This window comes from Gavia stellata, chromosome 1 (assembly GCF_030936135.1).
Source record: "Gavia stellata isolate bGavSte3 chromosome 1, bGavSte3.hap2, whole genome shotgun sequence".
NCBI lineage: Eukaryota > Metazoa > Chordata > Aves > Gaviiformes > Gaviidae > Gavia > Gavia stellata.
Window position 1 is genome coordinate 87,410,797 of NC_082594.1, and position 136,103 is coordinate 87,546,899.

The 136,103-nt window shown below is 39.9% G+C and overlaps 2 protein-coding genes across 2 annotated transcripts; both read left to right on the plus strand.

The window, feature by feature from the left end:
* Positions 1–6,761: 6,761 nt before the first annotated feature.
* On the plus strand, positions 6,762–39,068 carry MBTPS2 (membrane bound transcription factor peptidase, site 2). Its single transcript, XM_059824484.1, has 11 exons — positions 6,762–6,836; positions 12,285–12,433; positions 14,873–15,011; positions 18,715–18,818; positions 21,779–21,906; positions 25,752–25,870; positions 26,836–27,016; positions 29,487–29,581; positions 31,540–31,735; positions 37,480–37,555; positions 38,846–39,068. Exons 1-11 carry the CDS (start codon positions 6,762–6,764, stop codon positions 39,066–39,068), a joined length of 1,485 nt encoding a protein of 494 aa, XP_059680467.1.
* A 27,189-nt stretch (positions 39,069–66,257) lies between these two features.
* SMS (spermine synthase) lies at positions 66,258–120,822 on the plus strand. Its single transcript, XM_059816264.1, has 11 exons — positions 66,258–66,376; positions 84,018–84,138; positions 94,693–94,786; positions 95,534–95,598; positions 98,417–98,592; positions 100,390–100,544; positions 101,489–101,578; positions 102,605–102,719; positions 103,240–103,319; positions 114,744–114,859; positions 117,945–120,822. Exons 1-11 carry the CDS (start codon positions 66,325–66,327, stop codon positions 117,985–117,987), a joined length of 1,107 nt encoding a protein of 368 aa, XP_059672247.1. The 5' UTR covers positions 66,258–66,324; the 3' UTR covers positions 117,988–120,822.
* The last annotated feature ends 15,281 nt before the right edge of the window (positions 120,823–136,103 follow it).

A 136,103-nucleotide genomic window follows, 5' to 3' on the forward strand; every position in this document is an offset into this window, starting at 1 on the left:
AAGACTGTTTTGTACTGTAACTGGAACATAAAAAAAATATCAAGAAAATTGTGTAACATTCTGCTCTTTTCTTTTCTAGGCACTGTAAGGATCAAAGGTTTTATTCTGTTCTTGTTTGGATTTCAGTTTAAAAGACCACACATATTACATGTCTCCATAATTCCCATTACCTGAATTTCTCCCATATACTGAGATTTTTACGTAATAATATTAGTAAGGTAAATGAAAACATATCTTTCCTTCAAACATTTATAACCAATGCTATATACATATCTGTAGTGTGCTAGTCTTTGGATTGTTCTTCTTGTGTCTCAGATTTCTTCTTTACTCTGATTTTTCATTCCCTCCAGAAGCAATTTCCTAACCTGCATAAGTGCTTAACGGACCATCATTTCATCTTTACCCACCTATTTCTTCTTTCGTGCATCCTTGCTAGGTCCTGCACTTGGGTCACAACAACCCCATGCAACGCTACAGGCTTGGGGATGAGTGGCTGGAAAGCTGCCTGGAGGAAAAGGACCTGGGGGTGTTGATTAACAGCCGGCTGAATATGAGCCAGCAGTGTGCCCAGGTGGCCAAGAAGGCCAATGGCATCCTGGCCTGTATCAGAAATAGTGTGGCCAGCAGGAGTAGGGAGGTGATCGTGCCCCTGTAGTAGGCACTGGTGAGGGATCTCGACTACTGTGTTCAGTGTTGGGCCCCTCACTACAAGAAGGACACTGAGGTGCTGGAGTGTGTCCAGAGAAGGGCGACAAAGCTGGTGAAGAGGTCTGGAGCACAAGTCTTATGAGGAGCGGCTGAGGGAACTGGGGTTGCCTAGCCTGGCGAAGAGGAGGCTGAGGGGAGACCTTATCGCTCTCTACAACTACCTGAAAGGGGGTTGCAGAGAGGTGGGTGTTGGTCTCTTCTCCCAAGTGACTAGTGACAGGACAAGAGGAAATGGCCTCAAGTTGCGCCAGGGGAGGTTTAGACTGGATATTAGGAAAAATTTCTTTACTGTGAGAGTGGTGAAGCACTGGAATAGGCTGCCCAGGGAAGTGGTGGAGTCACCATCACTGGAGGTATTCAAGGAACGTGTGGACGTGGCATTGTGGGACATGGTTTAGTGGGCATGGTGGTGTTGGGTTGGTGGTTGGACTTGATGATCACAGAATCACAGAATCACTAAGGTGATTAATGATTCTGTGATTCTGTGACGTGCTCCAACAGGTCCATGTCTTTCCTGTGCTGAGGACCCCAGAGCTGGACGCATACTCCCGGTGGGGTCTCACCAGAGCAGAGAAGAGGGGCAGAATCATCTCCCTCAAACTGCTGGCCACACTTCTTTTGATGCAGCCCACATATGGTTGTCCTTCTGGGTTGTGAGCGCACATTACTGGCTCATGTCCAGCTTTTCATCCACCACTACCCCCAAGTCCTTCTCCACAGGACTGCTCTCAAGCCCTTCATCCTCCAGCCTGTATTGATATGTGGGGCTGCCCCGACCCAAGTGCAGGACCTTGCATTTGGCCTTCTTGAACCTCATGAGGTTCACATGGCCCCACTTCTTGAGCTTGTCCAGGTCCTTCTGGATGGCATCCCATCCCTCAGGCATGTCAACCGCACCACTCAGCTTGGTGTTGTCTGCAAACTTGCTGAGGGTGCACTCAATCCCACTGTCTATGTCACTGATGAGGGTATTAAACAGTACTGGTCCCAATATGAACCCCTGAGGGACACTTCTCATCACTATTCTCCATCCGGATATTGAGCCGTAGACCACTATCTTCTGGATGCAATCATCCAACCAATTCCTCATTCACCGAACAGTCCGTCCATCAAATCCATATCTCTCCAATTTAGAGAGAAGGATGTTGTGGGGGGCTGTGTTAAAGGCCTTACAGAAGTCCAGAGATGACATCCATAGCTCTTCCCTTGTCCACTGATGTAGTCACTCCATGATATAAGGCCACTAGATTGGTCAGCACCTCAGTGTCTTTCTTGTAGTGAGAGGCTGGAGGAGGGCCACAAAAATGATCAAAGGAATGGAACACCTCTCCTATGAGGAAAGGCTGAGAGAGTTGGGGTTGTTCAGCCCGGAGAAGAGAAGGCTCCGGGGAGACCTTAGTGCAGCCTTTCAGTACTTAAAGGGGGGCCTATAAGAAAGATGGGGATAAACTTTTTAGGAGGGCCTGTTGTGATAGGACAAGGGGTAACGGTATTAAACTAAAAGAGGTCAGATTCAGACTAGACATACAAAAGAAACTGTTTACGCTGAGGGTGGTGAAACCCTGGCACAGGTTGCCCAGAGAGGTGGTAGATGCCCCATCCCTGGAAACATTCAAGGTCAGGTTGGACGGGGCTCTGAGCAACCTGATCGAGTTGAAGACGTCCCTGCTCATTGCACGGGGAGTTGGACTAGATGACCTTTAAAGGTCCCTTCCAACCCAAACCATTCTATGATTCCATGAACTGCGGTTGTTCAGTCTGGAGAAAAGAAGGCTCAGGGGAGAACCTACGGCTCTCTACAAGTACCTGAAGGGAGGCTGTAGCGAGGTGGGTGTCGGTCTCTTCTCCCAAGTAATGCAAGAGGACAAGAGGAAATGGCCTCAAGTTGTGCCAGGGGAGGTTTAGGCTGGGTATTAGGAAAAATTTCTTCACCAAAAGACTTGTCAAGCATTGGAAGAGGCTGCCCAGGGAAGTGGTTGAGGTATTTATGAGGTATCCCTGGAGGTATTTAAAAGATGTGTAGATGTGGCGCTTAGGGACTTGGTTTAGTGGTGGACTTAGCAGGGTTAGGTTTATCGTTGGCCTTGATGATCTTTAAGGTCTTTTTCAACCAAAATGATTGTATGATTCTTGTCTGTACTTGAAATTCTCAGATAGACTTAGGCACTCACTCTGCAAGCATTCACGTACTCCATGAAAGCACTCTTTCATTTCAAGTTATGCTGCAACATAAACATTTGCAGAATCATGTTTTATTCCAGCCTTCCTTTTCTCTGTTTAGTACATCTCAATGCCCAACAATCTAGTAATGAATACTGCTCTGAACATATCTAAAACCCCATTTGCTGTCCTCAAGGCTCACATACTTATCCAACCAGTTCTTGTTCTGATTCTATTGTCTTCAAACTGGCGAAATTTACCACCTCTCCATGCCAAAACCCACATCTTAGCTGATTTTAGGTCTGAGCCTGCAATGAACTGTGAGCAGGTACAATTTCCCTGAAGCCCTGCAAACCCCTCTAACATCAAAGCTTTTGAAAGTGTGGTTAAGACTGGTTTTACTTTTATTTTGCAACAAGTCATGTATGGTAGTATCTGAATAATCACATATCTGCTTCAATGACAAATCAAAGTTGAAGAGATTAATTATTAGACATGTTGCTAATTAATTTTAAGATAAATATATTTACTATGTCTAGAAAAAGATGCGTATGATATTAAGCTGCTAACTGAATTTGATAATATCTTAATTAATGCATTATTAACACATTCTGTTTGGTATTTACTTGCCAAATTACATTTAATTGGTATTATTATGATTATTATTCTCTTTCTGTCTAAAGTTTTTGCATGGACTTAGATACTCCAGCATGATGACTGACATATATCCCTTTCTAACATTCTTTGATACTCGCCCTTTTGAGGTCCACCCATGACCTCCCATTAACACACACCTCAGCTGTGACTTCTAAAACTCTTGATAGTTACACTGCTTTGTAACAACGTATGGATACCGTGCACTAACCTGATTACTATACAGCATTTTACTTTAGTCACTACTTTAGCTTAATATGTGGCTGTAAGGAAAAACAAGCAGTGGTAAAAAGTGTATCTATTATCTACACTATCTCCTCAACCATTTTAAAGCAGAAAACTTTAATTCTGAATACCTTCACTTTCAAAATGCAAAGTGCAATCTCTCCCTGTATCACTTCACAGTTTGTAACAGTTTAATTCCATGAGAACAAGGATTAACTTTGCCTTTCTGCCAAGGGCAAAATAACCACCAAAGTTACACAAGTAAAAACAGTAGGGCTCAGAATATCTATCTTCTGCATTCTAGAAAATTCTCAATTTTGTTTTCTTGTGATAAACTTTCTAGCAATAAAATACAGACTGTATTTTAGTTGCATTCCTTTTTATCTGTGCTGTCAATTTCTATGCCAACTCAATAAAATTCAGTTCTGTATTTTATAGAGTATACCAAATGAAAATAGAAGAAAAATACAATAGTGTTACAAAAGCTGTTTATTGACTGGATCCTTTAAACAGCAGGCCCCATGCCCATTTTAATATGCTTTATTTCAGGGAGACTATGCCAGTAGTAAAAGTACTCATGTTCTTAACTGTTTGAATATGATTCCCATCCATTGCTTCCAAAGACCACCACTAGAATAATTTTTGTATATTTATATTAAATGCATGTTGGTCTATGGAACAACTTGAGTTTTCAATCAATAAGGTGTAGAATTAACCATATTTGCATAATTTCTCAATGATTTGCAATTCCACTTGCTAGATTGGCAACCAAAAACAAAAAGCACAAAATGACAGATCTGACTATGGCACAAAAGCCATAGTCAGATCTGATTATTCAGGGACTCCGTTTATGATTTCTTTTAGATGCTGGGAACATCTCAAAGTTGCTTATGTCAATGCACAAACTCAAATTTGACTGCATGCAAGGCCTGACACATTTCCTGTAATTCTTCAGCTTTTATGTTGGAATGAAATTCTTTCAGAAGTTCTCGTAAAGCTTTAGTTAACACGAACAGCTTCCACTGAAGGGCAGGGGTTTAAGGACAATGGAAAATCTAAACTTGGGGGGGAAAACCATCCCTGACAAAGAAATTCACCAAACAGAACACGTGAATGCAGACATGCATTACCAGTTCTCACTTCCCCCTCTGCCTGCACAATGGCCAATGATGAGAGATTGGCCAGGGCTGTCTCCCCTTACTTGCTTGCTGATCTAACCATCTCCTGGGGTTCAGCCCCTTATTCCCGCTTCCCCTCAGCAATGCCATGTTATCAATGAAAAGAAAAGGAGTTGAAAAGAGCCAAGGAGTTCAGAGCTGAGTTGTTCTTCCTGCTGGTAGCATAAGGAAAGCTTGCAGCATCAAAAAACATGTAGACGGGGCACTGCGGGACATGGTTTAGTAGGCATGGTGGTGTTGGGTAGATGGTTGGACTTGATGCTCTTCCAGGTCTTTTCCAACCTTAATGATTCTGTGATCTGTTTTGGGAAGGACAGGATGAAGCAGCATATATGGAACAAAGAAAGAGCTGAAAAATCTGAAAATGTACTGAAAAACAGCATTAAAAACACTTAAATTGTAGCAAAGGGAGAGCTTGATACATTTTTGGATTCAAAGGACTCTGGTATATTTCTTTAAAAACACAACTTTGACAAAGCTTTCTGTGTGGAAAAGACAGGCTGTGGTTGATTTTATGAACTCCTAATGGCAGTCCCAGCTCTGCCACAGAATGGTCCATGAACCCACAGACGTAACACATCAGAGCTGAAGGACAGGTGGAATAACCCTTTTCAGGAGAGAGGTATCCTTCTGAGCAATTTCTCACAAACCAAGGCCAAGGAACGTTTATCTGGAGCACACAGGAAAAGGTGGACTGGAAGCCACAAACTGCAGAGGGCTCACCCCGACTGCTGCTGTCTTGATTCCTGAAGAATCTTCAGAAATAATGAGAAAACTAAGGACATGATAGTGCACCTTTTTCACAGGAGGAAGGAAGGGAGGGGAGGGGCAGTTCAATTTGCATAGTTTGTGTAGGCAAATAAATACTCAACCTTTGCCAAATCTTGTACTTGGTGGCTTTCAGTGTTAAAGCTCTGGGTGAAAGTTTTTAAACTAGGAAAGGCCCTGAGAAATTACCTCTTAAGATTAGCAACCTCATGGCACCTCCCACTTCTAGTAATGGTGAAAAACGTGCCCAACAAGAGTGGGAGAGATGAAGAGAGGCGTAAAATCAGAGAATTAGTATGGTAGTGGGCTGGGAAGGGAACACAGCAGCCTGGAAAGCACTTGCCTGAAAGCCCCCCTTACAACGAGCCTCATGAAACGATTTTGTTGTGTCATGAAGTCAATGTTAAATTTCTGGAAGAATGTTAGCAGTCATTCCTCATCACTGAAATTCTTCCACAATCTGCTTTAATCCCACCACCGCAAGTGAGTTTTATTCTCCAGCATGCTTTCCTGACCATCTGCGGTACAGCCTCTCCAGAGGGCTCCAGCTCTTCCACCCGCAGCGCCACGGGCACTGCCGGGGCCGAACAGGGAGCGGCTGGTGAGCTCCGCTAAGGGGCGGGTCGCCTGCGACTGCCTCTGTCATTCAACAAGTAACATAAAAAGGCCACGTGTGTACATCGTTACACCTCTTCACGACGTACGGAAACATAAATAGCTGAAGTAAATGTAGCAAAAGCAGGAGGAACTACGCCCGCCCCGGCCCAGCCGCCCCGGCCACCAAGCTGCCCCTCCCCAAGCAGCCCCAGCCCACCGCGCAGGCGCAGTCTCGCGGTGGCGGCAGGGGCGGCCGGCTCACTGCGCACGCGCACCGCGCGACGTTATAACGACCCCCGTTCGCCTGCGCACTAGGCTGTGACGTCACTCCGGCACCGGCCCTCGTTCGACGCGGTGCCCGGAAGCGTCCGACCGGGCAGTATAGCTGATGGAGAAGAGTTCCGGGGCAGATTTAGTTCCGGGGTCTCCTCCGCATGAACCGCGGCCGCCGCCACCGCCTCGGCTGCAACAATGATCCCGATCCCGGTGGTGGTGTGCGTGCTGGGGGGCTGGTGCGCCATCTACCTGGCGGATACGCTGCTCAAGGTGAGGGCTGTGGACGCAGAGCTGAACGGGGAGCCCTTGGCAACGCGCACGCTGGGGCAGGAGCGCCGCTTCACCCCTCGCAGCCGGCCGGAGCCGGGAGGAGGGCGCCGGCACCCTCATCCCCTCTGGGCGGGGTCTGGAGTCGCCACCGGGGAGAGGCCTCCCCGCCTGGCCCACCCTCCGAAACACCCGGGCTGGCCACGACCCCTCTTCTGCCCCCTCACACGCAGACGGAGGTGCCGCTGCCCTGCCTCAGCCTGCAGGCCCGAGCTGGCGGCGCCTGGCCTCTCTGCAATTCAGATTTAACGGCCGGCGCGAGGCTCGGGCCGTTGGGGGCGCGTGACGGTGCGGCCGGTCTTCACCCGCCGCCGCCCCCACCCCGTTGCGGTGCCGGGCTGCGGGCTCTGCCGGCCGCGTCGCGGGGCTGCCGGGGCCGGTCAGGCTCGGAGCGGGGCAGGCGGCCGCGGGCCTTTCCTGCCCGCTCCGCTGAGCCCGGGGCGGGCGCCGGCCTGTTTCCCGCTCCGCAGCTCCGGGTTTGGTGCGGTTGACAGGGGTTGTGCCTGCCCCCCACGCCTTGCTGTCCTCCTCGGGCAGCTGAGGCCATCCTTTCCCCGAGGGCAAGCCTCCTCGTCCTAAAACCGGGGCCCTTCAGCCCTGCAAGAAGCCTTAGCAGCGGCGTGCGGAGAGGTAGTGTTTTGCTTCCGCCCGTCGCTGCGGTTGAAAACGCCTCCCAGCCGCTGCAGCGATTTCGGGTCTGTATTAAAGGACCAAAGCTGTGAAACGTTAGGGAAGCCAGCTTTTAATCTGCTGTTTAAGTAGTTCTGTGGCACTTTAATGTGCTTTCTGGACTTTAAAGTATTACCATCTTTTAAAAACAACAGCCTTCATTTATAAGTTTGCTGTGTAGAATATGTGTTTTAGAATGATGATTTTTCTAAAATTACTGTATGTAAAAACATAACTAAAGCACTTTTTTTTTCCTTTTGAATGTCCTTAGTTTTACTGAAAAAAGTAACTTGAGACAGAGCTATATACAACTACTTTCTAAAAAAATAAACTTTAATCTTCAGATACTATTGTAAGACTCATCTTTTTCCTTCTGATGGAGAGGGGAAGGTTTGAAAGGAAAATAACACCAACAAGACATCATTCATTATATCTAGGGATGCATTTGTGCATTGTACAATTTTCACTAAGTGGATTTTTTTAAAGCTTGAGAGGTATGATTTCCGAGATGATTGAAATTGCAAAGTATGTATGCAAAATGGGATGTAGTTAAATATGAGGAAAAATGAAATGAAAGGTTTGATCTGTAATTCTCTTGCTTTTTGACATTAATGTTACAGTCCAGGAGCTGCATCTGTTTCTGCCAAGTGCAGATAGGGCCTAGTGATTTCAAAGTGGAAAACGTTCATTTTGTCACTCTTGTAAAATATAAGAAGAAATATAAGAAATTTTAGGTTATGAGAAAACTTGGAAAAATAAGTGGCTCCCCCTGCTGCTAATCGTTGGAGAGCAAATGTAGCTCAGTAAATGATGAGAGCTATTAATTGCCAAATATTAGTCTGTACATAATGACAATAAAAAGTACAGTAGTTTATATGAAGATTTTTCAAATTTTATTACATCAAGTCTATATTAGGTATTTGGAAACAAACCTGGCATTGTTTTGAAACACATTAGAAGATTGGCCGGATACCAGAAAAACGTGCTCCTGACTGTAGCGAGGCACACCAAAAACCACCAGAAAGGGCTGCCAGCAGGCTGCTTTTCTTTTGACAGTAACTTTGTGTCTGATGAAAAATCTTAGAGTGTGAAGCAAGAGCTGAATTCAGGTAGCAGACCTGTTGTGCCATGGTGCCGAGACCCATTTGTATCTGAGATTCTGAAGATCTCTTTCAGCATTAGAGCTAAAATCATTCACTTTTGTAAGAATAGCCACTGCTTTTCTTGTTACAACTGCTGGTACAGCTTAGCAGCTCCAAAGGAGGAAAAAAAAACCCCACATTGTTTGGAGCCAACTTAGCCTGATTTATTTTGAAAAAGAAGGGGGAATGCCTGGAATGCTGTAGCAAGCAAGAGAGTTCCAGGAATTAAATTTTAACTTGTCAACTTTTAGTTAAAAGATCAAAAGGTTTAATTGTCAGGAAGTATGTGGGAGCTGTTGGGTTTTAGTGAACTTACTGGTAGATCTCATGTGTGTGCATCTCAATGCTAAGTTTCACTGTGAGCACCATAGCCAAAATAGAATTTGGATTAAATAACCAGATTTATATAATCGGGAAACTCAGGGTTGCTTGTTTTATTGCTGGTACTGTAAATCTCTCACCACATTCATAACCCAAGGCTACTAGCAGCTGTAGCAAAAGGCAGTCCCTGCTTAGACCTCAAAGCAGTTACAATTTAATTACACTGAAAGGACATACAGAGCGTGAGTGAAAAATAATACAGGAGTACTTTTCCATGCGTGATCCTGTTGATATTTTTGGCAAGAGAAGGATGTGTGTTGTAACTTGCAGTTGATGTTTATTCTGTAAACTTGTTCAATGTGCCATGTCTCTTCCTTGGTTTGTTCCCTTACTGCTTTTGTGCAGATTTCAAACATTCTGTTGGGCAGCCTGACTCTCAGAAAGTCTGCAAATATAGAAGACATAACTGTGTCTATAAATGCATTTTGCACAAATACATTCACATAATACTGCTAGACTTACCTTACAAGATACATTTGTGTCAGCAAACTAAAAATATGCTGAATCAAGCTGGGACTTGGAATTTTAAGTCCCTCTTGTTGCTTTGCATTGAACCACTGGCATGAAAGTTTCCATTGAAGCTTGGATCCTGCAAAAGGGAATCACTCAGGCAGACCCCTGAATCTAAACCCCAGCATCCTAAATCATCCCATTTCATTCTGCCTGAAGGATCAGGAATGAGCAAAGGGTAGGTGGTTGTCCCTCCTTCTGCTATCAGAAATAAAGGATGCATTAGACGCGTTCAGTCAAGGTTAGCCTTCAGCTTTTAAGGTCAGGAAGTTGAAATGGTTCGGAGCTCTGGAACAGATTTTGTCAGCAAAGAAGAATGTTAAGGACTCCTGCTTGCTGGCTGGTATTTATGGAGCTCCTGGAGTATTTAGCAGATGTTCATTATTTTGAAGGCTTGCATAAATAAAAAAAGGTATTGCTTTTATAGTAAAATTAATATAACAAAGATCACAACTCAACTAAGAAGCAGAGCCAAGGCCTGTGTGAAGGAAGCTTGAAATGAAACGTAGGCTATCAACATACCTCATACCAGGGTGTGAGGGTGCATGTGGTAATGTGGTGATCCTCCTGTGCTCAGGACAGAAGGAGCAATGGTTGCATAGAGCTTTTTAATATATTTTGCAAAGGGTTGCAGTCATTTAGTGATCATGAACATGATCATACACAACTTGTGAGGAAAATGCAAAAAGACAATTATTTTTGGTACCTTTTTTTTCCCTTTTGGCGAATGTATGGTCAGTAATCTTGTATTTCTCATGGAAAACTTCATATTTATTTATGCCTTGCTAGTACAGTGGGGCTGTGATGTGGTTGGAATGAATTTGAAGGGATGAATTTATGGCATTTCTAGGGGAAAAGTGGATTTTGCATGTGATAAAAGAAATGTATTTTTAAAGGACCAAATCAATATATCCAATTAGCTTTATTATAATAATACGTGGTCGGTTGGGGCTTTTTTGGACTCTGTGTGAATGAACAGGATGCATTTACTTAATTCGCAAAAGACAGTTTCTCATGTCAGAGGTACTTAATGTCATATGCATTTTTGTTCTCAATTATCTGTTATATTATGTGAGGAGGTCTTTTTCTTTGTTTCTTTGGCTTATGTATTATTAATTGTACAAGTGTAATCACCTTTGTGAGCTCTGCTGTTAAAGTTAGCAAATGCTGGGTTAGCAAATGCTGAGCTGGTTGTGGACACTAAATTTAGTGGTGTCATAGGGAGTGACTAGTGTTGATTAGGGAATACATTAAGATGAAAATTTCTGTTGGTGCCCTCAGCTGACTGAACAAAAATGTGTCTGAAATCAGTAGGGTGAAGAAGAAGGAAAAGACACCGGAATATATAGGTAGAAAGGATAAATGGTGTAATAGGTGATAAATGAACAGTGACCTGAGTAAATGGGTCTCATGTCCTAGGAAAATTGTTACTTGAAATAAATTTTTACTGTTCCAATTTTAATTAATTCAACAAAATGAGAAAAGCTATGAATATAGACATGCAAGATGAGATCCTCACTCCCCACCACCACCGTGGCAGGACAGGAGGAATGCAAGGAACTTGGCAAGTTCTAAATTTGTTTAAAGAACCACGTATGACAGCCAGAAATTTGTGAAGTTCCTCTTGGGGGGGAAGAAGGGAGCCTGTTGTGAACTCCGCATTCACAATGTCTTCAGTAGGCACTGCTGCTCATAGGGAAACTTGCAAACAATGTTCCAGGTCAGACAGCTCCGAAGACTTGTCTGGATTATGTCAGAGACACTCCTGCCTTGGGAACTGCTCAAAGTCAGGCTTAAAGCTCTGGTGTGCTTTTCCTGAGCTACAAGATCCTTTTTAACCTCCATGGAAAGTGTTCCTTCAGTTGGGTTTCTGGTACTACCTTCCATGAAGCAGGCCGAGTAAAGCCTATTGAGAAGATGAGGACCATGTAATATAAAATACCAATTGCAAAACTGTGTCTATTGGTTTATAATATCAGATAATAACTGCAGATAAATATTAATCATACAGTTTATAGGTCACAGTTCTCATAAAGAGAAATCTTTGGAACTACTAGAAAGGCATTCTAGCAGTATCTTGAAATGCTGGGAAATTATCATGGTGAAGTCGCTGTTGCAATACATGTTGATAATTTTAAATTCCTTCTTGCTTTTTGTTAGTGTAATTGAATATTTCAGAGTCTCTTTAGTCATAGTCTCTGTGTTTGAAAAGTAGACCTCATTTTTACCCTTACTAAAGGGTATCCACAGTACTGATCCATATGTCACCAGTGTTAGAAACAGTCTTTTCAGCTGAAGCCAAAAGCAGCATTTTTCTTTAGTGTACTTTTAAAAATGTTTGCTGGAATATAATTGCACATTGAAAAAATACCTTAAACAGTTTAGTCTTTAGCCTTCTAACTGCACAGTTAAAAACTACTGTAAGTGATTTAACACTAGGAAAGATGATATAAGATCTTGCCAAATAATACTGGATACCTGATCTGTCTCGCAATCCTAGAACAGTGGCATAACTTTTTCATATTACATGTCACACGTACCTGTATGTCAAAATCTAAATAATGTGCAGGACATTTACCTGAAGTTACATGTCCATTTTTATATAAACAGATCACATTTACTGCTTGGTCACATAACGCAAAATCTTCCTAGAAGTTTTTGGTTAAACTAATTTTCTATTGTTTTGCAGTCATCCAACTCTCTGAAGGCATCTTATGAAGACTGGCTGCTGACGTATGGTTTGAGCATCTCTCCTTTTCACATGCGATGGCAAACAGCGCTCTTCAACCGCCAGTTCTACAATTGGGGAAGATGGAAACCCAGATTTCTGTATTTATGGTATAAATTCAGGATTTTTTTTCTTCTCTTAAATACAGAGTCAACAACTTAACCACATCTGTGCCTTTCAGCCTTAAAAGTGTAATGGAGAAACATGGTTATTTCACTAGGCTAATGATAAAATCAAACTAGCGTGGTTGCCATAATTGTACTTTGCCAGTATAAGTCTTTCTCCTCTGCTAAAAAATACATAACCGTAATATAGGTTGCATATTTAGATGCTATGAAACGAGAAATCTGTAAACTATGGTTTGAAATATACAGAGTTCTTAAGAATACAGCTATTACATGTAATACTGCATACAGAAGCAGGTCTGAAAGCAGCTTCTCATATCCTAGGTCGGTCCATCACTGTACACTGAGCTCTCCCCTGATCACTAGAGTTTAAAAAGTATTCAAAGACAGTTGTGTCCCTGTTGTCAATCATTGCCCAGACATTCAGCAACTGTACCTGCTCAGAAGCACATTGCTCACCTTCTGTCTTTTATCTGCTGGCACCTTTCCCTGCTAAGATTGCACAGACTGCTGGGAATGGGTAAATAAGAAGCGTGGTTAGTATGGGTGCTCAGTTGCCTTCCTAGCATTACTTTATATCTGCTCTGAAAATATAAAATGAGTAAGGTTTGAATTTATTTTCATTTCCTGTATTGCTACCCTCAGTGATATCGTAACGAAAGAGAGGTCTGCTTCATATTGGTTTCTCTCATATGTAATGATTTTACTATTTCAGTTTGAAATAGTTCTATATCAATCACGATTTCTTAATGTGTATAATTTATTACAGTATAATGTTTCCACCAGTCTCTTTAATTAACATTACAAGTACATGTTGCTTAAAATAAATCTACTAATTCCCAGTGAGCTTCATTAAGGATGGTAAGAGAAAAATTTATGCTACTGTGAGAGGAAGAAGGACTGGTAGTGAACTGAAGTGTTTTAGCTAGAAAATAAACTTTATCACATCCTTCAATTATTGGACAGTGTAAAATAATAATAATAATGCTGAAAAAAAATTCACCACTAGGTGGACTGACGTAAATTGAAATTATTTTCAACACTGATTTTAATGAAAAATAAATTGGTGAGAAGAACAATGTGTTTACATAATTGATTTTAATCTGGTCTTGCAGTTGTACCTTTTAGTTCTTCTTTAAAAGAGGTTGAGTCTCATTTCTTGTTCTTTAGCACTTTTTATTGTTTGTGAGGAACATGCAAAATTTATTGAAAAAGCTTATAAACCCCATGCAACGCTACAGGCTTGGGGAAGAGTGGCTGGAAAGCTCCCCCGCAGAAAAGGACCTGGGGGTGTTGATTGATAGCCGGCTGAATATGAGCCAGCAGTGTGCCCAGGTGGCCAAGAAGGCCAACGGCATCCTGGCCTGTATCAGAAACAGTGTGGCCAGCAGGAGCAGGGAGGTGATCGTGCCCCTGTACTCAGCACTGGTGAGGCCACACCTCCAATATTGTGTTCGGTTTTGGGCCCCTCACTACAAGAAGGACATTGAGGTGCTGGAGCGTGTCCAGAGAAGGGCGACGAAGCTGGTGAGGGGTCTGGAGCACAAGTCTTATGAGGAGCGGCTGAGGGAACTGGGGTTGTTCAGTCTGGAGAAGAGGAGGCTGAGGGGAGACCTCATCGCTCTCTACAATTACCTGAAAGGGGGTTGTAGAGAGGTGGGTGTTGGCCTCTTCTCCCAAGTGATGAGTGACAGGACAAGAGGAAATGGCCTCAAGTTGTGCCAGGGGAGGTTTAGGCTGGGTATTAGGAAAAATTTCTTCACTGAAAGGGTTGTCAGACATTGGAACAGGCTGCCCAGGGAGGTGGTTGAGTCACCATCCCTGGAGGTATTTAAAAGATGTGTGGATGAGGCACTTAGGGACATGGTTTAGAGGTGGATTTAACAGGATTAGGTTTATGATTGGCCTTGATGATCTTAAAGGTCTTTTCCAACCTAAATGCTTCTATGATTCTATGATTATATAAATAAACATGTATGCTACCCTGTCATTTGATCCAGGTCTCTAAATATGTGATGGTGTGGTGCAACATGGTTAATTATATATTGTTAGTTATGTTTTTATATTCATAGCTAACAGCAAGTTACATGTATTGGGTAACTGAATAAAATTTAGAATGTGTAAGAACAACATAAAAATATTTGAAAATTAATTAGGTTGTGTTTTAGATGTAAAACATTTATTAAACAATGAAAATATTGTATGTTCTTAGTCAATGTTATTAATGTATGTTATTATTGTTATTAGTTTCCTTTAGCTAATGTTTTTGTATTGGATTGTTGATACACCAATGGTAGTAGCATCAGGTAAGTTTTGCCCTATGAGTTTGATGTGCTAAATTGCGCTAAAGCAGTTACATATGCGGAGAATATACCCTGTCTTCTTGCAGCTATGCACTGCTAAACTATTTGCTTCTTTTTGTAGGTTCAGCATAGGAATGGTATTTGGTATAGTTGCCATGTTTGGCTCTGTTATTCTTCTTGGAAAGACACTGATGCAAACACTGACACAGATGCTCACCGAGGCACCGAAAGCCCAGAATGATCGTATGCTGCAAGTTGTGGTACGTGTTCTCTCCTCAGGTCTTTATTTGAGAGTTGTGAACTGATCTTAACCAGCTTCTTAATGGAGTATGTGATGCTTAAATCTTCCCATGCAAGAATAACCTAACTCCTGGTACTCACCTACATAAAAATTTGCTGGTTTGTTATCATCCTTAAAATGAGGACTGGAGGTAGTAAAAGAGGGGAAGACAAAGAAGGCAAACATGCGGAAGAGTTTATATTAAAAATTCTTAGGAGTGAGGATTGGCTAGTAATTTTAAAAAGCCCTAAATTATCATAGTACTAAGAATACAAAACAGAGCTAAGAATTTGCTTCCTCTGAGCTGTGCAATGTAGAAGCACTGGTGGCCTTAAAGTTTGCAGAGCACATCCATAATCCACAAGAAGAAGGGAGTTCTATTTCATTTATGACAATACAAACCATCAGTGGAAAAGGAAAGAAGTGTAATGAGCTTTGTGTGATAGTGGAAGCAAAGATTCATTAGTGAGGAGAGGGCATATTTTTTAATTGTTCAAGGACTTATGCCCTAATTTACAGTGTGAAATTGAAAGTGCTGTTTCTGGCAGTATCTAGTCAAAGGCCTAATAACAATGTATTTAATTGTTTTATGGATTTCTGATGCTGGACAATACATTGTATGGTTTTAGAAAGGAATGTATTTCACAGAATGGGAGAGATTGCAAATACTGTCTTTTTTATCTCTATGCAAGGCAGTAATGGAAAAACTGACATTGCCCTTGCAACAGGTTTAACCTGGAAGGATTTGTAACTACCCTTACTTCCCCAAGAGAGCTATCTGGCCAGAATGTACTACGGTCATTTTCTAGAAATGCAGAAAGTCCTATGAGATTACGCTGCCTTCTGCTGCATAGCTTAGAGCAGGGGTGCCCAACCATTTTTGCTAGTCTAGTGAACAGAAGTTGGGAATTGTGTGCTGCCATGATAGGCCTTCCTGTAAGTGCTCAACTGACTGCATGCATCTAGACTTAAAAAATTGCATGAGTGCAGGAAGCCTGATCATTAGCACGTGCTATAAACTCAGTGCCTTTGGGATGGTTTGGGTCTGTTTCACACATGCAGGGTGAATATAGCATATGCAGTGTGTGTTGGCAAAAGCAGGCAACAAGGCCTGGGAGAGAACTGCTGGTACTGCCACTGCCATCACCTGGTCCGCAGCTTGCTCCTGAATTATCTCCAGAAGCAGACAGGAGTGGGCAGTCTGTGCGTCCAGTAGAGCACAAGTTGAACATGAGACAGAAAATTTTGCAATTTACATGCCAGCAGGGTCTATCCTAAGCATGTGTGTCTTACATTCTGGAGTAAGAAAAGCCTCCCTTACATCTTCATTTTCTGAGATCATGATACAGATCTATCCGCTTTTGTGACACCAGAGTAAAGTGGTCATTTGCAATACATTGATCTTTTCAGAAAATAACATAGAGGCGACCAAAGTAAATATGAGCCTTTGGAATTAATCTGGTGTGAACTGAAACTATGAAAGCAGAAATCTAGGATAATGGTCACAATTTCAGCGTGGAATTGATTCCTCAATGACTGCCTACTGGCAATATCACTGTGTTCAAACAAAGGACAGACTGGCACTGCAAAAGGTGTAATGTATAGAGATAATATAATGTCGTGTATGGGGATAAGGTTACTTCTCCTAAGTTGACTTGTGGTTCTCTTTCTTTCCTACCTCATTCTTTCATTTCTCAAAGGTCACAGTTGTAGAATTCTGCCTTTAAAGCGTTTTAGTATTCTCTTTGAGGGGAATGTGCTAGCATAAGTCGACACAAAAAAGTGACCCATGTGTGGTTGCAAAGAGGTGAAGAACAAGTCAGGAGGACCTTCTCCTCATTTAAATTAGTTATTTGTATTTGACTGCCTGGAGGAGAGTGAGTTAGTTTTTTAAAAAAAACAACCTGTTTTTTTAACTCAACTTTAGCCTGTGGCATAAATCTGTGTAGCCTTTAGACTTTGGCTATGGAGAGGGGGAGATACAGTTCTGCTTATGTTTTATTGATTAAGATTTTTGTACCCTTCCTCTTTTGTTCAGTCATGTACTTTATTAAAAATACCTATCTGTAGATAACTGGGCTGTTTTTCTTTAGCTGCCCCCTCTTGTGTTGGTTGCCTGTTGACAAAAGTGGGAAAGAGGCAGATCAGTTACTAGCAAGGGATCTTCTTTTACGAAAGGCATTTGCAGAAGACCATAAAATATAAGATGACAATGCTTATTAACAAAATATTGCTATTGATTTCAGAACCCTTCATGAGCATTAGCTTCCCTCTCAGGTGAATCTTCAACTAGTTTCTTTGACGTGAAGTCTGAAAGTATCCAGTGCTGTGTTCTAACAGGCTACAGTTAAGATGGCAACTCTTGCTATTGCTGTCTGTCCTCCCATGTGCCCGGAGCAGAGTGCCACTGGCAATGCCAGTTAACTGGTGCATTAGTGCCACCAGCTGATGCTGCAATACAAGCAATGGATGCTTAACGAATGAAGAGCAGCTGTCTTCATACAGTGTAGGTACAATAGTCATGCCAGTTAAGATAAATATCTTGGTCATGATCACAGTCTGGACAGAATTTGTGAAATTATTTGGTTTAACATTAATGAAAACAGTCTTTCAAAGGATTTCTTTTAGCTAGATTGTCTCACCAACCTGTTGTAGAGTTCTGCTGCATGGGTAGGTGAACGCATGGAACTGAGGAATGTGCAGGACTCTTTTCTGCCACTGGATTGCAATTCAAGTTGTGTTCACGCCAGCTGTTAGTGACTGTACTGGAGTGTGCCGTGCCTCGAGCGGGGAGAGCTGTGGAGCAGACAGAACTGTCCCAGAGGAAGCAGCAGAAGTGGCCTTATCATCCCACCACAGCATGGCCAGAGTGGGGATGGGAACTGGAACTAAGCAGGAAGAGAGTCCATCAGAAGGAAAGAGGGAATGGTTCCTCATTCTCTGACTCGTGACTGCTTTGAAGCCTGTCTGGAAGGAGGTGGTGTGTCATGACTAGTCCAATGAAGGACTTGGGGAGTAGTGGGAATTCACAGCAACAGGAGGAATGTGAGGGACCTGCATATTATATCTTACATAAATTAAAATAGTATACTTATTTCAAGAGCTTTTTTTTAAAAGTTAAATTGCCGTATGTAGACTGCCAAAACTTGAACAATAGATAAAAGTTACCCTTTTTTTGACTGTGTAAATTTGGGATAGTCATGTGATTTTAGGTCTCATAGTGTTTTAAGTGTCATAGAATTCTTTTTTTTTTTTTAAGGGTGGATCTTCTCTATAGCTACATGACTGGTTGCAGGAAATTGTAAATTAATGCTCACAGTTGCCAAGCCTGTCTCATTTGAGTGGAAGTCTGTGTACATTTTTATAAACTTCTCGAGCTTAATATAGAGTAGGACACCCTTCAGTCAGGACTGTGGGGAATAAGTAGGGCAGGGAGAAGGATTTTGCATCTGGAGAGCTCTTTAGCCTTCAACAAAAGATTATATATGTAATATATTTTAAAATACATTGAATAAATTGGGAGAAGAGGTACAAACTGATAGTGCTGCGTGAGAATGGTCCCTGTTCTGCTGCAGGTCTGAAGAAGCTGAGTGAGAGCAGCAAGTTTAGGTGCAGAATGATTTGTCTTTGTACCTCTTGGTTTCCTCGTGTGTTTTATTTTGTTGTCATGCCCACATCAACAGGTGCCTGGTGTAAATTTACCTGTCAGCCAACTGACCTATTTCTTCTCTGCAATCCTCATCAGTGGTGTGATACATGAAGTCGGCCATGGGGTGGCAGCTATTCGGTAATACAAATTACTTTTCTCTTACTGTGCACCAAGAAAGCCTAATATTCCAGAGCATTTACTTACAGGTGAATGTTCTTAGCACTTCTTCGGTTTATCTAGAAAGTCTGTTTATTCTGTATTTCATAGCTTCCTTAGATTTTAAGTTAGTAAGGGTGTACAATTAAGGATAGAGGTTTAATATAGTGTCTATTCTACAGATCATGAGAAAGGACTTCTGCTTTGCAAATATACCGTGCTGCATCAGGTTTAAAATAATACTTCTTTTAAGTGCTCCAGTTTTTCCCACAGTGATTGCATTTCTGCAGCTGTGGCACTGGAAGAAGACCCATGCGCTATTCCACAATGGTACTTTAAAATAGATTTTAAATTTATTTGTATAAACATAGCTTGTGAAGTAGCATACGAACAGGCTAAAGCAGTAACTCAGTCAAATGTGATTTGTCCCTATTAATCTCAGTGATGTGTTAATTTCGATCAAAGAAGATATTTTTATTGTTACTTACCTATGATGATTACAAAAATGTTATTTGACATGGTTAGTCGTTAGTTGATGGTTGGACTTGATGATCTTACAGGTCTTTTCCAACCTTAGTGATTCTGTGATTCTGTGATTAGTGTTAAACGACACTCTAGCATAAGTGGGTTAAGTGGTGGTTACTGGGACTGATATTCATGTGTCCTCCGCATTTCTCCTGGACATCATCATTATCTGTCCCATAAGCATGAAGCCTTAAATTCTTTTTCTGATTTTCTTCAGTGTAGGGAGTCATGACTGTGTCTTAACCCATTACTACCTTTTTTATAACCCCAAAAGTTCTCAATTAAAGTGGTGGTTTGGGACGCTCTGTGTTTCATATGCTGTGTTTTCTTTCAGCTTTTTTCCCCTAATATTCACAGGGATTTTTCTGTGGAGGATGAAGCTCTTGCTCTTGCCTATCCCACCACAGGAAGAAGCAACAAAATTTCCTTTCTCTTACAGTACCTTCACATGTTGCTGGCTAACCGGACAGAAGCTAGGAGTAACTATAGAGCTCTTTTTAACCAGAATGAATAATTTTTATACCTTAGTGGTGTGATAATCTTCATTCAAGATCTGGAGGAAAGGCTCTGCATATTCAAGTTTGGGTTATGTTTTAGTCAAAAAATTGTTTCCCAGCTATTTCTAGGGGGAAAATTAGTTTGTCCAATGTACGTTGCTGTTGCTGCTGCTGTTTTCTGCTTGACTTTTTTTTTTCTCCTCCTAGCATAGGTTAGGTCTATAGTGCTGTTAGGGTCAATCCTCAGGGTTTAGGCTTTACTAAATAGCTGTGCTGTGGACAAATTTTATGATCTAATACACTTCTGCCAACTTCAGTTCGAGATAGTATTAGTTGTGAAGTACAAGAGCTTAAAATATTTGAGCCTTACCTTAGTCAAGGCTTGTGCCAAAAAAGCCTTTTTCTTCTTCCCTCTGTACCTCCTACCCAAGTCACGAATCATGTATAGGCATTAGACTGCCTATTACTAATTGGTAGCATGGGTAGGTCTGATGAGTTAACTCCAGGGAATTAATGTATTACAGAATCACAGAATCACTACGGTTGGAAAAGACCTGTAAGATCATCAAGTCCAACCTGGAGGAAAAAAAAAAAAAAAAAACACACCCCACACCAAAAACCCACCACACAACAACAACAAGCCACAACCCACCCAACACCACACAGCACCGTGTCCATCAAGCTACATCCCACAATGCCACATCCACACGCTCCTTGAATATCTCCAGGGAGGGTGACTCTACCACCTCCCTGGGCAGCCTATTCCAATGTTTCACTACTCTCTCAGTGAAGAACTTTTTCCTAATATCTAGCCTGAACCTCCCCTGGCGCAACTTGAGGCCATTTCCTCTTGTCCTATCACTTGTCACTTGGGAGAGGAGACCAACACCCACCTCTCTGCAACCCCCTTTCAGGTAGTTGTAGAGAGCGATAAGGTCTCCCCTCAGCCTCCTCTTCTCCAGGCTAAACAACCCCAGCTCCCTCAGCTGCTCCTCATAAGACTTCATTCTGATTAATTTTGTATAATTCTTTGTCTTCTTTTATTGTATATGCACAATAAATAAATACATGTGAATAAATAAAATGCTATGCCCACTGTACTGTCTCAGTAAAGATATGGGATTAGCTGATCCATGCCTGGTTTGTCTTGGAATAATAATTGGAATGTGATTGTCTTCGAACATGATTATCATGCCTCTATTAGTCCCTTATGAAATTTCTAGCTTCATAAAAACTTTATGTAGTTATTCCAGAAAGTGCCATTTAAAAGCAGTTGTAAAACCTCTGAAAAATATATCTATGTTATCTGTATGATAGTGTCAGCTACTAAAATATTTAAATAGCATTTGCCCTTTTAACCTCTTGACTTGTTTTCATTTTTTCAGATGACATTTCCCTCATTTTTGTTAGTTTACAATTTACTCTAAATTTCATTTAGGAGAAACAGAGAAATTATAAATTCCAGAAATCTGTAAGTGTTTATTTAAAGGAAAGCAATCGCTTCTTCCAGATAATTCTTCATAGATTAGTTTGAAACTGCATCCTACAGGCTGCCGTTTTTTTACTTAAAAGAAAAGATGGCCCAAATGTTAAAATATATGTTAATGTGAAAGTAGGTTGGGGGTTTTTTTTGAAGTATTTTATGTGTTATTGTTACCAGGAGACAGAAAAGAAGGTGAACTTATCCTTTATTTTTTACTAGGCTTACAAATGTGTGCTGCTTAAAAGTGGCAACTACTGCAGAAAACATCCTTTAGTTTAATTATCTTTCAATTATTCATATTATGAAAAATAAGTTAGTTTTACAATTATAATTTTAGTTATTCTCATTGTCAAAAATGTGTGCTATGTAGAATCTCTCAGTTTTTCATTTGTTTGTTTGCAGTAACACCACTTCATTTTTCTTTTCTTCTTTTTAAGAGAACAAGTGCGATTTAATGGATTTGGGATTTTTATCTTCATTGTCTATCCTGGAGCATTTGTTGACCTCTTCACAACCCACTTGCAACTGATATCTCCAGTCCAGCAATTAAGGATATTTTGTGCAGGTAATAGTTTGTGCTTTTTTATTAAATCTTTGCTTATTATCAGTTACTTATTTACAGGGATCAATTGTGAATCCTTGATATAATCAGTTACTTATTTACAGGGATCAATTGTGAATCCTTGATGGAGGATTGAAGGTTTAAAATGAAGAAGTACAAAAGCTTCTCTTTGCCTAAAGGTGATCCTTCTGTTCTGAACCTAAATTGTGATTTCAGAAAATCATTTGATCATTAGTGTCCATATTGTGCTGTTTTGTGGAGGGGAGATGTCAGTTTCTAGGAGCTTAAAGAGTACCAATTTCCTATCATGAAAAATGTTATTATATCCTAGATTTGATTCAGAATAGTTGTGCATAAGAAATTCCAGTTGTGTGGTTGGGGAAAAAATGTGGTTTCTGACCTTCCTCTCCCATTAGAAAAAGCTCTTACACCAGCTCAGGTACAGAAGTTCCTTTGTCTTTTTTTTTTTTTTTTTTTTTTTTTTTTTGTGCGTACTGTATGGCATAAGTAGCAAAACCTTGGAGCACACAAGCTGGAAAACACTCAGCCAGAAGACTGGTGGTATGAGAACATGACTTGCTCTCACAGGTGAACACCCTTGAGCAATTCACTACCATTTTCTGCAACAGGAGTAATCTATTACGTGATTTTTCAATGGTATTGTGAGTCATTTTCAGTGACATGCAAGTTATGTTATACAGGTCACTGTTTTGATGTTGCCATCAGGAGGAAATAAAGGCTAGAACACAAACATCCAAAGAGAATCATAGCTTATGGTTCCAGATAACCTCCAAATGTTTTTGATTTGATGTTTTTTGAAATCTCTGGCTACTGGGAAGTAGAGCCCTGTTGCTGTGGAAAGTTAGACTGGGACTGTTATGCTATCTGAACCACTTGTATTACTGATTTCTAGAGACAAAGGTAGTTCCCAAACTACTGAAATAAAGATAGAAAAGTTAGTATCTTGGTTTAGTTCTTGATACTGATGGTTTTCTATTGCAGGTGACATTAGGATAGCAGTCAGCTAGTTGTAATGTTTAGATACTAACATTTTTTCTTGAATATTGTCACTAAAACATTATATAGAGGGTTTTAGGCTGGGCGTACAGAAGCCTTTAGCAAAGCATATTTTCAAGCTTTCATAAATCAAGTAAATGATGGTAAATGTTAGGTAAGTAAATATATCTACATTCCAAATACCTTAATGAACCAAAATAATTCACTGAAATAGGCTAACTTTTATGAAGCCCAGTTTTTCAAATTAATCAATTTCCATTTCAAGCTACTGTGAACGGAACTGAAAGAGAAGACATACTGATTTTCAAAATGGGTTGCTTACATACATTCCTGAGAAATCTAGAAAAATAAGATTATAAACTGTAATAGAAAATAATTGCTTGCATGTTTTTGATGACAAGCAAACACGTAAAATAATTTTTCAGGTTTCTCAGGAAACCTGAAATAGGGGAATACAAGGTAGGAACAAGCATGTTGCAAGATTGGTTAGCATCAATGGCTTGTTATCAGTTAGCTATAACAAATATATGCATTTTTTTACAGGTAATGATAGGTATGTTTCAGAACTAGGATGTTTGATAGTGATAAAATGTGCTATTCAATAATCTTGACTCAGTTTTTCTTAATTGTCAGAGCAGTTGAATGAACCTATTCTCAGTCTTTTGCAGTTCTGAGTTTACAGAGACATGCTTTCAGATTTTTGTATGGCAACTAAATAAAAGAGCTAGACTATAGAACGACACCGGATACTCTTTTTGTAGTCCACCTTTACTCTGGAGATTAAAGAGTATATTTGTTGTACAGCAGATGGCACCATGAGTTCAAGAATAGTGAATGAGCATCCTTGTAATACTTGTGATATTTTTAGCATTAATTCCATGCCTAGTAGATGAAACGTGCTTCTGTGCAGCACTTTCTTATAATTAGTTCAAATATTTGTATTATTTTTTGAGATCCTTTTTAATAGGTTTTGTCTTGTCTTTAATGGAAAAGGAGTTAAAGATTTTAAAAACATTATTTTAAAGTGTTTTAAGGGTTATGTGAAGTGTCCCTTTTTAAATATAAGGAATTAGGTATCCAAGGATGAGGCTGTTTTAGCAAAATGACATTGATGGTATACTCAGCAGTGTGCCTCTGCAGGTGTTTTCATTTTGAGCCTGCTTATTTTTCTATGGATCACCTGGGATGAATTTGAAACCTTTCTATTTTGGACTTTTCTGCTGTATTCCACACAGCAAATTGTGTAGATTATGGTATTAAGGCCCATGTTTTCCTAGCTGTTTGAAAGTATTCCTGGTCACACTCTAGCAGTTCCATCACCTCTTTTTTTATTATATTTAGGGTTTTTTCCAGTTTACTCTCTCTAGTGGCCACACTGTTACAAAGGAATTTTGTTTCTGTCTTAGATTTTTATCATTTGTTAAGCTGAAAACAAAATATTTTAAGATAAAAAGGTTAAAACAATAAAGTTAAAATATTTACTTAATACTTTTGTTCTTGTTGCACATGTGTGTGTGTGCACGTGTATATGTGTAAGGTAATGAGAACTGAATACTAAAACATTTCATCTATCTGATTACCTTTCAATGAGTTATGTTTAAAAACTATAGAAAGAGAAATCCCTTTAAGAAGCATCTACTAGTGGAAACGGCAACAAACCCTTAGTTAAAATGCTCCAAAAATGTCTCTCATTTCTGCAGCATTAGAAACGTAAAAGAAGACCAGGTGACATGCAGAGAAAGCCAGGGGAAATAAGAGTCTGCCGTATGTTATGATTCCTGTGTTATATGCAATGCAAGAAAGATAGGTTTAAGAAACATATTTACTTCAGTTCCTGTCCGTAACTGCACTGTAAATATAGAATTGAATCAAACCCCTCTTAATGCGACAAAGCACTGTAAGAAGGAAATCAGGAGTCTTCAGCATTGAAAAGTTTTCCTGCATTGGTCATACAAAATGTTTGTCCAAGAACACAAATTAAATGAGAAAATTTTTATGGTACTGGATGTTGAAGGAAGCCAAGTGTATCTTATGACAGCGGTTAATTTCTTCCTATGGAGAACAGCATACTATAAAGATTGCAGTTGCAAATATGTTGCCCAAAATAATGTGTCAGGAAATGCTGATTGCACAACTTAGTTTCTTGATGTGGATTTAGGTCCACATTTTCTTGTAAAAGAAGCCTCTTTAAAAATAATTTTCTAAACTTGATTGGTACATATACCAAATGGAGATAACCATGAAAAATACTGAATTGCAGCTAAATTTCAGACATCTTGCTGACTGGGACAAACAGTATTTATTCACATATAAGCCCATTTATTAAGATTCTTAAATTCAACATTTTATTGTGGTAGAAGGTGACATGTAATACATTTCATTCCACTAGTTTTTTAGTATTTATGATTGATGACAACTCTGTACACAGAAACTGTAGTTTAATGATTGATTCAGAAGCCCGGTTTTTCTTCTGGGTACTCTACCCACTACATACTTAGAAAAGTAGTGTTATGTGATGAAATATGAATATGGTAGGATGACACCTTAAAAATGGACTTACCACTTCCCTGTCTTTTCTGGTAGTATAATTCTCAGGGTTTCAGAGGCTTCTCTAAAATTGCCCTACAAAGTGACATCATAGAAACTCAAGTTTGTAAAGTAATATCTGTATTCTTCTTTCACGCCTGTGTTCACAAATTAACTTTTCTTCCATTCTTATAGGAGTTATTCAGGAAAGTTAATTAGAAGGTAACTGTAGAATCTTGCATTTCAAAAACACCTTTTTGTTATTAGTGTTTAGTTAGAAACATGATTTTTTTCCTTCTTTTTAGGAGTGTGGCATAATTTTGTTCTTGGTGTTGCAAGTTTCATGGTTTTGTTTCTGCTGCCAGCCATTCTTTTCCCTTTCTATTACACGGGTGTTGGGGCACTTGTCACTGAGGTTGCAGAGGTAAGAAAAGATCTTTACTGTTTTCATATTATATGCTTTGTGACCTGAAATGTACCTATGTCCCTTATTATCACAATCAAATTTGGTCAGTGCAGCACTCTGCAGAATCTAATATATTGCACTTCTTGTCTGCTTAATGTTTCCTTCTCAGTCTCATGTTTTGTAGTATTAGTAAATGAAGGAACATGAAAAATTATAGGCTATTCAGCATACTATAAAGATGTTTAGACATTTGAGATGAGTTTGCAGGCTTATTTCTGGGGGGGTTTCTAACTTCTTTTCAATATTGGCACCAAGTAAATCTCCTAGAAACTGTATTATCACTCTAGTTATTGCTATCTGGTTTTAACGTTAAAGATTATTTTGAGCTGATTTCCATGTTTGTTTGGTCAGCTGGAAGCAAAGTAGAGATAGACTGCTGAGTTTCTGGGAAGGACTGATTTTTTTCTGACTTAATCAAATACAGGACAATAGAGCTGCAGTTGTAGAGCTGAAAGGAGCTGAAAGGATTCAGTCTTTCTTGGATCTAAAAGTGAACTGATGTAACTCAGGAGGAGTGTGACATTATGCTTTATATCTTTGAAAGTATAGGTATTCCCTGCTTTGTTGAAAGATTCAGGGTGTTAATTTAAGCTTCTTGAACTTAAAATGGTAGGAAAACCCACAACATACTAGCTTGTATGAACATAATTACTCAAACTTGAAGAGGTCCCCCGGAACACTTGGAGATGTGCCCTTTTCTTTTCTTTTTCTTTGCACTACGTAAGTTATTATTTGTAGAGGTTGTTGTTTTTGTAATGCTCTATCATAAGTTGAAATTATCAGTTCTAGTGGAGCCTGAGATTTTCTGTTTCTCTGGAAATAGTGTCTTAACCTAAAGATTTCATGGCTATTCAGCAGAACTGTAAAAAAATCCTCGTAGTTTTAACTATGATAACATGACTGACTTCCCTGTTTCTTCTCAGGATTCTCCTGCCAATGGACCAAGAGGTCTTTTTGTGGGAGACCTTGTCACTAACCTACAAGACTGCCCAGTTCGTAGTGTGGAAGACTGGAATTCCTGTCTGGGAGACATTTCAGAGAAGTCACAGGTTGGCTACTGTATAAGTGCAGCCACCTTACAGCAATTAAGCTTTCCAGCTAGAGGTATGACTTTAGATGCTCTCTTCATTATTTTATATTGTAATTTTATCATGTCTTAAAGATCAGTTTGGATTTGTTGGTGGAGACAGATTTCTCATAAGTTGAGTCTGCTGTCCTGTCTTAAACAGTGACCGATATACCATTCATTTTTGTGAAATCTGAAGGTGAGGAAGAGGTAGACAGAAGACAGAAGAATTTCTCTGGTCTTCCAGTCATCCTATACAAATATCCTGTATGATCTGAATAATGAAAATTGCCTCTTCAGGATATTGCATAGCTTGGTTATTACCAGTAATACAATTATCTCCTCTATTTTTAGTTCAGTTATATGGATCAACGCAGTGATCTTTTGCAGATGTAAATTCCACACATTACCTTACTGCTTTGATCAGCACGACATTACAAATTGTATGGCTTAACCCAATGATGTGCTTTACTATGGCCACTTCTTCTGATGTGTCTTACTATAGGGGTTTTATGTTTCATTTGCTTCTTCAACCTCACAGTATCATTGCCCATAAACTTAGTTTTGTCTGGATTGCACATATTGCTTCTAGAAGTCAGCCTATTTCCTTCTGTTTTCATTTATACATTAGAGTGCTTGTTGGTGTAACAGCTTACCCCTGAGAAACAAAAAAATGTGAACTGAACTAAACTAGAACAATAAACAAAAATTGTCAAACAAAAAAGAACAGTCAAGTTAAATTGGCTGAATGTCTTGTGACATGCCCTAAAGCTCCCTAGAGTTTGTTCCATGCAAGCATCCATGGAGACTGAATTCCAAAGGTAAGAGGTTGCCACTGAGCAAAACTTATATGATTGCTATTCAGAGCTTTAAAATTATCACTGCATTTTTCCATCATACTGGAAGTAAACAGGAGGTCAGGCAACTCAACTACCCACGGTTTTTTATGCATTATAGTTCTCTTGTGAGACTGAAATGGTAATTTATTTATTTTTAGTACGCAAGGAAAGTAATCTTATAGCTGGAACGAAGATAAATATTTAAACTGGAAATTGGCAGAGTATCAATAAGATCCTGCTTTTAGAGACCTAACAGTTTGGATTATGCCTCTGAAGAGGAGAGAAACTTTGGCATATGCTTTCAGCTGGGCAGGGATGGCAAGTAAGAACAATTCTTAGATGATGTAGGTATATATGCTGAGATTCTGCTGTTCTCTGAAATGCAATTTCAGAGTCATGGATAATAAAACTGCATATTCTGCAACTGAACCAGTCCTATTTAGATTGAAATACTAGACGCTTAATACTAGAGACTCAATATTGCTTCCAAGCTTGGTTGCTGTATTGTGTTAGCATCCCATTGTCCCACTGCTACATTCTAATCAGACCAGGCTGTCTGCATTTTCAGAGCCATAAGCCTCCAGCAGTGAGAAATATTCCTCTGAAATTAAATGAACTCTGTTCGGTCTCTAGCAGCTGTCATTTGTCAAGATCTTGACAGTTCACAACTTGACATAAATACAGAATATCAATAAAAGTGTATCTAGCAAATGGACCCTATCTACTTGACCATAAAACAAATGGAGAGTAAACTGTCTGAGTATGAAGCTAGACAGAAAACAATGCCCCAAGGACCTTCTTGAAATTTTAAAAAAAAAAGTGTTTTCAAAGTAGTTTATAAGGAAACTAATTTCATGGTCATTCACTATTCAAAAATCTATGTGGTTGCTTAGCCTCAGGGTACTTGAAAAAAGGATTGTATGGTACAGTGCTTGCACCTGTAAGCCCTAGGCATAAAGCTTCATGTTAGTGGACTGCAGGTTATGCAGTGATAAATCAGCAAACAGTATCGCAGGCTTGATCTACCTAAGGAAGGTACTGCAGTGTTGCTGTGACACAGATTCTTATAGTGACCATTCTTTTGTGGGTTTTTTTAAGCTGTTGTTGTAGAGTAAGTTAGGTTTAATTCATTTAAAGAACATTTGTACGAAGATTCTGTATGAGACTAGTTAAATCATGGTTTAAAACATCGTTTATTCAGTGCTGCAGCCTTCAAGGCTTGGGAAGCTTTCAAAACCTGAATACTTGTAAAGGCTTTAACATTTTAAAGAGGACATTTTGAGTCTTGGTCATTTCCATAGCCAGCCAGTGAAATCAGTACAGCAGCAGGTAACAAATTTCTATGCCAAACCTTAATGCCAGTTGGGGGCAAAGGATAAAAGTATTTTGTAACTTGTAATGCTCAGAACATTGCAGTGGTAGATCCCCAGTATCTCAAAGAGATTTATTAAGATGAACAAAACAGTATGAGACGTGACTGAAATCAGGTGACATTCACACACATAAGTGGTGAAGCTTATTTTTAGTTGTGACTGAACCACAGCTAGGCTCTGTGAATTACTATAATTCACAAAGGCTACAGAATGATTGTTTTACTTTATTCAGAGACTAATTTCTTTCATAAAGTTAGTATAATATTGATCATTTGCTCTATGCCTGTGTTCTTTAGTCTATAGAAGACTCGATGGCACAGTTGAATGTTGCAGTAACAACAGCCTCACAGACATTTGCTTTTCATATAGCAATAATTTGGACAGCCACCTGGTAAGTTACTTAAACTGCTAATTCTGTTTGGTAAATTTGAAATTATTTAAATTAAATTAGTATTATTTACAAACATTTATGCAGCATACTCAAGTGCTTAAGAATACCTTGAGTTTGTAATAAAGGTGTATGTGTATGTTATTCTCCCCATTTACAGCTTAAAAAACCCAAAATATTAGTTATGATTTTTCTCATGATCAATCAGGGAGTCCCTGGAAGAACCAGAAAAGATTTTATACCCGTGTCTCCTTTAGGCAGAAAGACACCTCCCCCATTTTCACCACTGGATGCAGAATATTGATGAGAAAAAACAGCTGTTGAGAACAAGGTGAAATTGCTTATTTTGGTGCTTCAGTCTTTAAAAGTACTGAGCACTACAGGCAAAGCGAAGCACTGGAGTATCTGTTCAGTTATTTTGTCTGAAGCCAGCAGTGCTGCTCACTAGGTTAAACTAAAAACATGCAAGAGAACGTCCTAGAGATTGCCCAATTTCTCAAAATCAGGGCCTCTATTTGATTCCTTTTTCACCATGTTGATTTTCTGGTAACAAGTGGAAACATATAAAGTTTCTCAGTAGGATTTTGACTTACTCTCTTCAAAGTACAGAAGTGTTTGTTAAAATACGTGTTCCATATTGACAGTAATGGAATATTTCTAACAGTTCTCTTTACAAGAAAAAGAGCACAAGTAACAACTGTGTAAACTTTTCTACATATACCAGTTTGTTACTGTTCTGACCTCTAGTGATAAATACCTAAAGAAATGGAAATAAGTCTGTTCCTACATCTGCTACGTTTACAGTTTCTACGATGGTAAACTTCCCACTCCAGGCTGGTTTTGTGGCATTTAACCACTAAGAATTGAGTGCAGACCGGCAGTTCGTTTAAAATACGACAGTGCTGGTAACATCCTTCAGCAAGATTTGATAAATTGTTACCACACTGAGCTTTGGCATTCTTTAGCTCACAGCTGCTACTTAGGAACAGAGAAGAAATAAAAGCATCCAGAAGCCTGTGACCTTCAAGTGTCCTTAGATTGGCTGTGAGGTTTTAAACAATTATTTTAAATAGTCTTTGCAGTGCTATGCAGCAGTATTTGAAAGTGTGCCTTCTCCCCCTCATTAGAATAGAAAGAGCTTGTATTGAGTTTAATGGAGAGTGTCTGACACTCATGCATCTATGGGGAGTGTAACTATCAGGCTAAGAAGTAAGAAAACCCCCTTCCCCCCCCCCCCCCCAAGGCAAACAGTAGATGAAGAACTTTCCTTGCTTGTGTTTAAGAACAAAAGGAAAATTATCACTGAGCTTTCATGAGAGACATGAGGGGGAAAAACAATTTCCTGTTCCTTTCTGTTGTACTCTCTGTGGCCTGTGGGGAGCAAGAAAGATCTGGTCTTTCAGACTGCTGAGTGAAAGAATGTTATAGGTAATACTTGGGACACAGCACTGCATCAAGACCTGTGTTCATCTTAGTTGAGAATGGTTCCTTAGCTATCACGCAGCTGGTAGGTTTTTTTGGTTTGTTTGCTGAACATAAGGTTTTGTTCAGCCAAAAGAAATTTTAGATCAAGGAAGACTAAAACTGCTTAAACAGACAAGTCACTAGTGTGTTGATGTAGGCTCTGTTCATTAGAAATCACTGACTTATGTTTAGATGCCTTGATTTTTGTTGTGCATGTGTGTGCCTTTTTAAAAATAGTTAGCTTTTATTTTGGTACATGTGCACACCCTCTCTTCCACATTCCACCAAAAATGGAATGGCAGATTGAATATATATCAGGTAGAGGTTCTGCAGGATTTGACAAAAAAAAACAGAAAATCAGATTTCAGCTCTTCATGGGCTGGTAGTATATCAGTGAGGCACTTCCTTTGCTTTAAAAAAGAATATATAGTACCTTTTTTTCTGATCTGTTGGAAAATACCTTTACATTTGATAATCATTTTAAATGACCTTTGCAGTATGCCTGTCTGCCAGCACGAAAAGTTATTGAGGCCAGCAAAGTTTGTCGAACCAACGTGGACTGCCAGAAGGACTTTGTTCCAAGCTTTTGTGTGATTCCTTCTTTAGAGAACCAAACAAGGCTAATCAGGGTAAAACATCCACCCCATATTGACATGCTGTATGTAGGACACCCCATGCATCTTCAGTACACAGGTTGGTATTATTTATTAAAACAGCTTAACAAAAAAGATTTCTCATATGGTTTACTTTGCCTGGCTGCTTGAACAAGGTCTTGGAGCACTTGTCAGTTAACTTGTTTAATGCAGAATCCATTTCTTGTTACAGCCAGTGGAGAGACATGGACTACTCAGGCCTAAAATGAAATGTGCACAGTGCAATGAGTTACGAAGGTAATAGAAACCATATGTGATATGAGATAGTTGTCTTTTTCAGAAAAGTATGAAAGGGCTATTTCTATAACAGATCTCACTCAGGCCAGTCATGGGAACCAGGCACCTGCATTTTCCTAACACATAAACTTCTCAAAATGCTTTTGTAAAATCTCTAGGGCATCTTGCTCTAACAGCTTGCCTGGAATATTAGCATGACTACTTAAATCACACCTAATATCCAAGTACCTGTGACAGATTCCCATGACTACTGAGCCACAAGTACAATCACAACATAGTTTTTTCGTGATTTTTTTTTTTTATTTATTTGAGTGCCCTAAATTAAATAACATATAACAGTTTAGTTCCTTACTTTGAAATGGACTATGGCTCTCCTTTAGGCAATCTTATATCCTTGAGCCAGGTATGCAAGTAAAAAGTAATTCTGCTCTTGGAGCAAGTATGGAAAGAATGAACACACTCATCTACATTGCTACTTAGTAGCTTGAGTGGGGTGGTGAAAATTAGCTTCAGATGGGCTTAAAAAAGTATGAAGTGTTAAACTACTGTCCCTTCGTGTGAGGAACTTGTTTGTTCCTCACAGACAGCTATACCTCGCAGGGGGAGATTCTACTTCAGACATCTTGAAGTACCTCCTTAGCAAGGCATTGCAGTTTTCTGAATAAGCACTGGAATTAGGTACAAAAGACCTTTAGAAACAGTGATGAAATCTGGTAGTGTAAATCCATTAGCATTCTTGCACAAACATATTTTTAGTTAATCTATAAGTCTTTATCTTTCTGGGTTGGTCATATTTTGATACTCTGTGACAAATTATTTATTTATACTTGTTTACACTATACCCTCATTTCAGCCCAAAACATGATCTCTTCACTTGTTATTTCTGCCCTCTTGCCATTTAGGAGGAAAAACATTGTTCACCTGTATGATATCAATACACAGTTCTATATTTGATGACATCTATTCCAAATGTAGCAACAAATTTTAAGAATATTAAGTTCCCTTTCTTGGTCTCTAACAATAAAAAATATAGGTACTCTAGAACAATAGATATTGTTTTCTTTTCAAATATGTTGGAGCAATGGAGTTTTAGTCAGTGTTTCCTACTGAACGGTAATTCTGCAGAACTATCAAACCTGTCAGTCTTTCAGAAGTCAGAAAAGAATGTTATTGCATCTAAAGAGGTAGTTCTACTTTAAGAAGTTACTGTGTGAAAATACAATTTACAGTGTATTTACAGGAATATAATTCTAAACTGATTTACTGTACCCTGGGAATTGCATATTGAATGTGCTATTTGAAAGCTAAAAGCTTGACTTTATTACAAACTTAGCTGCAAATGCAACCTATGCTCCCCTTGGAAAAGCACCAGAGCTAAAATTATAGGATCCTGGCTTGGCCAGCAGGTTGTCTACTGTACCATCATAGAGTTCCATGCATTCCAATGAAACAACTTCTAAATATTTCAGATTTAACTTTGCACTGTACAATACTGGCTTGGAGCCAACACGTTTGATTTTTTTCCCAAATGTGACGACCAGAATGTGGTAATCATATTTTTACAGTTAAGAAAGGAAAATAATTTCTTCCTCTACTGTGTCACTTTTGAAATAGGAATACGTTGTAGTGAAATGCCTTATTCTTTACTGTGATCTTTCTAACTACAGGAAACATTACTTTTTAGAGTAGTGCCACATTTAACACACAACCTATTATGCGAGTTGCACTAGTGTGTACTATGACTTTACTTTCTCTAGTAATGTCACTAAAGTAATGTTTGAAAAACATTCTAAGATTATACATGTATTATTTTCCACTTAGGCTTGTATTGTTGTCATGATAGTCCTGATTTATGGAGAAGCAGTAATTATTTCATACCTTCATTTGAAGCTAGATTCCAGATACAATATTTTTAAAAATTTATATCCATATTAGCTATTTACAAGAAATAGGCCATACAGCTTACTTCTCTAAAATGTTTCTGTTTCCTCAAAGTAAAATATCCTAGCAAAAATATTTTTTGTTGATATGGACACTATATTTCGCTCTTGTTTCCAGTATTTAAAAAAAGTGTAAAGAATCATACTCCAAAATGAACTTACAGTGCTGGAGATTTGGCCAAAACTAAAACAGAAGGAATGATTAGGCATGCGTGTTGTTTAGGATGGATGCATTGATTAATCCTTTTAATTAGCATTCTCTCTGTAAAAAGTATCTAATGTAATCCAATATGAATTCATCCTGTGGGTTTAATTCGTGTGGTATTACTCAAGACTTTTGGACTTTACTTATTGCAGGCTAGTTATGCTCTAGAGGCTCTCTCCCTATGTTGGACAGATGATATGTAAGGTTGAAATGGAGGGCCCTGTCATTATTGCCATGCAACTTTGCAGTGTTTCTTCTTTATTTTGTATGGGTTTTTTTATTCCTTCATGTCATTTCTGGTATTGCAAAATCTTGGCTTTCTTCTCTGGCCCTCATTGGTTGGGAAGAATCTTGTGACTAACATTCACATTTGGAATTCACATTGCTTCAGAGAAGATCATATCCCTGAATGTTACTGTATCTGCATTGCCCATCAGGGATCAAAAACTGCAAGATTTCCTTCATGAAAAGAAGATGGAACTTACGTAGAAGATAATTTCCCCAGACTTCTAAAAATAGCCATTTCGTAGCTTTGGGGAGTTTTTTGGGCAACAACAGCCATAATCCCTGATGAAGGTTGATCTGTTAGAGTCTGGTTTCTCAGTATTTCCATGCTTGTTTCCCCTTATTGCTGAGGATGATCCTTCTTTGCTTTCAACCCATATTTAAAGGGTTACATGTATTGTTCTTCTGGAGACCACACAGAAATATCTCATGCCATGCCGTATCTTTCCTCCATAGCATACATGCCTTTTCACCCATGAAGAGGTTTTGAAAAGCTCTTCAGTCAACCTAGTCTCCAAATCACTTCTAATTAAAATTGTGTCTGTTGTGCATTCTTCTCAATATTTGCTAACACAATCTAGCATTAGCCAACAAAAGAAATGTTAATTCCAGGTCAAAGAATTGTTTAATTAGAGTGAGAACACAATTACTGTTTTCTCTCACGCAGCCTCATTGCTGTTCAGCTCTTCCCAGCAGTGTCTTTTGAAGACAAGCCTGGAGAAAATAATTTCTGTAATTCTTTTCTTATTCCTCAAAGGACAGATTTACCTGCGGCTATTAGGTTTGATCCATTACAGCCACTAAATTAATTGCCTCATATTACAGTGTCTAGAGCTCAGTCCAGCAACTTCCTGAAGAGTTTCTTGGTGTTTTGGAGATTGCTTCAGCAGTAAGGTTTGGAGTTTAGATCCATGTCTAGTGGCTGTCAGGGACAGCAGACAGTTTGTTGTGACAAAGAGGGAGGGAGATTAGTGATCCATTCTGAATGTAGGCACAACTTCAGGTTCAGGATGGTGACTTGTTAGTGGCCATTAGGTGTTTGTCAAGAGACAGTCAAGCTTTGAAATTATACTATATTGAAGTGTATGTCTTTTGAAATCTTTGAATACACTGGCTGCCTCAGCCGTTTTGCTATTTTGGCTCATGAACAAGAGGTCTGATCAGATGTTCTGATACCAGCCTTCAGCTTGATGAGTTGTTTGCTTTGGATAGCATTTGACTTGGAAGCCTCTGACTTTCTGAGCTGGGTGATGTCCAGGATTTCTGTCTGTTACGTTCTTCACTCAGTAGTCCAACCGACTTATTTATTTTCTCTCAGTTCCCCTAAATCAAAGGTCTTTTCTTAAGCTAAGGTAAGAGAGCATATGATTTTCAAGCCGTCTTGGCACAGCTGCGGCAGTTTTGGTATTGGAAAGTTCTCTGATTGTTGCCACACCAAAACCATTCTTTCTTTGGGACTCCTTGCTGTCCAAATCTCTCCATCCCATGGTATGCTTGCTATTTTTACTAATTATCCCTTCTGACTCATCAGGAGGGCCTCTGTTAGCAGAAGAAAATATGTTTATGTGACTGAGTGGACCAGTTCTATGCCTCATGTGCCTTTGGAACTACTTTTCCCTCGTCTTTGTTCTGGTGTCCTTGAATTTTTTATTGAACCTGAAGAAATCTGATCTCGCTCTTAACTAAGGTAGACTTAGCCGTACACTTGGTATGTTATGTACTAGTGCTGAGGTTTCCAGTGTTCTCTTAGCCTTGGTTTTAAAATTTCTCAAAAGGTGGGTTAAATTGTTCCTTTCCCGAGGGATGTCTGTATTTAGTGGTATTTGAACTCTTGCTTCCACATATCTCTGTGGAGACAGTATTTCTTATGGCTGTAACTTTTTCCCAGGTTGGTAGGGAAAATTCAGGCCATTGTGGCTGGCCTCAACTCATGTCCAGAGTTGTTCTTTAGGGACAGAGTGACTATTGTTGATACTGTGCAAGCTCATTCTTAAGGTGATTTTCTAATTCTGCCTTAATTTACCTAAACCTCTTCCTTCTGGGGATAAGACTCTGCTATGCTATGAGTGGGGCCTTCTAGTAGGCAAGGTGTCTATCTTCCAGCTGTCACAGAACTACGGCTTTCAAATAGTCCTTGAGGCTGGCAGACTGAGACTGTTTGCTTTGAAAGACTATGTCAAGACTTTTTATGAGACAACCCAGATGGAGCATCGCTGTACTAACAGAGTGCACTCTGGGAGGTCTCAAGCTATGTCAGTTCTCTTTGAGGAGTCCCTCATAAACATTTGACATGCAGTCAGCTGAAGCTTTATGTACACCTTCAAAGAAGTTATAGTACTAAAGGAGTGTTTCAAGGTCAGGTGGTGCTTGACACTGCAAGTTTCCAGTCACTATTTATATGAAGGATGCTGAGTCCCACCTCCCAGGTTTTTAAGGTGCGCAAAGTTACATCCTGGAGTCACTTACGGTATCATCTGAAGACAGAAAAAGAAGCTACTTATGTACTGGCTAACTGGTGTTAAGATGTGTAATGCACCTGTGCATCATCTCTTAGCCTTTGCTTTCTCAGAGAGACTCTAGAACTCTGCTCCCTATCTGCCCCGCTCCTATACACCATGAGCTTGGCCTCAGGATGGGGGGATCTTCTGCAGGTACTGCAAAAGAAGAATTTTCTGGCCTTCAGGGAAAGTACATGTGTGCACCCACAGTGTGTATGTATACATGTGGACTGCATATGTTGAAAAAGTCTGGTAACTATAATCTCTTTTTATATGTTTTTCTTTGAAAAGCACTTAAATTACACAATGTGGTCTTTATGACTACAGGTGTACAGTTGCCTCTGAAAATATATATCTTAGATCTACTTTTATTGAAATCATGCTAATTGTATTTTGTGGAGTGACTTTACTATGACAGTGACCATGTTTAAGAAAGATTTAATGACTGCACTCTTTTAAAAATAAAGACCAAGCAAAACCATGTTTAGATTGGTTATTCATCCTTGAAGAGATGTCGTTTCAGATCTGATTTTTCTGCAAAATTATAATCTAAAGTTCATAATGTTATAATCCTGGAATGACTGTTCATGTTTTGTGTATCTTTATATTTTCATTTCAGTAAGTCTCAGCAGTTTTGTACCACGACAAAACTTTCTAAGCATCAATCTGCCTGTGGTGATAGAGACATTTTGCAAGTATCCTTTGAAGTATGTTTGTTCTTTTAAGGCAAGAAGGGAACTGTTTAGACGTTGGTGACCCAGCAAAATTTCAGTTGGGTATCATTTTAGACAGGATGCTCTGAAACATTTCTGTAGCGTTTTGACATCTTTATCCCATCTCTGCATTGATTATTGTCCATGTGCCAAGCTCAAAATGAAATCTCTCACTTTCTTGTGCTTATCAGGATATTTTTGGTCAGTGCTTTTTTTAACTTTCTTGAGGGTGAGTCTTAACAGCTCTGATGAGAAAGTCAAAGTAATCCTGAATTTATGGCAGGACAAATGAGATGTTATTGTTAGCTTTGGTATGTCAGAGTGTGGTTGTTCTTTTTTTTTTCTTCAACAGAAAGGAAAACTTAGCCTATTCAAAAAGCAGGATAATTCAGTTAAAACATGCTTATTAATGAATGAGATTATATATATATATGCATACATAAAGGTTAGTAGGCTTGAATATGGCTAATCTAAGAACCCTCAGCCTTAGAAACTGCAATGTTGATGCAGGGCTATAGAACAATTAAACAGTGTAGTTCAGTGTAGTCCATAAAACTAAAGATGCTACATAAGCTCCCCTTTTCTGGAAACACACGAAGGTTCACGCTGACCCAGCTGCTTTCTGAGTCATATGTCTTCTTGTCTGGCCATTATAGGATGGAGGTAGGTATTAATATTAGCAAGCCTTTACCAACAGTAAAAATTATCTACCCTTGCCTCATTCTCACATGCACATGCACGTACAGAAATCCACTCAACTTTTCTGGCTAACAGGTAAGTAGGAGAGGCCGGCCAGATTTCTAATCATATTCTAGCCATTTACTTACTCTAGCAAGGGAGTGCTTTGGAAAATATTCCTAATCATTATTTCATACTTAAGTCATAGGTCTAGAATACCTTCTTACTTCAGGCATGGTGTCAGAGCTATAACCTTGCTCCAAAACCACACAAAGCAAGGGAGGAAGATGGGCAGTATTAAGTGTCTCCTCCTGTCTCCTGCTTTCATCCAAGTTGTGAAGAGTGCAGGTTGTTTAAGTATCCAAACCTAGTGCTTAAAACCAAATGAATCTATAAAGGTAATTCTCTGAGCTGGTATGTTATGGTGTAAAACTCATTGTACTCACATAATTTCTGTGAAACAGAATGGCAGCTAAAAAAAATAACCCTCATATGTTTCTTTCTGCATACTAGAAATAAAAAATATGTTTTGTATTAATTTTTTTTTTACATTTGCTTGGGTATTATTCATGAACCTTAACTAATGTCAATCAGGTACCTAATTTCACTGTCAGGAGCACTGGCAGTTATCAATGCTGTACCCTGCTTCGCTTTGGATGGTCAGTGGATATTAAATTCATTCCTGGAAGCCACTCTGGGCTCCCTGATTGTAGAAAAACAAAGCAGAGAGCTTGTTGGCTTTTTAATTTTGCTTGCTGGTAGTGCACTTTTGGCTGCCAATGTTGCACTGGGACTTTGGATGGTGACAGCACGATAGAACATTGGATAGACTTCCATCAGTTTTCAAAGTACACAAAAATAATGAATCCATTGCCTTTTAAAACTTGTTCAGTACTGAAATTGAAATAATTCCCTTAAAATGACACTGAAAGAACAATCACTGGTGGCTGCTGTTTTAATTTACATCTGTACAATGTTGTACCTGTGGTCATGGGAAATCTAATAGAAAGAAGTAGGAACCTTTTTATATACTCTTTAAGCACTGTACTAATTTTGGAGAAATTGCATTGTAAAGTTTCACAGGAAGAAGCCTAAGACTTCATTAATTTAGATCTCAAAATAAGGGAATTATTTGGCCTCAAACATTTGTAAAGTGGGAGAAAAAACCACTTAGGTTTTATTTTATAATTTGATTAATTGTCAGAAAATCTGTGTGGGCTCTGATCATTTCTCAGTCAGCACAGTCCTGAGTGTCTTGCTTTGTTTTTTTAATCTGGTGTTCTACCAAACTGATCTCTAGGAGGCCCTAAAGTCTGATCTCAAAATGGGGAAAAGCTAAGTAAAAGATTACCATGTGTTAATGAGGAGAGAGACGCCATATGGGTTAGTATCTTTCCTTTTCAGCTGGCCAATGACTGGAAGCATGTTGTCCTCAGGATGTAGTTGAGAAGTGCCAATGTCTGATAGGAATGAGGCATGTGGGAGGATAGCAAAGCTCACATGTCTGTGTTTCTTACACATTCAGTTGTATTATCATACGCAGCTGAAAATTTTTAAAGGCAATATTTGTCAGCAATAGCTACAAGATAACTGAAATTTAGTTTCTAAGTGCTGAAATACGCTGTGCACAATTATTCCTAAGTGATAAGTAGTGTTTGTGTTGTTTTACTCAGAAAATAATACTGTATTATACCTGTTTACAGTTAAAAGTGAAACCTGTTGTTTTTATGGTGTCTATCTTCTGATGCTATGCATGTAATATGTACAGTAACTCACTGATGGTTTTCTGTCATTCAGAGGGTTGTTTTCCTTTGCTAGGATTCATTCTGTTCAAAGATAGCTAACAAAGATGTTTAGCTGAAGCTGGTCTTGGATCGGAATTGTTTAGAGGAAGAATATGATTGTGAGTTGAACTATTTAAACATTTGGCTTTGCTTTCTGAAATCAGTATGGACCATATCCTTGTTCTTAACTGAACAGTGGAAGAACAGTCAGTGTTTTGCTGACTGAAGTATGTCTGACATACTTTGAAACTCTTTAAGTCCGTAATATTTTGTACCCAATAGGATTATATATTGACTGTCATGTCCTCCTGTGATGTATTGCCTAGTTTATATAAATCGGGTTCAGTCAGAGCCTTGCCTCAATATAGGCTGCTACTTTAAAAAAAAAAAGGTCTCGTTTGAGAGCCTAAATATTCAAAATAGGAAAATTTTGAAAAATACCCTGCAATTTCTGTCTTGCACATTGCTCCCCATAGGAGCTGCTGCAGCTCAGAGTTCCTTTACAGAAAAGGCCTTTCCATCAGGAGCTGAAGTGGAAGCTAAGCTCACACATACTGGCTTGCAGGGAGTACTGAAGCATTCATGACCAGCAAACACAGATTCTCTTGGCACCAGAGGTAAAAGCATGGGTAATTTTAAGAGTGGGGTTGAGCCCAATTCCTGGTGCTACTGCATGGATTTGTAACTATGCTGTTTGCTTTTGCCCACTGAGGTGTTACTGTATTTTTGCACAGTAGCCTTCACTTACTTCTTAAGTAAGTACTTAAGATGTATTCTTTTCTTAAGATGATGCAAGCAGTAATGAGAGAGCATGTTTGTTTATTTGTTGTGTTAGTTTACTTACCTCTCCAGTGCTGTCACAGGGTGGGTGGGCCTCTTGAAGTTCACCTCTGTTGGGTGGCAGGCCCGTGCCTCTCATTTTCAATCATTTCAACCCAGGCATGTCAGCACAGATCCTGGTAAGAGAGAGTAAATCCTCCAGTCAATCCAGCATGAGTCGGTCCCTTTGGGGTCTGTTAAAAGTCACACGAAGTGCAAGAAAGGAAGAACAAACTATAGGAAACTACCAGCAGGCTTCTTTTTCTTCAGGAGACACCCTGAAAGTCTAACTCATCATCAGTCATGGAAATGTATAGAGGTTTCAGGGTAGCAGTTCTGATGGGCCACTCTGCCATCTCTCTGTGGACAGGAGGGATAGGAGCATCCTGGTTCTTAACAAAGCCTGGCTCTGAAGCTATGGTCCAGAAGCCTGCCACTCACCTAAGTGGCTGCTTACTAATCTGAGCTCTTCCTTTCAGTGGTTTGGTGCCGCTTTCCTCTGTCTCTGTGTCTTGTCCAATCTACAGTGCACAAAATTAATTTGCACTTAGGAATTTTACTGCAATTTAGTAAGTCAGGATATTTACTTTTCAAAACGGCTACTATTTATGTGTCAGAGTTGCAGTGCTGTCTTATTATCTAAAGCAGCAATGAATGCATCTATGGTGATTTCAAAAATATTATGTGAAAAACATTCCACAAGTTTGATACTGTATGTCTTCATGTTGACTACAACTGCTTGGGACAATCTTTTAGCATAGTACCCCTCCTGGAGATGTAGGCAAAAGATTTAAAAAACCAAAGTTTCTGAATTAACGTACACAAGTGACATCTGCTATAATGAGGCTGGCAAGTTGTTCCTGGTTATTTAATGTGCTACCAAAACATGATGTTTTATCAAAGGAAACTAAATCCAGTTTATTTTACTTTACACAGTCACTGAAAGCCACAGTTATACTAAGTAGAACTTCAGTCTGTGTTTGACCTCATCATCAAAAAGAGGGTAGAGAAGACATCGGTCATGGTTTATGTTTTTAGCAAAACAGACACACTAGTACACTGTAAAGACCCTAGTTAGCTTATGTGGGAGAGAACATACTAGAAGTGTTTAAAAATAATTCATGGGTCCATTTCTCCATGTGCTGGAATTCTACTGAATAAGGGTTGATTTAGTTATGTATGGGTGCTTTGAATCAAGACTTTAAGCAAACTGAGTATGAATGGTGAGCCAGCACATCTTAGATTAGATTACCTGTGGACAAAGGTAATAGTTAAGTTGGACCACTCTCTGAAGAAAAAGTTGTTCAGTGGATCCATTTCATTCTCCTGTAATCCTAACGTATGGATTACATTGTGATAAGCAAGTGCCATACATACAATTATTGGGAGAGGGTTTCCTGCATTTTTGTTTGTTTATTTAGCAAGAGAGAACACAGAAGGACACAGTGTTTTTTGTGGGTTGGATTTTTACTCTGGAGTACTTGCGATGTTTCTTCTATTTCTATTTTTTTAAAAATTGAAAGGAAGCCTTTCTTTAAAATGAAATCTTTCCACTTCTCATTCTAATTAGCCCCTCAGAATGTAGCATATTCTTTGATACAGAATCCATCAATATAATTATAGGGCATATTGACTGGAGTGTAAAACAGAACACTCTTAAAGATTGGATAGATACTACTATTTATGTATATGCTATGCATTTTAAATCTGTATCAGATGGAAAAAGTAATGTCTAACATTGGAAAGTGTTACACATAGCTTTTACTTAAAAATTGCGAGAATTCCATAATTGTAATCAGTTGTTGGGTTTTATGAGAATTTTTTTTATATCAGCAAAGACTTCCATAGAATGTACTGATAATGCATGGTATGACATGAAAATGGCTAACTTCTTAGCATGTGGGAAGTTACACGCTCTTTGCTAACTTAGGAAATTAAAACCAGCTTGCTTCCATACAAGTTAAATGAAAGAGACTTCACTAGGAAAAGTATAGACAAACTTGCAGATTAGTCAGCCCAAATTTATGAGCCACAGTGGAAAATCTGGTTTTAGAACGAAACGACCAACTGTACTGACTGTTATATTTTTCAGTGATGATGATTCTGCATTTGTGCATATGTGTGTGTATACACGGATACATACATATAATAGATAATATACACAGCCACAGTCTGTATTGCTGCTTTTTTAGGGATAACTTACAGCAGTCCTTCATACTCCGCAATGTAGGCTTTTTCTTTTTTTATTTCACTCTGTGGATTCCATGTATTTCTCTGAATTTTAAAATTGCAACAATGTTTTTCTCCCATAACTGATCTAACTTATTTATTAACAGAAGACAAGTGATGGACATTATGTAACCACAGCTGCATGATGTTTGTTCAGCTGATGTTTAAAATATGTTTCTTGCTTTCTGTGAGGCCTCAGCTACACACATGGTAAACACAGGTTTCAGGGCGACTAAAAGAGGTCAACCTCAGAATCCATCACTCTGTAAATGCTGCTTTTTGTGCTGTTCTGTATGATAACTGGGGTGAGTGAGACTGTGTAGAGTATACTGAAGAAACAATGTTTTCAGGGCAGACCTCCCCATGGCAGTCAGGGTGTTTCAGCCTTCTTGAAATAAGGCTATGATTTTGTTCGGCTTAGAACATCAACAATCCAAGTTTTCCCAATAGTTTCTTATACATTTTACACGATGGCAAAGGGTGACCTGTAGCAAGTAATTTTTAAAATAAATTCTGTATGTCTTCTATCTGAAAGATCTGATTTTGTATCTGAGTATCATTTATGACAGATGAAGAAGGATTATAAAGGTTTATGTAGCCTGTATTTAATTGTTTTAAAAAGTTGTGATTTAAACTAGAAATCAATAGTTATTTGTAAAATATGCATTCTATACACCTGCATTCAGACCAATTTCCACAACCAGTCTTGCCTCAGCTTTGTTCTTGTGACCTTGTGAGTAAGGAGGATGAATCTAACTCAGGTAAGATCCAATATTAGCAGTTATTTTATACCCTCTTTATCCTGAATTTCATGTAACACTATATATAGATTAGTTACTTAATGTGGCTGAGTTATCTGGGGTACATATCCTGTATTAATGCAGCATCTGGGAAGCATTGTACTAGGGACTGCCAGAAAACATCAGCTCTGTGACTCTTTCTTGTTCCTTGGACTCATCCACTACGATCATATGAAGAGCAGATGGCAGCAACTAAGGGCAGTGAAGAACCTCAGTTTATGGCAGCTTTATGAAACCTTCACACTGCTGACCCAGCGTGAAAGGACAGGAACAAAGAGCAGGATATGACACTGCAATTCCATTCATTCCATTTACATTGGCATGAAATGTGAAAAGAACTTGTAATTAACATTTCAGAGCATGCAGATATGTTTTCCAGCCCATCACTGAATCATTCAGTGACTGGTGATCGAACTTTTTTTTTTTTTTTTAACACGTTGTCATTCCATGTGCTGAATAAGTGGTATGGGTAGTTGTAGCTTACTTAGTAAAATGGGTATTTCTCACTTCTAGGTGTTCATCTTGGGTTGGTTTTTGCAGCATCATAGTGTAATTGACCTTCACTTGATACTAGTTTGAAAGTTTGGAGGCTATTTCCAAGCCATCACTGGAAAAATCTAGTTTCTTCCTTCCCAAGGTGTTTGTTAATATTTTAAATTCCTCTTTGCCTTACATAACTTTGCTTTTAGATTTCATGTGATCAGATAATCTTATCTGAAGCCTGTCAATGGAATATGTATTGTTTTGAAATTCACTGTGGGTTTTTTTCCTTCTACATGGACTTATTTTTCACACTGACTCACAGCTGTGGAATGTTAGATTTCTAGACCCTTTGTTCCTACTATGCATTGTTCATGATCATGTTTTTTAAAAAAAAAAAAAAAAAAGAAAGCTTCATTTTGAAAATGTCAGCTAACAAATATATGGAGCACTTTGAATAATGTATTGTGGTTTTGTTTTGCTTTTTTTCTCTATTTAATCAACCAAACAATAAGTATTGTTTTCTATGTGTGATAAATGTATCCTGCAAATAAATTCATTGTTTGATTGTAAATGTGCTTAAATCTGTTTTTAAAAATAAGGTAAGAGTGACATAATTCCTTATTTGTGGCAAGTCCCGTATTCTCTTATATATTCTCATACTCTTAATTTGTAATTTATATTCTCTCTCTGGGTACCGACGAGGTACCACAAGGTATCACTATCCTTTTCAGGATCCTTTTCATCTCCTAAAATTAATAATAACTATCACTTTACTTTCCCGTATTTACCAGCTTATCACAGTAATAGTTTGAGTTACAATAGAAGTACATGCAGACAAACACCTACATGTTGTTCCGAAGCAAAGCTAGCTTCATTTTAATGTGACCAAGGTACATAGTGACTGCCTTATAGGAGCAAATCCCTTTCTCTTGGCTTAGTTCCTGAGTAATTCTTCTCTTCCAGAGTTACGGACTTCTGTTAGCTTGGTTTGTAGTGAAGTATTTGACACAGGATGCCACAGTCAAAGGTTAAGTGACACCACATCTCTGGGTGTTAAGGCCAGTCCTATGTGAAGAACTTAAAAAGTCAGATCTTCGAATGACATTAAGGTGATGTTATGTATCACAATCTTTGATTTGTATATACAGGCCAGGCCAGAGCTGGGCACATATCCTGGCTAGTTCTGAACAAGTTTGCTTAGGTATCCAGATGCTATCTGGGGCTGCGTTAGCATGGTGTAACTAGATTGATTAGCTTTATTTGAGAATGGAGATTTATAGCTCTGTTTCTTGAGCAAGCCTATCTAGAGTTAGCCAGGTTATTCGTACTGAGAACTAAATTGTCCTTTGTTGCTTATTGGACAAGCTGTTACTTTATACAAGCAGAGCTGTTTCAGCAAGCATGGCTTTGTTCCCAGATAAAAGATTACCATGAGATATAGGCACAAAGCACAGATCGGACACATTGGTAGGATTTCCCAGATAGGTCGCTATGCAATTTTCTAAATACTTGCATGAGGAGATGGCTTTTTTCTTACCCGTTTTAAAGGTAGAGACAACAGTTTATTTTTTCTGAGGTTTTTCAGTTGATTTTGAAAACGTTACTCCTTATTCTGATTATGTACGCTCTGTAGTCTAGAATAAAATCAGTGATGTCTTAATGTCATCTTGAGAAATGTGCCTTAATCACAGATATAATTTCAGGATAAGATTTAAAAAGAAATACTGTATCTGTGAGTCTTACTGCTGGTAACTTTATAAAGAAGACTTAATATAATTCTTCCTCTGATCATACCAGTTTGAATCACCAAGCAGAAGCATTCCTAAACATCTGTAGTAGATCTGTATGCATTGACCTCACTTACTTAAGATTTTTCTGAGCTTTTGATATGAACTACCCAATGAAATACAATTTAAGGTTTGATTCTAATCTTATGGTGGTAAGCTGGGAGAATCCACAGCATTCATGAGGGCTAAGCGGCAATCACCCAGACTTCTACTAACTTTTTTTCCCCTTTTTCTACCTCAGACAGATATGGGTCTGGTGTTTACTTTGATGCTTTTAAGGCTGCAGTGTTGTTGAAATAGAATTGGATGTTCTTAGTAATTATATATCTTATTCTCTACATTTCTGATTAATTCTACCTCTTTTTAGTTCTTTGCAAATACCGTAGTTGCTGAATACTATGTAACTACCACTTCTGACAGTCCTGAAAACACATGGCCATATATCCTTTTTCATTACCCCTGGATAGACTCTTTCAAACCAAAAAAATACTTTTCTCTTTTTTTGTTGTTTTTTTGTTAAATGTCATCCTTTTTACTTGCTATTGTATTTTGAAAGCCTTTGTATCTTTTTCCCTTTCACAGCTCTGTGAGGATCTCTATTAAAGTATTACCAGATATTTTTAAAGTGTAAATTCCTCTAAGCCTACTGAATTTGATTCAGTTACCCACATAGGCATCTAGTGTGGTCTGAGATATCCTAAGGTGTTCTTAGGTTAATAATCTGACTTGGAACAACGTTTTGAAACTCATCACCCACTTGTCTCCATTCGTCTTCTGTTGGTTTAGGTCTTAAGGTTTCTAAGACCTATGCTTGGAGCTGGCAGATGTGGGTGAGGCCCTATAGGAGATCAAAGACATTCTGGACCAGCAGCTGGATACTAGGAGGGGTACCTGAGGGCATTTTGTATCACGCCAGATGCTTATATGTGGGCAAAAATTCAAGCCTGACTGTCTCCTTTTCTTTCTTTGAATTTCTTTTCTTTTTGACTCATGAATTAAAATGGAATATGAGGCTTTTTGAGTGAGTTTTATTTCACAAAAAGACAAATCTAAGCTTTTCTGTTTGTGCATGATAGTGCTGTACATGCTGTTTTATGAAAGTTAGGCTAGATACATGCATTCTCCTCCTGCTCTGGACCTTAGATCTGGAAGCAGCAGCAATGAATATTGCTGCCATATCTACAGCAAGAAAAAGGAAGGCTTCTTTTATAAGGAAAATACCATCTGTCTCCAGATGTGGAGTGGTGGTAGCAGCAGTGTACAGATTGACAGGAAGCGACGAAGAGGCACCAGGTGGAGACGAGGCTGCGTGAGGGGACTATGATCATCTTGGCCAACTGCCACAATTGTCTACTTGCCTCTTTTTCTCCTTGCAGGAGAAAAGAAGTGGTGAGACTTACCGTTAGGAATGGGATAAAATCAGGGAAGGGGCTTGACAGAGAGAGATGGTTTGTTCATTTACAGAATCTTTAAATTGGAAAGAGAGCATGTATCCTTTACGAGTGGAGATGTAATTGCTGTTTAGTAACTCCACGATAAGCATTTATACTACTTTTCTTTTTTCCTTGAAGCATTTATAGAGCTGAGCTGCAAATAAAACTAGCAAACTTCCATCATTGGTAGAAACATCCCATGTAATAAGATCAGAGAGGCAATAAAAGCCTGTCCTTCTAGATAGCAGTTCAGGGCATTTAGACCTTGGAGCCGTGTCCCTCTCCCTGTTTAAGGATCAGGTCCGATCTTACTTTCAGTTAGTCTGGATGCAAAGTCAGGACTTTTCTCCTGTTTCCACATTCCCTCTTCAGCACGAGTTGACCTCACAGATGCAATTATTAAGAAAAATTAATCAATCCATTTTTATAATGTTTTGCCCCTTGGCTTTGTTTTCATTCCTGCAGCTATTTGAATAACTAGCAGAAACTAGGCCAAACCACCTGTATCTCTATCATCGCTGCAAAATCAACAAAGCCAGATTATGAACGTGCATTATAAACCACAAATTCCTGGGTACTTACCACCGGTTATACCAACAAATTTTTTTTTTTCTTCACTGCAACTGTTTACCGTTCTTTATTAGATGATTGAATTTATTCCCTAGAAATCTTCTGCGAGGCGCTTGCAATGCTCAATGTGCTGCAGCACTGAAGGAAAAAATGGGCAAAACAAAACTTGTATTATATGCTTTTTACAACTAGACAAAATTCAGTGTTTCATTTACTGGACCGGTTCAGATAAGTTATTAGTCATATATGAAAGCCCTGGTTATTTTTCCAGCATTTATCTTCAACGTTACTCCTAGGGAGAGCACTTCAGTAGTTAACCTAACTGGCCTTTGCATAACACTTTAAGTGCAATTAAATATAACTGAACCAGGAGTTAAAATATTACTGAAATAGTTGTGAAAACCTTAACACATTATCAAGAAGTATTTTTTCATAAACATGCAGAAACCTATTGTTCACTTGCAACTTTACCTAACTGGGAACTGTGCAATTTTTTTAACCTTTATTTTTTATCTTGACATGGAAATACCAAAAGCAATTCTGAAGAAAACATCTCAGCTTTCACTTACAGGGTTACTTAGAGAGGCTTGCTTTTAGCATGTGCAAATGATGGTGTAAAAATTAAACTATCATTTAACAATGGGATATTATATGTGATGCTAAATGTGATAAATCACTCTACTCTCATATATGTGATTCTCCAGTTCATTTCCCATGCTCTATACTAAGTCAAAGGCAAGTGCAATGAGGATTATTTGTATGAGCTTTTATAGCTGTACAGTGTACCCGAAGACATTAAGGTTGCAGCCAAACCAGCAGTCCAGGTTTGGTGAACTTAGTTCATCATAGTAACAAGGAAAAAAAAATCTAGACAGTGAATGTAGTTGATTAAGGAGTCATGAACCTGAACTTGTCATACTCTGATGTAAAACAGCAAAAAGAATCCAGAAAATGAGTGGTCATTTGAGTTTAAAAAATAATAATTTTATTATTAATTACAAATATTTTATTATTAATTACAAATAAGAAAATAACTTGAAAAAATGCCCCTTAAAAAAAGGCTTTCTTCTAGATCAAAAGTGTGCTTTGAAATGCGAAATAAACCTCTTTTCTTCTGCCATGGGTTTGTGTATACACACAGATGCTAATTTGATAAGCACTTGGTCAACTTCCGCTGACCTGAACTATCATCAGCTTAGATAAAAATAATGATTGTTAGTGGCCTTAGAAAGCTGTGAAACGTACAGGCTGCAGCTGCAGTGAGGGAAACTGAAATGGCATTGTCAGATCCATAAATAAGAGCTTGCAGTGAAGAAAAGTGGTTCAGCAGCTCTGTACGGGCCTCGGATGTGAGACCACCCAGTGGGACAGACGGCCTGCTGTGCTACACCTTCCCTGGGAGACCTGCAGCCGTCTGTTAGGGCCAGACCCAGAAAGAGACCCGCAGTCCTAAGGGGGGACTAAGGCCAGTGGAGCTCACTAAGCTCTACGGTTAGGATCTTGCTTACCCTGAGGTCAATAGGCCTCCAAAATTAGCTCAGATTTTTACTCAAAATAGCCCTGAAGTTTTCATCTGCACATGCCCAGCCCTGCTGCAGCAGCAGAACTCACGCACGACGTTCAGGCTGGGGTCTGGCAATGGCGCATTCTGTTCCTCTTGCCTGGGAGACTCGGTCAAGCACTTGGTCTCAGTGTGAAAGTTTTAAATCAAGCATCCCACAAAATGCAGCAGGGGTTACTTCTGTCTCTGAAAATGCTGTGTGCACAGGTGGGAGCAGGATATGGCAGATGGGAAACATTCTGGATACAATCCAATGTCTATTTAGTTAACCACTGTCCAGACTGTTTATGAAATACTATAGGTGAATTCGAGGTCTTGGCTAGCACCTACTTACAATCTCCAGGACAGAGCCACGATGTCTCCAGGAATGTTTTAAATTGTGTCTTTTTGTTGTTGGCGTTTTTTAACCTTTGCTGTATTTGTTTTTGAGCATAAGGAGTTTGGTATCCAGGACCATTAATTCTAATATCATGCAGCAGTCTGTATGGGGATGCTTCCTCTACAGATGTGTACAAAACCATGTGAGAATGAGGTGTTTTGTTGGAGAGGAATGTTAAAGAGATATTGTCAATTTTAAGCTTTGGGGAAAAGACAACTCTTATTTTAAAGAATAAAAGTGTGTTAAAATCTGAATAGCTGTTCTGCTTTTCTACAGTAGTTGCTGAAATACCTTTTCTATGTTTAAAAAAACATGACTCTAACTTTATTCACAGCTTAGGAAGGGTACTGCTTTGGAGATGGAAGCTTATGAACAAAGGAACTTTGAAACGGGCTGTCTCCTCTTCAACTGCACCAAATGTTTGACCTTGATGTGTCATTGAGAAGAAACTGTAGCAAGCTTATTGCTGATGAAAGCTTGCTGTTCTCCAGCCATAAGGAAAGCCATCTCTCTTAAGAACAGCTTAAATTATTACCCAGTTGGGCATCTGAAATCAGAAATTTCTGCTGGTGCATCCCAGGCTTTGGAATGCTGTCCTATGAAATCTAACACTGCAGTGAGACAAGGAGACCTGCTATCAGAAAATCCTAGGTCCAAATTAGACTGAGCCCATAAAGTGATTCTTGAATATGATGTTTGCATGAAAACAGAGCCAAATTATGCATGAGTAAGAAGGCTGTTATCAATATGAAAATGTAAAGGACTCCTTTCTTCCATCCTTATTAACCACAGACATGATCTGGCTACACTGATGTCAGTGGGAAACATCCATCCCTATATGGAGTGGAATATCAAGTATTAAAGTAATAGAGGAATAAGGTGACATAGCCTAAAAAACAGTGACGGAACTGGACCTGACAAGGTAGGAAAACAGTTTCCTTGCCCCAGTTTCTTCAATCTATAGAATGAAGCAATGTGTTTCCCTTGCTATAGTTAACGTGTTTTGCAAAGCCCCTTACTTGCATAGTGTAAGACATAGACCTATTCTCCCAAGCAGATCTGGTAAAAGTTATGTAGCAAAAGTTGTTGTAAAAGCAATCAAGTGGAATCCAAGTTCTCTCTGCTTTAGAGCATAGCAAGCTTTCAAAGCTGCTGGTCAATTGAACAGGATGCTGCTATGAGGGTAGGAATTCAGAAATTCATCCCCACCTAGCTTGAGTCACTTGCTTTAGGCATTTGGACAATCATCTATAATCATCTTTTCCTCTCTCTACAGCCAATAAAGAAAGAAATACCACCACAGATAGCTATCTGAGTTGCGATCACGCTGTGGGGCTGCTTCTCACCCAACATACCAGAGACACAGCCTATGTACACAGCCTAGGTACAGCCTGCTCCACAGCCATGTGGAAGAAGGAATATATTAATAAATAGGATTGCTCAGAGCACCCAGACAGGCAGTATATAGTGTAACGGGGTAAAACAGTACCCCACAAAAACCATATAAGTAACTTGAAACCAATGAGTATTACACTGCCTTGTTTCTTCTTTCTTTCATCCATAGCATGTTAATGAATAAAAAGGTTTGCGTCAATAAACACTGGTTTGTGTCCAATTACCTTACTCAAAGGGTCTTTATTCATGCACACCACATTCCTTTAAAGAATGTTTTAGAACAGGTTCTAAAAATTGTAAGTATTGGTCTGAATCATTCCCAATTCTAAAATATTTTAGTCTAGTAACAGAATATCATTTTTTATGTATGTATGTGTCATTAAGATCACTGAAACATGATGATGAACAACTTGTAATTGCTAGGTATCTGGCATTATCAATCTCTTCTTATTTTTAAGGGAAAAAATACAATAAAATGAGTCAGCAAAGTAGACAATAAATCTTGAAAATAGTGTTTTAGAAATCAACCTAGCTAGAATAGGCTTAGAAATAAACCAAACATACTTAAAGACAGGGATTCTCAATTATACATGTGGCCTCAAATGGCCCCTTTCTACCTTCCACACTGTACATCTCTGCTGTAGTTGTAAATAATTACGTTTTTACCTACAGAATTGTTCACTAGCCTTTTCTCCATCTGCCAAGAGCAAGACTGAGGATTGGAAAGCCAGTTAGAAATACATCTTCCCTGTGAGAGCTGATTACCACTACCGCATTCATTACCAGTTTGACACTGAATTCACAACGTGTATTTCTTCTACCCCCTGCCCTTCCCAGCACCTCCCCATCGTGACTTCACTTTCTCACTAAAAAATCCAGAACCACTTTGCAGAGTTATTAGTATCTGCCTGCCCTTTTTTTGTCAGTAAAAACATGGGTTTTAAATGAAAAAGTGAGAATTTCTCAGCAAGCCATTCCTATGCAGTCAGGAGGAAGGAAAGGAGAAGAAAGGCATCTGTGTGTTTTACTCTTGATTCAGCTGAGGACTTAATTAGCAAATATATTTGTCAACCTTTCTGTTCTTTACATCTCTTTAAAAGAAATTACTGTGGTGATATGATTGAGAAGGACTGTTTGTAGAATTATGACTCCCTACCTAATTATGTTCAGTTTGCCAGCTGTGGCATCTATTTTAAAGGCTGCATTTCTGGCTGGGGATTATTAGCAGCTTATATATACCAGGGTATATACTTTAATACAATCCACTGCTTAATGCTTTATCTCCCTTGAGGGCATTAGAGATGTTAGAGTAAAACCTGGATTCATGTTGAAGGGTAATTTGCTTTAGGAAGAAAGAGGGTTTTACAGTGAATAAGCATTATATGCACCATATTAAGATGCGGCCAAGATTCTGGGAAGTGACTACTGAATCTGGGTACGTTTTTAAGATTCCCATTCTAAAGGATTTACTTTTCCAATGCAACAGAGCAGAAAATCAAGTCCTTTAAAAAGAACCAACTTGCACACCAGAAACATCGCTGGTGTTAATGCTGCTGTATAACATTTGTGTTTATATCTGTGAATGTTTGTGATTTACTTCTCACTGAAAGAAAAAAGAAAAAGGTTGGAAAAACTGAAAATGGTTGCCAATAAGGGCAGTGGCCATATTGTTGCATATAATCACAACAGCTTCCTGGACAGCTGAAATAATAGCAGCCTGTTTTAGTGCCCTTGAACCAGTTTCTACTCTTTGATTGCTCTTCACAGTAAAGTCTGCAAAACAATGTCATCAAAATTGGCAGCACCTTAATTGTGACACCGTGTAACTATGGCAGATGCTGAGAAAATCTCCACATCTGCCCAGGCCTGGTTTGGCTTCTAGGAGAACCGGGGAGATGACAGTCCAAGTCGCAGAATATTTCCACCGTTAACAAATCGGACTAAGTTTTGCAAGGTCTGAATTAAACTCTCAGCTCAGCCACTGTAAAACAGGAACAACGATGTTTTGCTGATCCCTTTTATTGCTAGTATTTGGACTATAAATTCTCTGTGTAGAAACCCCCTCTTCTGAGTGCAGTGATGTGAGGTTGTAATTCAGCTTGGAGGGGGGGGCTCCAGGTATTGCTAAAGGATGGTTTGAGAGGAGTGTGCACTACTGGAAAGACTGGCTTCCAGGAAAGAGATACTAGCTCTTAAACATGACCTCTCTCACACAGTCCAAACCCAAAGAGCAGTATGCATTTCGAAAACTAATTCAGTCAAGAAGTCAGCAACAGTGCAGGCAGAGCAAGAAGAGGTTGTAAACAGCAGAGAAGTCAGAAACTGACGGAATGAACACCATGCAAAGGACTCGCAGCAGGAGAGGATGCAAATGACTAGTATCAAACAGAATAAAGTATGGCTTAGGAAAAGAAAAGGAAAGGAAGAAAGATCTGAGAACAAACAGTGCTTCATTCAGAACAGGTTGGACAAGTGATTGTGCAGCTTGAATGGGAAGACAGGGAATGCTCCACTGATTTCTAAATAACAGATAAAGTTGCTAAGATGAGTGAAAGATAATAAGGTGAATTAGATATCAAAGAGCTCTAGACAGAAGCAGGGCTGGAGTAGCATGCAGCAAATGAAAAACCAAGCTGACGGAGGGGAAATAATTGGGAGAGCATTAAAGAAGGAGGCCTCCGGTAACCAAAGATGTTAAGTGATGATCACGCAAAAGAAAGGAGAGAATGGAACTGAGAAGGCAGGATGTTCAGAGGGGGAATGGGAGAGATGACCGGCGCTTGAAACTGCAGAAGGGGTGTAAGGAATAAGGAAAGGTCATATAGGTAGCCACTGCTGCTTCTTCATTCAGAGGTACCTCATTTTTTTTTGTCTTTTTATCTCCCTGTCTTGTTAGTTAGACAGCACTTGTGTATTTACTCCACAGTTGCATTACTTGTTTTTAACATTTGTTATTCCAAGCAGCTTGCAATATGACCTTAGGGGAGGCTTAAGGTTTTATAGCAACCTTTTACCTACCCACCACTTCTTCTCAAGCAACTTCCAGTTCATTCCTGCCATGACTGAAATGCTGCATGATAGCATCTTTGCAAAGCCTACAGAAGCAGCAGAGGGCCAAAAGCATCTTATTGCTTCTCAGCTCGCATTTTCTTAAAGACAGTTTAATCCCACATACTTAGTGCTGTAAGCAAGCAATTTCAGAAAATTAAACAGGAATTTCCCTATGTGTTTATGACATAGCAGTGATGATAGATTTTTGTTTGTAGTTAAATATTTCCCTGCAGTGTTTACTGATTAAACATTCAAGGCACACAGGGAAAGTGATTGTGGACTTGACTGAAAGCCAGCTGAAGAGAGAAAATTTCATTGATTCACCTGGGTTTTAAAATTGATAAAACCAGTCCAGAGACTGATGTGTGAATAAATGTGTGCATTTTACTAATGCATTGGAAGTGGGAACTCTTGCATTTATGGACAGGAACATTTACAAGACATTTAACACCTAAACAGTTCATAAATAGAGCTTTGAACAGTTGTGTTCTACCGAAGGATATACTGTAAATGTGTTACTTGGCATCACCATTCAGACAGACTGCATATAATCCAGGCAATGAAATATGCCATGCATGATGGATGTCATATGAATAGGATTAGTCTGCCAATAACACATGCACTATCCCTTAAAGTTAGGCTCCATGATTTATTTTACAGGTAGAAGTGAGGCTCACTAACAGAAGTATGCCTAAAGCTAATGCTACTGACAACATATAATTTGACTAGAAATATTACCTACAAGCAGAAAACTATGGTCTCTTTCCCATCAAAAAGTACCATTTTCATTTTGAATAAAAATGTATGAAAAAAAATTAATGTATTTTTAGCTTGATATTATCCATGAATGAGAAAGAAAAACAATAGGTAAATAAAACTCATTGAAAGTAAAGCCAATTTGTTGCCAAGTGGTCAGTATTCTAAACAGTCCTATGTGCGTAGTAATAATAGACTTGGTCTCTTGTCAAGAAATTTAAGAAACTTTTAAAAGAGTCCCTTAGGTTTACCCTGCAAAATCATAATCATGTGATCGCATAACTGGAAGGAGGGATCCAACAGTAAGAATGCTGAAAAGGACATATTTTCAGGGAAGTTGAATACTTAAAGAGTAAGGTGCTTACTAGTATTTCCTCCGACCATCTTGGCTTCCTCCTGCAACTCTATTACAGCTCCTCCCAGTGTGATCCTACGGAGCTTGTTTCAATACCATCAGAAAGTGCTGCAGCAAATAACGTTTCTGCAGATGAGATAGGCGTGAGGCGCTCCAATATCGTTACTCATGTCTGGTTTATGACAGGATAAGCTTTTATCTCTTAGGGCCAGGTCTTTTAATCCAGCTGAATAGTTTCAACGCAGGACAGTGTGTGGGAAAGCAGAGCTGTACACTGCTTCTACACTCTTACGGTGCTGGAGCCAGCAAAGGCTCCACGGTAAGTCTGGCTGTATGTAACTGCCCATAACACAAAGGACAATTGGTCTCATCTGCCAGGAAAGCCCTGGGGTCCTTGTGTCAGCAGCTCTCAGTGGCACAGTGTAACCATGTCAGAGTGGAATAAAATCTGTCGAAAAGATCTCTGAAAGAACGGAGTCGGGCAACTGCATAATTTTGTTCCAAAAAGTCTGCATGACATATTGGCTAAAGTTAAGTTTCATGGCTTTGTTTGACATAGCCAAAAGTGGCTGTCACACTGAAAATGTATCTCCTTTTTCCTGAAGCATTTTTATTGCAAAATCTGTTATTCACCATATGTTGGTCAAAAAATGAATTAATACACTTTCACATTAGCACACACTTCCTAAGCAAACAGTAAAAGTTCAAGGCTGGCAGTTCAGTATTGTTTATTGTTACACAGGGCTGTGTTAGTTTGAGTATGTGATGAAGAGAAATACAACAGTGTATACTTTAAAACAGGAATCAAAAAGAAAATATAATCCAAAAGTTTCATTTCAGCATTCTCAAATGTCTTTTTGAGTCAATGTCTTTTGGCATTGGCAAGACACCAACTTGAACTCTTTTGGCACAACGAGACACAGTATTGTAGACTATGATAGATGTTAGCCCTTGAAAACAGGGCAAAACAGAAAAAGAAGTAAGGAAGAAGTGAGCACTCAGAACAGAGCAGCTTGTTGTCTGAATTCATCAGAGTACAAACTCAATGCCACTATATCACTGCCTAGATCAGAAGAGAAACCTAACTGTGATTTCTAATACCCTGCAAGTATGACAATACATTCTTTTCTTCTTACAGCTGAACCACTGCATAATAACAATTCCAACAAACACTGAAAGTATAGGAGCCAAACCAAACTAAATTACCCACCATTTGCTTAAGGTCATAAAAGCAACCTTTCTATCAAAATTTAATTGAAAAATTGAAATATTTCCACACCAGAAATTCTAAGGCAACTACCTGTTCATGGACATTTGTAATTTTGCATGTCATGCTAGTAAAGTTGGGATTGGGGAATTACAGGAAATAAAATAGCTGCTTGCTCTTTTCAGGACTCATACACTCAAAAAAGTAAGACTCTGAATTAATAAACTTTAAAAAAGAAAATACAATTGCATGTTATTGCATAAGATACTTGAAGTCCTTAAATTACAGAACCCTGTACGATTAGCCTTACTTTATGTAGCTGAGCAATCTTACACCTTTGTTTATTGAAGCAACCGGCATCTTCATTGCCTATGCTTTGACATAACTCTCGTCAAGGGAGTTTTTTTCCTTCTAATTTTGCCCAGACAGAGGAAATGAATGATGTTTTGATTTTTGTACAATAAATCCTTTTGCTCTCTCTCTTTTTGGAAGTCTGCATTTCTCTCACCGTTTTCAGCCTAAAAGTCAGAATAGAAATGGCACTCCAAAGTCCTGCCTTTGAAAATTATACTCAGGTGTTACCAACACAATGTAGCTGCAGTTTCAACTGGAAATCCCTTTAAGTATTTGAAAATCTTGCCTCTCAAGATTTTCACTTCTCACCTCTTTGAAGAAAACCTTCCGGAATTCCAATGCCGGGAAGAAAAAAAAGTTTCATTTGAACTCTGCATATGGTAAGTATTCCTATCATCTGATGAATTTTCTGATTTTCTTGTATTCAGCGTTAACAGTGCTGGCAATAGTAGTCATTCTGTAAGTGTTGCAGCCAAAACCCCTAAGAAAACTACTTGTTATCTTTTGAGCAAATGCTTGATCATTAACAATAGCTACACACACAATTTTTTGTTCATCAGAAGTTCTTTCAGTTCAAAATTAACTATCAGAGTAATGAAGAAAAACAACAAAAAAAGAAAACATTTCTTAATCTAATGGTTAAATAACTGGAGACTATAATAAGGACTGACTGAGGAATTATTCAGATAATGTAAGGAAAGTAATAAAGAAACATTATGGAAAATTTATGTAGAATATCAAGTACATTGTTGACAAGAGAAATTTATAGTTAGCTGTTGAATTTGTGTTTTTTAAAAATGCCACAGCTGAAACAGTTTCTGTCCTCATGGGTTTACAAACTAATAGAGAAAGAAAGTACTGTTACTACCACTTTTCAGATAGGTTTTAATTTATCCAAGGTGGAATAATCAGTAGCAGTTTAAGAATTAAAACACTGATCTCCTGACTCTCAACCTACTGCTCTAATTAGAAGACATTTATTTCTCTTAAAGTATCAACTGAGACATTTTAGTAAAGACTGAGCTGGTACCAGTGAGGACCAAACTCCGCAATCAAGTATGTATTATCTGACAAACTTCCGGGTTGCTACGACACATAAGTTTTCTGATATTTAAGACAACAGGCTGTTTTAGGCTGAAAATTTTTATGTCAGTTCCAAAAGTCACTTTGCTGTAATTAGTGCCAACTATTACTTTATTGAGTTCTGGTGAAGTTTTGGTATCAGATTAGAATACATTAATATTTTATTTTATCAATAGGTTTAGTATTTTTATGTAAGTTTTGGAGGATTAACTACATTTTAGTCTGTTTTTCCAAATTTGGTCTATTCCAATTGTGAAAGTATTTAGGTGACCTATAGATCAATCACTTTGGATTATATTCTTGACTCTATCTTTTGATTTAATTGCCTTGCATTTAAAAATACAGATTTATAATTAGATGTTACCTGACAACTTCTTAGAGGAACTGCCTGTGAATCAGCACAAAGTTCTTCCAACATTTTTCTGTGATGCCTCTAATAAACTCAAAAATGGTCTGGCAGCCAATAAAATCAGATCATGGCCTGCTGAGTTGATCAGTATTATCTTAGTGTATTGTTTTTTTCCCTTGGAAAACTCATCTCTCTTTCCTAAACACATGTTGTTTCTTATTTACAATAGAAAATGAACGAAGAAGTTTGTGCAAAAGTTTCTACTAAGGAGCAAAGGTTTAAAGAGTAATCATTGCTCTAACTCCCCACATGGCAACTCTTACTCCACGTTGAGAGTATCTCTGAGTAGAAGGAAATTAATTTAATCTGTGCAAAGCACTCCATTGATGTGGAATGCCAGAGTGGAATTCACCTGAATTGTTCATAGTCAACAGAGAGAAGCAGAGCACAATTTATCGGATCTGTTTTAGACATCTACTGCAGGGTGAGATGAATCGCATCTTAAAAATGGCTCTGTGCTGGTTGTGAATGCAGTCAAGACAACCAGATCAAATACAGGCTTCTGGACTGTAGACATCTGAGTTAGATGAGATGAGGTTCACGCACAGGGCTCACGGGAGAGCCTGATGTGGAACAGCTGTTCTGCACTGACACTTTGGCCTTTTGGACAGGCACCTTTATTTAATCTAGAAATCCCTTTGAGGAAGAGACCATCTTTTTGCTTGGAATTTGTATTGCACTTGCAACCAAAAGGTTCACTCATGACAGGCAAGATGATAATACCTCTGCTTATAATAAAAAAGCTGACCTAGTGAACATGAACTAATACCCCTTACAAAGTTATGACAGCATGTGTGTGACTTAATTGTAGTTAGTATGATTTATTGACATGTATTTAGGCATTTTGTTCATTCTTGGGTTTATATTTTGAATGCAGTTACATACAGTTCTGCCTGGAAAGTTAAATGACCACGTAACAAACAGAGTATTAATCTAACCTTGTCTGCAGTACATCAAAGATGGAAATTCTGTCTCCCTTGAAGTCAGCAGTAAGTCTATCTTTGACTTTGGTGGCAACAGCTTTTCACATGAGAAGCAAAAATCCAGTGTATAATATAGATATCAGAAAAAAGTTCACATTATCATTTACCAGTGTTTCTCACAGATTGCATGCTGAGACATCATCACTCAAAAAGGAATTAGAAAACATAACTAAAAGGAATAACTTTATGAGAAACAGTATTGTACAACATGCATATAAAGTAAGGTAAGTATTACTGGTCTCTATTGCACTTAAAACATCTTTTCCACTCTCTTTTTTTACACTGCCTTTCTTTTGGTAATCTGTTTTACTGCCTCCTCATGCTGTCTGGAAGAATTAATAATTCTAATTTTAATCAATTTACCATCCATTCTTCTCTGTGCAGGACCTCCCTCCCTCCCTCACTATAAACACTTTGATCAGAAAGAATAGTATTTCCTTCATGTTATGCAAGTCAAGGGTTACAATTTATCAATCTATGTATATCTTGCCCTAATTCACAGTTTTAAAAGGTATAAAAAGAAATCCTCCCTCCCTGACCTGTTTTTCTTAAGATTTCATTGATCTGATTTCATTTTTACATTATTTCAACTGTAACTGCTAACCTTGATCAAAAGAGAGGAGAATGCTGTTCACTGAATACAGAGTGCTGTGATGAAAAACATAGGGGATTTACCTGTTCAGTGTAGTTTTTTTGATATCCAGGGCCTAACCTCTTCCTGAAGTCACCGGCACAACATGGGAAATGATCAATCAATAGACAGGATGTTGTGACTTGGTTGGATTGGGAAAATGGACTATGCATTACTGGTTTTGTGACTGTAATTATTAGGAAATAGAAGACAAAACAGAAGGAGAACAGAAAAAAACTAGGCTATGGTAATAGAAAAATGACTGTTCTATCGCTGACGGAAACAAGGAGAGGGCTATCCCAAAGTCCCAACCATACTGCACATAGCCACCCCCAGCACTGGTTTTCTGACCTCACCTAAGCTCGCCATCGTTCTGCTTTACATACAAGGAAACAAGGCATCAGAATTCAATTTTTTCTGTTATATTCTTTTTGATTGTGAACCACAGGTCCTGTCCTGTAGCTGGGTCTGTAAGTCACCACTTGGGAGTGGTTAAGATATTCTAACAAGCTGATGCAGCTATCAAACATAACTTCCATAGCTTAGGTCATAAAGGAAGACTAGTACTAGCAAGCCCTATCGATGTCTGAAGAGGTATATCTGGATGACGTGACAGGCATGATAAAGAAGGTGGACAACCCAGGCAAGCCCTTTGGTTGCTATCCAAGATAATGATCATCTGATGTGGGATCGGGAATCACCTGATGAGCTGGCCACAGGATCAGATGATGACTGGGGATGAAGAGGGAGTGGGGGAGGTCATCTGAGGATGGTTATGAAAAGGTTTCTCGGGGGCTATTTTCAAACACCAAAAGGGACTGCTTATAGGATGTAGCTGTTCTGAGAGATGACACAGATGTTAAGGAAAAGCTTGACACCATTTTGCTGCATCATGTGATGGGTTCACGGGCAAGACTGTGGTTGGGGTGGAAAAGCAGTGTTCATCTAGCCTTTCTTTGTATTTGGTTTGGGGATGAGGAAATATTAGTTGGGACTCTGGGGAACTCTGTTGTATGGTTAAACATCTATAGAGAGACATAGAAAGAAACTCTGTCAGGCCTGTGGTATTTTCACAGTTAGGAAAAAAAAAACTAACAACCCCCACCATGTGCAGGTTGGAGGTATGACCCTGGGCTAAGCTTAGAGGATGCTGGTGGGAGGCAAAGGTAAGGAATAGTCTGTCAGTGGCTTCCATGGTTACTTCTCAGTGCTATCAAAATAATTTGTTAGTTTCTGTCAATCTCGAAACCTGATTAGTGAGTGTGCTAACACAAGTAGGGTGTCCCTGAAGAAGGTGTGCAGGGTAACCAGGGTCCTGGGGCCACTAGACAGCTGGGGCCATCTCACCTCCCTGCTAAATAACCTCTGCCCAAAAGAGACAGACTGGAGTCTATTTGGATCAAAGGAAATCCCACCGTAAGGGTTCAAACGCAGCACTCTGGCCAAAATCCAGCAGAGGGCTCTCAAAAAGCAGAGAGTATAATAGCTGCTATAATTTATGGTAGCACTTATTTAAGCAATTAACTCTTATCTGAGTTTGCTAAAACTTCCTGAAATTGTTCCCTTGTTGTGTGAGAAGCCTTACATCCTATGATATAATTTGACTCTCCAGGGTCCTTGTTTGCAGAACTTAAAAATCTTGTAATCTACTTGAATGTTCCCTTGTTCAACTCAATATGCTTGTTTTTAGAGATTTTTTTCACAGTTTCCAGTAAGATGTAGGCTCCACAGTGCCTAAATTTAATTTGAAAGAGACAGTTGGCTATCTTTTTTTTTTAAGTCTCCAGAGCAATGCCCCAGCAAGCCTACATATTTGATTCTGAGCATCCAAGAAGGGGGAGATAAATTGTATTTGTTTTAGTAAACAGTAACATGCTCAGACACAAAAGTAGAAATAAGAATGAAAGAAGTAAATTCTTTAGAATATTGAGTTCTAGTTTTCTTAGCTGTATTAAACAGATGTTCACCTCTAGAAAACATCAGTTTATCTTATATAATGTGATACACTGTTTTGCGAAGAGGTGAACTTCACCTTTGGTCATAATTGTGGTACCACATTCTTACCTCAAATAATTTTCTAAGAACAACCACTAACTTACAAGACCCTTTTTTCCCCCCATAATACTTTTCTAAAATGAAGTATTATCTTCCCTCTCCTACCCCTCAAAATTTACCGCAACTTCTATCAACTATAAGCAAATACTAGAGGACTAGAGCTGTGTTAAAATAAAAAAAAAAAAAAAAGCCCTGGGAAAAACCTGACCTGCTACAATGCATAAACAGTGAAGGTGATGAAACTACTTGCAGGCGTTTGCATCAAATGCTAACCCTCTTTTGTTTGCAGCCCCTGCTTTTCCCATTTTGGTACTATCTTCTAGCAGTCACTTCAGCATGGGGCTACATGTTTGCACATGTTACACTGCTTATTTAATGGAATCGTATAAATGCCTCTGCTTAGCATGAATTGATTATGTTTAACAATACTTTGAATATACAGAATCAGGCATGGGGAGAATCCCTGTGTGTGCGTATATTTTAAATAGGTATGTTTGATTTCAAGGTTTTAATTAGCATTGTGAGATGACCACATTATTCATGAGTGACAAAGCTATGAGAAATACAGGTATTCCTAAACAAGTGCTAACACAGCCTTTGCGAACTCCTGTCTCAAATGTGTCATCACTTTAGAAATTCGTTTAGCCATTCAGGAAAAAAAAAAGGTTACTAACATCAAGCAATACTAGTGTACCCTAAGCAGGCCTCAGAAAGACCTGAAGTTTGCCGAAAAGGTTATAAACAAGAGGAAAAAATCTTCTTGTTAAAGGATATTTCTTAGCTGTCTATGAGAAAAACTTGGTTTTAACTTTAATTCCTGAGGCGAACTTTAGATTGTGGCACTTGTAGCTGAAATATTTTCAGACCAATGCATGCAGGTGGATGTAGCCAGGGAAGATGAACTGAGAGCTCGTGGTTAAAAACGCTACTACACTCTGCTTGAAAAACCTTGCGACTAGGAACACTTGGCATTTCAGCCCACCATGGTCCTGTATGGAGAACAGAGGTGATGCAGGCTAAAACGCACCTTTAGTGCAGGTTATTGCATACCATGCAAGGTCTTTGTCCCAACTTTTTTCCAGTGCAAGATTGTTCCCATCAGTCTGTGTCTTTTATCTAATCTGTCCGATCTACCTGTAGAGGGTAGGGCCTCTGCCCTTGCTTTTCAGCACAAAGCTTTCCATAACTCAGCAAACACCGGTGTCTCAACCTTTTTTTCACCATTGCGCTCACTTTTGCAGCCTCTACTGGTTTCAAAATATGCACATAATCTTACACTGAATAAACCCTTTCCATATAGCCTGTGCTAATCTTAACAATATGATGTCATCCAAACTCCACAGCATTTGTGAAACATGTTTTAATATTCCAGCTCTTTTGATCTTGTCTCATAAATCAATCTCTCCATCTCTTTAATTATTTTAATTACTCTTCTTTAAATTCCCTTCAGTGTAATTTTCTAACAGGAAGATTCCCAAAAATATCCCAGGCATGACTTAGTTAAGCAGTATGCACAGGGTAGTCATGCCAAAGAAGCAGAAGAGAAAGTCTATTGGTTTCTTCCTCAGCAATGGGATCCTTCACACGGAGCCTTAAATTCTGTGGGCTTTGTTATTACGCTGTTCTGTAAGACCATATGTAATCTACTGTCCACTTTCACTCCTGCATGTTGATACTGCAGATTTCTTCCTCTTGTTGAATGTTTTCCTACAGCTCTCCCAATGTTTCCAAGATGAACCTCTTCTTTTCCACCCGTATTCCTTTTTTCAATTTGTTCAAGCTCTTTTGCCAGCTTTCTCAGCTCCACCTAACCTAATGAACAGCTGTGAAAGCCATTTATGGCTAATATCTGTCATTTAAGTCAAAGTTTAAAAAAGAAAGACTTCATACTGTTCTCTGAAAGAATTCATTAGCCTTTTCAGCTCTTCAGTTGAAGTCCACTGCTAATCCATAAAATTCCCGTCCATATAAAAAAGGACATGGTAAGACAACTGCTCAACGTCTTTTTTCATAGCAAATTTAATTAAAAAGATGATGCTCCACCCCTCTTCAAGTGCCAGTCCCTAACGGTCGGCTTAAGGAGCAAAATTAATGCCAGGAAAAGATTTGCATGGCAAATTGGTGTTCTTTTTTTCCTGTAAAACCAGCAAAGCTGCTCATGTGTATATAAGGGCATAATTTAGCTAGGCACCTGGCACATATGAACAAATACAATTGAAGGTACTTAGGTGACAACATCACCATTACCTTCTTCCAACTATTCCACAATGGAAAGATAATGTAATAGGTTGAACTGAACAAAAGGCATTGGTTAGTTCCTTGCTGCCATTGAGGTTTAAGACAGCAAAAACCAATCCAGCAAGCTCCTTTATGGTAACTGAAACAACTGCAGCCGCCACAAGCAAAGGTGAGAGACATAAGAGATCATAAAGTACAGGGATTTTCCTGGCTGTCTTGTGGCAGCTGCATGTCTGTAAAAAACAGCGGAGAGATCAGAGATGGCAGCAGGAAGCACTGATTTTGGTCAAAAAAAAAAAAAAAAAAAGAAAAAAAAGGCATGGCACTAAGAAAAATCAGAATACCTGGTGAAATGGCACCAAGGATACCCAATCTACCCAAACAGGACTATGTAATCCCCTGTAACATCCAGGATGGGATCAAAGATGTTTAATGGGAACCTGCAAAGCCCTGTGCTTTGGCTAATTAATCATAAAAAAAAAAGCCTCTCATGGATGGGCTGTGTCAAATGAACACCAGCTGACAAAAGTGCAGGTATCAGACCTGCAGACACCTATGCCTCTTGATGCGTATCTCCAGTGAATGTTTTTGCTTTGCTCAGGATGTGTGTGTGGAATTGTACTCTTCAAAACAAGGATACTGTAAGCTTGGATTGAAAAAACCTTATTGCAACGTACAGAAATAATGATGGTAGTACATTAGATTACACATTAATGATAATTTGTAAACCTCTTAATTGTGGAATCACATGAAATCACTGATGCCATGGTATTGTGCAAATTCGATCTCAACCCTGCAAAGGAACCGAGAGCTGTGAAACTTGTAGTAACTGACAAAATTAAACATCAGTCCTATCACTAACCACTTCTAGATGGTATGTTTCTGGGTTTGTAACTACACGTGCTTTATGTCATTTGTGGCTTCAGCACGCTATTTTACAGTTATCCTTTTTAGAGATACACAAAAAAGTGACTTTAAACAAATGGCTTTGGAGATTCTCTGATGATGGTCCCTCTAAAGCCGCGGGAAACACGGCACCCTCCCTGCCCAGCAAGGGCAACGGGTGACAAGCAACTCTGCGGCAGCTGAGCGGCCCCAGCGCTGAGGCCACCGCCGCTGCTGGAAGCCGGTCCGCGGCGCCAGCCCCGGGACACCATCAAAGGATTTCACCGGGGGGGTGGGGGCGTGAATGGAAGCCTGAAGATTTGGCTTCGGTGGGGTATTTTCCGGCGTACTGACCAGCCCCAGCCCCGGGGCCTGAGGCGGGAGCTGGCGGCCCGGGGCGCGCAGGCACCAACCGCCGCGCCGAGGCGCCGCGCCATCGGGGAGGGGCGGCCGCGCCGCAGCGGCCGCGGTCCTCGCCCCGCGCCGCTCCCGCCGGCGGCGCGGGGGCCCGCTGGGCCGGGCCGGGCCGGCACCAGCCCCCGCAGCCACACGCCGCACGCGCGGCGCCCGTTCCTCTCGCGACCGCCGGCCTTGCCCGCCCGCCGCCAGCGCGCCCCTTTCCCTCCCGCGGGCCGCGAGGCCGCCAACGGCCACTGTCCTCCCGCCCCGCCGCCATTGCCCCGCCCCGTCGGCCGGGCCCCGCCCCGCGCGGCGCGCGCCCACCCCCGCGGCGCCGCTGCAGCCCCCGCGCGCATATAGGCTCCTCCGCCGCACTCCCCGCGCCGCCGCCGCCTCCTCCAGGCATGGCACAGGGCTCTACCTCACTATGGCAGCAGCAGCGCGGCACAGCACCCTGGACTTCCTGCTCGGCGCCACAGGTAACCGCTGCGGCGGGAGGGGGGGCGCGTCCCTCCCCCTTCCCCCCTCACCCCCCCCCCCCCCCTCCTTGGCGGTGTGTCGCGCCCTGCCTCCCCTCGCCCCTGCTGCCGCCGCCGAGGAAGCGGCGCGGCCGCTCGCCCGCCCTCCCGCCAGGCCCCGCGCAGGCGCCCCCTCCCTTGGGCCTCTCCCTGGCGCGCCCTGTCCGCCTGTGTCCCCCCCACGCCCGGCATCTGCCTCTGCCAGCGGGCAGGTGCTCCCGCGCTCCCCAGGGCTGCCGTACCCGCCCCCGGCAGGCGAGCGGCCCGCTGCGGCCTCCTGCCCTGATCCGGCGGTGCCGCGCGGCCGCCCCGCGCTGGGGACAGCCTGGCTGTGCAGGGGCGGGGGGCGCCCGTGCAGGTGCCCCGGCCGGTCACCGCGGCGGGCCCCGGCCGGCCGCCAGGGCGGGCTTTCTCCGCCGGCGGCAGGGGGAAGCGGTCGGGCGGGAGGTGCTGCGTCGCGGGCCCGCGGGGAGGGCGGGCGGGCCTCGCTCTTTCGGGGCGGCCGGGCGGGGGGTCCCCGCGAAGCCCGCCTCGGCGCCCCGGTTAGTGCAGCCCTTGCTCCGCGCTTCAGGCGAGGGCGGTGAAGCGGGCTCGTAACTCCCGCAGAGCAAGGTGCGGGTGCAATAACGTGAGTGTCTTGTCACTTCGATGTTTGCCTGATCTCGTCGCAAAAGCGTGAAGGAAGCGATTAGCGATGAAACTGGGCTTTGGCTCAGCCTCCGGCTATTTCAGAGCTTTACTCCGTAGTTATCTACAGGGGGCATGTTTGAGCCAGAAACCGAGGAAACAACCACGTTTCTCAACGGCCAAGATGGGCGAAAAGGTTTAACGGGGGGGAGCTGCCATGGGCGCCAAAGCCGGGTGGCGAAGTCGGTGAATGCTGAGCAAGGCCGCCAGCTCGGGCTGGGCTTCCCGCTCCGCGGCACCCTCCCCTGGGCAGGCCCTTCCCGGGGCCGGCGTGCCTCTGGGGGTCTGACCTTCTGTGTCGTCCCCCTTTCCGTTTCCCTTACGGAGGGAGGGGGGTGTGAAGGCAGTTCCCCGCACCTACAGATAAAATCTGTCGATAGCTTGATTTGAGAGAGAGGTTCCTGACCCCAGAGGCTTTGCTGCATGCTGTGCCCGTCGTGGCATTGCTGCGTTTGTGCTTCGGAGAGCTGGGAGCAGAGAGGAGGAAGGTATCAGTGGAGTTGTTTCCAAACAGTGTGCTTTAGGATATTCTACTGTGTTTCATGGTGAAAGTCTTCCAGTTTCCATTTTACGGGGAGGCTTTCATAGTGTAGCTTAGCCTCTCTAATGATGACCTAATGGCAAATGAGATAGATAGTCCTGCCGTTTGCCTTGCACCTTGTGCTTGACTGATGTAGCGTGAGCAGAATCGGGAAGCTAAACCAGTCTAAAATAAACTTTTGTGGATACCGCCCAGCCCCCAAAATGACTGCTTTCATCTGTTTAGTTCCCTGAGCTATCATGGGTTCAAGGGTTATATCAGTAACTGGCTTCTGCAGAAGACTCAGAATTGCCAGGGAAAAAAGTAGGACTAGGTGTATTGAAAATAAGCTCCCATTATATTGGCTGCTTTAAGGTACAAAAGCTACGCCATTAATTAAATAGGGAGTGTGGTACTGATCTTAAGTATTGTCTTGCCTTCAGGTAGGTTTTCTATTCTGTTTCCCTTTACTTTTGAAGACAATGTTTGCATCTTTCTCCAATCAAGATGGATGTGCCTAAATGGGAGTGAGGGAATGGACCAATTGTAGAAGTGTTGCTGTGTAGGTCAAAGGAGGGAAGAGGCTTTTTTCTCTTGTGTTCGTTTCAGCACAATAGATATCTTTAGTGACATGTGGAGACCTTTCTTCCACCCATGACAGCTCTGAAGGTGGCTTGTACTTTTCATGTGGAGTTTTTCCTCTCATCTAGTGCTTAAGGCCCAAAGTATAAAGAGTTGTCTATAGAGAGGAAAAACTGGTGAATATACATTTGTAGTTTGTGTTAAAGGAGTTAAAGTTTAATGCTGAATCATAGATCATCAACTAGTTGAGGTTTTTGCTCAAAGTTACATGGACAATCAAACTTCTGAATGGTCTGAAATGCCATGTAATGGCATTAGTAAAATGAGATGTGTGTTTTTGGATCTTCTGATCTTGTGAGGATAACACGTTATCACTACATCTTAGTTGAAGCTGTTGCATCTCTATGTTTGTATTCTGGAGAATGCAGAATCTGTTAGCTTCTTGATAAACACATACTCCTTATTACTCAAAACACTAGCTGTTTCCTCAGTTTTTCACAAATAGATACTTTTGGTAGGTATGAATATAGCTGTTAAATTTTCTGTTAAATTTGCCAGCTTGTAGGAAGGCAAGACTTTAGTCTATGAAAGCAAGTTTGTTCAATTGTTTGTGTTTCATTGCAATGCATCTTGCAGTAACTGTACATGGTTGTGTGTCTATTTCTTTAAGAATCTGCTTGTATACAAGAGTTGTTGTATATGGTTGATAAAATCGTTTGAATATGGTTCTCAGTGTTCATGTTTAACACAACAGCTGTCTAATGTTCTCCTAATTCTGAAGGGAAGAAAGGCTTCACTGATTGTCCAGCATCAAGATTGAATGTGACTGTAAAGGATGGGATAGTGTTTCTTATGTGCTCTGTTGTGTATGTCTTGTCTTGATCCTCAGTCTTTTGAGGAGTAAAAGAGGGAGGCTATCTTGGGGAGTAAAAGAGGGAGGCTATCCTTGGAAGTCAGTGAAAGGATCTGGAGGACACAACTCTGCATTAGGAAGGTGGGATTTTGTCATGTGTTAATACTTGTGCAGCTATTAACTAGCAACTGCTCGTGCTGCAGAATGGGGTAGAGTTGGGTGGGTCATTCCCGCTGGCTTGGCTTGTGCCTAAACCCTTCAATAGCAGCCCTTCCTTAAGGTGGTCCAAATTTCTTGGCATATTGGACTGTGGTGCATGTCATGTACATTCTTCTGGATTAAAATGTGTGCTCAGCAAGGGTCTTGATAGTAACTGGAATGGTAGGTATTTCCTGGTGTTTACCATCATAATTACTTTAAGGTTGATGGTTGTTGGAGGTATTGAGAGATGCCAGCAATGTCAATGAAAACATGGGTGTAGGGAGTTAGAGGAGGAAACAGTCCTCTGGTGTTGATTTGAGATTGGGGGGTGAACACAACACTGTCTTGGGAATGGAGCTGTGAGAGATGAATGAAGCCATGTACCTCTATGAAAAGCTGTCAATTTTCTTCAAACTTTCCAATAGTTTTTTTAATGTACTAAAATCTACAAATTAGTCAAAAGAAAAAAGGTCCTTTTGTCTGTCTTCATAACTATACCTTGTCTAATTATGCATCTTCCATTAGTTTTTTTTTAAATAATAATAGGTAGTTAGATATAAGCAGGGCTGAATCTTTGATAGCTGAATAACACAGTCTGACTTTCTGTGATGGTCTCCTCAAGAGCTGATTGAAGTAGCAACTGTAGAGCTCAGTCCTCTGAGCAGAAGTATCTTGCTTATCTGTAGCCCCCGAGATGATAAGCAGACAACTTCAGCAGGCAGACAGCATAGTGTTCCCTATACTAGAATACAAGAAGAGTGCTTTAACAAAACCTTGACTTAGGAAGATGGACACAGATTGCTCACCTTCCTTAATGGGGGTATAGAAGGCTTTAGTCATGCCTTTCACTTATGAGCTAATGATGTTTTTGCTAGTCAATCAGAAATGAGGAATTTGAGATTCCTCAAGTTATTCAGTTTAAGGACTTTAATAATTAAAACTATGTAGATGCTTGATGCCTTATTATACCTTACAGAATTGAGTTTAGATTACTGTGTGATGTAAATCTGCGCATCCGTGGGAATGTTTCCATCCATGCATGAATGTGTCATATAGCATAGTTTTCTTGGTTGTTGAGTATTGAAATTATTTATGTTCTTCACATTTCTTTAATGAAGGGGGAAGATAATATGGAGACTCTCTAGAGATTTGGTTTTTTATTTGCTTCAGAAAGTTACTTTGAAAGGGTAAGAACTTGCTTGTTGGAAAATTAGCTTTAATTGTCTTGAAGTTTACAGTTTGGGATTATTGCTGAGAGGGATTGTACAGGTTGTAGTACAACTGCACAAACAGTTGTGCTGACAAAATTCAGGGCCAAGACACACATGAGTGAGCTGGTGGGGGAGAGCAGCAATTACTTGAGCTGACGCAGTTACTGAAATAAATTCTTATGAAACTCATGTGTGAAGTCACGCACAATGGGAATGCCGGGGCTGTAGTGCAATTAGAGCAATTCTTGGGTTTTTAGGAAAAATGGTAAGTGGACATGTGTGTGCCCATAGTCTGTTTTTCTTCAAATGAATGTTTTCATGGAGATGGAAAGAGGGAATAATGTTTTGTGGCTGAGCCTCCTCTTTAGGCCCTTCGTCAGTGCCTTTGTTCTTGCCTGCAGGGTCCACTGCTCAATTACGACACTGCACATGGGGAAGACTTGGTGAGACTATCAAGCCTGTCATCAGTAGGAATACATGTAAATAAAAAATGACTAATGGCTGTGGTACTTATGTCTAAATGTTGTTGGATGTAGCCAATATATTAAGACATTATTTACTAATAAATTGTGTGAAAGAAGAATCTAACTGGAATCATGTACATTGGATTTCACTTGCAAAAACTATATTCTACTTTGGTTAGTATTTTGCTGCATAACTGCACTTACTGAAAGATTTTGTAAATCAAGTTTATCTCCTTTTGGAGGCTTTTTCAAGGGGAGGCACTAACTGCTTTATGAGTTAATTAAAAATACATAAAAAGTCTCAGCTGAAGCATCCATTACAATGTAAGGAAGTGCCATTAACTTTACTGGCAATTCTATAGCTTAAACTTTTGGCCCGTTTCTAAGCAGACAGGAATGTTGTTAGGTGAAGCTTGCTGAAGTATGCAGTCAAGGGTGTGAAGATATAAATAACCCTCACATCCTTTTTTGTTGTTGTTTACAGCTGTTTAATAATACTGCATGATATACTACAGTGTTTGATGTCCTTAAAAGTGTAATAACTAACTGGTCACACATGTTGTGTTCTGAAAGAATCTTGATCACAAGATGTTCTAAGTTACTCTACTAAATGTTCTTTCGATGTTAAAGTTTTTACTTAGGCTATCAAATGGTTAAATATTTGAATTGCATGCAGTTAAGCTAATATTTTCATTCTTTTCTTTGTTTTGATTGGAAGTATTAATATTCTTCATAGAGCAGGACCACAATTTCATGTGTTTGTTCTTGGCTGTGCTGATCTAAACTTTTTGAGGGGACAAAGTTGACAAAGCTTTATTTAGTCTTGCATCCCTTTGGAGCCTTGTAGTCAAGCTTCCTTACTTCAAGGACTAACTAAAAAAAGCCTTTCTGAGAGGACAGTCTCCCAGAAACAGGAGTGTTTAAGATAACTAAATGATGAGGAGGGGCACTGCATTGGCTCTTCCTCTCAACCATCTCTGAAACCTCTACCTGAATTTCTGCATGAGTTCAGCAGCATGTGTGTGTTAAGCTGCATGCTGCTGTAGTAAAGACAGTTTGGAATTGGTGCTGGTTTGCTTTAATAAGCAGATAATCAGCAGTTCTAGCTGTTGATTCATGGTTCATACCACAAGAAGCACCGCAATACCAGAGAAAGCAGGAAGAGGTGACTGGCATTGAAAACTTGGTGTCTCTTGCAGAGTTTTTCCACAAGAAAGTCAGAATCTTGTGTATGAAGGAGAAAGACTTAAAAATAATACTAAATGTTTGGCACTAAGTCTACAAATGAAGAACTCGTAAATAAAACCTTTGAGCACTTTGCTGTATATAGAGTTATTTTAAATTAATAATCTCTGTAGTGGGTGTTTTTGTTGCCTATTGTACTAGAGATGTGAGGGCTTTGTTTTTTCTTATGAGGCAGATCCTGCTTCTATGACAAGAGCTGGCTGCAGTTAGCAGTAAAAACACATCAGGTATATTAGAACATGTTGGGGGGGAAGGGCATCTCTAAGCCTTGTAGCTCAGTTTGACTGGTTCTGTCAAGTATTGGGTTGATATGCTTATCTCTTTTCTTGTCTGTATTGATTTATGGTGTGTTATCAAAATTTGCTGACTCCTTGACTAAGATCGTGTATGTGAAGACCATGTAAATAAAGATGAAACACAAGACTCAAATGCCTCGGCAGCTTGCAACTCTGTTATCAACCCTGGCTAAAGGTGTGTTTGCAGCTAGCTTGCAGCTGCAGTTCAGGAATGGGTCCATATTAATTGGGCTCCCTTAGAAGCATTTGTGAGTGGTGCGGGCTCAGCCTGTGCTCTTGGCTGGGCTGTTTTGAGCTGAGCCCTGCAGGGCTCGCAGTCTAGTTCTGACAGGCGTGGACCTAGAACTGGCCTGCTCTGTGTCAGAGCACAAATGGGGCTTGTCAGGAGGCATTAATACAGGAATTAATAGCTTTCCATTTTTAGCAGTAAGGACTGCTGTGAACTCATTCCTTGCTTTTGTTGGCTTCCAGTTCTGAAGATTAAAATGCTTTATGAATGGAACTCTGAAAATATAATTGTCTGAATCTCCAGCATGATGTCAAGTACTCAATGGCTGCTTGCTCAGACATGAAGGAACTGTTGTCTGCAAAGGTGACAGTTAACAGCATAGGAGATGTTTTCCGTGAGGGGTCTGGTTTGAGGTTGTGGAAGAAGTTCCTGCAGGAAATAAAGACTGCTTTTGACACATCAGTATTTCCCATTTCAGGTACACTGCTCTGATCATGCCTTTTTAATAGCAAAATCCTTGGAAAGATAAAAGTAGACATGGCAAGTACTAATCACTTTGCTTGACCCACCTAGTGGATGAGGGAGAGGTTGTGGATGTCGTCTACCTGGACTTCAGCAAAGCCTTTGACACTGTTCCCCACAGTATTCTCCTGGAGAAGCTGGCGACTCATGGCTTAGACAGGTGCATTCTTCGCTGGGTAAAAAACTGGCTGGATGGCCGAGTCCAGAGAGTTGTGGTGAATGGAGTGAAATCCAGTTGGTGGCCGGTCACAAGCGGAGTCCCCCAGGGCTCAGTTTTGGGACCGGTCTTGTTTAATGTATTTATCGGTGATCTGGATGAGGGGGTTGAGTGCTCCCTCAGCAAGTTTGCAGACGACACCAAGTTGGGCGGGAGTGTTGATCTGCTTGAGGGTAGGAAGGCTCTGCAGAGGGATCTGGACAGGCTGGATCGATGGGCCCAGGCTGATTGTATGAGGTTCAACAAGGCCAAGTGCCGGGTCCTGCACTTGGGTCACAACAACCCCATGCAATGTTACAGGCTTGGGGATGTGTGGCTGGAAAGCTGCCCAGCAGAAAAGGACCTGGGGGTGCTGGTTGATAGCCGGCTGAATATGAGCCAGCAGTGTGCCCAGGTGGCCAAGAAGGCCAACAGCATCCTGGCCTGTGTCAGAATTAGTGTGGCCAGCAGGAGCAGAGAGGTGATCATGCCTCTGTACTCAGCTCTGGTGAGGGCGCACCTCCAATATTGTGTTTGGTTTTGGGCCCCTCACTACAAGAAGGACATTGAGGTGCTGGAGCGTGTCCAGAGAAGGGTGACGAAGCTGGTGAGGGGTCTGGAGCACAAGTCTTATGAGGAGCGGCTGAGGGAGCTGGGGTTGTTCAGTCTGGAGAAGAGGAGGCTGAGGGGAGACCTTACTGCTCTCTACAATTACCTGGAAGGGGGTTGCAGAGAGGTGGGTGTTGGTCTCTTCTCCCAAGTGACTAGCGACAGGACAAGAGGAAATGGCCTCAAGTTGCGCCAGGGGAGGTTCAGGCTGGATATTAGGAAAAATTTCTTTACTGAGAGAGTGGTGAAACACTGGAACAGGCTGCCCAGGGAAGTGGTGGAGTCACCATCACTGGAGATGTTCAAGGAACGTGTGTATGCGACATTGGGACATGGTTTAGTGGGCATGGTGGTGTTGTGTTGATGGTTGGACTTGACGATCTTGCAGGTCTTTTCCAACCTTAGTGATTTTGTGATTTCTAGAAGATGGTCAGGTACCTGGTGATGAAAGTGGCTTGAGACATGTAAGTGAACAGGAGAGCTGGTATTATTTGGGCATGCTGAAGTTCTGTTACCAAGAGCACTTTGTGTTTTACTGCTTTTTTTGGATGGAAGGGGTACAGGTACTTCAACAGGTGATAATGTTTAAAATATTAACAGTCTTTATATGCCAGTTGATGGATTTCAGTTTATGCATTACTGGGAGAGACAAATTAAGTTAGTGGAGCTGAGGCATTGAAACAATGTTTGTTAAGGCTCAAGCTATGCATTGTATGAAGTAAGTTTTCTGAGTGCATAAATACTCTGTGTAAAGGTGGTATGCGAATGTTGGTTTGCAAATGCCTTTGGCTTACCTCTTTGCCTACTGGTCAGCTCTGATAATCCACTGGGATGAAGTGTTGCAAGAAGCTTAACGAAGTACTGTCTTCCCATTGCAAAATTAAATTTGACCAAGAAGCAAATCTGTAAGAGTCTGAGACTTAGATGTTTAAAACATAAAAGATACTGTTAAAAGGTAAAATGTACTATTTGTGGGTTGTGCAGAACACTATGACAAATATTTCACATGTCTGTCTTTAGATGAGCAAATATTGCTTTGTATAAAAGAACAGTGAATTTGTATGAAGTGGAAAAAACCCTACAATAATCTTACAGGGTGAAGTAGCAACTACAGAAAGGAAAAGTTAAAAGCTTTTTTCTTAACTGAACTTTTGTGTGATTATTAAACAGCAATGTGACTTACAGAATACCAGCCACTGTTACTTGTGGAGGCCTATAAATGTGTTTTTTCCAGTTACCGGAGAGTGGCTGGACTTCTAGTGAGCTGTTGTGCACTGTTCCAGAAGACCTGCATTTAAAAAGTTGGTAACCATATAGGATCTCAATCATAATTAGCTGCAATTAGGTGCCAGGTATAGGAAAACTACTTTTAAAGCATGTATTTTATCAAAAATACAGGAAGAAATAATTTGTAAATGGGAGAGACTTTTTAAACATTCTTTAACTCTGCATGTGATTACTGTGAAAGGTGTAGTAACCTGGGAGTTCTTCGCTGCTTTTATACTCTGACTTTGCTTTTGAAGGGGCAGCAAGTACTTAAATAACTTCTCCTTCAGAGTTATCCTGGTGGTCAGAATTTGGCATGTTTGGTGTCTTAAACTTATTTTTTTGTCTTCTGGAATGTTCTTGTAGGACTCGCCCTACCTAACTGAAAACATGGCTCTACTAGCCAGCTGAAAATGGTCCTTCAAGTGTTCCCAGCAGCAATGAGGGACTTCTAAAAGTTTTGCCAAAAGCTAATAAGGAAGAAAGCCTCTATAGGTCCCTGTTTTAAACTTCACTGGTGCATTGTGATGCAGGAGTCATCAGGAGTGAGCCTTTGGATGTTGATGAATCTACAAGCAGGAGACCTGTATTTGTGCAGTAAACAAGCCAGGAAGAGTTTACTTGCAGGGCTTGATTTTTCCCAAGTAACTCCTCAGTCATGTCAGATGATAATGAAATACTTGTGTAAATACAATCAAGGTAGATTCTGGAAGGTGATCCTTTGTCTTCATTCTTTCCTTTTGAGTAGTTTCAGATTCAGACATGCTGCAAGTATTTTAACTTTGACTTTGCTGGCTCTGCTGTAGTCAGCCACTGTTACAGTGAAAAGTTTATTTTCTTCTCTCTGGGTATTTTATTAATGGTGCTCATAATAATTGTGCCCTTCTGTAGGTCAGTGTCTGTGTTTGCTTATCTCTCTGCACTGGTGCAGATTTTCAGACTTCTGTGAATGCATCCTGGTTCTTACAGGTATCTCTGCAGGACCATGGCATAATGCAGAGGCCAGGTTTACCTGCTGTCCTGAACTGGCTGGTGTTCCTTGTCTAACGAGTGGGTAGAGATTGTGGATGGCAGAATTTCGGAGACTAGTAAATACATTTACTACTGATGTAGTAAAAAATTAATAACAAAGCTGTGCTGCTTCACTTAAGCAATGTGTTTTAAGTCTTGTTTGAGTCAGTCTGCATGACTTAATAAAATAATCTGTACAGTGTGTGGCTGTATGTGTAACAGTCCCACAGATAGGCTTACATCCTCAACTGGTCAGTAGGGTTTATCTTAAAATGAAAAATGCCTTTAAGGCTCTGATTTTTCTCCCAGAAATCAAGAATATATTAATTGGGAAGTCAGTCTGTGGGCTGACAGGAAAAAAATGTGGCCCCTGGTTATAAAATTTATTAATAAGGACTTTTATGTTCATGACTAATCTTAAGCTAGTCTTCAAGTGTGAATGAACTATAAATTGGTAGCAAATGCTTTCTTCTGGTTGTTCAATATGTATGTTGCAGTGATGAGTCTTCATTTGTGCTTGAAAAGATTTGCTAGTCTACCTAATTTCATATGTGCAATGTGCTTGCTTTATTCAAGCAAAAAATTATTTGTTTAGGTAACTCTTACATTGGCTTAGTGACTAGCTTTACATTGAAGCATGAGAACATAGTTTTATTTTGATGCTTCACTTTGCAATTTGGCTCATCTGAAGGGTTGCTATCCTGGTAAGGGGAGGAGGATAAAACAGAAGAGTGTTTTGTGCAACTGGTACATACAATCTGTGTTGTTTCTTGGTCTCTTCATTCTGCCCCTTACTCTGGTCTTTCTGCTGTACCCTCTACCTAGATTGCATGCTTCTGCTGTATTCCAAAAGCACTGAGCAGCATGGTTATTAACACCAAACCATGAAATAGAATGACCAATGCTGCCAGGAATGTGGCATTTGTTTAGAGAAGGAATGACAAAATGTAGTTGTATACTTGAATCCCTTTTACACTAATGGTGCTCAGCTTCTGCTGCAGGTTTGATGTGCGTCAGAGGTCATGTTAGAGTAAGAAAAGCTCCTTGATATGAGGATTCTTGTCTCTAAGGAAGTATTTGTACCAGAGATCCCACATGACTAGGAATTAAACTGCCTAACCCTGTTAGCATTTTTTTACTTATTTAAATGATTGACTAAAAATTCATGGGAGACTAAGATAAAGAGTGGGAATGCTGTGATATACTCTAGTAAACCTTATGTTCTGTTCTCACTGATTTAATTAAAACTCCATGTTGTGGTGTTTTGATTGAATGTACTGAAATAATCAATTCTTGTAACTGCATTATCTGTCATTGTAGCAGAAGCTCGCTATTTAACCTCTTCAAAAAGAAGTTTTTCTTTTAAAGACTGGATGGAAATGGAATATTGGTTTTTAATGCTGCCAGTGAAAGTGTTCTGCTGTATCACTTCTACTCAAATGTTGATCCAAACCTGCTGTTCTCATGCATTGAATTTCAAATTATAAGATACCTTACAAAATTGACCTTATAGTTAAGATCATGGTTGTTGTGTCTAACTCTTTATTGTATTAGTCTTACTCTATTTATGTGCCTACCAGTGGTACTTTGAGATGTGACGGTGCCATTGTTCTGCAGTTTGATAATAGATGATTTTAATATTGTAATCAAATAACTAGAATTTTACGTCCCCTTGAAGGACAAACAGTAAAGCTTAAACCTCACTGATGTTGGAATGTATTTTTATTGAGGCTGAGGTTACAGGAAACTTCAGGAACTTCAGATTCATGAAATAACATGGGGTATTCAATGCACAAGATAATTTCTGTTTGTGTACAGTAAATTAAATTTTTGGTTGTCCTAATACAAGGAATTGAATAGAGGAAGAGTGAAGGAGTAGCTGCTTTGATGTTGGTTTTTTCATTATGGAAGTAGATGGAGCTGATAGACTTCTAATTGCTGAAATCTCAGTATTTTTTTATGTAGAGCTTTCCCTTAAAGGTGATCTGGGAATCTTATCCTTCTTTTGTGAAAGAACTGAAAAAGAAAAACCTCTCTTTACTAGAGCTCAAAGGAGCAAGTGGGAAAGGTGATTTTATGTTACTGACTTTTAAATAACAGAAGGTAAGAAGACTGCATCTCTAGCAAGGATACATTTGTTTTTATATACATGTGCACTTTGCACTGCTTGCAGAAGTTGAAGCACAGCCATTCCTGTTCACTGTCAATATAGTTGCTTTTGGCTGAATTCTTGCTTAGCATTTTAAGTAATAACTTGCCGGTTGTGTACCCTGAACTTGAATTTTTATTCCTTTATAGGAAGGGCTAGGGAGAAGTGGCTGTGTAGCTTTGGTCTCTTTCCATTAATGCTGGAGACTTGGACAAATTTTTAAGGTATTTATTGTTCCATAAAGGTGATGCATGACTATATGAGTATCTGAGAAAATGTTTGTGTGCTACTGCCATCTGAAAGCCACTATATATTTTCTGTTACTTTAGTTACCATTATTACTAAAGTAATAGTAGTCTTTTTGAAACTACAAGAAGTTCAGCTTTTTGAAGGTGTTTTTAGGAAGGTTGAAGTAGCTTTCCTTCTTGCTGCTTGTGTTCCTTTGTCTGAAGCTGTGCTTCCCCAACCTCATTCTAATGAGTGGCAGAGGGACAAGAAGTCAGCTTTGGGACATTCCTGCATGTGGGGAAGATGAGGGAAGAGGTTAGGTGTAGACTGTGGAAGGTGTGTGGTACTCTTTACTCCAGGCCAGGTTCCTTGTAGGTGTGTGGCTCTGCAAATGATTCTCTCAGTGCATCTGAGTGAAGATGTTGAGACTGAAAGAAAATCAGTATCACTCCTATTTTCAAAAGAGCAAGAAGGAACATCCAGGCAACTACAGGCCAGTCAACTTCATCTTGATACCTGGGAAGGTGATGGAGTAAATCTTGGAGACTTAATTCCAAACCTACTGAGGACTAGAAAGTGTTTGGGTGTAGCTGACATGGGTTTACAAAGGGAAGATTGTTTGCATGACCCACCTGATAGCATTCTGTGATGAAAAGATTGGCTTGGTGGAGGGCAGAAGAGTAGTGGTTGCTGTTTATCTAGAATTTAGCAGGACTTCCCACACTGTTTCCAATAACATCCTCATGGACAAAGTAGTGAAGTTACAGGGTAGAGAAATCCACAGTGAAGTGGATTGAAAACTGAACTGCTGGGCCCAAAAGGTTGCGATCAGCAACAGAAAGTCTGCCTGGAGGCCAGTCTGTGGTAGTGTACTCAAGGAGGGGTAGGTAGTGGGGACCAGTGCACTTTAGTATCTTCGTTCATGACCTGGACATTGGGACAAAGTGCATCCTCAGCAAGCTTGCAGATGACACAAAACTGGGAGTGACTGATGCACTGTAGGCACTCCTGGCCTACAAGAACACAATGAAGTTCAACCAAAGGGAATATTAAGTCTTGCATCTGGGAACGACCTAGAGGCATATACACAGAATTGACTTTAAGTAGAAAAATCAGACCTCAGGTGAAATACAGGCTTGCTCAGGGGATATGATCACATCACTGGCTTAAGCACTTTCCCCCTTCCCTCTCCTTTTTATGTCAGCCCTGGCTCTTAAAATAATGTTGTGAGTTGGTTTTGGATGCTTCCCACACCATCCCCCTACCCACCCCTCCCAGTTGAGTCTGGTGCGTGAGTGTAACAGAAGAGACAGGAATGAGAGTGTGGGAGTGCTCTGTTTGGTGGCAATGCAGTTTTAGCTTGGCATCAGTCAACACAGAAAAACATCTGGCATTCAGTCTCTAGTTAGCTGGATGCTTTGGGGAGAAAAGGTGGCTGGTAGCTGTGGAGTGTGTGTGTGGAGGGAAGAGGTGGCTTGTGTTTAACTTGGAAGAGAGGAGAGGTGATTATTGCAGGAAGAATGTATTTAGTTGGGTATAAGGGGAAAAAACTGTTGTGCTCTAAGAAATGCTACAAATACTGCATTAAAGAATTCTAGTGTCTGGCAGAGAGATTTATCTTGTGGGTGTTTTGTGTGTATTCCTCTTGGCAACCTGAACTGATGTAAAAGGTGGTGATGCAGGGGAAGAATGAGGGTTGAATTGTCTTGTTGGTAGCTGGGTGGTTTTAATCCTTTGAGCTCATTCTCATTCATGGTTTTATTCAATGTCCAAAAGGACACTTGGATGCACTGGATGTTTTATGTTAACTGTGGTTGACTATACAGATGTGCTGGTAAGTTCATGTACTTGCTGTTGTGGCACAGTATAACTTGATTTGCTATGTATTTAATTTGTATTCACTATGTAGCTTGAAGCCTTCAGAGTAGGAGTGTGGGGAACAAATTCTGTGGAAACTCTTTAGGAAAAAGCAGCCTTCTACTCTTAACCGTCTGTAATATGGAACAACAAAAGAGAGTAAGTGCACAGGGAAGTCTGATCTGCTTTCTCATGGAAGGGTGAATAGTAGATGACTATCTCCACACACTGCCCCCTTTTTTAAACCTCATGCCATGCATGATATGTTGACTTCTGTGTATAAGTCAATGTGATGAGGTTGATTCTCACAGGTGCAAATTGTTTGAAAGGAATAATTTTAGTTTAGATTTCTGCTCCCTACTGTTTTCTGCTTTCACAAAGCTGGCAAGGACTAAAAATAAGGATCCTTCCTGTGGGTGTGTTTCTGACTGGAGACTTCAAAATTTAATACCCAGGAGGTGCATGTGGCTAAAACCAGTTTTTTATTTGCAGCCGTTAACGTGTCAAGCAAAAGCTAGTTTCTTTGTCCTGAGGAGTAATGAAAATAGGGGCTCTGAAGTGGTGCTTGGAGGGAGTCCTTTCATTCGTGTGAGGTGTGGGTTTATTTTGGAGGCCTTGTTGAAGGGAAAGGCCCAGTTTAGGCAACTGTTGTCATTCTGAACTCCTAGTTGAGCCTGTGATGTTTCTGTGGAAACTTCTCTGGATAGTGTTTCAGACACTAGTGTGCTCTGTGCACTCATTTTCCATGCAGGCGGATGCTTTTAAGCAGGACAAAAGGAGTACAATTCTTAAGTTTTCAAGTTTTCAGAGAAAGATTGCAATGCAGGAGTTGGTGACTAAATGATAACCAGTTATCTGCAAATTATTATGTACCTAAATGATAACCAGTTACCTGCAAATTATTATGTACTGCTATGTACTCTTACATGTGGGGGAGGGTGGGTGCTGGTAGGATGAGGCTGTTGGCTTTCCATAAACTGTGGTGATTTTTGTCTCTTTTTTTATTTTTCCATTTGTTTTAGTGCCTAAAGGAAATCTAGGACATGTGAAATAAGCACTGGAGCATAAAGTTTCTCCTCACTCTGGATTTTAAAATTTATGAACATTCTGCTCACTAAGCATTTCTGCAACACACCTCTAATTCTGGAGTTCTTTCATGATTAAGATTGAGATAAACAACGGCATTGGAAAAAATGCCTCAGATTAGTCTATGAATGAGAGGAACACCCCCTGTACACCTGTAAGCCTGGTTACTGTATTTCCAGTAAGTGGTGGTGGAGGGGGGCACCATGAGGGGCCTGACTTGACTCTGGGCTTGGTGCCAGAGCTACTGCAGCAGGTTGAAGGCCCAACCCCCTGCTGTTCTCCTCTTGAACTGCCCCTGGGACCTCACCTGGCTAGAAATCAGTCTCTTCTCTCAGGTGTGTTCCCTTCATCACTTGTACCTGACACTCTCCTGCCTTGTCTCTGCACACTTCCTTTTCCTGTGAGGTTTTGGAAGAATTGGAGTTGACAGGTGGAGTGTCCATGTGTGAGGATTTCAGACTGGCACAACACAATGACTTAATATATTGAAATGATTCATTTACACAGCTCTGAACTGAAAAAATATGCCAGTCATTCAGATTGCTGTTTACTATTAGCATATTCTAATGTACACTTTTTAATGTGTTCTTAATGAAGCAGTTCATGTAATTTGATTTTTTTTTTTACCTTTCTATATTGAAAGTGTAGCTACGAAGGGAAAAATACATCAGAGATGTGGAAGCTTATATAAGTGCTTTATGTCCTATTGTTTTCATTGTGTTACATTCTCGCTTGCTGGAGGAAAAGATTCAAAATCAGCGTAAGAAAAATTTGAAGTCAGAAATGGGGTGAATATTTTCAAATGAGAGCTAATCTGTTCCCATAGCTTTCTAAGACTTTGTCAATCCTCTGGTATGAGGAGGTCTTAAACCAGAATATTTTTAGAGATAGTCTGGGTCAATAGCAGATTACTGAGCTCAGTGTTGGAGTATCTGGGTGAAACTAGCCAGTGTTATGCATGAGGCCAGACTGGATGCTTACAGTAACTCTAGACTGTGAGCTGTACTCATGTTCACAGATCACTGTCAAATAATGGCTGTTTCACTGCTAAAATTTCAGAGGAATGTCTGCAACTGCTGCAAATCATCTCTTCAAGTGTGCTGGGATTCCAAAACTGTCTGGTTTAACTGGGCATTAACTCTTTTAAACATGTATCTCTCAAATCTTATACTCAGTGTTTTGTTTCTGTTCTCTATAGTTGAAACTCTGGGCCTTTTCATTCCTTCTGGCAAATAATTATCAAATACTTAGTGTTTCATGTGTGGTAGCCAGAGTTTGTTTCCTTTGTTCCTGAATAGCAAAAAAATTCATGACTAGAATTAACATTTTGATGTAGATTCAAAGGTGTTCCTACTGTTCTAATCACTTGTCATTTTTTGCTTATCAATGCTTGATAGAGCATATCTGAGCTTGGAGTGAGGTGGTGGCAAGTGGGTTTGGGTGAGAGATCCTGAGATTGCTGAAACTTCCTGGTGCCTTCAAGCAACCACTAATGCCTCAAACACTTTAAAAAGGAGTCTCCAACTCTGGAGAATTAATTAGCCCTCCAAGGCAAATCTTGTGTGGTACAACCAAAGGGAGACCTGATGAAAGAGCATGTTGGTGTTTTAATTTCCTAAAGTTAATCACATAATAGGAAGAACTCAGTCAAGCCTTGTGCCTGGCTGCTTAGCAGAGAAATGCTGCTGAATGATGAGCAGCTTGTGAGGGATTAGTATGTTCATGGAGCAGAAAAATATCTGTGATGATTTGTCCTGTGGTCTCTGCCAAGATACACCTAGCAGGAATCCTTGAAGCTGTTGAAAGCAGATAGGCTAACTGGGGTATGAGCATTTCAGTTCTTCCAGAGTCTGTTCTCCATCTTACTACTTCAATATCTTGCAGGAGCTGTGGAAGTAAAGTGGTCTTGGGTGTTAGTTGTGTACTAGTTCAGTTTGGGTTTCATGCTACTTTGCTGGCCTGGAAGGGTAAGGCATGCTTTATTAGACTGAGTTCTTGTCGGTGCTGTGGTTTCTTTCTGGGATTGTTTGTGTGTTTAAGTGATTTAAAAAGTAATTACACGAGTAAGGACTTGCTTGGATTGTGATAGTGTAGGTGACCAATAGTAGCCATAATAAAAGTAGTCTTATTACATCCCTTGTAGAAAACCACTTTTGCTTGGAGTAAAGATTGATTTAAAAGAAAATTGTTTGGATCTCCATGCACTGAGGAGTATCTCTGGGGATGCGGGGAGAGGGGAAGAAGGTACATGAAAGCTGTTGTTCAGATGGAACTCAAAGGAATACTCCACTCAGGCTGCCAGCAAAAACTGTTCTGCCTTAAAAAAAAAGAGGCAGAACTGATTTGAGTGGAAGATCCTTACTGATTATTTTTCTCTCTTAATCTTGCAGCTGATTGCAATGCCGTTCTTAAAGCTCTACAACCCATTTTTCAGGAGCAGGGAATGACAGAAACAGTTCATAACTGGGAAGACCATGGCTATTTGGCAACCTATATTAAAAAAAATGGCAGGTGAGTGGATTTTCTTCTCCTTCCTATAGATTGTCCCCTCTGTCCTCCCTTACAAATATTTATTTCTCCTTGTATTAGGTCTCCTTCTGGGGTGCAGGCAGGGGAAACTCTTCTCTTACCAGCCTTGTGTATGAAGTGACTAAACCAAAGCAGAATACTGTTAATAATCTTGTCTATGTCATCTTGCAGTTTTGATATCAGAACAGTTGAATTGGTCAATTTCGGCTGTAATGATGCAGTAACATTGTATGGTGTATTGGTCTCAGGGCCAGTCCGTCCAGATGCAGGATAGCTCAAGTCAGTTAAACGTATTTGTAATTCTTCTGACAACTGAATATGTCTAAATATGTTCAAGTCCAACCTTAGCATGTGAATGATGAAAACTGTCTTGTATGTGCTTTTAAACACTTTATTATATGCTTCAAATTCTCAAGCAGCTACTGAAGTTACTAACAGCATGACAAAGGTGGTTGGTGTCATTAGTGACACTCACATAAGCAGAATCTGCTGAGATAAACTGGTAAGCAAAACCATATTAACTTTATTTCCTGAAGCTGCTTTACAGTGCCAGTTAATTATGGTATACACTTATCTGCCCTATTTATTAGTAACTACTATAGTTTTATTGCACTTCATTTGTTTCCAGTTATTCATTTGTCTGTTCTTGACATCTATTGTGGTAGTCGCTGCTTTTATTCTTTTTGAAATCTCTTACTTTGTTCTTCAGGATTGGAGTTAAGCTAAGTAAGCTTTAATTTGCTGGCTCTCTTCTTCTGGGTGTCCTGTTAAGCAGTTCATTTGGCTACACTCCTAACATATGAGAACTGCCTAAGGATTTTAAAATTCTGTCTGTAATGAGAGAGAGAACCCATATCTCTAGAAGGAAAATCAGATCCTAGGCAACTGTGTTGCCTGCTGGAATTTGTGTCTATTTACTGTGCATGAACATACTTGTATGTACAGCTCTATAGCTATGTATTTTACATATAAAAGTAGTGTAGACCAACTACATTGGTAACTTGGGCCTTGACTTAAGGTAACAAGTAAGCTGGCATGAGTCTAGTCCTATGTTTATATCTTTTCCATTCATGCTTCATGAAGTTAGTTGAATAATTTGATCAAGATGCCAGTTCTGGATAAGCTTTTGATTCTGAGGTTGGGGAAAGGGATAGCTATGTTGGTAACTTACTATTCTGGTACTATCCTTCCTCTATATTGGGTTAAGCTTGTATTTAGTTCCCCTAAAAAGTTAATACAAAGGATACACAAACTCTGAACAATTAGAAGGTAAAATATCTAAAAGCAAAAAGGACTTAAATGATTTCAGGGTTGGCTTTCTTTGATTACATAGCCTAATTTTGCTTTCCTGTGTTTCCTTGAGTCTGAAAGTGACATGAGACATGAATTCTCAAACCGGCTTTCCCCTCATCTGATCATTTTCCCCCTCTAAGATGACAGCCTCTTCTAAAGGAGCAGTTTCCAAAGTTAAATTATCTGTCTTTTGACATTTTCCAGGAACTTCCTAGAAAATAGTCTTCTGTTGTATAGCTTTTCCAGGAGATAACTGAACTGGCATCTGGAAGCATCTCTGAGTAAGGTCCATATAAAACTCTGAGTTTTAGAGTTTGTAACCTGATTTTCTTACTACACTGTCAACTGAAAATACTTGTTGCTGCAAATTCTAGCACTTGAGGAAAAAGTGGAGTATAATACTAATAAATGTTTGAAGGGAGAAAAGAGGATGTAAAAGTTGACATGTCTGTGTAGGAGAGGTGGGGAGGAATTCGGGGGAAGACAAACTTGTGTGCTGGTGTACAGTGTGCTTAAGGTAACAAACAGAAGAAAGTTGGTCAAGTTGCCAGTTTCTGTAGTAAACCAGAGCCCCTGTAGAGGTATCCTTGTTACTCTTAAGTATTGGCTTTGGAGTTCAATATATTGGAGAACTATAAATAAAATCTACCTCCAGTCAGTTTTTTGATTCTTTTCAGAACTGTCCTCAAGTAGATAACATGGTGTAGGGGGGAAATAGGGAGAACAGGATGGTGTTTCTGTGAAATCCATGTGTAATAGATGAGCTTCAGCAATTGCTGAGCTTTCATACTGATTTCTAAATTTTTTTTCTGTGTATTTTACTGTTGTGGATCTTGTGCTTTCCAGCAGCATGACACTTTGAATCATCTAGCTTTTCACTATGCTGCTAAATACAACTTAAGCTTTTGCACCAGAAGATAGTTCACAGTATTCTTACTGCTGTGGGAAGATGAAGATGGGGAGGTGGGCCTAGTGGCCTTCCTGCAGGGAAAGAAGGGAGGGTCTGTTATGTTGGGTCCTGGTTCTAGATACCTCTTGCCACTGTTCACTGTGCTAAGTAAAAGAGCTGGGGAGCAAGGGTGATTCCTCAAGACATCTGTACAGCTGCAGACTGCCAGCTTGCTTCCTGGATTTCTTCTTTAGGGCTACACCAACAGTTTGTCAGCTGGTAGGATCTTGGGTTTGTCCAGAGTCCTCTCCCAAAAGGCAGTGTTGGTGAGGCTCCACAGCTTGGGCTGCTTCTGCTGTCACACAGTTGTACCAAGTAATCAAGTAGCCTTTTCTCACACACAACCCTCATGCCATGCTCCAGGGCATGCAATGTATATGGTCAGCTTGATTGTAAAATATTTCCCTGATGACTGCAGCAGAGCTGTGGTGTCACTTCAGATGCTTTGATATGGCAGTTGGTGAGTTGAGGGGAGAAACCTCACTGTCTTTCAGCCACAGGAATACCATGTGGGCCATAGGGAGAGTGGGGGCTAAGTGGTGTAAGCATGAACATGGCCTGCTGGTTCTTAGGGGATGTTCAGCTCCTTGAGTCCTCCAGACTGAATGCAACAAGTTTAGTCAAGTATTGGTTCTCACCTGTTTAATAGCATCATATGCTAGACATTTCTTAGACTAGTGCTGTTCATCTTCGCAATTCACAGTGAGAAATATGATAGAGAACACTAAGTTTCAGGAAAAAATGTGGACTTAAAGGTGCTTTAATACTGAGGCATCCAAGACAGACATGAATGGGCTTTCTACTACTGCAGCACCATTTTTGCCTGTCCTGATTTGCATAGGTTTATTGACTTGATCTATCACTCTCCATTTGACATGTTGTTTTTTAGCGGTCAGGTGTAGAAGTCTCCCCTTCTCCCTGTAAACATGCAGGTGCTGCAACCTTGCATTCCTTGTTCCCCCATGTGTACTGTGCTTCACTGTCTGCCTCACTAGTCCAACAGTGAATGGGCTCCCCAACAGAAATGTGGTTAACTATCAAAAAGTTTTAGTTGAGCTTGGTTTTAATATCAAATTACTGTTGTCAGCTTAATGTTAAATTGTGTACAAGTGCTGTCAGTTCAAAATTACATTTGCTAATGAAGACTCTTAATCCTTATGAAATAAGTTCTCGAAGTTTTAGTATAATACAGGTCTGGAAATAGTTGAGCTTCTAAGAGAACCTATCCAGGAGATCATCCTAAACGTAGTAAGGAATTGCAGTTTGTGATATAGTCTCAAAACTGAAGAATGAAGAATAAAAGTGCATGGAAGAGCTGAATATTAAGAGGAGATTGTTCACTTTGAAAACGGCTGTTTTTTCTGGTGCAGTGTTAAATGTAAATTAATAAAGAATGGTTATTGCTTTCTCTTGGTATATTCATTGCCATCTGAATTCCAGTGCATACTGGATTTATCTTCCCTGGAAATTACTTGCTTTAGCTAGACAACTTATCTGTAGTGATGTTGGTTAAAGTACTTTTCTGTGCTTTGCCAGTCCCATTAAACACTGAATTGGGTAACAGTAGCATGTGCAGGAGAACTTTCTGTGAGTTTTGGGACCGCAGCAGTTTTGTTTTCTTGAGTTTGCAGATCACTTAAACTGCCTATGCTTTCTTAAGGCAGCCTTAAACAGCATATTTCTGTTAATGTTAGTTGATGTAGTTTCATAACTGAAACAAATAAGGCTGTGAACACTTAAAAAACAATGTACTGGACAGTTAGAAAACCTGCAAAACAGAAACAAACATTTCACGAGGGGTAAGAATGAACTGGGGAACATACAGAGGATTTGATACTAACCAAATAGGCCTTATTTTAATACTAGCAATTTTATGTCCGCATTTTATTTTGGAGACCTAAAATATCACAAGACTTTTATGCTAATTAAAAAAAATGTCTGACACAGCTAGGAAGAAATTAGCCAGAGCATGCTGACTTTTCCTCTTCCTTCCCTGCAAAACAGTGTACTTCTGGAAATGAAGTAGCTTGTAGTAAAAAGCAGAAAAAAAATTGTGATGGAGGGTAGGTACAGTTTCCTGTAAGGATGAGTGGGTGTTACTGGGCACAAAAATTCCCCGGGATGAAAGATGTATGAGTTGGTGCTGTATGTGAGTAGGGTTTTGTGTGTATGCACATACGAACACATTTTTAACCAGCCGAAGGTGACTGGGCCACTGCAAGACAAAGATGTGCAGCTGATATAATAAGCTGGGTACTAGTCCCAGGGGAAAAAAAGATGTTTGAGATGAGATAGACATTGTTTAGCAATGTCTTCCTACACTCCAAAGTCTGCAGAGATAACCCTCGTAGCCTGCAGGGTGCCCCATGCTACAGATGGCTGATTTGTGGGCACTGCTGTTGACAAAACTGTCTCTGACAAAGATACCATGTGAACAGCCCCGTGGAGAGCTGTGGTTGTTAAACGAATTGGAGCTGATTTGGGGATTAAGCCATGCCTTCGTTTTGTCATTACCAAAGCAACAGATCCCCCTTCTCCTTTGTCTGAAGCTTAAGCAAGCAAAAGTCACATGTGGCAACTCTACCTGGTCCATTTACTTTGTGACTTACTCTGACAAAGGACCTAATTGAGGGAAGTTCAGCTGAAAACATTTACTAATGAGGTTGTCAACTTAAGGCTCTAGAGCTGGGCAGGAAATGGCCACTTGAGCCACTCAAGTCTGTGTCTGTAGTGGTGGGGATGGATACATTTCTCTTTGCTTTGCCAGCCCCCCTTGCCCAGGTGCTGGTTGAGGAACAGTAGCACATGCAGGAGAGGAGCCCTGTCTCTGAGTTTTGGGACTCCAGCAGTCTTGTTTTCCTGTGCTGTGTGTTTTCAGATTACTTCCAGAATGTTTTCAGGGTCACCTTAAGCAGCATGCTTTTACTGAAGTGTGACTTATGCTAGCCTAGACTGGCCAGTTAAAAATGTTAGGAATGTGAAGGCTTTATCTCATTTATGTGGTACTTTGTACGGAGTCATAGGGCCCAGTATGTCTTAACAGATCAAAAAAGTTTATTAAATAAACTTAGGGTAAGAAGCTGATCTTTGGAAATTGTTGAGTATCTTATCAACTAATACTATATTTTTAATAGCATCACTGCTTGTGAGCAAGTTCTCCTCTGTACAGCTGCAAGGGTTTTTCTTGTCCTTTGTGCATCTGTACTCCCTCTTTCATCACGTTGTATCTGAAAGTTCTTTAAAAACCCACAAAACCTGAAACTTGGAGTCACTGTTTCTACAGTAGAAGGCTGTCTTTTAGAAAAGTTTTGACTTCCCATATACACACATCTGTTTTTAGCTTCTGTTCCATGTCTGAATTCTTGTTTAGAGAAGTATAATCCTACTGGCATTTGACTTCACTGTTCACAACAGTGCAAGATTTACCCAGCTGGAGTCGGTTTGTATGTCACTGAGATGATGATGAATATGTTAACTACATGAAGGGAGGGGTGAGTGTTTCTATGTTTTTATTTTCTGTATTAGTCTTTTGCTAACTACTGTATGTGCTAGTCAGCATATTTTAAAGGAGCAGGATGAACATTCCTTAGTTCTTTGTTTCAGGCTAAAATGTATTTTATTGAGGGTGCAAAAACGGGCTGAAGAATTGGAAGTAGTTGCTAGGAATCAGCAACAGTGTAGAACTACAATAGCTTTCATTGGTTTAATTTCCTTATTTTGTAAAAAGAGAACAGGAATAATAATATAGTGTAAAACTGTGGTTGTTTAATTCCTTAAGGTCCCTTAAGTAATCTTTAATTATGATGAAGAGCATTTTTTAAAAAAGAGTATGATTTATTGAAACAATGTCATGACAATTTTTATTTTTGGATTTCCTAGAATAAGCAGGTTTTCATTTTCTTTCATTATGAGTAATTTGACAGGCAATGCTTTTATTGGCAAGCTATTTTTCAAATAGTTGAAATATTCTATCTATTCTGTAGTGACTTAAAGTTAGTCTGTCAGCAGATAAAAGCTTTGGGTGGAGGGGTTTGTAGGTACCTGCCTGTCTATCTAGTTTTATTCTCTGGGCATGGTGGTGGTGGGAAATCCTTTCTCAAATATGTGGGGTTGCAGTGTTTCTTACTCCTCAGTACAAGTAACTAAGGTAGGATACATGTTTTGGCTTAGAATGTGTTGCTCTCCTTCTGGTTCTTTATAAGTAAAGAGGATGCTCATCCAAAACCTTTCTCAAACAGTTACTTTTTGATTTGTGTAGTTGGGATTTATTTCTTAACATCTGAAGTTCCCTGTTGTTGAGGTGGCAAGATGCAGCACTCAAGACAAGATGCTGCACTCAATAGAATTGTTTCTGTAGTTGAGATTCATTTGCATGCAAGCACAAAAAGCTTGAGTACTGCCCTAGAAGATGTGTCAGGTATGCAGGTGCAGCAGCAAGTGGGGCCTTGTTACAGTGGGGGCCGCTTTTCACATGCAGATTTTGTAGCCTAATGGAAAGGAGGGGATCCCTTCTCACTGATCTTTTTTCTCACTGCTTTTGTAGAAGTGCATGGGAGCACACACCACAGGTGTGGCAGGTGTTTTATTTGAAAATGGGAATGAAACTTTTCAGTAAGATGGGATGCAGGAGGGGAGACTTCGGAGGAAAACTTCATTTTTTCACAGTGTTTTCCCCTCATTTGGATTGTAAAGTAATCTTTGCTACATTTTCACAGGTAGAAAACAGAAACTGTATTATGGTTCTTAAAAACTCTCCTCTAAATATTAAAAGAGCTGCTGCTGAAAACCTGCATTCTGCCGGGCAGACAAGTATAAAGTAATAAAAGCTAGCATAGCCTTTGCTCGCTGCTGATTGAAGCTAGTAAGTCTTTTGTGGGTTCAGCCTTGGCTTGCTGCTGTTGCCTTAATGCTACTAGACTGGTCGCCTTTCTGAACGTGCACTTGTACCGTTTTCTGTGTGTTTAAATCTTTACAGGCATTTTAGCTTATTTTGGGTGTTCATTTCCAACCAGGTATAACCAACCTGGATCTGTATTGGCTTCTTCGGGAATTCTGAATTTCATTCAAGGCTGTTTACCAAAAATTAACTGTCTGAGATTATCAGCCAAACACTCAGAACTTGAATTTTTGTCTTACTACACTGCTCCAGCCTGGTGCCAGCCTTTCATCTCTCTCCCCCTCTGCCCGAGGGGTCAGCACTCTGCTATTCTGGTAGAGGTAACAGTTTGACAAAACGCATGGTGGTTCTGCAGCATTACTGTCTCTGTATTCTAATGCTATCATATCACTTATGATAAGTCTGAAGTTGTGTGGTTGTGCTTTTCAGAGCAACTGTCCTCTCTGCCTCTCCTTGCCTTCCACCCAAAAAAAGATCCCAAAGCACAGGCATAACATCCCCTACTGAGGAAGTATTTCATGCAGTCACAGGGGAAGTGAAGGCAATGTCAGCTGTCAAATCTTGTGACAGCTATGTGATTCTTGTAGGAAAGGAATTTAAAAAGAGAACTGAAGTCATGGGACAATCAATCTGTTGCTTATTTGTCTTGATAGCAACCCCTGGAATACAGGAATAAACTGATAAGTTTTTCTAACAGTACAAGTACTTCTGGTACTGTGCCAGATTTCAGAGAACTTAAACCAGTGCTGTCTTGTGAACTGCAAATACTCATTTCTGTCTGTAGTGCCGCAGCTCTGAGGGCCTGGAGCAGGTCTGTGGACTTCAGCAGAAATCTACCTTTTCGCTATGAATGGTTGCATCCAAAACCTGCTGGAGTGACCAGTACTTCCATCTAGTGAGCTCTGCTCTTTTGTCTTTCTCTCCTTCTAAAAAAAAATATTATCTTCTCTAGTCTTGCAATAAAGCTGTTTGTCCTTATGCTTATGCCTGATTATTTTTTCCTCTCATTTTAGGCACATCACAAAATAAAACCCCTGCTGACATGAAAATCAGTAAACTGAATCCTGGTAGGGATTTCTCCAGAGCTGTCCTCTGCACTAGCTGTTCCCTCTAAACTGAGTGCCAAGAGACTCTAGGAGAAGCATGCAACTAATTTGAGTCTCTGGTTCAAGGGGTTTTAAGGTCACAGAGAGAAGTGTTTAAAAACTCTGAAGCCCTATAGAGACTTATTGATGGGAACATAAGCTTAAGCTGTAAGATGTTGCAGTCACTATGCAAACTATGAAGTGGCCCATGTATTAAAAGTACTGAACTGTGTCAGTCACCAGTGAGTGGGGCACAGCATCCTAGAACATGCAGGTGGGGTGTTTACCTGCCAAAGTTCAGAATAGCTTCCTTTGGTTTTGGCAGGAGTACAGTAGAATGAGTTTGCTGGTTCTCCCTAAACACTTTCTTATATAGCTTGTATGAGAGAACCAAAAGCTGCCTTAGAAATATCTTGAATACTGAAAACACTCTTTTAATTAGCTCATAAACCTGGTTTCTTAAGTGGTAGCACTCTTATCTGGTAGTTAAATAGGAAAAAAAAGAAAAAAAGCATCTTTGTTTACTCCTGGACTATTTCTGTTCATCCTTTCATCAGGATAAGTGTTTTATTTTATGCAGCAGTAACTTCCTGGTGCGGGGGGAACGCATATTTTAAGACTATTTTGTGGTTTCTCTTAATGGCCATTGGGAGTCCAGACATTTTCTGGTCCCTGATCAAAAACACTTGTCGGGAGGACACCTAGTGGACAGTCGCTTAGGTGCAGGGAGGGTCACTGAAAGGTTGTGACAATCCGCAGGTATTTGGGAGGGGGAAACACGGTGGGCGTGTGTGTATTGTATAGAAATGCCTTTCCTCCTGAAGGCAGGACCTGTGTGTGAAGTCTTCAGGAAAGCTCGAGACTTCCCAGGCTCATCTTTTGAAGAGAGGTGGGTGACACTCAGGTTTCTCTGTCAGCTGTAAACACATCACAGCTGCAGATGGTTGCTGTGGAAAGCCAGCAAGAGTGTTTTTATTCTGGAATTTCTTCAGTTGGTTTCATCATTTGATCATTTTACAGTTACAAAAAAATTATAATCTTCAGATAACACTTACAGAACATTCAGGATTTTCTCTCTGCAGCTAAGGATGTTTGGCCAAAGTTCCCACTGCTACAGGAGAGGTGGTGTTCATATTGAGGCTGATGGTTTAGGAAAAGAGCTCTGGAAGGGACAAAAAAAGGTGGGAGTGGTGGTGACATGGGAGGTCACCTGAACTTTTTGTCTCAGCAAGAGTTGGTTTGTGTTTTGCCTTTGAGGCTGAATGGGGCAGTAAGAGCAGACAAGCGAAGAAAGGGGCATTCAGAGAACTGTATACCTATACTGCTTTACTTGGGGTTTCTCTGTGTTTTACTAATGAACTTCCATCCCTGAATTGCCCATCTTTCTTTGCTCAGCTGTTCCTGTTCCCATCTCCTCCTCTGCCCTCTTCTTTCAGTGTATGTTTCCTCTCCCTTCCTTTACATAATACCCTTGTAGCCTTTCTGTTTCTTTTTGTCTTCTCCCCTCCCCAGTATGGAAAGGATATTGCCTCTGCTGCTTTTTATATTTAGTCCTTATCTTTTTTGTTTGTTGTGATTTCTTGAAGGTCCTCTATTTATTGACCCAACATGTAGCATGGAGAAGCCTTACTTTTTGGTCTTTAAATGCTCCTGTAATAAACACAATATACAGTAGGAGTTTTGTCTATCTTGCATTTGCATTCAGCAATGAGAGTTTGCTGCTGTAATTTCTTTGCCAGTCAAAACCGTGGTTTGCTCCAGGACACTTACTGTTTCTCACTTACAAACTTTTATTCATCTTTGAATGTGAACACTGTCTCTGTGAAGAGTTGCTATAAAGTTAAAAAAAACAAAAACAAAAAACAAAAGAACACCCCCCCACCCCCCCCTGAAGCGGGAAGGAAGGTATAGGGGAAGGAAAGTGGCCAGTTGTTTTCTTGAGGCTTGATTTTGATTAAAAAACAAACCCGAACCAACACAACACACCTGTTCAGTCAGGCCTTATTTGAAGACCTGAGACTAGCAGGCAGTATATTTTCCCCTCCTACCATAGTTGATCTGGTTTAAATACCCAGTCTCACTGCCTTGCTACCTGATGATTTTTTTACTTGTGTAGTAACTGACATGCTCTTGTAACTTTCTCTTTGCTGCTTAAGGACTTGCAGAGGAAGACCGGAGCTGTCACTGCCAACAGTTACAGAGGGCTGGAAAAAGAAGCATGCATTCTGAATTTAACTTGTTTCAGACTTTCTTTCCTCACTTACTCTGATTTTTGATAATAAATCATCGCTGTCTCTCTCTTTATTTTGTAGTTTTGCCAATTTGAGAATTCACCCTCATGGATTAGTGTTGGTGGATCTGCAGAGCTACAATGATCACACAAAAGGAAGAGAGGAAGCCGATCAGGTATGAGTGATGCTTATCTTACTAGGCTTATCAAACTGCATGGGGAGCACCTTCTTTTCTTCAGGTCTATCAAAGTATATCTTGGTAAAAGATTTTTAAATATCAAAGATAGTTCTGTAGTTGCATACACATGTGTGTGTGCATGCACACTCATTCTCTCTTTTGCATGTCCTGGGCCTCATGTTCTTTGCTGTAAAAGTTGTAAAGACATAGCAGTGTTGGTTAGGGCTTAGGTCTCTTCAGGCACACAGGGCAGTGAGGGAGAAGCGATGGTCAACATGCAACCTGGTGTATTAATGTATGACTTTATTTTTTTTTTTCCTTCTCTAATCTGAGAGATGGGGAGCCTCTATACTCAAGCTTCCTCATGGTGAAAAAATAATTTCATCTTCCCCAACATAAAGGCTCCAGAAATTGGATATTGCAGGGGAATAGGCCACTGCTTTGGCAGGAATGAAACCTTACGGAGTTCTCGTGTTCCCTCTTTGGTTGTGCGTGAAAGGTCTGGCTATGTTATCCTGGAGGACAGCTAAACACAGCGATGACAGCTGCTACAATATGCATGTTCTTGCTAGTACCAAGGCTAAGGTGACCAGCTAGTTATTCATAGGCTTCTAATGTTACATTTCAAAGCCTTTCAGTGCAGGTGCTACTTTTTATTGCCTTCCATGTAGCCTAATTTAAAAGATATTTTACATTAAGTGATCACCTATAAATTCCACCTTTCTTTTTTTGCTATCTTTTCAGCTTCTAAACAAAGTAGAAGAAAGAATGAAAGAATTGTTTCATGGTAATATAAAAAGGGTGAAACGGTAAGTTTGTACATCTGCTTCTGTATGTGGCTTGTCTGCATAATTCACAGAATTAAGATTGGAAAAGACCTGTAAGATCAAGTCCAACCATCAAGCCAACACCATCATGTCCACTAAACCATGTCCTGCAGTGCCACATATACACATTTTTTGAACACCTCCAGTGATGGTGACTCCACCATATACCTGGGCAGCCTGTTCCAATGCTTCACCACTCTCTCAGTAAAGAAATTTTTCCTAATATCCAGTCTAAATCTCATAAACTGTGCTTTGCTGTACAGTGGTGAATAGCCTGGCATATGAATTTATGCCTGTGTGTTTTCCCCGATATTTTATAATTGTTTTATTGCAGAATTGAAGATACTGTGAGGTTTGTCATTTTGTTAAGCTTCACCTATAGTATTGTTACTTTGGGCAAGGGCTTTAAATTCTTTAATTCGCTGCAATGGTTGCATGAAATGGTGGAAGAAAATGCAGCCAGGAAGCAAGAGCAGAGAGTGCCCTGAAAGGGTTGGGGAGCCAAGGGTGGTAGGGGGATAGGCCAGGGCATGAACCATACCCTCTGGGCCACATCCCACAGCTTGTGGACCAGGCAAGCCGGGCTAGTGATGGTGACCAGGGTCAGGCCCAGCCCTACGACTGCCAGGCTGGGCTGTACTACTGAGGCAGCTCCAAGACCAATCTGGGTGTCGAGGATTGGCGAAAGACTTGGGTGGGTGTGGGCAGAGCTGCAGCATAGCTTGGGCAGGGATCAGGGGCGAGGGCTGGAGCTGAAATGAAGCTCAAGCACATGGAGGAGGCCCTGCCCTGACAAGGTTTCCTGTAGCTCTTTCTCTCACATCTCTGTCCCTGCTGTGCCTCATGGCGCTGGCCTTGGGCACATGTGGCAAAACCCCTGGGGGAATCTGTGTGCTTAGGGCCCTGCCAAGAAGACAGAAATGTTTTATAGCAATTTTTTTTTAATATAACTGAAGGAGGGAGGCTTTGCAAGCCTTCTGTCATTTTGGTTTACTTAAATACAAAGTTTAATATATTAAACTGTAGGGTTGCTAATTGTGGTTCATTGCCTGCTGCTGAAACAGCATGCATGCTGGAGTTCCCCAGGGGTCTGGAAGGACACAGCTCATGTTGGTGTCTGGTAGTGACTGGCACCTTGAAGCCAGGGAATGCTTACTGCAGGCGTGCACCTGCTGGAAGGTGCAGTGGGTAATTTAAAGAACATCGTCAGAAGTGGAAATAGTTTAAGACAAGTAAAAAGTAGTGTAAATCCACAAGATCAGTAAAGCTAAGGAAGAAACTACAAAACAGGAAAAGAGCTAAGCAGTACTATAGCAGAAAGTAATCTGAAGGCTATATGAGACCACAAGTAAAGTGGTTGTGATTTGAAAAGTGATGTTATGCCTTGAACATTGTTTTTTGTGTTTAACAGTTGTATGTAAAACACAGAGAAGTAGTTATCTTGCTTTACTTCGTCCTGATAAAGCCTCATCTGGTGCACAGTGTGCAAATGTAGATAATCTTGTGTACAGGTATACGGGGGAGAAACTCTCTCTTTGAGGATATCTTAATATTGAAAAGAGATATTGGGAGTTTGTGGAATCCCTATGATAGGGACTTGTTAAAAATGGATCAGGAAAAAGTCTGCCTGAAGTGATCTAGGTTGATTTGGTTACCTTAGTATAGGAAGACGAACTTCCTAGAACAGTGGATCTGGCATGGATCTTGTCACATGCCCCTCAAATTTCTTTCTTTTTCAGTTTGCTTTGCATCCTTCTGAAGTTAGCTTCACACACAAAGCTCCACTAGAATTAATGCTGCTGGAAAAGTTGTTCCTGCCTTTTTGTTGTCTTGACGTAGTGAATTGATGTTCTTGCTCTCACTGTGTACTGCCATCTTGCGGCTCACTGAGGGTAGAAGGTATTTCTGAAATGTTTATTGAGAATCAATAGTACATTTACAAGAAGCTTGTCTATGTCTGGTCTTCTGCTACACCCTCCTCTGGAAAAAAAAAACCCAACAACCTTAACTCTGAAGTGTGTGTGTGTGAAATATGATGAACTCTGTGCCTGCACATTTTGCTTAAGATGGAATGCAATTATGTTGCTTATTCACTGCCATTTTGAATATAGTTTGTCTTTACAGGTAAAATACTGATTTGAACCAAGATACTTCTATATGGAATAAAAAAAACAAACAACAAAACCAAAACAATCTATGCAGATGCTTGAACCACTTTTAAAAAGTAATCCAAACTGTTAGCTGATATCAAGGATTGTGCTTATGTACTGCACAGTGACCTGGCTCAGTTTGAAACACTGTAATAGTTCACTTTTTGTGTTTGTGTATGTTTTTGAAATGTCTCTCAGTACAACTTCAGAAGGGTGAGATCCACTAATCTCAAAGAAGTGGCATTCTTAGCTGAGCTGAAGGTGGGAAGAGATTTTGTCATGGGTTTTTGTCTGCATTCTCCTTTTGTATTGTACCCATTTCTAGTCATGAGCTGATTCTTTTGCAGAGGCTGGTATGTTATGTAAATCTCCTCTCTTAGGGCAGAGATAGATTCACATGCACATTGTAGAAGTCGTACATAAAGAACAACTTATTTTTTCATCTGTGCCTTAGCAAGTTATGTATATTTAACATGTGGCTGATAGGTTTCTTATACCTGTTGAGAGTTAAATGTTGCAAGTTTCCTTAGTTCCCTCTTGTAAATATTACTTATTATGGTGAATCCACAGGATGTTTAGAGGGAATTTTTTTAAAAAATAAACATTCTCAAATGTTTTGTTATCTTTTTCTTATTATTATTTCTTTCTAGATTGCCAGCCATTTTGAGAGGAGGTGTCATTGATAGATACTGGCCCACAGCTGATGGACGCCTGGTGGAGTATGACATAGATGAAGTTGTTTATGATGAAGATTCACCTTTTCAGAATATTAAAATTCTGCATTCAAAACAGTTTGGGAATATTCTTATCCTCAGTGGGGATGTTAGTAAGTATCATATCATTTGAGGATCTTTTGCGTGGAATTGTAGGAAGTGTTGTTTTCTATCTTGCTATGGCACAGTTTTAGTAGATTACTAAGTGTTATGGTTCTGATGCTGGAAGCTCCATATATGCATGTACGCATGTATCTGTTCCTGTTTGTAAAGTATTTTAATCAGAAAGACTGTCCAATGTAAAATCTGGAGTACAAAAAAAGATTTCTTCTTTTTCCAAAGTCATCGTCTTTGCTGTGGAAAAGGTGGCACAGGAGAATAGAAGTCAGAGCGTTCTCTAGCAGAGCTTACTCTACTCCTTTCTTTCATATGACCTTTTACCTGTTTGTTGCAAGTCCTAACCTCTTGAGGGCTTCTCTTTGATGGTAAACCAAGCTAAGAGCTGGTGTGTGTGTGGGGATAATCCTGCTGCTCCCTTGATTCTCTAAGGGAATTACCTGCTTGGTGAGATATAGGACAGCTGTATCTTAAACCATTTAGCTGCTTTGGTGAACATCTTTTGACTCTGTCTTCTTCAAAATGCTCAGTTAAACTCTAAGTTAAAGTGACCCAACCCTTATGGGAGGGTCTTTATATGTGGTACTCTGTGCCTGCTGATCTTTGTATTTTTGAAAGTGAACTTGGGAGAAGATGGGCTACTGTTCTCAAAGCTAGATAAGAATACTGTTTGCTAGAAAATCTAGGCATTAAGGAGTATGCTTTGTTAAATTTCTCAGTACTTACGTTGAAAGGTACTGACTGAAGTAAATGAGGGATGTTGCTGTCTAGGGATAGAATACCTAATTTCAGTCTAATGGCAGAAATTTGAAATTTGACTATAGCTTTTTGAAATCACCAGAAATACCACTAACCATTCAATTAGCTTTCTGCAACTGTCAGGGGGACTTCTGTGCAGATGGCAGCTGAAAAGTGTTATTGAATTCATTAGCAAGGTATTTTCTGATTCAGTTAAAATTGTATTTGAAATCACAAAACTAGGTATTCCATACTTCTAGCCAGAATTTTGCAACAGTTTCATATGGAGATGATGTTTTGTTTGAATGTTGTCACAATGTGCCTCATAGAAGGGGAAGTATGCCATTACTTATTTACCTCCTGTGGGATTTTAAAATGCTGCTTTATGTCATTTTGTTATTGTGCCCTTACAAGTGAGGTGCTGATTGCCAGGCAGAATGATAGGATATGCCATGATGTGCTTCTGCACAAAGCTTTGCCCTTGTAGCTCAGATCTGTTATTACAGCTTAGGAATGTTATTGCCTGCTTTGAAGCTAATGGTGAACAAGTCAGCAGGAGGCATGCTTCAGGGCCCCTCAGCAGCTAGGTGTTAATAGTCATGCTTCTGTGCAGGGACCCACTGGGGTGCATCTAGGTTGTTCTTTTTAGTTGGGGTCCAGAGTGGGCTTTCAAAAATCTCCTGATTTGTCTCTCGCAGCACTTGTCTGAGGTAAAAACCCACTGAAGTATCAAGTGTGGACATCAAGTGCTAAGTACTGAGAGTTTTGCTCTACAACTTTGCTTCTCTTAGCACGCGGTAATTCCTAATGCTGAGGTAGCCATTGCTGGGTTTGCATTGAGAACTAGAGGAATCCTGCGTGGGATTCGGAGGAGGATCTCATTAGCTTTGGTAAATCACCAGCCTCTGTTACCTGGATGGTTGCTGTGAGCTAGGTTGTTTCTGTAGATGCTTTTGCTTTGGTCTGTGTTGTATCACCTTTGGATTAATACCAATTAATGAGAAGAATGAAAGATGTAAAGTTTCTGTGCAACTCTTTCTCTTCCTTCCATTCAGATCTGGCAGAGAGTGACCTGGCATATACTCAAGCCATAATGGGCAGCGGAAAGGAAGACTACACTGGGAAAGAAGTGCTAATCCTGGGAGGTGGTGATGGAGGTATACTATATGAGATAGTAAAACTGAAGCCAAAGATGGTTACTATGGTAGAGATATCCTTTGACAAATGACTGATCATTCGTTTCAACGTTTTTCAGCCTGCATTTTCTGCTGATGTCTTAGCGCTGAGCACAATTAACTGTCAGGTTCTGATTTGCGTGAGGGAATAGTGTCTAAAACAAAATTTCTTTTTGTCAGATTAGGGAGGCCCAGTGACTACATATTTGTGCATCATTATGTAGCACGTGTTTTCAAGTTCCCAATCCATACTATAACTCGTGAATAGCAATTTACATAGACCTGGAAACGAAGGCTTCTGTCATCAGACTGGTAACTTCTGTGATAATGGAAGACAGGTCTGTAAGTCTGCAGTTTGGGTTGAGTTCTGCCGTCTTGGGTTCTTTTGTTTTTCCTAAAGAAAGCTGTAAAAAAAAAAAATATACACATATATAATCCCTAGAAGCAAAAAAGTTTAATCATAGGAATGTCAGGACTTGGTGAATTGTGTTGTTGGCAGAATGACCAATTCTTGCCCTGTCTTAAAAATACTGATACAAATAGTTTTCAACGTTCCGTAGTTCAAATGGTTTGTAATGTAAACCACTGTTAACCATGTGAAATGTAGATCATCCTAGGTTCTGTGATCCCCTTGCTAGAAATTAAAAATAGTTGTTTTAAAAATGTAGGTTGAAGTCTTAATCTAGTTTAGCTAACTTTACAGGGTTTTTAAATACACCATTCTATTGTTCACATTTCAAGCTTTCACAGAAATGGTAACCTAAGGTACCAGAAATACTGGGTAAAAACAAAAATAAGCACTTCCTCTAACTGAATCTGGAGGCGAATACATAAGGTTGGTTATTGCAGTTTGTATACCAAGATACACATCTTGCCATTCCTTTGTGAATGTCACCTTTTTGAGAATTTCATTCTGAAGAAATAGAAACTGTTACTTGTATTATTTCTGGAATGTAGAATGCCTTAACCAGCTTCAAACATTGACCAAATGGTGATCGACGGGTGTAAAAAATACATGCGTAAAACATGTGGAGATGTCTTAGACAATCTGAAAGGAGAGTGCTATCAGGTAATTTTTTGTTTTTCTTTCGTTAGAAGTAATATTTCAAATACAGTTATACTTAGCCTGGAAGACTGCTATGGCAAAGTTTTGGTGAAAAGTCTTCTGATTTTTCTTAATTTTCGGAAGGATTTTTCCTTTTCTTTGACGCTTCTAAATTTTGATAGCTGGCAGTGGAATTTGTGTTGGAAGTGTACATTAGTATCAAAATATTTTAACTGTCCATCTTCAAACTCTTAAATAGTTACATATAGCTTTTTAGGACTGTGAAATAGAAGAATGTTTATTGCCATAGCTTACAAATAGAGGAAATAGTGGTAAGGACGCAGTGTTAAACATCATTCCTTAAATTGATTAAAAGATAGAAGAAACATGTATTTAAGTTAGTTGTCCTGTACTGTTGAGAATGTCTGAATTTTTAATACACATTTAAAAATTATTTTTAATTTGCAGGCAAAATATCTTACCATTACACTGCTAGTATATTAAAAATTAAAAAAAAAAATAATTCATGCATCCCTGCAGTGAAGGTCTTTATGTGCTGCATCTGACAGAGCTTATAAACTAGCCCAGGTGTAATCTGACATCTTCACTGGAAATCTTTTCTGGTTTGGTTACTGCTCCTTAAGGCTCTCACAGATACTAGTTTACAGGTGTGAGCTAAAAAAGCCATGCAAAAAATTGAGAAGTCACATGCTACTTTGCATGAGTCAGTGGCCCTTCATACAAATACCTTATTGTACTCGTGGGGGACTACTAACTGTTGTTACCGTTTGGTAGGTAGAACAGTGCTCATACAACAATCAGTGTCAGAGCTAGGAAATTCAGTCCTGTAGTGCCTACATTGTCATTGTCATAATTCCTGTAACTGTTCCTCCTTTTTATATGATGCAAAAAGTTGAAAATGGAACATAAAATTAAATGCATAATTAATTTTGTACTTTCCCTCTCTTATTCCTGTGAATCTGCATTTGTTCCTTCTACCTGGTCAGTTTTAGGGTATTGAGAACTAGCTACAGTATTTCACTCTTATAGGTTCTAATTGAAGACTGTATTCCTGTACTGAAGAGGTATGCCAAAGAAGGAAGGATGTTTGATTATGTAATTAATGATCTGACAGCTGTTCCAATCTCCACATCTCCAGAAGAAGGTTAATCTTCTAATTTGTTTTCCATGTTTCTGCCTCTCTGCTGCATAATAGTTGACAGTTTGAAACAAAAATACTTTGATTCTTGCTTTTTTAATAGCAAATCTGAGAGGCAAAGAATGATAGTAACACCTCTGTTCTTTGAATTTTTCTTGAATGTTAGAAAAAATTAGCAAGTGTCTAGGACTTTTTTAAACTGTGCTCTTATTCCAGAATAACATGAACTCAGGTAACTCTTGAGAAAGTATTTGGGGAGTTCATACTCCAGTAAATTTTTCCCCACTCTGTAATATCTTGGAAATATCTGGAAGATTACTGTGAAATAAAACAGAGATACTTCCACCATCATTGCCATTGTGTATGGGTTGTGTGGGTTTTTTTACTGTTTTTTTTCTTTTTGGTTTGTTGTTGTGGGGTTGTTTTTTTAAAAGGTATAAGGTAGCTATGTTGCAAGTCCTCAATATGTAATAGTGAACAAGCCATTAATGTGCTGTTCTGTTTTTAAATCATACTTTATATGCAGATTCCACATGGGAATTTCTGCGGTTGATTCTTGACCTCTCAATGAAAGTCCTGAAACAAGATGGAAAATACTTCACACAGGTATGATATCTGAATGTAAAAAAGTATGGCTGTATATGTATTGCAACCTGCATTTTTCAGGTAAAAAAAGGGATAAAACCAACCCAACTAACTAAAAATCTACTAGCAATCTGGTTTTCTTCTTTTAACGACTCATTAGGGATTTTTTGCATTAAGTTTGGGCTTTACTAACGAATTTGTCTTTTTCCATTATTTCAGCTGAATTTGTGTCCTTTGAATTTAAAAGCATAATTTCAAGAATCAGCTAGGCATACTACAGAATATTTTAGCTGTAAGCAATTCTTGGAAAAACAGATGTACTTTATAAACATATACATGGTTTTTAAGCTAACATCTCCAGTTGTAGATTTTATGGATGACAAATTTTCATGTCTTAAAGGTGTAAGAATTTGCTGTAGGTGCAGTGGGATGAGAAAATTGGTCATTTGGGAGTAAATACTCTTTTTGCTTGCTGTCCACTCCTAATGCAAGTCACTGGTTTGGCTTCTGCAAAGCAGATTTAGAACGTTTGAATATGTTTGTTACAATGCTTGGCATTTTGTGAAGTATTTTATATAGCCATAAATAAGATTTTGTCCTTGTGTATGAAGTTTTTAATGCAAGTCTGTTTAAAAATAAAAAAATAAAGATTTGTATATGTGCTACAGTATAGCCGCCTCATGGATAATGTAACTGTGGTATAGCTTTTGTCTGAAGATACTTTCTGTATGTAATCCTGAATTTGGAATGCCACAAAGCTGCGTGCAATTGTACAAAAATGTGACAAGACCCAGCAGATGGTTGAGTGAAGTATAGGTCTCTGAAGTTGTATTTGTTTTGTCATGCCCATACCTTAATTAGTCTTCTGATGTGTGGAGCATCTAAGTACACCATTTTGAAATAATCTTGTTAAGCTCTGACATAACCTAGCTGAAATTATGCATTTGAACTCTATTGCCATCAGCGTAGAGTTTGAGGTGTGTAAAGGAACTGGTTTACTGTAAAATTGGTCAGGTTTATAACAAAATGCAAAACTCGTAGAATGAGGTTTTTAGCAACTTTAATGTGTTGCTTTATTTTAAAATTCTGTGGTTGTATGAGCAGGATAAATTATCTTGTGGTTGAAATGTAAGATATGACTATGGTTGTATCACAAAGTAAATCTTAATGGCTTTTCTATTCTATTAATAGTGGAAATATTTATGACATACTTTGATATTGAAAGGAAACTCCATCTTTTGGACAGAGCAAGCATTTGTGTTGCAGTTGTCATACTTCTAACATATACAGTGAGACTAGCTGACTTTATTAGAACGCATGTAACTGTATGTCTGTGGACAGGTATCTGTCAGACTTTGCAGAAGGACTGTGGGAAGGAAGAAGGTTGTGCTGAAAGCTGGAGTGATGGTTGTGCTGAAAGGTGGAGTGATGGCTGTGCTGCAGCCAGGGTGCGGAGGTTTGTTTTGTGTCAGCTGAAACCAATAGAGGTTGAGACTGGTGCAGCCCTGCTGCCTGTCCTGTCCTGATGGGAGGAGATAACTCGGCTCTCCAGCATCTCTGCTTGCACAGGAAGAAAGGACAGCAGTACTGAACAGGCCCTGGTGGGTTTAAGCTACTGTGAAACTGTGCAGTATCAGTTTCACAGTCCAAAGCAACAAGGTGGGACATGGCAGGATGGTAAAGAAACAACATTAAAATTGAAGTAGCTTGAATTTGGACTTGCGGCTAACTGGTAGCCAGTGAAAGAAAGGGCTGGAGTATGGGAGCAGTGTAGTCTGGCAGCTTAGTCTTCCGGAGGGTGTTGAAAAAAAGGAAAATTAATACTGCAGCAAGCAGCTATCGGAGCTTTTGATATTATCTACCAATACACTACCTAGCCCATTTGGTCCTTGTAGCCTGTTCCCAGTTGGGCCTGATTTAAAACCAAAAACAAACAGAAAAAGCCTGGAACACTCAGTAATCTGATCATAGGAAAAACAGACTTTTAGGGGTGCTTTAAATAAAATAAGCTGTATATAACTTTCTTTAAATTAGGTTTTGAATTAAACTAATTGAAGCTGGATATCAAAAGGATTGGATTAGATTGGACAGAAGTTTATACATGACCGCCACTGACTTTGGTAGCTGAGCTTAGTCATACACTGAGAACTCATAAATGGTTTTGAATGCTCTGATATGTTAGCTGTTAAATGCCAGGGGGTTTTAGCTCTATGTATTACTGTTGGAAATTTAAGTTACTTCTGTTCCAACTGTCTACTTCCAGGATGCTTATCTTGGGTAGCAGGCTGTACTTTACTTGCTGAAGGAATTGCATGCCTTTTAAGGCAGCTGTGTTTTTAAAATCCAGGACTTGGTGTGTCTCCCTACCCCCAGGCTTTCTTGAAGTGCGTTTTGGTTCTCTAAAACATAAAATATGTTAAATATCAAGAAAAGCAACTGGGGGAATGTCCACCTATTTGTTAGCGCCTGACCTTTGCTATGATGAGGAAATGTCTCATAGGAAAGATGCTGCAAAAGGGTCCTTGTCCTGTTGGCTACTGGCCAGCAGCTATAGTTGCTGCTTAGGCCTTGGCATTATGTTGTACTAATGTTCGAAACTTTAGTCCTCTGTAGTTTGTAGCCTGTCCTCTGATAGTTGTGCTTGCAGGGGTTACCTTATACATCTTGTTAGAATGTAATTTATTTCAGTGCTCAAGAAATGCTTTACCCTAAAGTGGAATTCTGTAAACAGAATTCCAGCCTTTCACATGCTGTATTGCTGCCTGACTCTCTAAAAGCCACTGTTGGGAAGAATAAAAGTAAATTATCTCTTCGCTGAGTTCTGCACAAGTTTTGGAAAATCTTCTCTTCAGCATATGAATTGATTTTGAGGTGTTTTACAGCAGACAGCATACTACACCTTTCTGTTATTGCTAGGAGCAAACCAATATAAGCATTGTTCAGGACTGCTGTCAGCAGGCAGGGTCTAGAGCTGTCTAACTGTGCAGCATTCCAGAGTCCAGGAGCGTTGGCTGGAAAACGGTCTTTAAAATAGTTAGGGGTATTCTGGAAATAAAAGCAATTGCTAGTAGATTCGTAACATGGAAGCAATACAAATAATAATGGCAGGCTATGCAGTGCTAGAAGAAAATAATCATGCACCTTAGTCTGCAGCATAACCTCTTCTCCTCCCATTCAGGATACTTTCCTGTAGAGTCCTGTTTACTGTTTGCAGCCTAAGAATTAAGTGAGACTTTTGTTTTGGCACTCTTGATAGAGCTCTGAACTCAGATTTTTTTCCTATCTCTTAGTTGTGGATGTTTAATAATTTCATGTGCATTAACTAGGAAAAAAGCTCCTAATATCCTACCAGTTACATAATGATATTTTTGATTAATTGACTTAAAATCAGAGTTCATCAAAGCTTCAGTGCACAGAAATATCTGTTTTTTACATAATTGCATTGTGCAGATGGTGTGATGCCTTCTCTTTTCATCTGCAGGAGATGACAAAATGAATGGTGCCATTGATGTAACTGACTGTGAGTCTTGTCTAGTGCTGCACGTTTGATGGGTTTCCTAAAGAATATTGGCAGGCCAATTTGATTTTTGTTAGATCTTGCAGGCCTTAATGCAGATAGTGTATTTTTAGGTTGGTATGTGCATTACCAACAAAAGAAAAATTTTGAGAAAATTTGCTGATGTTTATAGCTTGCTTTGATTCATACCCTTTATTTCAATGAAGACCAAAATGGATTAAGAATGGGGTATGCACCCTGACCCAAGAGCTGAGAAGTGCTCCTGGACCAACAATTTGCAGTTACTTGTTCAGTGTTTATATCCATTTTCTCATTTTTTTCAAAAACAGAACTCTTCCTGGAAATGCTTAATAAAAGCAATTAATCCTGAGGTAGGTAGAACTGCACTAATGTCAAGCTGAGACAAAAAAGTTAAGGTTCAGACTGATCTCTTAACATTATGAAGTCACATTTTCATACGGGATGATTTCTGTTTGAAGCTCACCTCATGAAAATCAGACATGTTTTTGTACAGCTAAAATAGTATTTGTGCTTGTCAGTAGTCTTTTCCCTAGATACGCATGCTTGTAGTATGTACTACAGCATTTACAGGTCATAAATTACTTTGAATTTTGGTGATGATAATAGTTCTTACTCAAGTGTGACATGCCATGCACGGCTTTCTTTCCCAGGCCTGTGTGCCTGAGTTTAGTTGAGATCTTGCCAGAAGCAGCCAGGGAATGAGAAGCTCTGATGCAAAGCCAACTAAAAATCATGAGGGCCATTCTAGTAATTTCAGGAGCATGTCAGATCTGAGCTCTGAAAGCAACAGTTACGTTACATAACAAGAAGTTATGCAGTATGGAGAAGATTAAGAGGAGACTTTTTTAAACTTTTGCCAAAGTCAGACTCAGTGACTGCATAAAGGAGAATTGAGATTTAAAAATGGAGGTGTGGGGATTTTTGGCTAGGTGTTTCTGAGCAAGTCAGGATTAGTGTTTTCATAGGTTTGGAAATCATCAATGAAATAGAGGAGTATATTATGCCCATTGTTAAAAATAAAATAAAAGATACTTTTTTTCTAGATAAATATGATTTACCTAGATATGCTTATCATTTGAGATTATAAAAAAAATTTTGTTTGGCATGCTATTCTAACGCACCTGGTTGTTCCCTCAGGATGCCATGGTGATCCATCAAAGCAGTTTCCAAGTGCTAATGCAGAATATCCTTTCACCACTAGGTGGAGACTGATAACTAATATTGCCTAGTAGTTTATTAACATTTATAGAGAGATTCTGCCTGTGAAAGGTTTTTCAGGCTATTTATTCATGTTCCTAGGAGATGCAAGAGCCTATGGCCAATTTTAGGATGAAGGAGGGACTTTTTTCTTGTTTCAGCGCTGGAAGGGTAGAAAGAGGAGTTTATGGATCTTGTTCTCTGCTGTAAGTTTGTACTTAAGTATACTGAGGGGGAAAAACAACTCCATACTTGCTGTATGCATTCACAAATAGTAATCACAGTGAGAAGAAAAACTTATTTGCTTGAGTAGCAGCCTTGCTTTTCACAGCCTTTGTTTTTTTGCTGCATCATCCATATTGAGAGTCTTGCAGCCTACATAGGACCTGGACAAAGAGAGGTGAACTTTAGGGCCCTTAACCTGCAGAACTTGCAGCTCTGTCTGTATGTTTAAGACTTGAGGCTTGTTTGCAAAAACTTATTGTTGAACATAATCCCCCTACTCTGATGCTTAAGGGTCATATGGCTTGCTGTATTTCTGTTCTCCTTCTGAAGCGGGTGCTTTGAAGTGTTTAGTGATGTAATACAGGTCTGGGTCTGTGAGGTGCTCAGTGTTACCTTCTCCAAGGGGAGCCAGTTAGAGGTGCAGGTTCCCAACCATCACGGGGGACAGAAGTGGGAGTCAGTGAGTATGTAAGGCGTATCCCAAGGTCTGGTTTCATCTCTAATGGACCTTTCCAGTGACTTGTTTCTGAACATTTTAAGTGTTTTTATGCTATTGGACCTTCTAAAAGCCAGCATGATTTTTAGATTGCCCAACTTCAGTGGAGTACGTGTACTTGCAGATACTAGTGTGATGTGTTTGTGGGTTTTTCCTGAACCATCACCATCCTGCGCCTTCCACGTAGCACGTGAGGATTGTCCCAACAGCTGTGAAACTATGCTCTGTAAGATGCAGAGACTGATTGTAAGGTTGTCTCTGTGTGTGTCTGTGTGTCAGTGGATTACATGTAGCTATGAAAATACCTTTTTCTGTGCTAAGGTTTTGCTCTGCTGATCTCATCCTTTGAGGTTGAGCAGGCTATGATTTTCAGCCTGTTTATGAAGTGGAACCTTTAAAAATACCTCTGAACAGGAATTTGCTCCTTCTTAGTCTGGGTCATCCAACCCAGGCAGCATAGAAACAGTCTTGGACCACTCACAGGTTTGAATTCCAGTAAACAGCACTGCTGTGAGGGATCAGATATCTCCCACTCACACACGTGGCCCTTCACCAAGTTGTCGCTTCCTGGCCACTCTCGAATACAGCATGGCCCTGCCCTCTAAATGTCCAGAAGACCGTGATGTTGCCTCCATAGTTACGCTCCTTTTTTTGGCTGCTGTGTGGGTTTTCTAATTAGCACTTCCAAAGAGGGAGCAGGGTTCTCCTGGACTGCAACATGAAAGGAGGCTGGAAGAACAGATGCATGTCCCTGTGTGATTTTTTGGCAGTTTAGGAGTCTTTAAGGGACAGACATTTCATTTCCTTGTGTTACTGAGAGTTCAGTTTTAAATTAATTGATCGTTTGGCCAGTGGAGATACCTTCAGTGAGGTTTGCCTCCAGTATCTCCTTAAAAGCCATTTCTGTCACCCAAAACTCAAGTCTAGCTTTGATGCTAGGTGTTTAATGCTCTATATCGCCTTGCTTCTTAGTCACTCAAGTGAGGAAGGAAAAAAAGCTTGGCCATGTTCAACTCCGGCACTTGTCATTACAAAATAAAAATGAAAACCATGTTAAATTAAAAATAAAAATTAAACATCTCTAGTATACTGTCACAAACAAGGATGTCCAGTAGCAGTGATATGTAGGGTAAGACATGTAAGAATGACATATGTAAGAAATGGGCAAGTATGGAAAGGGACCCTTCCATCTGCTTTCAAGTCACTAGTTTACTTTTAAGGTTGGAGGAAGCATAGTGGCCTAAATTCAGCCTATAACCAGGTGATGGACACATCCCCTTTATAGGTGGATAAAGTTAACTAGAACTTATAGGGTTAATTTAAACAAATTATTTTTTTACTACTTATTTTAAGAAAAGTTTTTTATTGTCAGCCCAGAACTGTATTTATTATTTGAATTTGTGTGTTGTGCTGTAGAAACATGAAAACTAAACCCGTGGTACTACAGAATGTATGCCATATGAAAGTCCAGAAGAGTTGATGTTGGGAGACAGGCATGAGCTGTCTTAAGTGTGTGCGAGTACTAAGCAGACTCAGAATGCAAAGGTTGTGAATAAACAGTTCAGGAATCGTCAGTCTTGAAACAGTCTTATAAATGCTGAGATTAACCAATCTGAGTTTAAAACTACCTCGAATTCATGTCAGAGATGCTTGTTAAGGAGAAAAAGTTTTCAGCATTCCCCCATTTCTTATCTGTCAAATTGTTTGACATGGAACTAAGATTAACTAAGGGAGGGGTGGGCAGAGGAGTTTGGTAGGGGGTCTAAAAGTCTAATATTTGCTTATTTCCCTTTGAAAAAGTATAAATGGTGAGTCATCAGCTTTAAACCTTATTAAACACTCTGTTCAATATTAGCTATTGTTTGAGTATATGGTGGCTGTTCAGAACAAAAAAAGTATTGCTCTACCACATTACTGTTTTCATTAGGTGGGGGGAGTTAAAATGAACACAGGTTATTAGACTGATCAATCTATTGCATTCTGGACATGGTTCCCTGTGTCATATTTTAGTGATACAAGAATACCTAAGTGTGATTGACATTGTTATCAACACTGTAGTCTTAGTTGATAAAGCTGGTCACTTCTTACAGAAAGATGTTAATAGTGATTTTTTTTCAGTAACTGTTCTCCTTATTGAAGTAAGTTCATCTAAGTTTTGTGGATTTGATTTTTGGAATTCTTAGCTTTTTTGTTGAGTAAAGCCAAATAATTACGAAAAACCTGTAATTCTGCAGAACTATAAAATCCTGTGGTGTGTTTCCAGAAGGAGAGATTAATAGAACAGCCAGGTGGTAGGTCTGAACCTTAATCTTGATTTGGAAATTGGGGAGTTGTGGGTTTGAAAAGTAAAAATTGCTTATTGGCATGTTTCATTGTTCCTGTAATTTGTTTTCCACACTGTCTGCCATGATTTATCTGTTGTTGGAGAAGGGAGAAAGGATGAAATACTGAAGCGACAGGCTGGGAAACTGTTGGATACTTTTTATCTCATTGTGTATCCTATTAAACTTCCTTCATAATAGTGGTATGCTCCATAAAATACCTAGCAGTGTTTTCTATTTATGACTCAAATTACACATACCGGTTGTTTTTAGTTTTCTTCTGCGTTCAGTCTGATGTTGAAACAAAATTATATGTTTGGGAAAGGGCAGCGGAACCAAGTAACTGCTACAGTACCTTGGATAATAACAGGTTACTAAACAAGTACTGCAGTAGTCTGTTCATTGTTGTGCTTTGTGCATTTGTGCTCAGTTAGTGTTCATCTCTTACCTTTTTACAAACCTCTTCTGTTTTCTTATACCCAAAACCAAATATGATATATTCAATACAAAGCACACCATCTTCCTTTACCAAAGAACCAAGTATGCGTTTGTGGAATATGATCAAAATGATAATCAAACGCATGTTTTAGGCAAGTTCTTTTGAAAAAGAGCTTTCAAGAATATGATTTTTTAAAAGATGCTGTGTATAGGATTTTTTAAGTTGAGGTTTTCTTTTCCACTTGTGAAAACTTGAGCATGATGCAAAAATTTCAGAGGAGGAACAGTAAAATGAAGTCTTTTTTCACTTCCTCTGGAAATACAAATGTTGTAAATATATTGTGATAAAAATCCTACCAACAAAAAGAAGTAAGAAAAATAGTTTAAATCCCAAATTCAGAATGTGCATTATACACTTTGTTTCTAGTTATCATCTGATGTTACATGAAAAAAACAATGTAGATGGAGCTGTTTAGACATACTGATTTCAAATAAGATCTCTGCTTTCTTCGGCCTTTGCCTGTTGTACATTCTTTTTAAGAGCACAGGTAGTATTTGTTGGTCAAACTTGTCTTCGTTCCTTGCTTTGTGAAAATTAAATTTCAGTTGCGTCTGTGTGCACTTAATTATTTTAAGGCCATTTTTAAAAATCTGGGAGCACTGAGAAGCAAAAGTTAAACAGTAAAATGTGGTTTTCTTAAAGACCGTTCTCTTGGAGTTAAAAACTTCACAATGTGTTAGTAGAGCAACACATGTGTGAAACATAGGTAGTGCAGACATTTTGGAAGTGTTGAATAAATCCTTTGTTCCTGGGGTCCTAAAGAACTGGACCTTCGTTTCAATTAAAATATTGAATAAACTGTGGCTGTACAAGACCTGTAGTTTTTTATTAGATCTAGCTCTTTTCTTAGTTGAACCATCTGTATTCTTTCAGTCAGATGCAAGTTACACATGTTATCTAAGGCCTGAAAGGGACAAGATACCTCATTCAGTAATTGAAAAAAAACAACCCTTGTGGATGTGCATGTGCACAAACATATTTCTAGAAGTCATTCAGAGCAGACGTAAGATACTGCCATTCCATAGGTGGAGTCTATTGCTTTAGGCTTTCTTGTTCATGTCTCTTTCTTGCAAAGTTTAAGGCTTTTAAATATCAAAAGCAGTACTCTGCTCAGAAGTGCTTACGCTGGAAGGCTTTTGGCCTGTCCAGTCATGAACAGAGAGTCATCTAGAAACCAAGAAGCTGGCTGTATTAGTAAATGATTGTTTCTTTACTTATTTTTTTATTTAACTAGACCTTTTTCTGTCTAATGCATGTCCTCATGTCATCAAGACTAATGTTCTTGTGATCTGAGATAAATAGCAATCTTTTGTTCCCTGGGTCTCTTGCCATCATTTTGTGGGACTTTGGCTCATATGCTAGGTACTATGTATTCATTAACATGAAAGTTCCCTTTTTTGTTGTCTTTTTTTGTCTTCTGTGGTTAACGTTGTTCCTCTACTAGAAGTGGTAAAATGTGTGGGAAGCTGAGAATTTTTATGTTGAAAGTAACTCTGAAGAAATGCTAGTTAATGCTTCTGTTTCTACTGATAAGAAATCAGAAGAAGAAAGTAGGCTTTGTGATAGGTTAAAGTAAAAGCCATTTATACTATAAGCTAGTAAACACAACCATTAGGGAAGGATGGGAACACAAGTCTCCTGAAGATGTCTCATCCTGCCCCACATATGACCAGATGTGCACATGCTGTGTGGTCACGCTAGATCCGTTGTTGTATAACTTGCTGTTCATGTGTAGTGTGCGGCATGGTTGGGCATCATATTTGCCTATAGGTTGAGCTGAAGGTTCCTTGTGAGAGTGGTGGATGTAGAAGACCACAAATCAATTTATCTGGCTGTCACTGTGCCAAGGATCATTAACGTCTCCCCCTTGACCAGAATCACAGAATGTCTTGTCTCTATGCTGTGCCATGGCGCCAGTACACTCATGTTTGGTGGGTCTTTATTTGGCATCTTGTACCTGGAAAACGAAAGCTGAGTAATTTGTAGACCATGCAGTCGTGACTATATTCAACTTTACTTAATGTTAAATTAGTGTCCAAATAACTTGAATTTGCCGCACTCCTACTACGGTCATAAAGTATCAGCTGGTCTACCCAGTTATGTAGGCAAGAAACTTGACAAGTTTTTTTATTCAATTTGCACAACTGACTTCTATTGCTTTGGGTAGTTTGTGTTTGTTCAGTCTGGTGTTCTGTGGGCTCACTGTTACTGCTAAATCTTCAAAGACACGGATATGGATGGTCACTTTTCTAATCAGAGCTTTCTCTATATCGGCATCCCAGGTATATGTTGCAGTAGCTTCTGCTTGTTAATACTTAGCTTTGGACAAGGTTGTGCTTGTAATTAGGAGTTTCTTTTTTTTTTTAAATTCCTCACCATTTGTAGTCCTTGATGTGTTTGTGTTCCAAGAATGATTTGTCTGGATAATACTTGTTTGTGTGGGAAGGAATGCTGTGAATTCAGTGTGTATGATTTTTCATAGTTGCACTGTTAAGAGAATCATCTAAGCACTGGTTTTTGTTTTGCTCAGTAAAGGATACTACTTCAGATGAGATGAGACACGGGTCGAAGGAAAAAAGGTGTATCAGGAATCACTTCCTTTTCAGACGTGTATACACAAACTCAAGACAATGTAGCCTGCAGCCAAAGAACTTCTGTATAATTCTGTATATTTTGTCATATTGCTCTGTGGAAGAATCTGTTTAAAATGAATAGGTTATGGGGTTTTTTATAGTGCATTTTAACATTGTAAGACCTGGGCATTGTTAAATAATTGAGAAAATCTGGATGTTGTAATACTGTTTACTAATATATTTAAGCAAACATAAAGAAAATTATTATTGAGTAGATGTTATAGGTAAACAACACATGGTGGTCTGTCTTTTAACTGGCAGCCTTAATGCAACGGTTGCTTCTGCTAATAGAGAAGATAAATAATCCCCCATACTTACGCTCTCTAGAAAATATACAAAATGTTGTTTGCTGTAGGCAGAATTGAAGACAAGCTGTTCAGTATTTGCCTTGTAAATATTAAATATTAAGAACAGCATGTATCTGGTTCTGAAGTATGTGGGAGTCTTGCATTAATGTGAAAATGTATATATTCATCTGCAATTTTGCTTATTTGTTTGATTGATTGTAACTGGGGCTTTTCTTTTTTTTTCTTCAGGGAAACTGTATCAATCTGACTGATGCCTTGACTTTGTATGAAGAACAGCTTAGCAGGCTTTATTGTCCTGTGGAGTTTTCAAAAGAAACTGTGTGTGTTCCCTCCTACATGGAATTGTATCCTTAAAGACTGAAAAAGAGTTGAGAGTGTATATTAAATCAAGCAAGCCTAGACTGCTTGACGGTAATGAACTCAAGTGCAAGAAGGCAGTTCTAATTTAAGCACAATTCATGTTTTTTCGTATTAAATGAACTACTGCAGTTTTACTTCGAGGATAATTGCAGGAATTATTTTTTAAAGATGCCATAAATTCACAGCTAGTGAAATGATCAGCACCTTTCAAGATCAGGCTATGTTTTTGTTAATGTTTTTGAGTGTTTCCAAGTGTATTGTTTATGTGATGTAGGATAAACTGTATGATGAGGATAATGCTGCCTGGGAGTTCTGGCAAGGCTGTATCTCTTTCTCTTTTCTTTCACAGAAAAATCCGAACAAACTTAATACAGATTAGCATGATCCAGATCTTTAAATACTCTCTGATAGATTTGTTCTTAACAATCCAATTTGAGCTGTATGTTCAATGGGGGGGAAAAGTGATTCCTAACAGTCATTACTAATTAGTATTACTGAAAAAAATATTCCAAGTGGAGGGGTATACACATTTCTTGGCAACATGCCGTTCCTAAAAATAATCCTTCAGAATTTCTTCATTCTCTGGGTGGCAGGCAAGTTACACAAGGAGCTAGAAGTTTTGGCTTCAAGCCATTAGCTCTAGAACAGGCATTTTGATCTGCTGTAGGGTGGTTCTGCTCGCTGCATTTGCCTCGAGTGTTTACCACTTTTGTGTGATCTCCCAGGAAGTGTTTCTGCAGGGTAATGCCTGCTGTGGCTGTCCCTCTCTTGACAGGAGAGATCTTTCCAGGATCTGTTTATTCATAATACGTTAAGCAAGTGAACTCTGCCGCAGCCTTTCTTCTTTTCTGTACGTTCATTTTGCCTCCCTTCTCTGTCTCTAATCTTGATACTGTTTAATTCTGTAGCCTGCTTCTCTGGACTCCATACTGACTGTAACAAGCTCTTCCTATTTCTCATTCTTGTCAGCTCTCCAGTGAAACTCAGGTTTGATCTTAACATTTTCAAGACAAAAAAGGAGTGAAAGAGGATATGAAGATATTTGCCCTTGTAGATTACAATTTCAGAGAAACCGGTTAAGTTACTTTTGTCTTTGCAACTGCCAGGCCTTAATACAACCTGTATGTGATTTGAAGTATGCATCCTCAGAAAGTCTCCTAAATGCTTATTGCATTGTTTATTTGGAAGTACGCAAAATGTTTCTAAATTAATTGAGTAGCAAATGCGACTTCATACCTTTGAAGAATACATTTAAATGTTTCTAGTAGGCTAACAGATATTAAATGTCTTTAGCAATACATTTATTAAAACTGGCCATTAAATAGGTATAACGGAGCTTGAAAGTGAACAGTTCTTAGAGAAAAGGGGCAGGCTTTATTAGTTTGCTTTTTCTGAATGAATTAACGATGATATAATGGTATAGGTACAGGAAGGTTAAAGGGGAACTAATCTTGATGAGTTCAGATTAGCCCGAAGTAAGTATTCTAACTTTTAATTTGGCCTTGGACTTCTGATAGCCCTTTACCTGCATTTCAGATACAGGTTATCGCCTTTCTTGAAACTTACATCTCCAAGTACAAATATGTATCCTAATGGAAGGTTATACCTAAATGCTGTTTCACAAATGACTGAGAGATGTGATAGTTTACAATTGTGACACGTAATCAAAAAGTAGGGTTTTATTTCTTTCTGAAGAATGTGATATATTTGTGACATTCAGTTAAGTGCCTGAAATCTCTTGAGCAATTGAACAAATAGTTTTACTTATGCAAATGTTCATTTTCGTAATCTGACCAAAAGTTACCTGCATGGGTACCTGAATGCAGCCAAAGTACTAAGTTGGTTTATTACTTTTTACTGTTACTTGCTTTGCCTGTGACAAGAATTGTCATTGTGGGTCATCTGAGATTCAAGTAGCTGTTGACATAAAAGCCAGCTCTCTTATTTTAAGGAAAGCATATATGTCTCTGAGGTTTGCACCAGGACCGTATGGTGAACATGGAGGCTCCCATCTGGAGCATGTGTGACCTTGCTGTGTAAACAGAAGAGCATATATCTATATGTGGTTTTACGAAGTTATAAGTCCCAGAAATCTATGCCTTACTCTGCAGCTGTTGCTGTAGCTCTAAAACAGGTGATGTGCATGTCTCATCCTCTTGTGTGCTTCTCCAGAAGCAGATGGAATGATGTAGCTCTGACCTTTCATGTCTCTTGAGGATCTTGAGGATCAGTTGTCTGTCTTGCCAGGAGTACCTCAGAGAACTGTGGTTTCAGCATAGCTGCTGTATGACTCTGCTGAAGCTGGGTCCGTCTACCCCTAGAGGAGCAGCAACAAAAGCACTGATACAGCTGCCAGTTGCTCTGTATTTGCTTCTAGCTCAGTCTGGGCGATGGAAAAGTCTGCTTTCTGAAAAGTGTTTAGGTACCTAAGGCAAACACTGAAGAAGCTTTTAGAGAAAAGCCTAGGCAAAATTTAGATGCATCTGTTAAGTAAGCATTCAGTGGAACCCCTGTTGAGGCAGTGAAGAGGCAGTAGACATTTAAATATTTGCCCAGTAAGATACCCAGACACCTAGTGTTCATCTACTGAACATCTCAGTATTAATTTTGTGTCTGATTGTGTCTGTGTTAGGGATTCACAAATTAGGTAGCTGGATGTGTCTTTCCTATTCAAGCTTGCTACTTTACAAGTGAGCAGATGAGCAAGAGGGATCCCAACTTGGTGAGGGATCCCAACTTGGTGAACTCCTGATAGAAGTTTTGATCACTCTTCCCAAAGAACTTCTGTAGTTTGCTCAGTGGTTGCAATGCAAAAAAATGCACCAGCTGAAAGTCTGCAGCAGGAATTAGGAAACATGGGTTTGCAAAGGGTTTCAGTGGAATGCTCTTTTGAACTGCTGAGTCAAAAAGAAGATCCAGGGAGATTTCACTTTTGAGATTTTTACCTACCCTATCTTTATGAGCTGCCAGAAGTTTTCAGAATCAAAATATAACTGTAAAGAACTACTTCCATTTTAACTGTGTACTACAAACTTTGTGTTTTTTTCCTTAATTACCTATTTTCTCCAGATGGGTATTCTACACTATTTGGAAGAAACAAACTGACATCTGAACATCAAGATTATTTGAGATTATCCTAAATATACCTGCTGCATGGAGCATATAGGCCTGCCACGTGCTGCATATTGGCATCTTGAACCTTTAAATTATATGCTGTAGATGATCCTGAAACTTAGTCATGCTATTGATTGTGAATTCTTTAAATGTTTTTTTATTATTATTTTAATTTAAAAGCAAATGGAAAATGTATATTTTGATGAGCTAGGGTGTTATTTTTGAAAGTCAACTTAAAGATGAATAAGCAGCAAAACTATATAGCTGCTGAATGCACTGAACCTTTAGAATGTGATCCTTTTTACTTTTTTGTAGATCTTCACAAACTGATTGATTAAAAAAGACATCTTTAGCATTTCATCCCTGAAGGGTGGTCCATGGAGTTTGTTTTGGGTTTTTTGTTCTTCCACCATATTTTTTATCTATGGTGCTTTTTAAGGATGGAGGGTTTTTTGTTTGATTTTTTTTTTAAATGAACACTGCAGTGCTTCCATATAGAGAAGGGCATAACTAAAAAAAAAAGAAAAACTTCCGAAAGGATACCCCAAATCCTTCATTGCAAAGGGAAGAAAGCTAGTCTTAAATTTTGTTTATTTACTCTAGTTTCATTCATCATTGCTGTAATCTGTTATGCAGGAGAAGAATCTTTGACCTTTCACCTCATGGAATTCTGTAGCTGCTGCCATATTGATTATTTGGATTTTGATATGGATTTAACAGTAGGTTATAGAGGCACTTTGAACTCTTATCAGCATGAGAATTAAAGCTGGTTTTCCATCCCACCACAGTGCAAGAAATTGAGTGTAATGAGGTTCTTGTGGGCATACACCCCTCACCTTATGGGAAGCACTAGGTTCTTGAAGAAAGAAAGGTTAATTTAGAGGGCAAAGAAATGTGGGTGCGATCTAGATGCATGTGCTACCAGTATTGAATGTTTTGAGGCAAGTATGTATACTTCAGTAGGGTAAGTCCTGGTTGTATTGCTGCAGATTGACCGTGTTGTATGGGGCTCTTGCTGAGTAAGATTCACTTGCAGTGTAAAAATCAGTGGAAGCTAGGTTGCATTGTAGTTTTGTTCGGAAAGATGAAGCGTTTTTCAACTGTTTCTCATGTTGTCTGAAAAGTTATATTTTTGTAAGAATGTGCTATGTACTGACTAAAACTTTGCTTTCAGTGTTTAAAATATCCCACTTGAAAGGAGGTAGGAAGAATCTAACCATTCTGTGCATTTCTGTACATTTCCAAGATAGAATAAAAAGTGCACTATTTCCCTAAATGCTCCAGTCTTGAACCATAATGATGTGTTTTTCCTTTAACACCTAGTACCAACACTTTCTTAGTTTTATTGGAGGGAGTTGATTTCTGTGCCCCACTCCCCAGATACTGTTAATGAAAACAAAGCAAAAAGTACTTGTAAGATCTGTATTCTTAAATCATACATAAAGGAGAGTTTTACCGCATCCCACATACATAAACCGTTCATGAAATCTGAGTAGCCTATGTAAAATTCCAGAGTGATACTGGAAAACTTGCAAAAATTTCCTCTTCATTTGGTGTATAATTATTTTTGTCTTGTATAGTTGTGCTGTTAAAAAGCTTTCAGTTTGGAGAGCCAATAGAAGTATTCTTCAGTCTTATTGTTTTAAATTATTGCAGTTAATGTTAATTCTTTAATATACATTGGGCACAGTTCTTCCATGGCCTACAGCTTGTGCATCCCTAAATACTCCCAAAGAACAGAGCCTCCCTCTGAACAGGAGGAGAGAGGTGTCTTGCATTTTCCCAAGTGTTTTAACTCTGTTGTATACATCCCACAAAATACCTTGATATTATTGCCTATAACCTAGTAGTGACCCTTCATTTATGATACAGGACCGCAATCAGTATATTGTGTAGCTGCAAATGGATGCAGATGTCCTATAAACAGTTATGCGTATCCTTAACTTTGCAAGCATGAATATTTCTGTTGATTCTTAGTGTGATTACTCATGTAGGTGAAATTAAGCACACAGGCATTCACTGGGACAGGGCTTACAGCATGTATGTTCCTGAGTGAGCTTGATAGATGTAGAAATCAGTCACAAGTGGGGGTGGTTGTTTTTTAGCAAAGAAACTTGTGAACTGGAAGATGACTTAATATGCTTGCTGGCTTGCTGTACCAAGGCTAGCACAAGGCTCCCTGAGCACAGAGATGTTGGGTGTGCAGGGATGTTCTGTAGTCAGTTCCTGGAATGACCAGGGGACCTGAATTACATATTGATAGGTGAGAGGCAGCAGTGCTTGCAAATCCATCCTTTTCAACTGATGCAGTATAAAGAGTTGGAGAATTAGTTTTTTCTTTAAACTTTTTTTAACGTAGGTTTTTTTAAAGTGATAGGTGCAGTATAAAGCAATTCAGCAAACACTGAACATTATATTTTTTTAAGTTGCTGAATTGATTCTGAGCAAATATATACACACTGTCAGTCTTTATTTATTTGTTCTTGTAGGGTAGATTTTTTTAAAAGGAAAACAAGTCTCTTTGTGTTAGAATTTTCAAATGCAAATTGCTATAGTTGATCAGTTTTCCATGTTTAAGGCCAGTTGGGAAATAGTTATGATTGCTGCACTATGTATGCAAACAGTTCCCAAGATATGGTTAACATTAGGGTTTTCTTAATTATTCTTTGCACTAAATGCTGCTTCCACCTAGAAATGTGATCTAAGTATTTAAAAACTTGATTGGTAGTTTGTGCAAAGAGAAGACTGCTGGCATTGTATCTACTGCATCAGTGCAGTGCATGTGTTAAAATAAAGGTACACTATTATTACTTGTGTGTTTGAATTTTTAAATATATTGTGGATTCAGTGTTAAAGTGACGGAATTGATGGGTATGATGCTTACCATTGTACCTATTTTTTCTTTTCCTTTTCATCTAACAAACATAAAGGTATTTAATGGTCCTTTTATTGAGTATCTTTTCCGTCTCTCTCAGATTAATAAATTCAGTTATTTTCCATTTAAAATATGTGCAGGTAAGATACTTTGTAGTACGGAACAGCACACTGATGTTTGCAGTGGGGACGATCACTTGAGGCTTCAGTGATCTTTGCCTAGAAAGAGTTAATTTTTTATAGAGTACTGTAGATGTGAATTCTTTGGAGATGTGTAAGTTTTAGTTTTTTCTGCTGAAGTGGCAAGTTGGCTTTGGGTGGCAGTGTGATTCATTGCATGGCATAGAGAAAAGATAGGCTTAGGAGAAATAAGTGAGACGTTAAGAGTGATGCAAGCTTTGGCACAGAAGTTTAAAGAAGAGGGAGAAGGACACGAACAGGACGGGCACATTGAAGAAGTTACTCTGGGGTATGATTCAGAAAGATTAATAATGTCAGAAGACAAAAGAAGAATGTGACTTCTAAAAGAGATTGTAGAGAGATTTACATAAATTCCAGGTAACTGGAAAGGAGAAGTATTTACATCTGTCTTAAGTACAGTGATAGCAAAGGGCTTGGTAGTTGGGGAAAAAGGAGGGGGAAGGCTTAACTTTTTGAGGGGGAAAAAAAGTCTCACACGCAGACTTTGAGGGTAGGATAAAGAGTAATTTCAGAGCGCCTATATGCACGACAGGGAAGATGGGTATCTCTTGCTTTTTTTATTTTCACTGTTTAGAGTTTGAGGTGTTGACAGCTTGCTGGAGGGAACAAAGTGAGGGGACAAGTGAGAAGAGTTCTCGATTTCTTATTTTAATTTAGGAATAGGAGACTGCAGATGATGTTGCCTGAGGGGTAATACGAAGAAGTTGGCAAACCTTTCCCACAGAGTAAAAAGGGAGTATTTGGAATCATTAAAGGAGATGCTGAAGGAGCAAGTGTGAGAAGTAGCATAAAGCAGTAAGTGCAGGAGTGATTAATAATAGCACTGAGCAACATCAAGTGCCTTTTTGAAATGCAGGATGCTTTAGGAAGCAAGGAGGTAGAAATGTGGAATGGGAACAGTGGAAGGATGTGAAGAAGTTCATACAGTGGTCATACATTTTAGTGAACTTGAGCTTCAGAGGTAGAAATGGAGAAAGTAGAAAGGAAGGAAAGAAGAGGGTGAAATGCACTTCATAATTGGAAGCATGATGAGAAGTACTCCTGTGCAGTGTCAAGGGAAGAAAGGATGCAGGAGCAACAGCAGTTAAGATGGGAAGGGGGAATGAGCCAGGAGGTGGAACCTGAAACAGGACAGGACAGCGGATGTGGTGGGGATTTGGGGAGCACATCTGGACATACAAAAAAGGAGTGCCGGTTGCGCTGCCTAGCTTGTCCTTTGTAGGTATCAGAGGGAGAAGGAAGAGAGGTTGGAAATGTTAGGGTTTTTTTACTGAGTAATGATTGCAAGATGGCTCCTAAGTCTTTTAGGAAGAAAAGAACTTAACTGCTGGAAATGAAATGATGACCAAAAGGAAACTATTCAGATTAAGGAGTGTTTAGGGTAGACAGATTACCCAAGCAAATAAATAGAAACTTCATGAAGCCCAAAGGAAAGGGAACTGTGGGATTTAACTGTCATGGGTTGTCATTGTGAACATGGAAGGGTGGAAGGCAGAAGCATATCAGTGGCATCTCTGCTGTCTTCATTTTGTGGAATTGGGAAAACTGATCAGAACTGGCAAATGTATGAAAACAAAACAAAAAAAAGCACTGCTACAGCCATAATAGGGTTTTTCATCTGACTTCAAAGTGCCATGACAACTTCATTGTATGTTATTTGAGAGGATAGTAAGTTTCATGACTCAGTGATGAATGCACAACGCATTGTGTGCCATATTGCCTGTGCAGCACTATTAGGATGATTTACTTTGAAAGACCCAAAGACAAAAGTATTTTATTGATGTATACTGGAAACATCTTAGTGTGAGTAGTTTTTGAAAAGCAGCAATGGAATTTTAAAACAATTGTTGTAGTAGACGAGAATAACAAAGATGAGTATATACAGCTACATGAAGCTTTTTGTTCTGGTAGCTGCTAATGTTATCTTAACACTTCCCTATTTAACTTTGCTTTAGTTAATTATCAAAACTGATGGTTTTACTTTTTTCAATTATTTTATTTCATGCTTTGTCCAAATTCTGCTCTTAAGCTTCACACTGGGACATATTGGAAAATTACTTCCTAATGATTGGCATCTCTTGTAACACTTAGGTGTTTTCAATGATATTTTATAACCACTGGCTAGTTATTTGGGGTGGAAGGATGACTGATGGTTTTTTCAGGCAACAAGTTTTTGACAGTTCATTGTTGAAAACTGTAATGAAGACTGACAGAATAATCCCTCAGCCCATCAATCCAGCCTGTCCAGATGCCTCTGCAGAGCCTTCCTTCCCTCAAGAAGATCAGCACACCTGCCCAACTTGGTGTCGTCTGCAAACTTACTGAGGGTGTGCTTGATGCCCTTGTCCAGATCATTGATAAAGATATTAAACAAAACTGGCCCCAATACTGAGCCCTGGGGAACACCACTTGTGACTGGCTGCCAACTGGTTTTAACTCCATTCACCACAACCCTTTGGGCCTGGTCATCCAGCCAGTTTTTTACCCATTGAAACATACTCCCATCCAAGCCATGAGCAGCCAGTTTCTCCAGGAGAATGCTGTGGGAAACGGTGTCAAAGGCTTTACTACTGTCTAAGTAGACAACATCCATGGCCGCTAAGTGGGTCACTTTGTCGTAGAAGGAGATCAGGTTAGTTAAGCAGGACCTGCCTTTCATAAACCCATGCTGACTGGGCCTGATCCCTTGGTTGTTCTGTACACGCTGCGTGATGGCACTCAAGATGATCTGCTCCATAATCTTCCCTGGCACTGAGGTCAGGCTGACAGGCCTGTAGGTCCCCAGCTCCTCCCTCCAGCCCTTCTTGAAGATTTGCTAACCTCCAGTCCACTGGGACCTCCCTGGTTAGCCAGGACTGCTGGTAAATGATGGAAACTGGCTTGGTGAGCACTTCTGCCAGCTCCCTCAGTACCCTTGGGAGGATCCTATCCAGTCCCATAGACCTGTGGGTGTCTAAGTGCTGTAGCAGGTCACTAACCATTTCCCCTTGGATTGTGGGGGCTTCCTTCTGCTCCCCATCCCTATCTTCCAGCTCAGGGGGCTGGGTAACCAGAGGACAACTGGTCTTACTATTAAAGACTGAGGCAAAGAAGGCATTAAGTACCTCAGCCTTTCTTCCTCATCCTTTGTCACTATGTTTCCCCTCGCATTCAGTAAAGGATGAAGATTCTCCTTAGCCCTCCTTTTGTTGCTAATGTATTTATAGAAACATTTTTTTGTTGTCTTTTACAGCAGTCGCCAGATTAAGTTCTAGTTAGGCTTTGGCCCTTCTAATTTTTTCCCTGCATAACTTCACAACATCCTTGTAGTCCCCCTGAGTGGCCTGCCCCTTCTTCCAAAGGTCATAAACTCACTTTTTTTTTTCCTGAGTTCCATCCAAAGCTTTCTGTTCAGCCAGGCCAGTCTTCTTCCCTGCTGACTTCAAGTCTGCTTTGTGGTCTTCACCTTCTACTTAGTGAAGCCCTGTGTGCCTTTACCCCTGTGGTGGCTGGGATCAGATGCCACATCCCTGGTTATATGAGATGAAGAAATGGTTGAGCGTGCCTAAGACTGCAGCATATACTAGGCAGTGCTAAGGAAAGCAAAGACAATCTCTCTGACCTTTACATGCTGACGCATGAACAGAGTAAGTTACGCTAAAAACACAGTATGGGTAGCTTTTAGTAACATGCAGTAACAGGTAGCTAACATGCATGTGCTCTGCTCTTCAGGAACTGTACCCAGCAGATACTGTTGCCTCCAGCAACAGCAATGGCTGATTGGCTAGCCTTGAGATTTGGGCACACTTGTCATACTTTGTCTCATGTTGGTTGTTTATCTTCACAGGTACAAAGTGAGCTCAGAGAAGACATCCACATCTTCTGGAGACCCGATGATCTTAATACACAGGCAGCATGCGGTGTTTTTGTTATGCATGTTTTTTGTTGTCCCAGACACTGTATAGGGTGTGAGCTAGGAACTGCTGGAGGTACCTCAAAAGCAGAAGGCTGACCCAAGCTAGCCCAAAACCTTACAGTACATGGGAGATGGGGCTAGCAGGTGGTGGACTGCAGCACACTTACAGATACCAAACCACCTGCTCATCCTCTCCCATACACTGACTTTTGCATCAAAACTGTCCAGGCTGTCACTTGCATGTCTCATAGTGCAAAACATTAGATGGTAGTGTCACATTCCAGCATACCCCTTGATGATCTAAATGACAAAAATTAGCTTGCCTTAATGTACAGCCGGTATAGAGCACAGACCATATGTGGGATGTACAGAGCTTGCTTTTGTGTACAATCCAAAGCCATCAGCATGTAGAATAGGAAGTCACTGTGCTTGTCTATCCTAACCTCTGTGCACGCAGTTGGGTCCTTTTGCTGCGTGGTGTGGCGGGGATAGGCAGTAAGGCTAGAGCAGTCTGGGAGCACTGGATATATTGGGCCAACTCAGATGTGAGGTGCAGTGCTCACCCAGAAGCCTCCCTTCTAGGAGTGCCAGGTGAATTGCACAGGCACAGGAGACGTGGGAGACAGAGCTGCAGGACAGGGAGAGGGAGAAAAATGAGACTGTTGGTCTGGGTAGACCACTGTCCTCATCACAAGGGAAGTCTGCAGCCCACAGCGTGTTTATGGGTTCCCTGCTGGTAGGGGACAGGTGAGACAGTGGACACTGGTCACCTGAATTTTTCTGGAGGACCATGTGCAAGCTGCACGAGCGCCTTCCTGGAACACCTTCAATCTAAAAAAAAAAAAATAAAAAAATGGTGATACTTTAAATGTAAGTGACTGAGAAGATGATAAATAAGGCAAGAGAGGAATTTAGTGCACCTCATTAAAACTGAAGTGTCCCAACCATTTTTAAGTTGCTGACTACTTAACCTGGGTACATGAAATTATCGACAACTTGTGGAAGTTTTATCTCTGAGATTGGTTGTTCTCTTGAGCTAAATCTAAAGAGTTGAACTGCTGCCAAAGCCTTTCTTATGTAGTGTGTATCTTTAGTCTATGGGTCATGCTAGCACTATTTTAAGAGCTTGCTCATGAGACAGACCTAACTACTAGGTTTGCTGAGACTAGAAGTTACAGTCCCCCTTGTCCCCTGTCTCTCTGAACTTCTGTTTCTAGGTGTGCTGCAAATGCACATGACTATGCAGAGGTGTATGAAAATTTAATTATTCATCACTTCTCAAAGATCAAAAATATTTCAGACTTCCTTGACTGAATGGAGTGTTTTCTAAAATCTGTTCAACCCAGTTCCCTTAACACTGCAGCTTGCATGAAGGGGTTGCCGTGAAGGCATTTGTTCTAGTAGCTATGCCATGTAAACCGTCCCAGCCACCTTCTCTGCACTCCCACTTCTTCTTTGTTCTCACCCTGCATTAGCTCCTCTGCTCTGAGAGTTGCAGCTAGCTCTCCTGTGGCCATGTGGCAAACTGATTAGGTTAAAAATGAGCAAGCAGAGACATTAAAGGGAGATGGGGAACTGATCTCACTTCAGCTACACTGCTGAAATGAATGGATGAAAAAGCAATCTGTGTTTAAAATGGACCTGGCTGGTTCATTGTGTTGCCAGACACGCAGTTGTGCTGGCAGACCTGAGTGCTGTGCAGGCATGGGAACTGGTGGTGGGGGGCAGCAGGTCGAAGGAAGGTGTGGGATAAGGGAAAAATGTTCAAAGTAAAGGCTGTAGCACCATAGTTTATACCTGCTTTAGAACTATAGGGGAGGAATTGTTAAGGGAGTTAACCCTTGGTTTTTTCTTCTTGTTTTTCTCTAATCCCATCTACTGAATCATTTATGGGTCCTTTCCAACTTGAGATATTCCATGATATTATGATTTCGGTCATCTAGAAGTTTCAAATTGTTTGTATTTTGGGGAGCAGCTAAAAGATGATCCAGCAGAAACCACATGCCACTTCGATCTAATGGAAATTAAGAGCTTTATCTGTGTCAATACTCTGCATGTAGTTTTTGTAGGGGGGTGTGTTGTTTTTGTTACTTGTTGCCATTCATACCTTCAAAACTTTTAAATACAATTTTGCTTATGTTAGTAATTTACCTCTCCCAGTTCATTTCAGGTAAATGGACTGATTTTGTTCTGTTTTCTGAGGTTAGGTTAAAAATGATTATGATAATGCCACTCAAGTTTTAGATACCTTTTCTCATGAGAGGTTTGTTTTAAAGAATATGTGTACAGCACCCATTTCATGCAACATGAACTTCCTGGCTGTTTATCTACTTTGGTGTGTTCTTTAAAAAGAAAGAAATGCAAGACCTATTATTTGATCTTCACTACAAGCAAAATCAGCAACATGGTTTTGGATCCACGTGCAGAAGGAGTACTATTATATGTTATTGCAAAGGTAAGCACCTGCTCAGTGAGCTACAACTGGAAGGAAGCTGTGTGGGCCACAATGAAGCACTCCAAGGTGATTTCCTTCATCTAGTAAAAGTGCTTCTCTGTACTGAACATATGTTATTCAGGAGAGCAAAAGAACATGGGCTAGGTCTGGATAGTGCTTGTGAACTGGCTTCTCGGGACCTGCTTGGCTGCCTGGTGGCAGCGGGTGAATCATTTTTTCAGTGAGTGGCAGAAATTTCGCCTTTCTCGAGCATTCAGTTGTGAACAAATGATACTCGAGCACATCTGAACTTCAGACACACTAAAACACATTTTGTCATGCCAATCAAAAAGCGTTTTAATAGTTTTAAATGTTTTATAGTGCTTCCAGATTCATGCAACAGTGGATGTGTTTCATTCAGTGTTTTATGTAACATAAAGTAGTCTTTGTAGTTGCTTTTATCCCCAGATATAGTAAAGAAAAATAGATGGTTAAAATAAAAACAGCAAGCCATAAACCATTTTATGAAAGGAAGTTGGAAACACGTGATTCCTCTTAAGAGCATGTTTTCTAAAGGCAAAGGCTGCAATGCCCTGAGAAAATGCAGTCATGGCATCACAGTATGAAAGCTTGGATGGGACTGTGAGTTTTTCCGATTGACCCAGAATGAAATGAGCTGTGTTTGCATCATTCCTGATAACCTGTTCTGGTGCTCTGAAAGGTGTGAGTGTGGCTGCGAAGCGAATCAATTAACTCTGGTGAAGGCCGGCAGCTGGGTGGAAAGCTGGAACATGACACTGCCATTTCTCGGACTGCTTTTTTAGGGCAAGATTTGGTACCAGATAAAGGTAGGAAGTGCTTGTGTAAGAGGAGCATGTCTTAAGAGTCTAGGCGGTGTAAGAAAAACCTGTGAGGAAATGGAGGTCTACAGCACAGCCTGGGATCCTGATCTCTCTTTTGCACTGCAATTCTCATCAAGTTCTTGTATCAGTGTTCTTCTGTCCCTGGCCACCCTGAACGTGAGTGCAGGTTGTGCCCAGATGCGGAGTCAAGTCACGTTTGGAAAGCTGTAGAAAATTCTCTTCTGTGTGTTAGTCCAGATGTAGTCTGGGTGCGAGTGCTTTCTCTCTGGGTTGGGAAAGTGGAAAATGCTCCTACGGGCTCTTATTTTCTCTCATTGATTGCTACTTCAAAGGCCATGATACTCCTAGTTAATTTTTGGAAACTTACTGCCTGGCTGTAGCGTTTTGCCTAGGGAAAGCAGTTGCTATTAGTATGTTCTGGCCAACCTTATTTCTGTTCAGAGTCAAAACTGCAAGATACTTATGACTATCATTTTAAGTGCAAATTGCAAGATACATATCATGACTATCACTTTTTATTAAAAGCACAATCTTCATGAAAGTTTGACTTGGGTATTTTGTAAAATTGGGTAATGAATCTCCCATTTCAGTCAACCAGTTCAAGCAAGGAAGAGGCCGATCATGCTTGCAGTAATTTCAAAGAACTATGAGCAGAAATAGTATCAAATTGTTAAAGATCAGTGAATTCATCAGCATCTTTTAGTGGACTAAGATTCTGTCATTTGCTTGAGAAGTGCATATTGAAGAAGCTAAGAAAATTTCTTCAGAAGAGTGTGATCCTTTCTGCAAGCTTTAGAAAAGGATTTAATTTTGGTCAACCTGATTTTCCTTCCCTGTAATCATGCTTGATTGTGACTATTTCTGTCGTCGTTACTAGCTTCACTAGCAGTATTGCTAATTTCGTTGCACAGTTATTTAGGTATCTAGGAGTAGCTAGTTAGAGCCATACTGAGGCATTTCCATCAGAGGGTCCCTAGTCCAGCTACTTGTTCTAGCAAAAGTTTATCGGGAGAAATACCATGTAGTGATCCAACTTTTGGTATCTAACAAGTAGTTTGGATGTATTTGACACAAAGCTCAGTACCGAAATCCTCATTCTGATGACCATTTTGCCTTTCACTTTTTCCTCGGGGGTAGATAAAGATGGTTACAATGTATTGCCACTGACTTTTTCATCCAGCAGCCTCTCAGCAGCTGCAGATTCACACCTGTCTTTGTCAGAGCTTCCCTTCAAATTTTCATTATTGCATTTGTATTTCTTGTGGCCTGTGATGGCTAAGAAGGCAAAGTTGTGGGTGTCTTCAGATCCCCTTACAAGCTTCAACCACCTTTTCTAATGCTATTTTAACTTTACTGCTAAGTTTCTATTCCATTTTTGCCTTTTACAACAGAAGTATGAGTGTTTCTGCTCTGGGCAGAAAAATTAAGAAAAACAATGTTTGGTATTTTTGCTTAAGCCCCTTTCAGATTTGTGCTCTCCTCATGCAAATTTTTTGTGATACTAGAAATTGAAACCAAGTAATCCAGAACACCTACTTTCCTGCTCCAGTGTATGCAGATAAGTCACAAAAGAAGAAAATAGCTACATGTTTTTCTTTGGTCCTAGATAAATCCTCTACCCAAGCACTGCAATAAGCTTGAAGCTAGTACACTCTTCATTTCAAATTCAGTGAAAATCTGAAGCATTGACTTTGAGAGATATGAGTACAGCAAATAGTCCATGCGAGTGTCCACAAGTTTTACTCAAAGTTTTGTTGAGTTTTTAATCAGGTTTGGATACAAATCCATAAAAATGTATGGCAGTGACAAATCTGTGTGTGTTTTATAGCCTTGTGTCAATAGGAAAAAAAATAAACACAAAGCTTCATTTTAAATAGAGATGTTGGAAACTCCAGGGAAGGGCTGTCAGAGACATAGCGATTTGGTTTGTAAAGATAATTGTATTTAGTGCCTAACTGTTTGGTTCTTGAGGATTTCTGTGACTTCAGGGAAGCAAATGTTTTGTCTTGCCAGTTCTGTCCCATGGGGCCTCATGCTGTGGTTTCAACCTGATCTGTCTCTGGCCTCCCCTTTCCCAAGAACTTGATGATCACATGTATTTAAACCCTCCTGAGGTGCTGCTGTACATCATTGTTAAACATGGACATAATCACTGGAGTAGAACCAAGACTGGGACAAGAACAGACAATACCTAGAAATACCTCTGCTGAAGGAGACACAAAAGTCTCATGTTGTCATGGGGTATTGTAGTTAGGATGTCGTATTTAATGTGGGATTTTTCTAGCTTTTACCTGTGTGCAAAGTTAATTGTAATCTCATTTTAAGATGAGGGAGAAGAAAAAGAATCCACTTGAGTAAAATGCATTCAAAGAAAACTAACTTCAGGAAGATCCCGAGCTGGCTGTAGCAATACCCTGAAAGAATAGGAATTTTTTTAGCCAGCCTGCTCTCCTCTGAAAACAGAGGTTATGCAGTTATGCTTTCCCTAGCTCTGTCCCCTCTTCCTTCCACTCAGCCTTGTTCAGTAACCCTGGACCTTGTCAGCCAACTTCAACCAAATTTGACAGAGGGGATTTGAGCTTGAGGTTATTAACTTCTGAGAACTTACCGGCTGGGTGGAAAGGTCTCTTGTTTCTGCTACAAAAGCTTCACTGTGAGTGTAGCCTTTGGTAGGCACAGGAGAATCCGTTGTGCAGAGGGATGTGACTGAAGGTCCCTTGTGCAAGAAGAGCTTTCACCAGAGCCAGTACCTTACAGGACTGCTGAGCTCTACTGCCTTGGGTAGTAAAGCACATGGAGGAGTTTTTGGTCTGCTTTTGCAGGTTTTCTACAAAGGTCAGTGCAAGCAAGTGAGCAGATACCATCTTGCAGTGATAAGGAGCTCCCAGTTACCTGTTCAGTGGCACCTTTGTGGAGCAAGTGCTCTGCTCCTGGCTTCAGCTGTCTCTGAGCTCTGCTGCTTCTGAAGATAGATTTGTGCTGCTGTGCTAATACCTTTAGAGATCCAAGTGGGAGGAGTAGTCAGGAGCCTTTGCTTTTACAGAGGCAGTCATGCTTCTCAGAGACAGGAGGGCACAGTATGGGGATCTCCTTGGTAGAGGCTGAAAGCAGACACATGCAGACCTGGTGCCTCCTCTTGATCTCAAATGTTGGTGAATATGTCTCTCATCACACACCTGAAAATTCATCAATGAGACAAACTCATGCGAGACTAAGCTTCCTTGCTTCTGCTCTTCATATAGTCTTTGACAGCTGTGAGTGCACATCTGGACAGAGCAAAATTAGTGGGTAAAGCTCTGGTGGCCCTGATGCAATATTTTAAAGAAACAACAGACAGTTGTGTCATGTCTGCACCTACTGCTGTGGCCATTAGAAGCACAGAATCGCTAAGGTTGGAAAAGACCTGTAAGATCATCAAGTCCAACCATCAGCCCAACACCACCATGCCCATTGTCCATGTCCCACAATGCCACGTCCACATGTTCCTTGAATACCTCCAGTGAGGGTGAGTCAACCACCTCCCTGGGCAGCCCATTCCAATGTTTCACCACTCTCTCAGTAAAGAAATTTTTCCTAATATCCAGCCTAAACCTCCCCTGGTGCAACTTGAGGCCATTTCCTCTTGTCCTGTCACTAGTCACTTGGGAGAAGAGACCAACACCCACCTCTCTGCAACCTCCTTTCAGGTAGTTGTAGAGAGCGATGAGGTTTCCCCTCAGCCTCCTCTTCTCCAGGCTGAACAACCCCAGTTCCCTCAGCCGCTCCTCATAAGACTTGTGCTCCAGACCCCTCACCAGCTTCGTCGCCCTTCTCTGGACACGCTCCAGCACCTCAATGTCCTTTTTGTAGTGAGGGGCCCAAAACCGAACACAGTATTCGAGGTGCGGCCTCACCAGTACCGAGTACAGGGGCATGATCACCTCCCTACTCCTGCTGGCCACACTATTTCTGATACAGGCCAGGATGCCGTTGGCCTTCTTGGCCACCTGGGCACACTGCTGGCTCATATTCAGCCGGCTGTCAATCAGCACCCCCAGGTCCTTTTTGTCTGGGCATCTTTCCAGCCACTCATCCCCAAGCCTGTAGCGTTGCATGGGGTTGTTGTGACCCAGGTGTAGGACCCGGCACTTGGCGTTGTTGAACCTCATACAAATGTCACATTTCCTGGCAACATATTTTTCAGTGCATTTTCAGCTTATATTCATAGATCATATGAAAAAAGCAAAAAATTTTCTCCGAATCACTCCAGAGTATTTTATATATTTCTTAATTCCCAGCTAACATGCCCTGCTACTGTCCATGTCAGAATGTACACTGGACACAGACTTCAGGTTTAATCTAGACAATGGGATGACAGATGAGTATGCACATGTGGTGGCTATATGTAAACACATTCTTGTTGTAGTGTTAATGTGGCCTTTAGGAGCAGTATTGTTTTGTTTAGCTATAATTTAATCTCCTTCTTGAAGAAAAATTGCCGGAAGACCTAAAGCAGTTCTTTCTGCTTGAGTACATATGCATAGGTTCATTAAAGTGCTTTTTCAAAAGCAGCTCTAAAAAAGCTTGCAAAGTTTAATCATCCCAGATGTTGGTTTTCATATTGAGTTGCTGTTTGGGTTAGATACAAGCACCTTTTGGTCAATGCATGCAATGTTTCCTGCAGTAGGGACAAGTTTTTCTTGGAGTATTGAGAATAGCTTAGCCTACTTGGAATAAAAGAATAAAAAATTGATTCAGGAAATCAAGTGTTGGAGGATAAAGTTTTCTGCTTTGCAAGGTGTTCTTTCCACAGCTGCAGTTACAGTTAGTGGAAAAGCTTGCCACCAGCAGTGTTCAGAGCCCTGCAAGGCCTGTTGGCTCTGTACTGGCTCTTAATTAATGACCCACATTCTCACAGCTGCACTGAGACCTTCTGTGATGTGGCTGTACTAGTGGAAAACAATGAAGTTATTTATTTCCAGCTGTATCTGTCACATGAATAAAGGACTGATTTGTGCCAGAGTGTGGTTGCTGTTAACTGCAGCATGGAAATCTGGGGGGTTTGTAGCCAAGAGAGTATCATTTATAAGATTCACAGATCTGAGGACAAATGGTCAAGCTGTCTTCAAATGCAGTATGTTGGGTTTTTCTCAAGCACATTGTGAGTACATAAAGCCCAGTTGGCCAATTCTGGCTACAACAGCTGCATAGTATGAAAAAACAGCTCAAGGCCCCATGTTCAAGTGGAACACTTGAAATGAAATGGAATACGGCCTTTACTCTGAGCTGCGCTGCTTAATCTCTTTGAATGAAGCTAGTATATACCTTTGCTTTTCAGCTGAAGCCACTCAAGCTGTATCTGGTGGCTCTGCCTCCAACAGTGTGGTAGTGGTTATATTCTTCCTTTTACCATGAGCTAAAAATGGTTGATAAGGCATCATCAAAGCTGTGATGCTTTGATTGTGAACTGCTTCTGTCAAGCTTAACTAATTCCTCTAAGGTAACCTGTCAGTTGCCTCCCAGATAGGGCAAGTCTTTAATGTGCACCATGAGGACAGCATCTTCTTTAACGAATGTATTAGTGTAACCTAGTATGTTTTACATGCATTGTTTTGGTTTTTACACTTAAAACTGAACTGTTTTTTCTGTCCGCATTAGAAGTATCAGTAGTTGTTTTAATATGTTTTGAAGTTACCTAAATGCAAGAAAGACAAAATGTATTACAGTTCTCAGACTCATTGCAAGCAGGTCTTTCAGCAAGCTTGGGCTTAAAGTGTGCTCACCTCAGGCTGTTTTGTTGTTCCAGACGTTCAGCAACACCTATGTAACTGGTTTTGACTGTTGCCAGTGAAAACTAGGCAAAATGTGGGGGTTTGTGTATCTGTTGAATAAAAAAATCTCAAGAAATGGGAACTTCCTTGAACCAAACTGTTTTGGAACAAGTTGACGCAGTACTATTGATTTTAGCTCTGACAAAGCACTCTTGCCTGACTCTGGCATAATCAATGGATGTAAGAATTGTCTACTTGTAAAACAGCAAGGTAATAAGCATGTGCTTATATTTGTGAGTGTACATTCATATGCACGCATGCACATTTGCATACGTAGACAGACTTTTTCTAGACGCTGGAACGCTTTGCTGTGGTTCAGCCCGGAGCACGTTCCAGAGGGTTTGCCAGCTCTTCCATATGGGTTTGGGTGGAAATGTTTGCGCATTGCCTGGTATTGTTGTAAGCGCCAGAGTGATGCTGTTGTTTGAGCAGGATCTTGGTCAGAGGCAGTTCTGAGTGAATGAAGAGTGATTTAGAGCATGTTACATTTAATTATTACTTTTTTTCCCCTATGTCCATTCAGTGTTTTATGAATGTTTAACAGAGTTTGTACACAGCCTCATTAATTGCGTTATTGGACTATAACAGCAGGAGGGCTGTTAGCAGTTCCAGCAATAAGCGTGGCCATCTATCGCGTACCTGCCAAAGAGCTGCTGGAGTTACGATGAGCAAGGCAACCAAATCCTAGCACACTCATCCAAAACACGTATCAAATTCCACAAACTTCTGTTCCTGATCAGCAGTATCTGAAGCCAATTCACATGTGCTCCATACACCTTTTCAAGTACTGCCAGAAATGGACCTCTGCAGCTGTTGCCTGCAGCTGCTTGTGTTTTAGCCCTAATTTCATAGTTCTGTATGTGCTGGAGAAACCAAGATGAGTTACTGACTACAGCCAGGCTCTACAGCCAGAAGGAAGGACACTTACACTATGCCACAGCGTAAATAAGCCCACAAGCCCAAGCTTAGTGAAGTCATTCTGTTGCTGGCAGCTGATTGTGGTTTTCTTGCCCGAAGGATCATATGCTGCTTGGGGTGTGGTTTTCTTGCCGGAAGGATCATGTGCTGCTTGGGGCTGACTCTCTAGAGGAGTCCTGTAGTTGAAGCTTGCTGATTCTTGTTGGGATATTTCCATGCTCCCATAGCCATCACCTTCACTTTGGCTAAGGTTGCTATTTGGGAGAGGGGACTGAATTGTCCAGCCTCTCCCTCTTATCTGCTTCTTTGTCTCCCTTTTCTCTCTTTCCCCCACAATTTTCCTAAAGGAAATAACTGGTTGCTGTTTGCAGTGTTGAAAGCTGTTCTTGGTTTCTGTCCTGATGTTGTCCTAGAAAGAGATCATACCTTGAAAGCAAAATGCTGTTAGTGAAACACTAATGGAGCATGATATTCAGTACATGCTAAGCTGTAGTACTTCTCTAGGGAGCAAAACTTTAAAGTTATAAAGTATGGGAGAATTTGAGTAATGATGTGATCATTTAATGTTGGTTGGTGGGATATAAAGCTGATGGACAGTATGCATAGGTCTAATAACTGTTCAGCATTCGTACTGTCAGTGGTTCAATACTGACATAGAAGGAAAACCATCAGGCAATCAATAGCAAATGCTTGTCGAAGGGTCTTTTTGAGATTTACTCAGTGTTTGGATCATGGGTAAAGTTGATTAAGTGTTGAGATCACAGCATACCCATGCATTTTCTGTGTCAACACTCTGCCCCTTTTGGCAGCCCCTTTGAGACTCCCAATGATTTCTGATATGAAGACTCAATAGCACCAATGTTGCTTAAATACCTTTTCAGACCTGTGCTTGTAACAGACTTGTGCTGCGGATTATTATAACCAGGGATCTGCTCACACCCCCGGAGTCATTCATGCATGAATGGGAACTCTTGTACTGGGAGGTATGTGGTCCTCCTGGTTCTGTGGCATCATTTCCTTCTTCTTCCTCAGCTGATGGATGTCAAAAATCATGGGTTAAATGTGGGACAAGTAGGCAGATGGAAAGAAACAAATGCTTTTTTCCTGTTCTGTGCCAAG

Coding starts and splice junctions, on each gene's coding strand:
- MBTPS2 (XM_059824484.1), top strand. CDS start 6,762: ATGATCCCGATCCCGGTGGTGGTGTGCGTGCTGGGGGGCTGGTGCGCC. Junction 31,736..37,479: donor CATGCATCTTCAGTACACAG/GTTGGTATTATT, acceptor TTTTCATTTCAG/TAAGTCTCAGCAGTTTTGTA. Junction 37,556..38,845: donor GTGATAGAGACATTTTGCAA/GTATCCTTTGAA, acceptor AATGTCAATCAG/GTACCTAATTTCACTGTCAG.
- SMS (XM_059816264.1), top strand. CDS start 66,325: ATGGCAGCAGCAGCGCGGCACAGCACCCTGGACTTCCTGCTCGGCGCC. Junction 98,593..100,389: donor TATCCTCAGTGGGGATGTTA/GTAAGTATCATA, acceptor CCTTCCATTCAG/ATCTGGCAGAGAGTGACCTG. Junction 100,545..101,488: donor AGATGGTTACTATGGTAGAG/ATATCCTTTGAC, acceptor CCAGCTTCAAAC/ATTGACCAAATGGTGATCGA.